This window comes from Eschrichtius robustus, chromosome 2 (genome assembly GCF_028021215.1).
Source record: "Eschrichtius robustus isolate mEscRob2 chromosome 2, mEscRob2.pri, whole genome shotgun sequence".
Classification (NCBI taxonomy): domain Eukaryota; kingdom Metazoa; phylum Chordata; class Mammalia; order Artiodactyla; family Eschrichtiidae; genus Eschrichtius; species Eschrichtius robustus.
The window spans coordinates 148,752,072-148,896,250 of record NC_090825.1 but is presented as its reverse complement, the minus strand read 5'-3'; the positions used below and the strand labels follow the sequence as shown (position 1 = coordinate 148,896,250).

Sequence of the window (144,179 nt, the reverse complement as noted above, 5' to 3'; positions counted from 1 at the left end):
GAACTATATTGTGATGTAGGCAATTGGGAGTAAGCCAACTGTGTTGCATGCCAGTTTGATATTATCATTATAAAGCAATATTATACTTAGAGATCTAAAAATTAAACATGATTGTTTTCCCATATTCAGTGAATTCTCTGATATCTTTTCCCAACTTCCTAGCATTTCCTCTCTGCAGTATTTAAATTAACTGTCCTGGACGAAGGCAATGTCTTTCAAAGGCAATATCTAGTAAGTCCTATGGTTTCAACATACTCAATTTTGTTTTGAAAGGTAGTAAAAATAGTGAATTTCTATTCCTATGTCTATGTCTAAACCACTGGACAATGGTATGATTCTTAATGTATTTTATTCTAGTTAATAATTAAACATTTCTCCTAGGACATACCAAAGCAAACTTACTAGAGAACATGAATATACTAGAATAGGAAGAATGGAGACTATAGAAGCAAACAGATAGATCTAGGCTCAAATTCTGGCTTCACTTAACCAGTTGCTTGACATTGGGCAAGTGTTTTAATCTCATCTGGGAATAACTTCAAATATTGGATTATTAGAATTAATGAAAAATATAGGTAAAGCACTTACCCCAGTGTCTGGCACAAAGTAGTTACAGGTAAATATTGGCTATTGCCCAAGAGGAATTGGCTCTTAGAAGAAAAATTTCTTAGTATCGTGGGAAGATTAAATGCTCACTCAAAATACACTTGCTGCAAGGATTAGTCACTTTGAATGCTATTTTATACTATACATGTATTAGAAATCAAACAAACTCAAAGCTCAGAAATAATATAATTTTATGTGTCATTATCAACTAACAATTTCTTTAAACGGAAGTGTAAAATATATAGTGGTAAACAAAGATTAGTAGAGTAACTGATCTTGAATATGTTTAATTAATTTTATTTATCTATTTATTTTTGGCTGAGTTGGGTCTTCATTGCCGCGTGCGGGCTTTCTCTAATTGCCGCGAGTGGGGGCTACTCTTTGTTGCGGTGCGCGGGCTTCTCACTGCGGTGGCTTCTCTTGTTGCAGAGCATGGGCTCTAGGCACACGGGCTTCAGTAGCTGTGGCTCGCGGGCTCTAGAGCGCAGGCTCAGTACTTGTGGCGCACGGGCTTAGTTGCTCCGCGGCATGTGGGATCTTTCTGGACCAGGGCTGGAACCCGTGTCCCCTGCATTGCAGGCGGATTCTTAGCCACTGAGCCACCAGGGAAGTCCCTTGAATATGTTTAAAACACTCAAAGTTACCATGACGTTTGGACAGCCAGACACGAAAATGGTTCAGCATAAAGTTTCATGCTTGTCAGCTTTCCTGCTAGAAACTTGTACACCCCTTGCCTTTAAAAGAGCAATGTGACACCAATATAGATACCTTTTTCTTTTCTGTGAAATCCATGATTTTCATATGTAACACTATCTGAGTTTGTTATATTCTATGGAACATATATTTTCATGCTTTGAAAAAGCTCACAGTCAGCTACATTTTGATTAAAATGTGTTTTATATCTTCAAACACTGGAAGGACTACTCTTTATGGTTAATAAATATTTCCAAACCCAGTTTCATTACTGCTAAATTAATTCTATTTTCTCATCTCAGTAAATTAAATTTTTCAAAAGATGGCACTATTTTTAATGTCTTGAGTATCTTCACACGTTTGTATTTAGACAGGTTAATCTAAAATTCAAAATACCACTCATTCCCCTTTACAATAATATACCTTTTTCTTTTTCTTCATTATTTTGGAAGCTTCATTCAAAGGTATGGGGAAGTCAAACTTTTTAGCTAAATTCTTCTGGGTCAAACCTAATTAAAAAAAAAAAAAAAAAAAAGAGCCACAAGGTAAAATATCAAGGTCAGCACAGACTTTAAAGGATTCACTATCCTGAGAATTGACAATTATAAATGTCTCTTGAGCTCTCTTTGGGGATTTTTACACTTGTTGGTATATTTCAGATCACTAGATAATACCAGTTTACCAATTAGCTAATACTATATTGGAAAAAAATAAAACAAGAAAACTAAGGATAAACTACCTTGGCGGTGCCTAGGAGATCTCCCTTTTCTGATTTGAAAGGTGAGCCCCCAAAAGGTCAGCAACAGATCTTGTTCTTTACCCCTCCCAGTCTTTGCACATGCTACACACCTGCCAGGCAAATGTCTACCTGCTCTTCAAGACTCAGCCCACACATCACCTCCTCTCTACAGCCTTCCCTCAATCACCCACAGCCCCACAAACAGCACTGGTTCCAGGAACAGGTTCCAGGGCACTTTGTTCACAGCACTCAGCACACTTTTATAGCATGTGTTTATACTGTTTCCTCCACTAGGCTGTGACCTCCTGGAGGGGCAGTGTCACCGTGTGCCTTATTCATCTTTCTATCTATGCTACCAGACACAGAGTAGGTACTAATAAAGGTTTGTCAGAGTGATAAGCTTCCTGACTCTACTCACTAAACCATGCTGCCTTTCCAAATATTAACTGTGAGAAGAGAACCTAAGGGATTGTGTGTCCAAAGACAAACCCGTACAACAATGAGCATGTGTTCCCTGAAAGCCTCTATATTTGGTCTCCTTTCGTCTGTAACACTCCATACGTACCCCAACCCTTCCCCACCTCATTCCTGCCCTACCACCACTCTATAGCTGGCTTTCTTCTACTCGTCCAATATTTAGCTTTCCAGGGGTGGAGGGCCTTCTCTGATATCACAAAGCACCCTATGCTCAGTTATCACAGGACTTATCATGTTGTTTACTTGAGGAGTATGTTCTAGTCTTCATTAGAGGTCCAGTACTGTATAAATTATATACACAATAAATATGCTGTTTGCTGAGTGAAATAGACTATGTTCTAAAACGGCATGTCCCTATTTAAAGTGATGAAGGGGAAAAACCTACAACCAAGATTACTCTACCCAGCAAGGATCTCATTCAGATTTGACGGAGAAATTAAAACCTTTACAGACAAGCAAAAGCTAAGAGAATTCAGCACCACCAAACCAGCTTTACAACAAATGCTAAAGGAACTTCTCTAGGCAGGAAACACAAGAGAAGGAAAAGACCTACAATAACAAACCCAAAACAATTAAGAAAATGGGAATAGGAACATACATATCGATAATTACCTTAAATGTAAGTGGATTAAATTCTCCAACCAAAAGACAGAGACTGGCTGAATGGATACAAAAACAAGACCCATATATATGCAGTCTACAAGAGACCCACTTCAGACCTAGGGACACATACAGACTGAAAGTGAGGGGATAGAAAAAGATATTTCATGCAAATGGAAATCAAAAGAAAGCTGGAGTAACAATTCTCATATCAGAGAAAATAGACTTTAAAAGAAAGAGTATTACAAGAGACAAAGAAGGACACTACATAATGATCAAGGGATCAATCCAAGAAGAAGATATAACATTGTAAATATTCATGCACCCAACATAGGAGCACCTCAATACATAAGGCAAATACTAACAGCCATAAAAGGGGAAATTGACAGTAACAGAATCATAGTAGGGGACTTTAACACCCCACTTTCACCAATGAACAGATCATCCAAAATGAAAATAAATAAGGAAACACAAGCTTTAAATGATATATTGAACAAGATGGACTTAATTGATATTTATAGGACATTCCATCCCAAAACAACAGAATACACTTTCTTCTCAAGTGCTCATGGAACATTCTCCAGGATAGACCATATCTTGGGTCACAAATCAAGCCCTGGTAAATTTAAGAAAACTGAAATCGCATCAAGTATCTTTCCCGACCACAACGCTATGAGACTAGATATCAATTACAGGAAAAAATCTGTAAAAAATACAAACACATGGAGGCTAAACAATACACTACTTAATAACCAAGAGATCATTGAAGAAATCAAAGAGGAAATCAAAAAATACCTAGAAACAAATGTCAATGAAAACACGACGACCCAAAACATATGGGATGCAGCAAAAGCGGTTCTAACAGGGAAGTTTATAGCAATACAATCCTATCTTAAGAAACAAGAAACTTCTCAAATAAACAACCTAACCTTACACCTAAAGCAATTATAGAAAGAAAAACAAAAAAAGCCCAAAGTTAGCAGAAGGAAAGAAATCATAAAGATCAGATCAGAAATAAATGAAAAAGAAATGAAGGAAACAGTAGCAAAGATCAATAAAACTAAAACCTGGTTCTTTGAGAAGATAAACAAAATTGATAAACCTTTAGCCAGACTCATCAAGAAAAAAAGGGAGAAGACTCAAATCAATAAAATTAGAAATGAAAAAGGAGAAGTAACAACTGACACTGCAAAAATACAAAGGATCATGAGAGATTACTACAAGCAACTATATGTCAATAAAATGGACAACCTGGAAGAAATGGACAAATTCTTAGAAATGCACAACCTTCTGAGACTGAACCAGGAAGAAATAGAAAATATGAACAGACCAATCACAAGCACTGAAATTGAAACTGTGATTAAAAATCTTCCAGCAAACAAAAGCCCAGGACCAGATGGCTTCACAGGTGAATTCTATCAAACATTTAGAGAAGAGCTAACACCTACCCTTCTCAAACTCTTCCAAAATATAGCAGAGGGAGGAACATTCCCAAACTCATTCTACGAGGCCACCATCACCCTGATACCAAAACCAGACAAAGATGTCACAAAGGAAGAAAACTACAGACCAATATCACTGATGAACATAGATGCAAAAATCCTCCACAAAATACTAGCAAACAGAATCCAACAGCACATAAAAAGGATCATACACCATGATCAAGTGTGGTTTATCCCAGGACTGCAAGGATTTTTCAATATATGCAAATCAATCAATGTGACACACCATATTAACAAATTGAAGGAGAAAAACCATATGATTATCTCAACAGATAAAGAGAAAGCTTTTGACAAAATTCAACACCCATTTATGATAAAAACCCTCCACACAGTAGACACAGAGGGAACTTATCTCAACATAATAAAGGCCATATATGACAAACCCACAGCCAACATCGTTCTCAATGGTGAAAAACTGAAACCATTTCCACTAAGATCAGGAACGAGACAAGGTTGTCCACTCTCACTACTATTATTCAACATAGTTTTGGAAGTTTTAGCCACAGCAATCAGAGAAGAAAAAGAAATAAAAGGAATCCAAATCAGAAAAGAAGAAGTAAAGCTATCACTGTTTGCAGATGACATGAAACTACACATAGAGAATCCTAAAGATGCTACCAGAAAACTACTAGAGCTAATCAGTGAATTTGGTAAAGTAGCAGGATACAAAATTAATGCACAGGAATCTCTTGCATTCCTATACACTAACAATGAAAGATCTGAAAGTGAAATTAAGACAACACTCCCATTTACCATTGCAACAAAATGAATAAAATATCTAGGAATAAACCTACCTAAGGAGACAAAAGACCTGTATGCAGAAAATTATAAGACACTGATGAAAGAAATTAAAGATGATGCAAACAGATGGAGAGATATACCATGTTCTGGGATTGGAAGAATCAACATTGTGAAAATGACTCTACTACCCAAAGCAATCTACAGATTCAAAGCAATCCCTGTCAAACTACCACTGGCATTTTTCACAGAACTAGAACAAAGAATTTCACAATTTGTATGGAAACACAAAAGACCCCGAATAGCCAAAGCAATCTTGAGAAAGAAAAACGGAGCTGGAGGAATCAGGCTCCCTGACTTCAGACTATACTACAAAGCTACAGTAATCAAGACAGCATGGTACTGGCACAAAAACAGAAATATAGATCAATGGAACAGGATAGAAAGCCCAGAGGTAAACCAATGCACATATGGTCACCTTATCTTTGATAAAGGAGGCAAGAATATACAGTGCAGAAAAGACAGCCTCTTCAATAAGTGGTGCTGGGAAAACTGGACAGCTACATGTAAAAACATGAAATTAGAACACTCCCTAACACCATACACAAAAATAAACTCAAAATGGATTAAAGACCTAAATGTAAGGCCAGACACTATCAAGCGCTTAGAGGAAAACATAGGCAGAACATTCTATGACATAAATCACAGCAAGATCTTTTTTGATCCACCTCCTAGAGAAATGGAAATAAAAACAAAAATAAACAAATGGGACCTAATGAAACTTAAAAGCTTTTGCACAGCAAAGGAAACCATAAACGAGACGAAAAGACAACCCTCAGAATGGGAGAACATAGTTGCAAATGAAGCAACTGACAAAGGATTAATCTCCAAAATTTACAAGCAGCTCATGCAGCTCAATATCTAAAAACCAAACAACCCAATCCAAAAATGGGCAGAAGACCTAAATAGACATTTCTCCAAAGAAGATATACAGATTGCCAAGAAACACATGAAAGGATGCTGAACATCACTTATCATTAGAGAAATGCAAATCAAAACTACAATGAGATATCATCTCACACCGGTCAGAATGGCCATCATCAAAAAATCTACAAACAGTAAATGCTGGAGAGGGTGTGGAGAAAAGGGAACCCTCTTGCACTGTTGGTGGGAATGTAAATTGATACAGCCACTATGGAGAACAGTATGGAGGTTCCTTAAAAAACTAAAATAGAACTACCATACGACCCAGCAATCCCACTACTGGGCATATACCCTGAGAAAACCATAATTCAAAAAGAGTCATGTACCAAAATGTTCATTGCAGCTCTATTTACAATAGCCAGGACATGGAAGCAACCTAAGTGTCCATCAACAGATGAATGGATAAAGAAGATGTGGCACATATATACAATGGAATATTACTCAGCCATAGAAAAAAACGAAACTGAGTTATTTGTAGTGAGGTGGATGGACCTAGAGTCTGTCATACAGAGTGAAGTAAGTCAGAAAAAGAAAGACAAATACCATATGCTAACACATATATATGGAATCTAAAAAACAACAACAAAAAAAGGTCATGAAGAACCTAGGGGCAAGATGGGAATAAAGACGCAGACCTACTAGAGAATGGACCTGAGGATACAGGGAGGGGGAAGGGTAAGCTGGGACAAAGTGAGAGAGTGGCATGGACATATATATACACTATCAAATGTAAAACAGATAGCTAGTGGGAAGCAGCCGCATAGCACGGGGAGATCAGCTCAAGGCTTTCTGACCACCTAGAGGGTTGGGATAGGAAGGGTGGGAGGGAGGGATACACAAGAGGGAAGAGATATGGGGATATGTGTATGTGTATAACTGATTCACTTTGTTATAAAGCAGAAACTAACACACCATTGTAAAGGAATTATACTGCAATGAAGATGTTAAAAAAATAAAAATAAATAAATAAAATGGCATGTCCCATTTTGTGAGAAACATGCCACTGATTCTGAGTGGGGCACAGACATAGCACTACAGAATATTAACTCACATGGTGGGAAACTCATTCCCTTTCGAACTCTTTTTCAATCTTATGATTACAGCTAGGAGAAAGTCTGAGTTTGGAACTAGTGTGTCATTACGACTTTTCTAAGACTTGCTAATCTCTCTTTATAACTGCAGCAACCTCCAGCAGACAACCTATTTGGCTAGAATTTAATAATATTGTTTTACCTTTATTAGATTGTTTTTAATTAATTTCTATTTGTGGAAAATGATACATGTTTTCCACTGAGGTAATGATGTAAAGTGTTCTAAAAAGAAAATTAGTTGGGAGGGAAAAAATGCACCTATTTAAATAAGTATATTAAGTTAATGATAGTGAAGATGATGTGCAGATATAACATAGGAAAATAACTTAAGTTTGGGAAACTCTGCCCTTCATATACCCATATGTATCCTTCCCTCTAAGTACCTACAACCTGTGGAATACAATACCTGCATCACTTCCAAATGTTTTCTGTTTGTTAGTCTTACATAACCTAGACATATACTCCTTGAGGTCAAGATAGGAGCCATCACGTCTATCTGTATTAGTTGGGAATATAAAATATGTCAAGAAGTATAGAGGATGGGAAAAAGAAAAAAGGCAAAATTATTTCTTCCACTTATTTTGTGTATTTTACTGAGTCTATGGCTCCAGTGTATACCATAGATTTTTGTCCCAGCTTATGCTTCAAATCTGTCTCTCCTCCTCTTTCCATACACTCTGACCCAGTCAAAATATACTTCTCCCTCTTCCCAAATCATTATCCATCCCTGATCCATACTCAGTGCTTCACTAACATGTTTTTCCTACCTGTAATCCCCTCCTATCTCAGGAACATGTGTAAATCTCATGGAGCTACTTCCACCACCATGAAGCCTTCCTTGATTCCTTCATCCCCAAATTATTCACCACCTCCAAAGCATTTATTTGTACCTCCACAACAGCATTCAACATCCTCTACTATATATAAATTATGGGTATGTCTCTCAAGTTCTGTGAGAACAGGGAACCAGCTTGACTTATTAGTCTTGTTTGAAACATTAGAAGAGTTACCTGACTTGGCTGCCCCTGGATTTCTAAACTATAAGACATCTCACAAATGGCTTAAAAGCTTATCTTCCAGAAGTGTCTGTATCTCTGATAACTTGACTCCACCATTCAAAAATCTGCAGTGACTATAAAATTAGAGTCCCCGAGGCATTCCACAACGTCGTCCAAAACTAATTTTTCATTCATTCAATAAATACTTAGTGTATGCACTATGTGCTAGACACTGGGCTGATCACCTCCTCTTCCCTTAAGCCATTTCTGCTGAGTGTGCCAACATATACTGGGCACCAACTCTACACCAAACACTGTGCTAGGCATTCTGCATGCATTACGTCATTTAAGCTTCACAGTAACTCATTAAGGTAGGAACTATTATCCGCATTTTACAGAAAGGGAAACTGAACATCAGAATAGTTAACTAACTTGGCCAATATTACACTGCTAGTAAACGAGAAAGCCAAGATTATGACTTTCTGACTTCAAAGCCAATGCTCTTGATAATATCCACTGTCTCACTAGCAATTTCTCCATTCATTACCTTGACTTCTTCCTTCTATGTCTCCCTTTTCCTGAACTAGCAAAGCCCTTCTAAGTTGTCTCTCTTACAGCACTGATGCCTACTAGCTTATATTTCCATTATTCACATTATTCATGTATTTTAAGTCCCTTGAGAAAAAAATATTTGTCTGATCTATCTGTGTCACTAGCACCTGACCTAGTGTCTACAGTATGGTAGATGTTAAATAAATGTTACTGAATGGATAAATAATTCACCTTTGTTTCCAACAGAGAGCCAGACAAAAGTATGCAATGAATGTCCACTTAATGTTAATACTAAATACATCCAAGAATGAGTAAAATCATTAAGCACTTAGTGATTTTACTCATTTTACTTAATGAGTAAAATCATTAAGCACTTAAGCACTTTCTGGCTTGATTGAAATGTAAGTCTACCTCAGGACCTCCTTCCCTTGACTCTGTTCTTGGTTCCACAAGCACAGCAGAGTGGTCACCAAAGTTAATGGCTCCATCATCCACCCAGCTGCCCAGCACGTAAACTTCAGACTTGGCCTCAACCCAACCTTCTCCCTCTTCCAGCTAGTCATCAATCCTGTCCATTCTGCCTCCATTGCCACTGTCTTAGTTCAGGCCTTCTATCTTTCCACTTTATTACTGCCTCAAAACTGGTCTCTGGCTTCCAATCTCTCCCAATCCCACTCCCTCCCCGTTATCCTCCCTCCAGCTCTGATCATGTCACCCCTGCCACAAAGCAATGGCAAAAAATTCCAAAATTTCAGGACCAAACTTCAAAACAAACTGCATTATTGTTTGTTTCCCAGAAGAGAAGCCAACCAGAGGAAAGCCATTCTGGGTCAGCACAAACCAGTTACAAGAGTAGAAAGCTGGTTTCACAATCTAAGCTCTTTGCCGTCCTGTTATTTCTACCTGACTTATGAGGGGATCTCCAGCACTAATTCATGCATCCTTTCCCTTCCCCCATGAGCTTCTTCATCTGTTTTTCAATGTTCTTCATTTCCAATCCACTATCTTAGTGCTGGACTATTATTTGTCTCTTTGATCTGTTGGTGCTAATGCAATACCAGTTCCATTTTATTCTTTCCTCACTTCCTGCTCTCCCCCCTTTAGAGGTGAAGAGCTCACCACCACCACCACCATACTCTCTCCAATTCCCAGAGTAAATCTTTTAACTGTCTTTATTATTCAAAGGAGCTGGAAACCTAGTGCTAAAGTGTCTTATACTACCCCTAAATTTTTTAATCACCAGCACAGGGGTCAAAAAAACCTGAGTGCCTTTTAGCAATGGGACCTTTGGAGGAGCATGAAGTCTAAAATAGTGCCCCTGATGAAGGATCTCTGAAAAGCTTATTCTTAGGAGTCAATCAAGTTACACAGAGTATAGTTTTATACTTCCAAATTATCAAAGTAAGTTTAAGTAAGTTAAATTATCAAAGTAAAATTAAGTAAGTTCTGAAAGGATACCAAAAAAAATATTTATGTATTTTTCAACTTGAGCTTCAGTCTTGCCTGCCTCCAATGCGATCTCCCCTATACAGCATGAACTAAGTAAATCTGACCCTATTACTTCTCTTGTTCAAAACCTTTCAAGGCAGAACTTCTGGGTAGCTCTAGACCATGTGACGGGGTCGGGGTGGGGAGAAGCAGGGTATAGTAATCAACTTCCCAAAATTTCTCCCCAAACAACTTTACATTACAAAAATTCTACATAGAACCACACCCTCAGCATTACTTGAAGACAGAGAATGCTGAAAATGCAAAATAAATGTAAGTACAATGAGAAAAGTCATTACATCGTGGCACTATGATCGCATTTGCTCCAACCTCACCCTAAGCAGGGCTTTGTGGCCAGCAAGGAAGAGAAAGGAGGGACTCTAGAAAAGGTGGCTGCGGGAGAGCTGGAGCAACCAACAGCAAGATGAAATCCACCCTAACTCTGAAAATACTAGAAGATAACCAGGCAGATCACAGCACAGACTACAGGAAATAATTTCAATGTACGATTTAAAGGGCCAGACACCAAAAACGTGCACTTTAATGGGACTGATTTGGTTAAAGGGGCAAGCATGATTTAAAGGGATAAAAACAACTTAAAGGGACAGTCTTCCAATCTCTTGGCTTATGGAGGAGAAAAAGAACCAAAAGGAAAGCTCATAAATTAGGTCACAAAGAAAACATCAGTAACATCCATAAAGTGGAGACATTACAAACAACACTCTGATCACATGCAATAAAACTAGAGTTTACTAGGAAAAAAAAAAAAAGTCCTGGAAATTTTTGAAAAATTAAATCTATCAAGCAACTCTAGAGTGAAAGTGATAATACAAACTTAAATTACAAAAAAAAATTTTTAAATAGTGACAATAAAACCACTATATATTAGAATCAGTGGGATTTAAAGTAGTGGTTAGAAGAAAACTCATTGCAGTAAACACTTTTATCAATAAAAAGGAAGAAAAAAATTAATTAAATTTCTTGCTCAAAATAAAAGCACAGAAAGAACAAAGTAAACCAAAAGAAAGTACACATAAGGAAATAATGAAGTTTTATCTTTTATTATTTACCTTTATTATTGAGGAAGAGACTAGAAAAACAAAATACCTAATTAACAAATCAAAATCCTGTGTTTTTTAAAAAATTAACAAAACACTGGTGAACCTGATCAAGGACAAGGAAGAAAGCACATACATCAAAAAAAAAAAAAATGAAAAGGGGGAAATAACCATTGAAACACAAGGAATTTTGAAAAATCATAAGACACTACTTTGCAGACCTCTATGCAAATAAATTTGGAAACCTAGATGAAATGGATAATTTCCTAGGAAAATACAGATTACCAAAATTGACCCATTAGAGTTGGAAAGTGTAAAGAGACCAATTTCCATAGAAGATACAGAAAAAGTTATTAAGGAATTATCCCACAAAAAGCACTAGACCTAGATGGTTTCACAGAAGAATTCCACCAAATCCTCAAACACCAGATAGTCTCAATGTTCTATAAATTATTCCAGAGCACTGAAAAGGAAGGAGAAGTTCCTAATTCCTTTTATGAACTAAGTATAACCTGATACCTAAACCAGATGAAGAAGTACAAAGAAAGAAAAACTACCCTGTCTCAAATTCCAATGCAAAAATCCTAAACAAATTATTAGCAAAGAGAGTCTAACATTATATTAAGAAAAAGGTACATCATAACCAAGTGGGATTTATTTCAGGAATGCAAAGTTGGTTCAATCTTAGGAAATCCATTTGTATCATACACCATGTTAATAAATCTAAGGAAAAAATATTATCTCCATAGATTTAGGAAAGCCTTTGACAAAATTCAACACCCATTCTTAGTAAAAACATTGAATAAAATTAAAATTGAAGAATACATCTTAATGTTTTAAACATACACCCCCTTAGTCTTAAAGCCAATACCTTATTTAATGGGGAAATACGAGAGGGATTTCCCCTAAGATCAGGAACAAGGCAAGAATGCTCACTATCTCCACTATTATTCAACATTCTATTCATGGTATTAACCAGTGCAATTAGACCAAAAAAAAAAAAAAAAAAAAAAATCAATTGCAGGCATAAAAATGGGTTAAAAAGAAATAAAATTATCTCTATTTACAAATAATATGATAGTATACCTGGAAAATCATGAGCATTAATGACAAAACTAACTCAAATAATAAATGAATTCAGTGAAGTACTAGGATCAAAAATTAACATACAGAAATCAATAGGCTAAGTGAAAGAAGCCAGTCACAAAAGCGCCAATATTGTGTGATTCCATTTATATGAAATAGGCAGAATAGGCAAATAGGCAAATCCAGAAATTTGCAAATTTGCAAATTTGGTATTTTCCAAATTTGCCTATTGAGAATAGCCAAATCTATGGAGACAGAAAGTAGTTTAGTGCTTGTTTAGGGCTGGGGTTGGGGGCAGTGAGGGGGCATGGTGACTGACTAGTCGCTAATGGGTACAGGGTTTGTTTGAGGGGGTAATAAAAATGTTCTAAATTGATTTTGATGATGGTTGCACAACACAGTAAAAAAACATTGAATTGCCCGTTTTAAATGGGTAAACTGAGCGGATCGTAAATTGTCTCAATAAAAATTTTTTTTTAAGCACAGGTAGAGGTATGGGCCCTCAAAAAGAGGTAGGACTTTTCCAGGTGATGGAAATGTTCTAGATCCTGATTCTGGTGGTGTACTACCAGGTGTATAACTTTGTCAAATCTCCTGAAAGTTGTTGGGTTGGTTTGTTTGTTTTAATCAAGAGGCTTTATATACACAAACAATGAACATCTGGAGGACATTATGGAAGAGTAAACCCATTTACAACAGCAGAGAAGATCAAATACCTAGGAATAAATTTAACAAGATACATGAAAAACCGATAGAAGAAAAATTTTAAGTATAAAACATTCCTGAAAGACACAAAAGTAGAGTGAAAATGGAAAGACATCCTCCCCCCTCTTTTCAAAGAGGAAGTGACATCATTAAAGATGTCGGTTCTCCTCAGGCTAACTTATAAATTCAATGAGTCCTGAAAGGAATATGGACACACATGCCAAGGCCCCCGTCATTCTGAGGGACTTCAGTGGCTCCGTCCAAGAGCCTCCCCTCTCGGATTCGGATCTCGGGCTGAACTCAAATGACCTTCGCTTGCACTTCAGCGCCCTCTCGGGGCAACACCGAAGCGCAGGTCGGGCTCGTCTCTCAGGCCCCCGGACGGACAGGAGGGCCGCCCACTGCCCGCGGCCAGGCGGGGGCTGGGCGCGGCGGCCGCTGAGCGACCCTACGAGCCCGGAGCGGCCCACCGGGAGGGAGGCTGACCGGAAGCTGACAGGGAGGCCGCGAGCTAAGAAGCCGACCGCCCTGAGACTCGGACCCCAGGCAGGACGGCTGCCGAGGAGGACGGAAAGGCGGGCTGACCAGTCGGCACCCTCCACAGGCCGGGGGCCCCCTCCCGAGTCCCCGCCCGCCCGGCCCTTCGCGCCACCTGCATGTGCCTCCTGCCGCGGCCGGCTCCGCGAGCTCGACGCCCGCGCCGGAGAGGAGGCCGCGGGGGCCCTGGGCGGGGAGCCGGGACACAGCTCCCCGCCGCCCGCGGCCCCCGGCACAGCTGCCCGCGGCTCCTCCCGGCTGCGGCCGGCCCCGAGCCCGGGGCTACACGGACCCTGAGCCCGGCGGCCGCCCAGCTGAAGGACGGCGCCGCACTGGTGCGAGCCGAAGCGAGCCACGTAGACGAAGCGCACCCGGTCCCGCCTCTGCTCCCGGCCCGCCGCCACCATCGCTGCCTTCTTCGCGCAACCGCCGCGCGGTGCCCTCAGCGGCCAGCCCAGCGCGACTGGGGGCGGGCGACGCGCGGAGGAGGGGGGGGCCTGGGGGCCAGACCACTGTGTGTGTGAAGGGGGGACGGGTAGAGCTGAGGGGCTGGACCACTGTGCACTGTGTAGGGGGTGAGGGGCGAGCTGTGGAGCAGGACCCCTGGGGGCGTGGGGGGGCGGAAGGTGGGTTGGGGAGAGACGAGGGATGAGGGAACAAGTAGGGGAGTGAGAGAGGCTACAGAGACCGGTCATCCCGTGGGCAGCGGGAAGAGGGGAGTTTGGACCACTCTGCACGGAGCGGGGAGCAAGAAGGTGTTTGGTTGGGGGGTGGATGATGGACCACTCATCTGAAAGGTGGTGTTAGAGTTTGGAGACCAGATCACTTGGGGGTGGGGAGCAGACCATGACGGGCAGATCTCTCTGAGGAAATGAACTGAACCAAGAACAAGGTAAGGGAAAGAGAAGAGACCAGGTCAAGTAGCTTTACCATGGACCATCTCTAAATCCATACAGCATTTTACAGCAGAGGATCTGGGGCTCCAAAATGTAGAGTGACTTCCCCAAAGTAATAGACAGTGACAGAGACATACTCTCTTAAACGTCAAGAAATTGGATTATAAATATGTGCAGAAAAGTGCACGAATCATCAGTATACATATGGATAGATTGTCACGCAGTGAACAAACCCACGTAGTATCCGCTGAGGTTAAGAAATGGTGCACTGCAGAAGCACATCACGTCCTTGCCCAGTCCCAATCCCTTTCCCTTCTTTCCTGATTACAAACAGCATCAATTAGTTTTGCCCATTGTGTTTGCCTTCTTTTACTCGTTACGTTAATACAAGATATTGCATAAGTTTATACATCATTTGAATATACTACCATTTATTCATTCATTCCACTGTAGGTGGAAATTTGGTTGTTTCCAATTTAGGGTAATCATCAATCAATAGTGCTGCTGGGAACAACTATATATATATAGTTGAATATATGTTATAGGATATGTACCTTAGTGTGGAATTGCTTAGGGTATTCATATGTTTAGCTTTAGCAGCTACTGACAGACAGGAATCTGAAGTGGTTGTACCAGTTTTCACTCCCACCAGCAAAGTATGAGAATTCCAGTTGCTCCACATGTTCACCACCCTTTGGTGCTGTCAATCTTTTTCATTTCAGCCATTCTAATGGGTGCGTACATTAGGACTCTCGAGAAAAAGAACCAGTAGGGTGTGTGTGTGTGTGTGTGTGTGTGTGTAGACAAGTTCATAATCTTCAGGATAGGTCAGCAGGCTGGAGACCCAGGAAAGAGTTGCTTGTGCCTGAATCCCTCCAGACAATGAACTTGATGAGATCAGGGCAATGTTTCTGCTCACCATCATATCCCCAATGCACCACAGCATGCCCAGCACATAGTAGGTCCAAAGGTGCCCACAGCCCCATGTTTTTCTCCACACCATACCACCAACTAACTTTAACTGAATGCTTTCTGTGCACCAGATTTGTGCTAACCATTTGCATGGAGTGTGTAGTTATGTCTCACAATCGCTCTATGAGATAGGAAGTGTTAGCCCCACTTCACAGATGAGGAAGTAGAGGCACAGAAGAGGTTTAGCAGCTCAGCCAAAGCCACAACAGAAAAGTCTTAGCGGAGGGAATCAAACCTGGACAGTGTGGCTCCAGCACTCACGCCCTTAACCCCTACTCAGGACTGTCCCTATCACAACATCTATCCCACTGTGCGGTGGCCAGCCCTCTCCTCCCCTCCACCGAGCTTCTCCGCATGAAAACAATTGAGAAGAGGGAAGAAATGACTGAATGGCTGACTCATTAAAGTCAGCAGCCCTTTTAGTTGCTCAGTCAGCATCAGCCACCAGGTGGCAGTCGCACCTCCCAGATAAAATCATCTCTCCCTTTATTTCCCCCCATTTCTAGAAAGAAAGAACTCAATTTTTATATTTATCAAGGAATGAGTAGTCTGAATTCAAACCTCGACTCTTTTCGGTTGAGCTTTTTGAAAATGGTGCTTGGAGAAAGTGCGTTTCTAATCCCTAGGCGCTGTGGAGTGCGTGGCCCCCGCTGCTCCGCCGGGCTGGTGGAGAAGTTCAGCGCCTGCCTGGGGCGTGCCCTGCATAGAAAGACCGGGAGCAACTGTGCAAGACGTCTTTTCAGCCAGCAAAAGAGATGATTTGCTCCTCCCTCCCCCCACCCCTCATCAAACTGCTGCAGGAGCAGAAAAGCAAAAGATGCATATTCCTAGTCTTGAATTCCATTTGGCCAGCAGCAGGCATGGGGACATATGGTCCCCTGAGGAGATAGCCACAGATGACTGTCAGAAAAGGGCCTTCCCACCTCATCTGCGCCTGAAATGTTGTTCCTTCCTTCTCCACTGGCTCTGCCACACGCTTCTGGCAGCTTCCACCGTGTTCCTGAGAGTGGAATGGGTTTGGGGGCTGAAATGGTTCTTGCTGCCAGGCCCACCCTGACTTTCCAAAAGCTAACCCCAGGACTTCGAGAAAGAAAGAAGCCCAGGCCCATTCCATAGCAGGAGGAGGGAGGCAAGGGAAAAGGTATACTTTATTTTTAAATGAAGAAATTGTGATATGTTTTAAATGCTTACATCAAACAAATAAATGCTGTTAACCCCCAAAATACAATGTAACAGAATTATGCTTTTCTCCAGGAAATCCCAGGAGTTACTTTTAAGACTGGACTCTTTGTGTTACAAGCAGAGGAATGGCCCTGAGCTTAAAGGTGTGTGATGGCTCAATTCTGTTCTCCTACTTGTCACTGGATCTCTATGGCCGTTGTTTAATGTCAACTGTCTCCATTTTTGGCCCTTTGTGAATGAGAGGCTCTTGGGTCCCAGGGGACCTAGCCTAACACTGAGTTTGTTGGGACCAAATGGATGGGAGGACTCCACCCTATGGGGAATTGAGAGAGAATCCTCTAGACCTGGTAGCAGGGAAACTGAGCCCTTTCCCCCTCCCCTGCTGCCTCACCACCACTAAACCAACACACACACACACACACACACACACACACACACACACACACACACGCCTCAGCTCTTGGTTTTTGAGCCTGATATCTAAGATTAGTTATCTATGTCCTCCATCTATCTTGTCTTCCTTTCATATACCCTCTCCGAATCAGAATAACGCTTAATCAGAATTAGAGCCTGTTCAATGCCACTAAGTGCCACTCGTTACTTGTTAAAGCAGGATCTCTGGTGCCCTTTCATACAAGCCAAGCATTTCAATGAGACTTCAGAGGACAGGGAGGGGACTGGGGTAAAGATTGCCCTTTGTAATCAATACCCTCCTTTCTGAAGCTTCTGTGTATCTGGGTAGGATTAGGACGGGCCTTGTTTCCTTCTGCTTTCACAAAGGTTTTGCCTTTGCCGAAGTGTTCCAAGGGAGTGGGGTTAGTACTGCATGGTAAATTGTATCTCCTCCAAAAATAGTGCAGCATGTGGGATTTTGCCAAAATCCAAGTCATTCTCAGATATCTTTCTCACTCCCCACATTTCCTCAAGCCAGTGTCATCCACTGACATCCACTGACATTCACCGTCATCCACAACCATCACTCACGGAGACCACTGCCATCCCCTTCTAAATGGTTCTTCTCCCACTCTTGCTCCCCTACAATCTATTCTCCATGCAATTGCCAGAGTGATCACTGATCACTTCCCGTCCCTCTGCTGCAGCAACTCTTCAGTGGCTCTCCATCTAATTTAAAATAAAATCCAAAGTTTTTACCCTGGCTAACAAGGCCCTGCCTTATCTGGCCCCTTGACCTCTCTGAGCTCATCTCATGACCCCTCCCTCTTGTCACAGCCTTGATATATCAAGCTCAGTCTTGCCTCAGGACCTTTGCATATGCTGTTCCCCTGCCCAGAATAGTGCTCCCTCAGATTTTGGCATGGCTAGTTTTTCTCGTATTATTCAGATCTCAGCTTAAATCTCACCTGTCAGAGATGCCTTCTCTAATCTCCCCAGTTCAAGTAGCCCCTTCCCAGTCTCCACCATATTATCCAGTTTTGTTTTTCTCATAACACTAACAGTAATAACATTTTCTTGTTTATATATGTGCTTACTTGGCGATTGTCTGATTTCCTCTTCTGAATATAAATGCCAACAAGATAGGGACTTTCATGGCTTTGCCCCCATAATATCGCCAGAGTATAGAACAGGGCAAACACTTGAATGAATGATTGAATGAATAAGAAAACTTCTTGATATGATTCTCCTTTGCAGATTGCCACCTTTGGCTAACAGAGAGCAAGTTCAAAATTAAGATTAGTGGTTCTGTGAATAATTATAATACCTTATCTTTGTAAGGCATTTTCTCCTGAGATCCACCCAACAACTCCCAATGCTGGGTGTGGGCATCACATTTCACTAGGGCTCAGATTACTGTAATGACTCACCAAAATCACATAGACACACACACACACACACACACACACACACACACACACACAGCTGAGGGCTCAAATCCAGGTCTTTGTCCCCAGAATGTAAATGCCAAGAGGACAGAGACTTTATGTGTCTCATCCCCACAGTATCCTCAGAATAATGTGCAAATATTTGTTGACGAAATGAATGAATAAATGAATGAGCAAACTCCTGGACAGAATTCTCTCTCTGGGACTGAGGCAAATTCTAAAACATAGCAGCTCCCAGCCTCTCGCTGTATCTGGCTGGTCTGTTCTAGCCTCAGGAGAGACCAGCTCTTTGCTCCTCCCCCTACGTCCACCCGGGGGCCTGGGTCCCCCAGTCTCCAGTCCAGAAGCTGCATCCAAAACCCAGCCAGACTCTCTTTTCTCAGCACCCACACTATCCCTGTCCTTGTTACTCCAAGGCTTCCACAGGGACTTGCTTCTTTCTCCAGCCTCCAGCGCGGTCTGAGAAGTGCAGTCTCAGGCTCCCAGGGGAGCTGAACCAGAACCCACATTTGAGCACTATCCCCAGGTGAACTTGGCGCCCATTAGCATTTGAGGACTCTGAGCTGCCTTTATCGAGCATTCCGATCTCTATTTTGCTTGGGAAATACCTTAGGCTTGGGGCCCCATTTGCAGCACAGCCATCCTCTTAGTGGCAGTTTTGAGAGCCGGCCTGGGAAAGAGAACTAACGTCAGGATCCTGTGCGTCACCCACTCAGCAAACATTTATTAAGCACTTATGATGTGCAAGGTGCGTGACAAGTCCTAAGGACACAATATGATTAAGACAGCGTTTGTCTCCCCTACCCAAAAACGCAGGTACACAAATTATATAGCGTGATGATTAGACAGTGTAATAAATGCTAGTCAGAAGGAGCGCTTCTGATAACAAATCAAGTGTGATGATGGTGAGTCGGGGCGGGGGGACTCTTTAGAAAGAGTGATTCAGGAAGTTCTCTCGGAGGTGATGTTTAATCTAAGTCCCAAAGGGTGGATGAGGAGCCTGGTCTGAGTTGAGTTGAAGCGCGGAAGGAGGCAGAGCAGGGCGGGTGGATAATTTCTCACAGGAGGAAAAAAACGAGCGCGAAGACCCTGCCCGAGGAAAGGGGGCTTGCGTTGGAGGAAGGAGAGAGGTCCTTCGTCCGCTGCGTGGCTGGAGGGCATGATGGAGACGGAGAGAAAAAGGAGAGGAGGTTGAGGTGGGAGCCGGGGCTAGATCACGCTAGGCGCCCGGGCCTGGGGAAGAGCGCGGATTTTATCCCCAGGGCCAAGGGAAGCTGTTGGAGGGTTTTAGCAAAGCCTGGCAAAGCCAGATTTCTGTTCCACTCTAGCTGCAGGGGGAGAATTGCAGCAGGGTGAGTGTGGCAGCGGGGAGGGGCCGCCAGGAGGCGCTGCTGCAGCCCGCGGGGCACTGGGCGTTCACATCTCTTGTTCCTCACCATCCCCTCCGTACAGAGATGGGTGGGGTAGGGTGTAATATCGCAGAGGGGAAGGGACCTTCCCGAGGTAGTTGCTGCCAGCAATGGCCAGATGTGGGGCAATAATGGTGACGATAATGAGAGTCTCTAATGTTTATAGTTGGGGTGTGTGTGTGTTTATGATTGCCTCATTTAATCCTCACCTCAACCCGATGATGGAGGTATTATTATTTGTCCCTTCTGATGAATGAGACCACAGATACTCAGAGGTTACCTGCTGTGGCCAACGTCACTCAGCCAGCGGTGGCAAAGGGACAGAAATCCTGGGCGTCTCACCCCAGAGCCACGTCCTTAACCCTGGTGGCTCCTGTCTTTGGGGTTTGAGCCCAGCTTTGCCTGACTTCAAAACCTATGTGGTCTCTACTATCCCACTCTGTGCCTGGGTCGCTTTGCCTACAGTTTGCCGTTCATTAGGGCAAAGGGGAAATAATCAAGGAACTGAAAATCGTATTTTCTCAAAAGCAGTATAATGGAGCTGTCAGCTGAGAGACCCAAGTCCTCCTTTCCAGCTCGCACTCCTCTTTTCCTGCTTCTTTCCCTAAAGAGAAAGATTCCAGACAACCAGTGTCCCAAGACATAGGCCCTTGGAGTTCATGCTCATGTTGGTAGCACAGACTCAGCCCCTCTTTTGCAGAGTGTGGTCGCCCCATGGGAGGATCCCTGTTCCTAAGATGGGAAGGAAGATAGCAGGAACTGAGCACTGCAGCAGTGGGCACTGGGCCTGGAGTCTCTGCTTTCTCCGTCACCATGGCAACTCTGCCAGGCTGGATCTGGTTGAACCGTGAGAATAAGCAGGAGGTGGGAAAGCAGCATCAGAGGGTCCCACCTGCTGCCAGTGACCCTGCAGCCCACTCCTGCCCCCCACCTAGTACAGGGACTGGCGATTCGTAAGGGTGTAGATAATAATAATAGCACAACAACTGTCATTATGATGCTACTAATAACAGGTAAACGGATTGAGTACTTACTCTGTGATAACACGGCACTAACTCCTAACAAAAGAAGACGTGGCTAGAACCCAACTTTCGAGAATTATGGAGCTCCACTCTCCATATGTAATTCAGAAAAGAAACTATTATGATATAAAACAAGTATAAGGAAAGCCAAAAAAGATTCCAATTTCCCCCCTTTATGGGGGACTACAGCGTCACTACAAAATTGCCTCGCCCTGGGAGAGAGAGAGATGAGATTGCGATCAGGAGTGTGGGACGCTGTGTCCTGGCTATGGGGTGTATGGGGGTGGAGGGAGGTGCCAGTGGCTTCTGGACGCTAAGTTGCACCTGACAGCTGCATTCCACTGCCCTTCTCCTCCCATCCTTCCCATTCCCTCCACGCCCCCCTTCACCTACCCTCCTCCCCGCCACTTTCTGGCACCCCTCGAGGAGGGCTGCTGATCCGGATTTAAGTCGGACTCTTCAGGGCACTAAATCTGAGTCACCACTTGCATCCCTTCCAATTTTTAGAATTTTGCATTTGTTCCTTGATTTGAATTCTTTGGGTGGCAAATAAAAAGGAAGTTACTGATGACTGTATTTGGCTATGGCCTTAGTATCTCCCTCAGAAGAACCGTTGTGCTGCAAATCTATGTTCCAGAATTCTAAGTTGGTTCTTCCAGGCTCCACAGTGTCACATCTGTTCAGGAACAGCTGTTCAGGCTACAGCAATGATCAAAGCTCTACATTCCAGAGCTCCGGTGCTCTAAAAATGGCAAACACTTCTTCTTTCTTTCTACATATACATAAAAATCAGGAACATAAATTCTCTGTAGAAATCTATTTTAACGATTCTGACATCTCAGCCCAGAAGCAAAATATTCAAGTGCTGTTCTGAAATTCAACAGGGCACACCAGTAAGAAGGCCTCTCCCCCGCTCCTTTGGGTTTTCAGGACTATTTTTGTTCTGATTACAGAGATGGTGCAGAGTCTCAAAGGATGAGATTCATGAGGAGGCTTGATTTTTATATAGAACGTGTTGTTCAATTATAGTTCTATAGAAAGAAGTAAAACCCTTTCTCTTTGGTGGGATTTTCCTTGAATCTAAAAGAAAATCTGCTGTATAGTTGTATACATGTATACCTTATCTGTATCTATCTGTCTGTCTGCCTACTTACCTACCTATCCACATAACCATCCATTCTCCATCCGTTCATCCAACCATCTGCCCATCCATCCATCCAGCTAACTAGAGATCCTTCCTTGGCACCCATGTGATGATGATTGGTTGGACCACTTCTTCGTCACCTGACGATTTAGCGGACAACATAACAACCACAAAGAATAGCCATCACCTTATCGTTAAAGACATCCTTGTCAAACAAAACAAAGGAAAATAATTTTTTGATGGGTTTCTAAAATGGTATGTATCCTTTCGGTATAACGTCTTGGTGATTTCTTAGTCAATGCGGGGTGGGGAATAAAATTTTACTAAAATTTCTTTCTTGTTGGAAACTTACAAGGGGTGAGGAGAAACAGCACCTGGGTGTGAACCCTGATTTTGAAAACTGGTTAACCTTTCTGAGTCTTGACCATGTTTAAAAGGGGCATGCTAACAGTACCTGCCTCATAGGACTGTGGGCAGAGGCAGAGAGGCACGATGCCTGCACCTGGTAAGCACTCCATCGATGCTAGTAGATGTTATCATTATCATGATTCTTCTTCTCACTCCCAGAGCTGCTTGTGTTTCTGGGATCTGGGGGTTCACAGTACTAGAGAAAAGGCCCTTCCTTTTTCCTTGTTTCCTGCCCCCCAAACTGATACGTGTCTTTTCCTGGTGGTGAAGTCAAAGAGAAAGGATATGCACTAAGGAGTCTGTAGTTCCTTGACGTGAATAGAAATGACATTTCAACTCCCTTGCCCCTAGTCCTGGAAATGTATACCCCAGTCTGGCTGCTGAATCACAGACACACATTTAAGGGAGGCCAGTGGAGCAGACAAGAACTGTCGAGGTAAACGGGAGCCCCCCTTGGCCTCACTGAGGGAAGAGCTTTGGCCTCCTTACCTGGCCTCCCCTACCCACCTATATGACCTTGAGCAAAATCCTTTAACCAAGAACCAGTTCTTGGGGAGCAAGTGACCTCATGTGTGGACTCCAGTCAAAACTCACCTTCTCTCTAGTGAATTGCTTCATCACCCTATCTCTATACTTTCAAATATGAGAGCTTGCACCCAGATTAGGTTTAGGAATGAAATTTTTTGTTTTGAAAACAAACCTAACTTAAAAAAAAAAAAAATCCCGTCCATTGCTATTCCAGGGGCAGTGAGGTTTATAGGGGAAGAAGGGATGTGGTAGGTGGGGATTGGAGTCCAGGCTTCACCACATACTAGCTGTGTAAGCTTCCAGGTCACCCAGCTGCTCTGGGACAGGACACAGTTCTGTATTCTGTTCAGTGCCTCGCGGGGGGAGGGGGGGGAATGGGGGTTAACCTGCCAAAGTACGTAAGTGCCTGATGCACCACAGTCCATCAGCAGTCGCTAGCTTCCTCTTCCAGAACCAAACCATCGATCGCCCTCGCGGTCATGAAGCCATTCCACATCCCCTCCCCCACCCCCCGAAGTTAAACACACAAGGGGCCACTTGTCTTTTCCCTCCAATATGAGAGGTGAATTATGCCTCCATTCGTTCAAAGAAGGAGGCTCAAGGCTCAGGTCTTTCCTGGATTCTGTCTAAAACCTTTTATGGTTTCACAGACTCAGGTTACTGCCAGTTCCCTTCTTGCTAACAAGTTTTAAATGCCCTCTTGTGTTTAGTGGGGATCCTTCCTGGATATGTTTGGTTCTTCTCTCTTTTGGTGTTGGGAGTAGGGTCGGAGAAGCGTTGAAAATAGTCTCTTTAAAAATGGTGACATCTGCTTTGATCGCAGTGACATTTTGATGGTGTCAAAGCCCTGCTTACTGAAATAGAACTGCAATGAAAAGGATGAAGAAAGCGCAGGCTGAGCTTCTGGCATTGTATTCACTGATTCACCACCCTCCGCCTCCCACCTACCCACAAGCAGGTTTTTACCGACGCTTAATCAGATTATCCGCAATAGAAAACACTGCGGGTTTGGGCACACATTGGATTTTGACGCTGCTGTTCATTTCTAACTTCCTTGAAACAAACTGTACTTTGCCAACTCTGGTCACCACAGTGAATCACAATAAGACAAAACAATGACACCCAATTTGACTAGAAAAAGATTCCAAGTTAAAATACACCAAGACTCAGGCAAGCCAAAACAAAACGTTCTCTAATAAAAGAGACTGAATGGGTACTGCTAGATAAGGGGCTCATAGTAGGGTAGAAATATTCGTTTTCTGAATTCTTAGTTTATTTGAAGCCTGTGGTCCCTATTCTCAGAGCATGGGGTGTGGGGTGTGTGCTGGGGGAGGTGGGCAAAGGAAATTTTTGAAGGAGGGAGATGATATGCGTTATCAGAAAGGTAGACAGTGCACCACAGAAGGCAGATTCAGAGCACAGGTTGCTGGGGTGACGTGGTATTTGTGGCACTCGTGAGAAATAAGGGCCGATCTGAGTCAGCGAGGAGCATAATGAAAACAGCATTGCAAGGTGATAGTTTCTGCTGCAGAGTAAACGCCTCTTTTTCTCCTGGGGTGGGAGCAGAGGGAGGAGGGAAGATAGGAGGTGACCTGGAAATGGGACAGGGGTTAGAGGCTAGGCAAGTATGTCAAACCCAAGTTCAATGCAGACCATGGCAACAGCCCAGGATATGACTCAGGCGGGGCAGGAACAGGAGCCCTTGCAGAATACAATCCAAAGTGGGGTTCTAAGGCTGACACCAGCAAAAGTACTAACAAGTAGAGCAGTGCACCCCAAAAGTATGTGCCATTAGGGATCCTGCATTACCTGGAAACAGAGTCTACGGTCAAAGCAACTCAGGGGGAAAACACTTGAAACAAAGCAAATAGGTTTCTTCACTGTAGAACTTCTCAAAGCCTTAATAAGTCAATTGCCTATTTTCCAAGAAACAGGATGCTTTATTTTCGATGCTAATTTAATGACAGAACTTTTTATTTTTTATTTTTTTGTCCTTTTCTCGTGGTAGGGACTATCTTAGTGCTCTGAAGATGAGAATCTGGGAAACAAATATTAAGAGTTTCTTGTTTATTATTCTGTCATTACATACTTCAGAAAAATAATTACCCTTTCAATGTGTTTAACTCACTTCACTGACACCTTCAATGTTCCTTAATTTTTAAAATCAGGAACTTATTTTCCCAATGACTTTTTTTCTCTCTGACTTTAAGTATTTCTCCAACTTAAAAAAAAAAAAAAAAAAGACTTATTTTCCTTCTGAACTGTGTATGAATACAAACCCATTACCAAAAGAAGTTATGAAATAACTTCATTGTTAAGGACCGTTAAGAATGGAGTAAAGAGCTTTCCTTGTTGGGTGGGTTTAGGTAAGCTACCAGTGAATAAAATAAGAAAATGCAGCCCTTATAACCTCACACAACCTTTCCAGATTCACCATTCCATGACTTAAGACACCAGAAGTACTGCACCTACATATTATTTCAAGATACCATTGTTACATCACTTATAGTTGATATATCACTTGCCTAAAATAAATATTTCCTCAAATAAAGAAACTAAATCTACTCATGTTTTTTTTTTTTTTCCCCCCCTCTCCTACAGTGCTGAAACCATGCCAGCATGCCCAGGGATATAGCAGAGGTGGCAACCAAATGTCACCCACATCTCCTATGTCCTTGGGGCTTTCTCAGGGGCCCTTCACTGAACTCTGAACTTAAGTTTTGGCTACTGCCAGCCAAAGCTTCTGTGACCTGTTACTCCTGGGGGGTCCTATGCACTGCTGGTTCAGCCTGAACTCTCAGAAACCCCTACAGTTGGAAGAGTTGTATATTGGGAATATTTAGACAACTTAGAAGCAAAAGACCTCCAGAGTCCGTTTGTCTCAGGACAAGAACTGCTTCTTCTAGTCTTAGGAATACTATACCCAAGGTAGGAAAGAGCAGAAATTAAATTTGACAAAACAGGATATATTCAGTGTTATGTTTTATGCTATAATAAACCCTTAAAAACTTGAAAATGCACTCCAAAATACAAATGACTAACACATCACAGTATTCAGTAGTCCACATGATTTATGGACCAACCCAAAGATAATACTTTCAATTCACATGCTCTACTGATTATAATCTCAGAGGCCACATCCTGTGATGTCAGGATCTAGGGAGGAACCGGGTGGTTAAAATTCCAGAGAGACTTGTTAACAACCCAGATCCTCTTGTTAGAGTGGCCAGAAATCAAGGTTCTTCACTGACAAAGACCCAAAACCAAACCTCTCAAATACTGACCTTTCCTATTAAGTAAACATGTGTTCCCTTACTTTCATTGGACATTTGGCCTTAAAGCAGATGACCGAACGCTCGGATCCTGGGCTTAGGCCTCACACACATGCTGAAGGCTACAAATGAAAAGACCTCTGCAGGGCAGCGTGTGAACTAACAGTGCAGGCCAAAGACGACCACCACTGACATTTATGGGTTTACGTAATAAGCAAGGCACACTTGCCAGGAGTACTTATATGACCGGACATCTTTTCATTTCAGTTTCTTCTGCTTTGGCCAAAGAATACATTCCTCCTATTTTTTAAATGTTATATCCCCAACCATGGAAGCATAATCTACTTATGTTGAAAATAAATAAGTATATTAAAAGAAAGCTGAGTTAAAAGTTTTATTCATTCAACATCTCACATTACAAATATTTAAAAATTATATGCATACTGGTATAAATAGTCATTTGCAAACTATTTAATAACATTAATTTTCCACTAGCACTTCAACAAATGAACTCTTTTAAAAAAGGAACTGTGTTATATAACTTAAGAGTAGAACATACAAAAATAGGAACTTAACGTGAAAATGACTTTAATAAAAAATGAATTACCCTTATTTAAAATGCTATAATAAATACTACAACCTCCCCATACACAGTAAAAACTATATGGAAATTCAGCCAAGTAGTACAATTAACTGACATACTTAAATAACTTTTCCTTCTGATAATATGAGCAATACACTGGAAAAAAAAAAATTAGGGATTAGTAAAAACTAGACACCCACTTGCTAAAAGTTTCACTTCCAAAAAATATAACAAAAATCTGATGAAAATTATAAAAACTAATTATACTTTAAATTTTAAAAATATAAAAAATAAAACAGTTGAATACAATATTGTCCCAATTCTTACAATGCTATCAATCACAGTAGCTTTAAAATAAGATAATAAAATAAAGCAAATGACCAAAACCTCTTTTATTCCATTTTTAAAAATAATCTCAAATTTACATTAGTAGAAAGATTGAGTTCTGATTCTTTTCTTTAGAAACACCAGCAAGAAAGAGGATTACTCTTAACAGTAGAAAATGACATTTTTAAATGTCTGTAATTAAAAACAAAGAATTACACTGCAAAGATCTTTCAAAAGTTTGAAATAAGTATTGCACATAACTTGAAGTTAACTTGCCACAATTCATCACATTCAAGTTTTAAATCACCTTTTAACAGAAGATTCAACTCTTCAAAACAAAAAGGGTGAATTATCAAGTCTTTCCAACAGCACTCTCATAAAATGCTAAATTCATTCACTGCAAGTTTTATTTTGCATTCTGCAGAGGTCTGTGTATGGAGAAGTATATATATTTTACCAAAGCTTGGGGACCAGAAGGGGAAGGGAGAGGGTTCCTTTACATAGAAAATAATCAGAAACACTTTATTTTACATTGCAAAAATAACCATGTAATTACTCTGTAACTACATTGTAAGTACATGGCTGGTGCCATGCTAGTGCGCTAGAACTACATGCTTGGTACATTGAAGTGATACCCTAAAATCTGTAAACTAATTACATGTTAATTATGTTTTGAGTTACATGGTAACTCCCAACTACAATCCCATGTAATCTGAAGGACATGTAATCAATAAAGTCCAGAGTAATAGATAATAATTGTTTATGCCCTGTAAATTGAAGTGTAACCAAATAATCTGTAAACACGCTTGTCACACAATCACAAGGAAATATTAGTAGAATAACAATTTCTTACATTAGTCATGCATACTAACATTACACACCTGTCCCACGGCAGGCTATTTTTTTTTTTTCTTTATATATAATTTAAAAGAGCAGACATCTCTGAATCAAACACTTAACACCAATTTATTAATATTAAAAATGGCTAAACATTCACCAAAAATGTCTGCGTTATGAATAATTTTAAAAACTTAGTAAGAAGCTGTAGACAATTTTGTTATTTTAAATTTCTACCCTATGCTTATGCATTTAATTTTTTTTTTTTTTTTTTAGGAACTACAGTGTTATCTGTCATTTTCATGCGAATTTTTTTTCATTAATTTGTGACTTTACATAGACTATTTCTTAAATTATAGGTACACCAATAGCTGGTGCTGGGGAAGGATGTTTAAGCAACATGCTTTCTCTTCTCTGCAGACTCTAAAATAGCATTGCCAGTGCACAACATTCATAATTTAAAATGTATGCAGAGCACTGAAATGTATAAAAAGCAGAATATAAGAAAATAAAATTTATTAAAATTATTTATATTAAAAAATGAAGTATATGAAGATCTCTCAGTAATAAAAGTACAAAAAGCTACTCTTTGCAATATGAAAAATTGAGGTATTGCATAAAGAGATATCCCGTCAGTGAAAAGTGTGCCTAAAAATGTTCACTGTTGGAAAAACAAGATATACAAAAGTAGTGCATAACAAATATACATTATGTGCATGACAAAATAAGTTAGCTACAAAAACACTGTACCGAAATTCAGCAGGTCATGTACAAAGGGAAAAATTATTATTCAAAGCTAGTTCTTATTTCTTGTTAGCTCATCACACCTGTTTACTGGGTAGGAACAGCACGATAGCACACCCCAAGCCACCTACAAGCACTGAAAAGAATAAAAAGAGGCAAATGAACATTCCAATTAGAATTATGTCGTTCAGGAGAAAAGAAAACAAAGTCCCTGACCAGCTACGCAAGAGCACCCTCCATTCACATGACCGCTTTCAATATTTGCAGGGGATTCTTTAAAAGCAGCTCCCTTTCTGTATCTATTAGACAGCAAATGCCTCCATTTTGACCTTTGGAACTTAACAGGTATATAGTTCATTAAAGCCTGGATTAAAAATAAAGGACTGCTTTTCCTAAAGGTGATCAGTAGGGGTCATCAGCCAGGTGGTTCCACCGCACTGCTGGGGCAAGTCTTTGGTTTTGAAGGATCCAAGATGGTACTGTTAGGTAGCACAACTAGCAAGATTGCCATTAGATTTTTTTTTTTTTTAATGTTTTGCACACTGATGATAATCCTTTTCATGGTGGATAGGGCATTGCATAAGAGAATGTCCATTAAAATAAAAGTTATTTCCATGACCAGGGCTTCAAGAGACTTTTCAATTTACCCCTGAAGCATACTGTTCAACACATCATAACGCCTTTCAAAAGCTAGTTTTATTTATAATAAAGCATGCATTACTTGATGAAGTTGGCACTTCAAACACTGACTATGTCCCATGCTAAGTTCTGAAACTGTAATGTTATTTTATTTTATAGGAAGAGTAAGATAAACATACGTACCTTTGCACAGATTTACACAGTTACTTAGTTCAACAGTGCAAAACACTTTGCAACTACTTAACTTTTTTTTTAACTTTTTTTTTTTCATTTTCTATGTTACAACTAAATTACAGGATACCCAAAGTAACTTTAAATCTAAAAGTAAAGCCAATCAGCAGCCAATTTGAATATTGGTTTTGTCTTCCAGTTTTGGCTACACATGGTAGTCTAACACAAAATCAAAAATGATATCCTTGAGGTATCTCTAGATCTGTTTTTTTTTAACGTCAAAATGGAGAGCAAAGGCTGACACCTGATGAGTGTTAGTAAATTAGGATATAGAGTTTATATATAACATCAAAAATAAAATTTATATATTTGTTCTTTAGGAGAGGAAATGCTTGTTTTCCCACCAGTTGTCATTAACTCTAGCTTTGGTAGGTTTCCTGGGGCTGTGACCAGATAAGTAAAAGTTTAAAAATAAATAAGCGCACTCCCCTCAGAAGTAAATGTACCCAATTTTTATATTCTAAATTTAAAAACCTGTTTAAAAGAAAATAAACCTAGCTCTGCCTACTTCACTATTTTTTTTTCTGATGTGGTAGTAACTTTGCGGCATAATGAAACTACATTCCGCCTCTAAACCCTTAAAATTAGTTATAATGCTGCTTCAATCTTGCTCATGCATTTGTGTTTGCTTTAACACGCTCTTTCCTGTTAATAATTGTTAACTTCTTCCACTGCTGTTAAAAGAATAAAAAGGGGACGGAAAAAAAGAGAGAGGCAAAAAATATGAAAGAAAAGAAAGAGAAAGGCAAAAGCACTTCCCTGGGGGAAACCCCGCGTCAGGAGAGATTGATAGTGTTATTGTTATGTGGTTATTTTAATAAAAGTATTCTTATCTGTTACATTATTAACAATAATTTAATTAAAAACCCAAAATACTCTATTGTTTCATTTCTCTTTTAATATTTCTCTCTCTCCTCTAAGAAAATGTTGCGGGAAGTTTGGATCCTCTTGGTCTCCAGCAAAACAAGAGAATGAAACTTCCATGCAACATGATGGCAATACGAAAAAGGAGTTCATACATATTGTTTTCAGTGACACAAGAATCTACAAAACGCCTATATTATAGGTCATTCTTTCCGTTAGACTTATTGTTAAGTTACAGACTGCACAAAAGGACATGCCAGCATGAAGAGGTTGAGGAAGGGGGCAGAATTAACAGAAGAGTGCACTTATTCTGAGGCCTGAAAATGAGCACTGTAGTTATCCTTTAGTTCCAGCGGAATGAAATATGTCGAGGACGGTCACCGCCTTCCTTCACCAGGGGCTTGTGGAATTCCCTGCCAGCGCGAGAATGAATAGCAGCCCAGCAATATTCACAGTAATACTGCAGACAGGTAACATTAGCACAGAAAAATGGAGCAAATTTTCCCCCACAACGGGCCCCCTGACATTCATCACACAGCTGATCGTCCAAGACATATGGCTTAACTTCCACCTGCAATCAAAAATAAAACAAGGGTGTTTACATTTCTCAGTGAATGGACCAGGCAACTCTTATACTGTGTATGTACGTTTCCATCCACTGTCTGAATGAGTCTGTGCCAAGGTACCCCAAAGGAAGGGTCAATAACTCTTTTACTGAAATTAGCTATCATCTTTTAAGAAACTGGTAAGGCTTTTATGCCCATTGTTTTACATTTTTGTCTTATTAAATAAACGGTTTTCAAATGAAAAGCAAGATCCCAGCAGAAAGTTAAGAGTGAAGCCAACTTAACGTTTAAGAACATTATGAGGTTAAACCCACAGGAGAGTTTTCACAGACACAAACCGTCACTTTAATTAGTGGATCTGGATTCTTGTCATATGTGGAATTATAATTTACACATGACCAACTAAGAGATTCCCAGTGCCACAAAATAGCACTTCAATGTACAAATCAGAGGGAAGCTGCCTGACTTCTGCATCACAAGCCTCTGAGCTGTAATAAGGTTTGGGTCACGGTTTCTATTTACAGTGTACACATCTTGGGTTATAATCACAAACCTCGAACTCCAGGAAAACAAGATGCAGCCATAGTACTCATAATCTAAAACCTTGCTTTGTTCTTTGTCAGGAAGAATGGCTTACTTCAGTCTAAAAGTCAGAGGTGAATTTATAAAACTGGGTCTGTTCCAGTGTTCAATAGGCCAATGTCATTTGAGCCTCTCAAGCATTAAAAATAACCTGGCTATTAATTCTCCAGTGCGAAAAGAGTTGGTTATTTTTAGTCTTGGAGAGACTCATGATTGAAACTCCCTTACACCAGGCTATGACTACCACTGGTGCCATCCACTTCTGACAAGGAATCCTGAACAAAGGTTAGCTGTGAACAAAAAGAGAAGAGTGATACGGAAGGCAGGAAGAGCAGACGTAATCAGAGGATTAGGCTTCTGGCCCCGAGGCCATTCCATAACATCTACAGAACGGCAGGAACACCGGTCAAAGAACTGGATCAGGAACACTGGTCAAAGAACTGGATCGTAGAGGAAAACAAATTAAGTCTGAATTTCTAATGGCTAACCTTACAACTCTGAAACCGATATGATGGAATGAAGTGATGAGGCAGGAGTGTCCGTTTACTCAGATGTACATATTTTTTCGTGTGAATAAAAAACAGGGAGGCATGTTAACATATACTGCAACTAATCCTGCCCCCTTCCTCCATGTTTACAGTAGAATCTACACCTTTCTCCTTAATATATTCACAGTATGATGACCACTACCATGGGAAATTTTCAGCTGCCACTGATGTGGAATATACATGAAATGGAACATAAGCAGTAAGTGTAAACCACTAGTGACCTGATAGTTTCTACGTACTGAATTGAGAAAGGCACAATACAGTCAATCAACAGAGACTTTTCTGAGCACAATGCCTTGGAGTGTTGGATATCTAAGTCAGCCCTAATGAAAGCGCCAGTCTGCCATGAAATGAGGAGCTGACACCAGAATGTAAATCAACACATTGCTTTCTTCATCAAGAAGGTCTTTCTATGAAAAAATCTCAACTGAACTATAAACACTGTGCTTACTAATGCAGCAGATTCACATTCTGGTGTAAATTCCTATCTCACCACAAACTCCTAACAAACCATTTACCAACTGGCAGTCGGTTCACAAGCCGCATTTTGAGTAGTACTGGTGTAGGATAGAGTTCCATCCACCAGAACATAAATCCATGAGGACAGGGATTTCTTGCCCTAGGCACTAAAATGTTTGTTGAATGCATGAAACACAAAGATAAGAAATTCGTGAATGCAAAGAAAAAAGACATATAATGGAACACACAGTCTCAAATACAATACATTAAAAAACAGAAGAGTTAACTTTGAGGGTTTTTTTCCAGCCTTTTGATTCAGAGGATAAACACAACAAAAAGGAATATAAAGTGTGAAAATAATGTTAATCAACTACTACCTAATTTCAGGCAGTAAAATAGATTACAGATGAAAGGATTGAGTTCTTCTACTTAATCTGTTACAATGAAATATTGCTGAGACATGCCGTCCTAGAAATGAATTTACTCAATCATTTGTTACATAGGAAAATAGGGCTTGCTGAGGTATTTTTGATACCCCAGGTTTAAGAAAAAACCGTGAGGAGATCTCAAGGGTGTTCATGTTTGTATAGTTGATATAACATAGTACAAAGGATTCGGTAAATATGCACTGAATGACTAACTGAATAAGTGAATGGATGGAGGTGATACCTTAGGAAAGATTAAATGGACTCAAGCAAAGTGACTGCAATGTTCTGGTCAGGCTATTCAGAAAACTAAGAGACAGAAGAAATTCATATGAAGCTCTTAGATGTATTCTAGAGCATGCATCTAATGGGTCCTACAGGAATAGCTATCAGCTGTCAATTTATTGTCGCATAAAATTCCCCCACTCCAAGCTTGGTAATGACATAGACGGCCATTTCTACAACTTCCCAGAATGTCGTCCAGGACTTACCCGTTTATCTATCTCTCCATGCTGCAGCTGCACGAAGCGGGCACTGATAGCAGCTATGTAACTCTGTTGATTAGAGAATGCGACTCGCCCAGCTCCTTTTGGGTATTTCAGCTCAGGGTCGGTATCAATCCCAGCATAGCACACGCCTCCATACAGCCGGTCCATTATCATGGCAAGCTCCACTACATACGGAAGGAGCAAATAGGACATTTGAAATCAGGAAAATTCATCTGGCTCACCAAATCAGGAAAATTCATCTGGCTCTTACATCAAAAGCAGTTCATCTGTCTGTCATTACAATAATTATTAAAATGAAACTAGTTATTATAACCAATTGTCCATGTGTTCATCTTTAACCTACTGTAACTAAGGGCAGGGACTCTGCTGAGTATTTCACATATGTTCACTTTTAATCTACACAACAACCCTATGAAGTAGGTAGTAATTTTCTGGGGAAACTGAGGCACAGAGAGGATGATTAATCTGTGCAAGGTCATGGGTAGTTAAGTGATTGTGCTGCACTTGGCACCCTGGTCTATCTGCTCTACGCCACGATGCACCATATATTTACCAGTTAACAACGTACTGCTTAATATAAATAATCATTTGAACACTAGAAAGCTGATTGGCAGGCTCTTTGGGGGTCCTTCGAGCATATTTCCAACAAAGTCCTTTTTACCTTTCCTTACCGTGTAGCTATTTGCCAATTTTTCACATAGAAGCTTCAAGTAGGGCTTCCCTGGTGGCGCAGTGGTTAACAATCTGCCTGCCAATGCAGGGGACACGGGTTCGAGCCCTGGTCCTGGAAGATCCCACATGCTGCGGAGCAACTAAGCCCGCGTGTCACAACTACTGAGCCCGCGCCCTAGAGCCCGCAAGCCACAACTACCAAGCCTGCGTACCACAACTACTGAAGCCCGTGCGCCTAGAGCCCGTGCTCCACAACAAGAAAAGCCACCGCAGTGAGAAGCCCATGCACCACAGCGAAGAGTAGCCCCCCTCGCTGCAACTAGAGAAAGCCCGCGCGCAGCAACAAAGACCCAACACGGTCAAAAATAAACAAATAAAAAATAAATCAATTAAAAAAAAAAAAAGAAACTTGAATAAATGTATCTTCTTCTCCATGAAATGTTACAATTCTGAAACTGCATTCATGTTCATTTTATGTTCTTTATGTCACTTATACTATTAAACCTCAAATTATTTGAAGTTGGGGATGAAATTTCTTCTGTAAGCACTGCTCTGAAAACACAATGCACTGCTGAGAACGCTGCTGTATTTCAGAGCTCAGTAAGCAGCTGTTGAGCACATGGGGACGTGGGAAACAAACAGCGAACATCTCGATACCTAACCCATCCCTGAAGGGTTTTTCTCTCTCAGACGATGATGAGAGTGATGAGCATTCGCATTACGAGACCGTGCACTAAGCACTAGGATCCACAATCTCCTCTAATCCTCAAAACAACTCTCCATAAAGGACACACTTATAACTCCACTTGACAGATGAGGAAACTGAGAATTAGAGAAATTAATTTGAGCAGGGTTATTCAGCTATTAACTGGAAGCACAGCACATGAATTCAAGCCCAGACACTTGGATTCCAGAACTCTCACTCCTAGACATGAACTCAAATGCTTATGGAGAATCTATCCTGAAAAATCTGTATATTTCTTATGCTAACGGATAGATAGGGTTTTTTTGTTTGTTTGTTTCTTTGTTTAATCATACCAGCTCGCAATGGTCGGGGAACACCACCAACAAATATAGTTTTTCGTGGGTCAAGAGGCTGTGAACCATCCATCACAAAGTCACTGTCACTGAGATTCCAAGGCCGAATCTGTACCTAGAGAGTGTGCAAACCAAAATGTCTCATTCTCAACACAGACAATTTATGGAGAAAGGAAGTTTAAAATTATTGCAGAGTATTTTACTTTTAAAAGCAATAATCCATGTCATTACAAATCAATAGAACTAGAAAACTAGAAAAGACTTACAAGTAGCATATTCCAACCTTTCATTTCATATTTAAGAGTAAACTAACCAAGGTGGAAAGTTCAATTTAATTGCCTATTGTAACCCAAATCACTTAACATTAACATGCCCTTAATTATCTGTAAGTTAATTAACTATTTTACAGCTTATTTGGGTCTCTCTCCTACGCAATATCCCAGTAGCCATATAATTTAAATTTAGCACGGTATTGGATGTTGATTAGTATTCAGTGCTATGTGAACTAGGACTGTGTGCCCAATCCTATGTCCAGGAAATGCAAACTACTCCTGATACTAACAAATCTGTTACATTGTTTCAAAAAGCATTTCAAAATAAAAATATTGATGATATCTGCAGTAAGCTTTTTATGATAAAACACATCAGTGTGTCCATTACAACAACCAAGGATCAAGTACCTCAATTAAATTGTTTGCGTGTATTAACTGTTACCAATGCCCACACCAAAGGCTAAGGGGTTGATAGTGGGGTATTCCCAACAGGTACACCAAACCAAGTCCCAAGGCCAGAATGTCCCAAATTTAAATACCTAAATTTAGGGACTGGCAGGGAACAAGCAAGTCAAATAGAGACTAGCCACATAAGAACTCTGGGACAACCCTAAGACACTAAGAGGAACTCCGCAAATCACTGTTTGAGCTGAGCCCACTGGCACCTCCATTCTGAACTGGACCCCATCACTAGGTACGGGCTGAGCGATAACAGATTGTTGGTTTGCCAGATTTGTCAAAACAGGCTAGTTGCTACTATTCCTAAAGACTAAATTTTATAATAAAGAAAAACTTCTTCAAAATGAAACAATATGCAATGTACATTTATGTATATACATAATTCATTTTACTTGGCGAGTACCATATGCAAAAAGTTAAGGACAGTATTGGGTAAAATCTTGATCAAAGAGAGGAAAGAGAAAGACAGACCTATTTGTGATTTGAGTTCTATTATTCAGAGGAAATTCAGCTACTTTATATTTATCAAATGCATTACCAGGTAAAGTCTTTTAATAGAAAGATTCATCAATATTTTAACTAACCAAAAATTCAATGTCAAAATAATGTGCACAAATATACAGAATGTCAATGTTAGGAACCTGACAGAAACAAAACTTTTTCATTTTGATTCTACTTACAAACGTGTCAATTAACAGAAACATTAAGATGTCTGTGGGTTTTTCAGAGCTAACAAATAGAGGCAAAAATGAGAAGCTATGTTCATGCTAGACTGCACTTACTGGCTTGTCTTTGATAGTGGGGCTTGATACACACAGGTAGAGTTTTCCATCTTCTTCAATACATGCATCAATGAGAGCCTGAACAGAGCTTTCATCTTGAAAGAGCAGGAATGCATAGCCTAATAACAAAATTTTTGAAAGGCTTATATTTGTCCTATTTTTAAAATAATTCTTCGAGGGAAAGGAAGCATAAAACTAAGGAAGGGAAAAGGTGTAGAAAAAAATGAAAACAAACAAACAGAAACCTCTAAAACTTAAATCTCACCCTAAATCTGATAATATCAACATTAAGTTCAGTTTGGTATTATCTTGAAACCTCTTTTAGAGTAAAATTAAATCTGAATTGAAAGTACATACTAAATATAAATTTTAAAGACATATTTGGGAAAATGTAAGTTTAACAGTGAAAAATTGTACAGTGAAGGTAAACATTTATGAAAAGAACATAAGGATAAACTATGCATGTATATTGAATATTGAAAATTACCTTTAGGAGGAAAATAGGATTTGCTCTCTGCTTTATGAGGCCAATCCACAATCAAAGGGCCAAAGCGACGAAAACTAGCTGTGATCTCATCTAATGAACAACAAACCAAAAAAGTAGATTTAAATATTTTTATGTTCATTTTTGGGAAATAGTTTAGAAAAAAGTTTCCAATCTACTATCTACAAGAATAGTACACCAAGACCTCCCACATCTCCTTCATCTGGATTCCCCTTACTGTTAACATTTTGTGCGTTTGTCTTCCGCCTCTTCCCCTTCTATCTATGCACGAATCTATCTATCTATCTATCTATCTATCTATCTATCTATCTATCTATCATCTTTTTCTGACATGATGCTCTGTTACCCCCAAACACAACTACTGGTACCTGCTCAAAGCAAGGTCACTCCCTTATGTACCACCAAACAACGCCGCTTCCAATCAGGAAATCAACGTTGATACAACACTCTTTCCCAATTCACAGACTCTATCCCAATTTTAAACTATCACAATATATCTCTTTTTTCCTTCCTGATCTAGAATCCTATCCAGAACCATGCTACATTTAGACGTCATGTCCCAGGTCATCAGTCTTTTTCAGTTTACAATAGTTCCTCATTCTTTCCTGTCTTTTACATGCTTAGTAGCTTTAAAATATACAGGCCATTCATTCTGCAGGATGGCTCTCAACCTGGGTCGGTACTGTTTCCGCATGACCTATGCATTCCAAACAGGAAAACCACCATAATGATGCTATGTCATCCTGTCCTTTCACTAGGTATGTTTGTTAATCTTGATCAGCTGGTCAAATTGATACCTGCCTGGTTTCTCCACCAAAAGGAAACCATTTTCCCCTCTGAATTTGATTAGTATTTTGTGGGGGAATATTGTGTTATCCATCAATATCCTGTTCCCTCATTAGACTTGGCATCCATTGGAGACTCCTACCTATTTCAGCTACCACAGTGATTACTGCCAAATGCTGATTACCTATTTCTATCAATCCTTCTACATTTACTAGTTAGTATTATACAATAAGGAAGAGTTTTCCCTTCTCCCCCATTTATTTAGTCATGTATTTATTTATATCAGTATGGACCTATTTTTATTCAATGGGTTGTAATCTGATTCTCTCCTCATTTATTTTGATGTTCAATTTGTCCTCAAAATTGTCCCTGATTTGGCCAGAGGGGGTTCCTATGTCCTTTTGACCTATCCCCCCATCATCCTTCAAGGGCTTCCATACTTCCTGGCCCAAGAAGATACTCCAGGCTTTCATCTTGTTCTTTCTCTGCCCTACCCTTAGAATTAGCCGTTTCTCACCCCCCGCCCACCGCCCCCGCCCAAGAAATCCTCATTCCTTTCAGTGACAAACGGTATTTAGAAACTAAGATTTAGGTATTCCATATAGTCATTGCTAGTGGATATTTATTATTTCTAAGTCTTCTCAGAGGACAAAGCTAGGAACTATATGAATATACACACAGATATATTTATAACTGTTTCTATATCTGGGTACAATTATAAAAATGAGTTCATACTGGTAACTGCAAGTCCACTCCAACATCTCATGTTTTTTTCTAGCCTTCCCCCCTTCCCATGTTTGTAAATTCCCTTCTCGCTATGAGAAACCAAGTTCTCATTATCCTCAATATGTTGGCTTCCTTGCTCAACGTAACCCATCTTTCAGCTAGCTGCCCTGGCAGTCTCCTCTACCTTCCACCTCTGCACCCTAGCCCTTATTGCCCTGATTTACTGGGCAGCATGCACGCTGCTGCCGAGGCCTCTGAGCAGGCCCCCTCCATGTGTATACCTACACATGCCCTCCACTTGGCACCCTCTTCCCCCTCACCAACCATCTTCCTTGGACACCAATATCTCTGAGCCTTATGAAGAAGGTAAAGGAAGCGCACATGGGATGGACAAGGAAGACTTGATCATATTTTCCTATTAATGTAAACGATACCAGTTATGCTATATTATATATTTGGAGAACTAATGAGTAGACTACAGGAAAATAAATTTCCAGGGAACTTCTAGAAAGAGTAGGTAAGCATATGTAGATAAGACCTGGGAGTAGGGCAGGAACAGAAAAGAGAGATGAGAAACATGTTCAAATTTCAGTCTGGCAGAACTGTTCTCATCTCCTCCAGATTGTGAAACAGTAGTCTGTTCGAACAGCTATGATGCCTGTTGCTACGGTACCGTTTAGCTCGTGTGAGATTGATGAATAGGGGAATGATGTCAGTGTAACCTAGACATTATACTGGTTCACAAATGACTTTTCCTAAGCAAGGTGAGCTAGCATAGTGGGAGAACCATAACCTTCGGCAGGAAAGGAAAAAGCCCCCAGCTTGTGTGACGTGCAGGCAGGAGCCCCCTCGGCTCTATTATAAGAAAATTAAAAATGAGCAGAGCAACCAAGCCTCTCTGGTCAGAGAGGTGTCCCCCCAACCTTGCAGGGCTCTTACCTCCTGAGAGTTTGCGTTCCTCAGCTGCTCAGAGGTCCACTTTCATCTGCATTGCCTCCAAGATAGCAAGCCAGAATTTCTGCTCTATTGGTTTTGTGCATTTTCAATATTCCTTGAGGCAGTCTCTAACCATCCTGAGCTGCTTGCCTGAATTGTCCAAGTTATTTCCAAGGTACTAATTCTCTTTTTGTTAGTGCTTCTGGTACAAAATTCATTAGGTTCTAAGTGATCTGCCTCTAGCCCCTTTTGCCCCATAAACCCTGTGATTCTTAGTGCACAATTCCGCAGAACACAGTATTCTTCAGGAATACATATTTCACATTTTAATAGAAAGGGCTGCCTGCCTAAATTGCTACCGACTTATCATCATACGTGGTCTTGAGGATAAAGCAAGATGACTAACACAATTCCCATTAATTTTGCTCAGTTTAAACCACCTCCTTTGCCAACTTGGTCAAATTTACCTGTGCCTCTAAGAATTTTAGGAACGATACATTTCAGATTGCTTAGTAATTTTCCTAAAAGATACAGACTAACTAGGCCAGAGAAGGAACTTATCCCAGGCAAGGTCAGATAAAATTCAGTCTTCTCTGTCTGTATATAAGCATATAATTTCCTCATTGAAGTCCATCCAGGGCTCAGGAGTGTTAAAGATTTGACCTCTAAAGGCTCATAAAACCTAGAATCCATAATGCTAAGGAGAGTGAGGATTCCAGCTAGAGAAAAGAAAAGGTCACACCCAGGAGCTTACTGGAGTGAACAACATCATGCTGAGGTGTTTAGCCCAGGATGAACACTTTGAGCAGAAGCTATGCCTTCTGACGACAGAACGGAGATTGAGCCAGTCTGGCCTGAAATTTCAGCACAGCTTCCTCCGGGACGTTTTATCATAGACAAAAAAAAAAAAAAAAAAACACAACCCTGTGTTTATTTCAATCTTTGGCTGTTTTGAAGCCATTTTTGTCTCAACCTTCCAAAAGACTGATCATCTTAAGGAAAATGTAGTGGCTCAGTAAGTTTAATCTCAATCTAAATGGGAAGTTATTAAACCTCATTATTAGACCTTATAGATTTTTAGAGAAAACTCTTCTATCCTCCGTAACATTTCTTTCCATTTCCATTCAGGAAACCAAGACAAAATAGATTAGGAAAAAAAAGCAAGCAAGGATATGTGGTTGCTATATGGTCGCTACTTTGATTTTTGTCAGGGTCACTTAGACCCACAGGTGAATAGAATACTTCTGGACAATAGTCCTCTATGTCTTTTTGCATGACTGGCTCCTTATTCAGGTCTCAGCTCAAATATCACGTCCTCAAAGAGGATTTCTTTAACCACCTAATCTCACAAGTCTCCCTTCTGAGACTTCACTATATCACATCAACCTGTTTTCTTTTCAGTACTTATTCTCTAATACTTTCACACATTTTTTATCTCCCTTCCCCCACTAGAATATCAACTCTATGCGAGCAGGGGCTTTCTATCTTGTTTACTACTCTAAACAATCCTAAGAATAGTTTATAACGTTCAGAAAGCAAGTAAACATTTGACAAGTGAAAAAATACTCAGAAAATGATATAACTCTTAAGATTCCCTAAGACTCTAGGCTATATTTTTCAAAAGTTCAGGCTTATTCTAAGATTTTAAACTTTTAAACAATTAACTGTACATTTACAGAGCCCTCATAAAAGGTAGAAAACAGGAAAATGAATAATTGAATTTGGCCAAGGAAGGACACACAGACAAAAATGCAGTTAGCGTCTGTGTTTGCCCACAACAGAATCCTTGAGAAGTTTTCCCAATGATGTTTAACTCTTTTTGATTTAGTCCAGCCACTTGCTTCAGCTGGTTCCCAAAGTCCCGCTCCCTTTCCTTCTGTGAACTAACCTTACATGCTGTGTTAGGAAGACAGGACAAGAGAACAATGCAATCACAACTGAACACTTGGAGCCAGATACGACTGTTATTATAATAACAGCAACCATCACCTATGCATTACCTACTATGCACCACAGTCTGGGCACCATGCTATAAACGGCTCTTTCTAAATATACCTTCATCGATGTCAGGAGGTAATCCGCCCACAAACACCTTGCGAGAATATCGCTCTACTCTTTCTCCATTCTGGTGAGTGAAGCAGTGAGGTGAACCCAGGCCACTATGAAGAGGTTGATCCCCACGGCCATCATCCAAGAATCCATCTTCCATTGGAAACAGTGAAGACTGACCTGGAACAGAAAGCAGGAAAAAAAAAGCTAACAGAAAATGTTCCTTGCCACTGATTATCTTACACGAGAAACAAGGAAAACAGCAGATCCAATAAAGCTGCTGCTTTTATTTTTCTCACTGAACAACAAATCACTTAGATATGCTCTTGAATTTCCATCACCTTAAGGTCCCAATTGAGTCAGGGAGAAAGTACATGGTTAAATAGAGGGCTGCTCAACCATCCCACTGGGATCCAGAAACTTGAGCGAGGTGAAAGTACAATAGGAGAGAGCACTCTTTTGAAAGCAGTTGGCAGCAGACTGCACCACCTTGGCAGGGCCCCATGGCCACTGGCAACCTACACATGTACACTAAGTATTAAATTTGACTATCAGATGCTAGATCACTTAAATTTCTTTAAAACATCATATAATATAGCCTGCCCAATTTCCTCTAAGAATGTCCCTAAAATGAACAAGTTGATTTTTAAAGTGAGCACTCAGTTTACCTTAACTAATGGGATGCCATCAAAATGCACTTGATGCTGTTATCCAATTTTGTTGGCTAGTCTTACAGAATTTAAGATTTTTAGGCATGCTAAAGATAAATCTTCTTTTAGTTGAGTAATTATCAGCTGGTACAGGTAGTGTCTAATTCTAAAAACTAGTCATTACGTTTGCTGTTAAAAAATCCTATCATTCAGAATATAAAAACAGAAAAGACCAGAGATGCCAATGTGGTTAATATCCTTCCCATACTTACCTGCCAGTAAAATATGAACTTATAAATCATTAACAAAGCAAAGAGCTACAAAGAACTGTAGAATCTCTCAAGCACTGTTTTGTCACTTTTCAGGCTGCCAATTTACTTCTAGGTACTACATAAGGAATTCGTTAATGGATTCTGCAGAAACGTATCTTAAGTGCTCTTCCTTTACTGAAACATTCCAATATCCTTTTGTCACCACACTTGTCTTCCTTTCAACTTTCATTATTAAACACAATTGACAGTATATTTGTTATGAATTTACCCTATAAAACCACAGTTCAAAAGAGTTATATAATGAAGATAAAAAATGACTCTAAAATTGGAGGTTTATTTCTGGATCTTCAAAAGTCACTTATATTTTAAAGCTACATTATTTAACTGTCTAACTTACTTTCTTATAAAAAGGCAAAACTATAGTACAGGAGGCAAAAATAAAGTTTATTCAGGCAGACACTCTAGGAAATGATTCTTTGAAATTCTCTAAAATGTGTAGAGCTTTACCACCCCCCCCTCAATGTTTGAAATTTACAGGATTAGTCATCTATTTAGTCTCATTTTAAACAAAATGCAGTATTATGCTCAGTAATAAATAGACAAATATATAAAAATTTTTGAAAGTAGATTTAAGCTATTCAAGCATAACTGAACCTCCAATATAATCAGGTATTTTGGGACCAGTCATACTATATTTTCCTTTTTAAAGATTCTTAATTTTGTTCTCCTAAGAAATTCCTTTCACAAAGGAAAAAAGGGAAACAAATCTTCAGATATAAATAAGGTGAGTTTGAAATTATTTCAATTCAAATCCAAATCCTACCATTCTGACTTCTTCAAATTAGAATCTCTATGTTAACTACAACACATAAAGTATGTATTGATCACAGCTAAGTTTCATTCCCCCTACCCGCTTCCCAACAAGGGTTAGAAACTGAGCAAACTTGGGTCCTCTCCAAATACAACTGATACATTCAAAAGTTAGAAACAATAATGTTACCTCTCCTTCGCCCATATGTCCTTGCTGCATGTCAAATGAGAAAACAAAAAAAACAAAAAAACAACCTTTCAAACATTGTCAAAAGAATCAACTGTGATTTCATCTACCAGCTTTAGAAACTGAAAAAAAGTGGCTGTATTCCTCATTTCCTGGTAAGCATCTCAAAAAAATATGGAATTTGGATGGTGAGAGGTCAATTTAATGCATTATTGTTTTTTTAAGTTCTTCAAGGACACTGTAAAAAGTGTATTGAGCCTTACTTGTTTTAAGGGAAGCTTTCTGCTCTGTCACCCAAGGTCCAAACTAGTATGAAACTAAGGGATATGTAACATGATCTAAACCAACTCCTACCATATTGATCTTAATTTCTCCCAGAATTCCCTGCTAACGAGCCATTCAGTAGATATTTCAATATTTAATTCATGACTTTTTTGCCACTACAGGATAAACAGCAGTTTTATACTATTTCTCAATTATTCCCTAATAAAGAAACTCATAACAAATGAAGTCTTCAGGAAATTTATAAACCTCCTTTTAGCCAGTTTCTTGTTCCTAATCAAATCTTCCACCGTGGCCCAAATGTTGAAAAGTAAAAAGTTTAGCATTTTATCACAAAGTAGGTTCCAACCAAGAAGAGAAGAAAAACAATATAATATAATATAATATAGTATAATACAATATAATATAGACTTATATAATTATTATATGTATATACTTGAATACTCAGAAAATGGCAGTATAAATTTCAAATCAGAAAACTTTTGAGAAAATGTCTTCCCTCAAACAAACTGGAACTTGTATGTGCAGTTTGTCCAAATACCCTAATTCTATTCAACAAACATTTCTTGAATGCATGCCTGATCTTGCTAAGCACATGTGCTTGCTAAGCACATGGGTATGACTACATGGAACTTAAAGGCCAGGTGGCCACATAAGCAAACAACGGTAATGTAACCATTACAGCAATAGGCATGTTAAGTGTTAGGTGCAACAGAAGCAGAGGAGGAGGAGAAACTCGTTCTGATTAAAGAGACAGAGAGGGGAGGGTGTGGCTCTGAGATGGACCTTAAAGAGAAAACAGAGAAAGGGCACTGCAAGACCTGGCAATGGCATGAATAGGGGTGCTATAATGCTCAAGGAAAGATGCCGAGAACAGCAACATATGCAACAAGTGAGGTCTCTTGACTGGAGAGGAAGTTTAAACAGGAAGCTGGGATAGGTTTTCCAGTTAGAAATTATAGCACATTTTAAGAGATCACTACACGAACTGGTCAGGGTTTTCATTCTTAGCCTTCTCAATAAATGCTAAGTAAGTACAGCTCAGTTATAACTGAGTTACAAATATAACTTAGAAGTACCATGTACCTATTTTCCAAAATAAAATTATGTCTCATACCAAAATAATGTCTATCATTACTAGATAACACTGAATTTCACCAAAGTACTTAGGCAAATGGATTAAAACCAGTAAAATCTCCCTCAGCTGTTAGATTTTCACTTTAGTAGTTCTTAAAATTTGGGGTGGGGGTGGACGTATTTTCTCACTTAGTGAACCTGACAGAGGTTAGAAAGACAAAGATGTCACAGAAGTAGTTGTTTAAGAACATTCTATTCATACAGCTGCTTCAAAGACAAGGGAGTTTGGGGAAATTAATGATTTGAATATCTTGGTTCTGTCAATCTTAAAAAGTTGATTGATGCTGCTTGGATTTCTGAGAAAACAGATATTTGAAAAGAGTGGGCTTTTAAAAGCTACAAAATTAACATTAAAAAATCTCATAGCTTCCGCTATTTCAATAGTAAGTACAGTTTCAGGAACAGTAAAGGCTATAGATCAAAAGCAAAAATCAAATACTTTCAAAGTCTTCAAATGTGTACTTTCAAACTTTGATTCTGTACCACAAAATTAAGCTGGTTAATATAAAAGAATTCATGATCAAATTCCTCGATTAAATTCTAAAAACTATATTTAGAAACATTTTCCCACATTTAGGGAAAACAGGTTACAGGTGCACAATGCTTATAGCTACAAAAACTGCCTAATCAAATAGGCAAATTAATATAAAGTAGTACCAAAAAATAAAAAACAATGACATTCTGGAGCACAGAAAATGAGAATGTTTAAATTTTTTATTTCCACTTATTATAATGCTATACATTATTTTAATATAGATTTTGACATATGACATATATACAGGAAAGTAGACAAATCGTAAGTGCACAGTTCAATGAACTTTCCATAACATGAACACACCTATGTAACCAGAACCCAGATATTAACAGAATGGTAAGTGGTGCCACTTCATCTATGTACGAAAGAGGTACTTAAGCACAATTCTCTCACCTATTTCAAATTATACTTGGGGAAGCATATTATGATGAAATACTTATAATACAGAGCTTCACCACTTTCCTGAGGAAAATGTCAGATTTCCAATCTCATGATTATCAAGTGTTGCACATTATTTGATGTTTTTCAAATGCTGGAGGAAGCGGCAGTTAAAAAAAAAAAATCACTTTAAATATGTTTAAAGAAATCTATATTTTGAAAAACTTCTGGCTAAGTCAGCTGAAATAAACCCTGCTTAGAATTTTTCTTGAATTACCAAAGAGTATACACTGTTAAAAGTTTTCAAAAATGCATACTATTATTGAATAAAAATCTTCTAGTTCCCATCAGAGTTAAGATTAATACTATTTATATGTTTATCTTTTATATTTATTACTTAGTTTTGATTTATATAATTTAATGTTCAGTATTAAAATGATTCAAGAATTTTTTAAATGGGCTGGAAACATTATGGCTATAAATTTTTATAACTTCTGGATGCATGTTGTTATTAGATCTATGATAAATACTTTATTTCCAAAGTGTCTCTACAATATTGCTTAAAAATGCCCTATATTCATCAGTAAATCCCCTCTAGTAAAATGCCAGTAGTCTGGCATTCTAGACTTGCAAAAAGGTACAGAAAGACTGACCGGGTCTTTTTCAATACATATTATATATATATATACATTTCATTATAAAAATGAAAATATCATTTATTTATCTCTTTAAAAGTATCTTTTTCTCATGTTATAACATTTGTTAGTCACAAAAGGAACAAATTATCCATAATAGTGATATATTCATAACAAAAAATGCAGCCATTTAAAAAATATGGCACATATTCATGTGTTCATATTAAAGCTCTCTAAAATGTAGTTTGCATGAGGTGCCAAAGTGTGTGTTGTATGATTCTTATTACGTGAACTTAAAAATAAAGGAAATATAAATAGATATGTGGGAATATACACAAACGTTTTTTCTAGAAACGACCACAAAAACCTTTGAGGATAGGGACTGGGATGGGGAAAGAAGGAATGATTCCACTTCTTGTTTTATCCTTTTCTGCACTATTTAAATTTATTACTACTGTGTACACTGTATTACTACTGTGTACACTATATTACTATATTTGCTAATGGACCCTTTTGGGTTTTCTTCTTGGTACTTACATTAAAAACAAACAAACGATATATTAAAGAAAAGCATCCTTTCCTACACGAGGGCATCTAATCAACTCTGTAAATAATAGGACTTTAGGCCATAAGGAGTAACATATGACTAGCTTTTAGTGGGCAATGAAAGACTGATCCTATTCACACTACCTCTGGCCTACCTCAGGCTCTCCACCTACCTCTCACTGCCCCCATGTTGAGAAGGCAGATAGCAATCCTACTTGGAAAAACAAGGGGAGAGGGCTCAGATTAAAAGATGTTATCAAATAACTGATTTTTCCAGTAGAACCAAAAAAAAAACAGTACGTGGGGAAATCAAATTAGTAAGTCAGTTAAAAAGATATAAGTCAAAGGCTGGAAGCTAAAAGGAGGTGATCTGTTAACAAAAGAATAAAGGTGGTAGAACCCAAAAGCAGACAATCATCACAAAGACCAAAGCATACAATTCAACAAAGATGCGAAGAATCATTTTAAATGATTTTATAAATCACCTCCTAATTTATTAATGGGCTCATGGTCACAACATTACTTTAGATATATGCTTAAGAGAATTTCCTATGTCACATTGGCTTCTGTTTATACTAGCCTGCTGGCATTAACAATATACAAAGAATGTTGATAAGGTATAATAAAGATACGAGAGGATTATTTATAAAGAGCTATCTTACAGAAGGGCAGAGTATGAATGTAATTCTAGTTTCTGTATATCCCTAATCCTCAGTTTCTTATTTATAAAAATGGAGAAATGAAGAGAGAATCACAAAAGATACCACATGTATATATGGTGGTCAGACAGTCAGACAGACGCTCGGTAAATAATAATTTTCTTCCTCAAAAGTAAACTCATATGTATAAATTCTTAGATTAGTGTTCAACAGTTACTTTCAGCTTTCCATTACTACTTCAAGGCCAACAACTGTAGAGCACTTTAGAGTTTACAGTATGTTTTCATATTGTCTTTTTCAAGAAGGGATCTCTCAACATGCTCCTTACTGTAGCAACTAGAACCATATTATATACATTTTCAGCAAGTGACTGTAATCTCCATTTCTCCTGGGTAAATTTTCCCCTCCCTTTTCATAGATTTCTGTCCCCCGTCCCCTTTAAGCAAACAATCTTCTCCCTTTCCTTCCAAAGAACTATAATTAAGAGGTGATGTTCTACGCTAACCTTTACTAATCTTCTCTTCTGGGACGAGCAAATATTTTAGCTGATGCCTCTAAGGGAGAGACATCCACAGAGGCTAGGAAATACATGCATCTGTTCGAAACTAATTTACTGGCTTGGCCAAAAAGTTCGTTCAGTTTTAAGTAAAAATGAAAGACGCATTTTTCATTTTCGCGAAGAACTTTATCGAACAGCGTGTTCACTGACTAAATGAACTTTTTGGCCAACCCAATATTTTGCTGTTCTATAACTTTCCCTGCCACAAGGTTCATTTTTGAAGCAGCTAATCCTAAGGGCTAAAGCAGTGAAATGGGAGGTTAGGGAAAAAAGTACCATGCACGAGCACTTTTATACAGAGGTAGTGGTGGTTAAATGTTAGTTTTCTTGGACAAAATAAAGCTTCAAGTTGGGTAAAAAGAATATTAATCATTTAATCTGATATCTATCTCAGAGCTAAACCAAGACACACCAGAGGAATATAAGGTGAGTCTGGCCTATGCTTAGCACTCCTTTCGGACTTAGCTGAGAAACTGCGTTAAGTTTCAGCCTTGCTTATCATAACATAAAATGGATATTCTAACTATCTTCCTACTATGTATAAGATTAACTAGGAAACGGCATCTGTTACGGGATGAATAGTGTTCCCTCCTCAAAATTCATACGCTGAAGTCCTGAACCCCAGAACCTCAGAATGTGGCTGTACTTAAAACAGGGCCTTTAAAGAGGTGGTTAAGGTTAAACGAGGTCACCGGGGTTGGCCCTGATCCAATATGACTGGTGTCCTTACAAGAGATTAGGACACAGACTTGCACACAGGGGAAAATCATGTAAAGACAAGGAAAAGACAGCTATCCTACAAGCCAAGGAGAGAGGCCTCAGAAGAAATCAACCTTGCTGACACTTTGATCTCAGACTTCCAGCCTCCAAGACTGGAAATAAATTTCTGTCTAAGCCACTCAGTCTGTGGTACTTGTTAACGGCAGTCCTAGCAAACTAATACCATATCCAAAAAGCAGCTAGAAAATTGCTTTTTTTTTTTTTTTAAATACATTTAAAATCCAAGGATTTTCCCCAAGAATGCCCCTCAAAAATATCTCTATGACTAATAGCAACAATAATAATTCCCTAGAACATGCAATTATTATTTGTTGAATTATACTGGCAGTGTCTTTTAAAAGTCATGAGTGGTAATATGAAGGTAACTGCATAATCTGAAAACTGATGACTGAGCATAGCCAAGGGGAAAAAAGAAAGCAATCTGAATCTGATCCACTGGATAAGTAAGCTCTTTTTATCTTTGTACATGCAAATTCCAATATTATTCCAATATAAACTGCTGAAGCTAGTAGACTAACGACTCTGAATCTTTTTTTCTTTTAATTTATTTAGGATTTAAACCCCACTTCTTTCCAAAAAGCTTTGTGATTGCTTGAAATTTTCAAAACAAGTTATATAATAAAAATCATGTCAAAATTCAAATGTGCATGTGAGAAAGAGAAGAAACAGCTCTTTCACATTTTTATTCAAACAAAGCAAGAAATGGTTCTCAACTCAACAGAGGCTTGGAAGAAAAAGCTCTGAAACTTATAGTTGAAGCAAAGTAGAGTATAGCTATATAATCACCTTTCTAAAGGTTTTTAAAAGGCTGAGTAGACTATTTAGGTGGACAGGAAAGAACAGCTCCTGATGGTTCCTTAAAGTCTTAAAATGGAATAATGAATATAAAGCAACACAACATATTAGGCTTTTATTTTCAGTTTTAAGAAAAAGCTGAATGGATGTAAGATGCAAAGGGACTGTATTTAAAAGTAAATAAAGTTTCAGGTTATCGCTCTTAATAATAGACAAAGAAAGCATGTTCATTCATAGACAATCATAATCCCTTGTTTTGTGTTTTTTTCCCTTGTAAATTTTTAGCACTAATATTCCCAATCCCCCCAAAATGACATTCTAATTATTTAATTCGACTACATGCCAGGTGCTATGCTAAATGATTGTACATGCACTTAAATCTCCACCACAGTCCTATGAAATGGGTAGCATTTGTGATTTTTGAGTTTATCTTCATTAAACACAATTAATGGATCACACTAGATTTTCAATATGGGGACCCCCAAAACCTGAGCTATACTGAGAACAAAGCTACTAAGAATCAACGTATGAATGAGATCAATTTATCTATAGAAGCAATCCACCACAGAAGATGGTTCATAAATTTGACTGAAGAGAATGGGCAATGCCTAAGCCTAAATCAAGGTGACTAAAGAATTGTCTTAACATCCCTCCACCCCCACCTTGCTTTAATTTCAAGATTTTTAAGCAGTCTTCCAAAACCTGGACTTTGCTATCAGAGAATGGGTCTATCAGTAAATTCTAGCATCTGGTCTACCCAGAAGTTGTACTCCTCATTATGAATGCATAAATTGGCATCCGGTCCTAGTTGGCTTGTTATTAAGAACTAGCACTTGATCAAATCTGACAAAATCAAGTTCCGGGACCTTGCAAAGCTGAATACTGGATCTGAGAGCATGGCAGCCATAACCCCATATTCTGGGTCTTGCCTGAGGAGCCAGCAAGTTTCCTCTCTTTGACATCTTTTTGTTCTTTATCACCCTATCTTTCAGTCTGAGGTAATGTTAACCTCAGTCAGTATACTTCTGTAACAAAATTTCCATGTCTACAACAGTAAAAACCATCTAGTCTCCTTCTAGAATCTATGGGCCAATAAAATTTCAAAACATAAACATTCAGAGGGGAAAGTTATCTTTCTTTTTTCTTTGCCAAGTAAGGGTTGTTAAAAAATAATCTATTCTTAAAAGAAAGGATATTAATGGGGGTGGCGGGGGGGGGGGAGGTAAAAGGAAAGAATCTCATGAAAGACTCAAAAAAAATTAAGTGAATTGGGCTTTAAGGAAAACCCACTAGAGAGTGTTTCTTTTTCTCATCTCAATAAAGATGACCCCAGGGGCAACTGGTCTAATTTAGCGACTTCATGAAGCAACTGGGACAACAAAGAGTTGACCACTTTGCCTAAGATCACACAACGGTATCTCAAATCTTGGTTTGCTGCAATTTCCAGCATATCCTGATGTCACTGTCACCACTGTGTTTGGTTTTCGGTCTACACACATTTATGCTGAAATATTATATTTTGGCATTATTTCTGGCAAATGTAGCATGAAAAGACGAAAGACTAATGAACAAGTGAGGTTTTTACAAACCATATAGTCTCCAGAGGATCTAATGCACCCAGTAACTCTCATAAATCAAATCTCCTTCTAACATTTCTTGGCTCAACAGTCTTACATTCTACAGCACACTGATTTTAAACACTAACCAAAAAGAAATCCAGTCATAAAAGCAATTTTTAATTCCTCATTCATACTATAGCATGGACAAGGAGTAGGATTTTTTGGTTTTGCTTTGTTTTGGGAATGAGCAGAATATAGTTATTTGGTCAAGAATAATTCATAGAAGTGGTGGGACTTACAATGAGTTTTGGCAAATGGAAGGCATTATAAACACACAAATTTGAAATCCATATTCAACAGTAAAAGAGTGGAAAAGAAGTAAACAAGACTTCTGTATTCCACCCAATTATTTTAAACTATAGTACTACAAAAAAGACAATTTTTAATTCTTTAATTCCTTCTGTGAGTAGATGGCCCCTCCTTCCGTGTGAAATTTAGTTTGCTTCAGAATACGCACATAAAAAGAGAACTCAACAGCGCAGTGGTAATATTTAGAATAGGCAAGGAGGATTTACAGAAGGCACTGCAAAGGCTAATAAAACTTCATTTTTCTTGTTGTCATTAGACAGCAAACAGTGAATGACCTTGTCCTTTGCAGTGTCAAGCCCTGTGGTCTCAGGCTGTTTTGTCTGACTTTCGATCTCTGATTACCTTCCCTTTCTCCTGGAACACTATTCCAGCCACATGGAAATGGTTTTTATGTTGACATTTCAAAGGCCACTCTACAGAAGCTAACATTGGATTAAGCCATTCTTTATGTGTCATTATGGGAGTCTCATTTATTCTCATTGTCACCAGTTTCAAGACAGCAAATTAGCTGGCTCTCAAAGTTTAAAAAAAGTTCCTGCTCTAATTTGCAGGAATAATAATTATTCATAAAATAGGTGATGGATTAATAGCAACTTGCATATTCATTACAGAGCAAACTAATGTCATTTCTCCACCTGCTGAAGCTTAACTACTGTATTTTCTACCCAGTACTAACTTGTTACAGTTCTATGAACTTCACTAAGGTGAATCAATTATCACTTACCATTAATAAGCAGAGAGCTATCGGATCCTGGATATGAATAGTTTAGACGACCTGAGGGTAAAAGAAGGCCGTTACTAAATTTATTTTTTTTCATAGATGGTTTAAATGTATTCAACAACAAAGCTGAATTAATTGCTTCATAGGTATTTAAAAAGCCATATTATGAAATAAAACTTAGCTGTGCTAATAAACACAAAGAGTCAGTTGACATATCAAAACAGCATGTTCACAAACATTCAAAAAGGGAAAGTTTCAAAGTGGGAAAATAAAATATCCCTTATATTTTTAACTATTCGGTCATTCTAATTTCCAAATCCCCATCCAAAGGAAATTTTTTATACCATTATGTTCTAATACCAACTCATAATAACAATCTTCATATTTTTTCCCCATAAATGTGCAATTTTTCTTTCATGTGCAGTTTTTTATAGCTTTTTAGAAGTATGTAGTTAGCAGTAGCATTTTTTTATATAATTCATAACAAAAGTGCCAGTCTTATGCCTACATGTACAGACACACTAATGGGTTTAAATGCAAATTTCGGGGAATAAGTACAGAAGGTAAAGAGACACATTTCATTGTACTTACACATGAAGAAAATATCAAAGCACATAGCACAATGCCCAGAGGCACAGTAGCATTCAATAAATGCTGGGTTAATTTCCTTCCAATTTTGAACCTAAAATGGGCGCCCAAGATACCCTCGAGAAAAGGGTTTGTGAAAGTCTGAAGTTTCGGGAGGATGTGCCATCTTCCAAATTGGTAGCCACAAATAAAGGGGGGGAAAAGCATTTCTGTTTTGGAAGAGTTTCTACATGCAAGTTGAGGTAGCTAGACCACACACCATGCAACTAGTTCTATGCTGTGAGTTACAAAACTCACTATGACAACATTTTCATGTCTCCATATTCCCCATGCCCTTCATAAGAATGGTGGAGAACGCTCAAGTCTTATTCATCTAAGGAATGGACAGGGGAACTTCACTGTTAATTACCCACCACTATCTAGCACTCTGCACATCAGGAGTAGTGTGAGAATTTTAAATTGACTCAGAATTACAAACATTCCAATTAGGAAACAGCAGTCTAAACTCTGACCCCACAGAACCACAACAGACTCTGTAAGAGAATGAAAAGGTGGGTAAGCAGAGGCTCTCCCAGGCCTGGAGGCTGGGGCAAGCCTTTCAAGATGCCAGGAAGACTTCACCTAGTTCCAGTGAACACTGCGGGAGCCAGAGCTAATACGTGGTCCTATCAATCCACCAGCCACACATTTACAACTCTTTAAAAAGGAACTTTAGACCACAACTATCCTGCAGTCTCTCAAAATCCTACTTCTTTGAAATAGTCTCCACAGAAACAAACTCATGCCATGAAAAGAGAAAACTGTTCTCTGTTGCTAACAGCTTTAATTAATCCACGTGCAAACCTTGGAGTCTCATGTGAAACAAAATCTGAACTTAATTTTTCTACCATTTAAAACCAAATACAAGGATTTAAAAAATTAAGTTGTTAATTGCTCCACTTAAAATTTCACCATGTTCCTATCTAGGGAGGAGAGGTAGGGATGAAGACGGGCAAGGAGGAGGTGAAAATTAATTTTGATATTTCAATTTCTTCCTAAAAATTGGCTTCATTGTTTAATGCTCATATACACACAGTCAAGTATCCAAATCCAGTGAATTCCAGCTGAACTGCTTTAACTACAAGCCCAGATCATATGACCTGTCACAAGTATTATCTTTAAAAAAGCATAGACTTGAGTTGCTGGAACAAGAACATGACCTTAACTGTTAAAAACTTGGGAGGGAGGGAGGGAGTGCTGTTTCTGAATCACTTAACTCAAAGTAGCAGCTGATTTTCCATGATGGAACATTTGCATTAATTTTGTAGCTGTAAAACCCTCTGGTAAATGAATTAACAGCTATCACTCATACCATTTTTATTTATCATAAAACATTTTTTAAAAAGACGATATAAATCAACACAGAAACAAAAATATTTAACAATATTAAGTGAAGTTAAGAAAATGTTTTGCTATTTCTAAGAAGATACTCTAATTGAGTATCTAACTGAAGATACTCTAACATTCCAATTGAAACCAGGGCTGTTCCATATGAACTATAATGCTTCTTACTTGATACTAAGGAAGGATAATTAACGATGAGGATCCAGAAAACAAAATTCCCAAACTAGCTGGCCCAGTTTAACAAATCAAATTCCACCTTATCAGAAACTCACCTTTGGGGTACCTTTTAAGGAGAGAGAGAGAAGAATATTTCAACTTGACAGGCACGAAAATATCCCTTAACTCAGCTCTCTCAGAGTCTGCCTCAACACACACCTCCTAAAGAGATGCCACCCTCCACCCGCAAGGTAGGTAACCTTTGAGACTTTTTCTGATCCTTAGACTTCTAAATACAGTAGTTCTAACCTTCAGCTAAGACAATAGAGCACTGAAGAATCAGTGGCAAAATTCACAGCTTAACTCTCAAAGTGATACTTGTTTTTATTTTTCGACCTGTTCTTATGAGTCCTGTTCAGGCTGGAATCAGTTCTGGCCTCTGAGTAGTAAAGATACCTATAATATTTTGTTAAACCAGCAGCAATGCTTTCTACTTCAATTTTAAAATATTAGCAGTGACGTTAAAAAACCTTTGAAAAAAACTTTCATAATGCTTCCCATCCTACCTGCCCTTTCCTTCTATAAATTTTTTCTGTAATTAAAATATCTAGAGTCATCCACTCATGACATCTATTATGGAGAACATATATCACTTCCTTTCTGGAAATTCTCTGAAAGCTCCCATTTATAAGTGCCATGGGACAAGTGCCTTGTCTTCTACAAGCCTTTCACCTTCTCCTTGTACCCCTTTTATTTCTGCTCTAATATTCTCTCTGCTCTACGGATGCTAATTTTCACCGGCATTTTTGCATTTTCTATTCCATGGCTAGATTACTGACAATCCCCTCCCTCCCTCTGAGACTGTGGTCCTCTTTCTTTGTTTCCAATGGAGGATATTTTCAAATCTTTTTTTGTTTGCTTGTTTGTTTTTCAAATTTTTTTCCAGGGTGCCTTTCCCCAAAAGGAAACCCCCTTGTTATATTAACTCACCAGATTTTATTTCTATCTATATTGCAACAGCCAACCTCACGTAATCATTTCAGCTACTGGCTAACTTTCTTATCTCTTTTAAGTAATAGCCCCCTTTAGGAACTAGAGCTTTTTTTTTTTTTTTTTCCCGGCCACGCAGCTTGTGGGATCTCAGTTCCCCAACCAGGGATTGAACCTGGGCCACGGCAGTGAAAGCCCAGAATCCTAACCACTAGGCCACCAGGGAACTCCCAAGAGCTTTTTTTTTTTTTTTAAAATGTAGGTACTTCGAGTTTCCTGTTTGGGCAGCAGGTAAGCATTCAATTAGTTCATTCTCCTGAACTTAAAACACCAGCACTTCACAAATGAATAAAGTGAAGTAAAATAAAAATCCCTGAGATATCTAAATATGAATATAACCCAGTGTTTGTGGGTTTTATTTCATTGGTTTTTTTGATAACTCATCTATCTATAAACATAACTCAGGTTTGGGCACATTTAGAATTGAATTCCTCAAGGGAGAAGGGAGGCATTAGGATTTCAGGCAAGTGAACCCATTTAGTGGATAAAATTCAATCTTTGGAGGCTCTTGGTATTGATTGTGTTATAAATGCAAAGAAATACTGCCAGATCAGCAGTCCTAACCTTAAGGGACGCAATGACAGGAAAAGCAGTCATCTCTGGAGGCCAGCTGTGGCATTTGGAGCCAGAAGCCTGGCATACATCATGCAGAAGGCATAGACTATATTTGGTGACATGACTCAACCTAGCCAAATATAGGCAACTGATACAGTGTGACTCTGGGGAACTACACTACCAAATTCTACAGCCTAGAGAAGATTCAGCCTCGAACTAGGCAATTCTATGCTAAGTATTTGCGAGTTGGAAAGAACCAGTATTTATCAACCAGAATGACTAAGAATTGCTGGGGGGAGGAGGTGCTCAAAAGAACAGTGCGTATTATCATATTCTTTTAAGACACTAACGAAAGTAACCGAGTTAATGAGATGAAAGGAGAAAAGACTAGAAGGAAATACTCTAATATGTTTCCATAATTTTCAAAATTAAGTAAAGTAAGTTGTTTTCTAAGAATTAACCCAGATACTATTGCTACTGATGATTCAGCAGGAAATGATACAATAAATGTTGCCATTTCAAACACACAAGCAATGAAAAATATCAAATGGACTATAGTGCTATTAGATTTCATGCTATGGCCTTCTCTTTTTCAGTCATGCCAGCATTGCTGGGGTCATGGTACAGGCCAAGGAATGATAACAGGGGATAACTGCAAGGTTGTCTAAAATAGAGCCATGCAGTCCAAAGAAGTGACAAGAAGCATGAAATTCTGGGTTAGTATTTTTATTGACTCACAGTATAAAAACCTAGATACTCCAACGAAAAAGGAGAGGTTTTCAGTGGGCATCGTTAAAAATTTCTCATAGGGAAAGGATAGGCATGGACTTAGGTCCATTTCTAAAACAGATTAAAAGGTTTATGCACACGACACAACACACACAGACACACGTACATACATACACACATATACATTATTTGTTATTGTTTAACTAGAGATGCTTCTCCTGATTCTGCTCCTGCTAATTTTATTTAGTTCATATCTAAGTAAGCCAAAGCTATACTGCCATAAATAATTTTTTAAAGGAGGTGCTGTAACTGCCTTTCTGCATCTGCTGTTTTTACCAACACTGCCTGAGACTTGCAGCAAGATGGCGCTGTGGGGGCCTGGATGACGCAAGCAAGGTACAAGAAATGTGGAATAAATTCAATTTCTGAATACCAGCTTTATACTTACACAAACGCAGAACATGTATCAATATGAACGAATAAAAATGTGTTCGTTATGTTCTATCATTTAATGATACAAGGATAATCGTTTTCAATAATTTCTTCCAATGACCTAAAAGTAACTCCCCAAATCATAATCAGTAACCTTATTCTACCCCCTGACCTATCTGTGATACAACCGACTTCCAGTAAAGACGTTTCCACTCAAAATTATGAAGGAGACACTGGCTGGGACTGACATCAACTGGATGGAGATTCTTGTCCCCTCCAAAAGAGCCATTTAAATTAAACACACACACAGTTTAGGCTACACAAAACCCCTCTCCAGGACAGATTTGGCTTTCAGTTTAAAGACCGGGGCTTGTAAAAAAAACACTTGAATTCTCTTGCTTACCTCTCTAGGTTCATCTCTCACACTGCCATTTCCCTTCCCACATGAGGTACTCTGCACGTTCAGAACTACTAGCCCATTAACTTTTACTTCTGGGTCCCTCCCTCCGTCTGAAATGCCTTCCTTTCTCTCTGCCCCCAGTGTTTCACCACTCAAGCCTCCGCCCTTCTGTCCAGGTAGCTTCATTCTTAGGCCTCACATCCTACGGAAAGTCCCTGCCTCAAGCCACCTGCTCCCCGGTTCAGACAGCCTTATGGGCTCCATACAACACGCTTTACACTTATTAGACTATATTTAAATCACCTATCTCTAAACTCTCTTCCTAGTCTAGAGCAACAAAATCTTTGAGGATAGATTTTGCGTCTTGCATCCCAGAACTTAGAGCAGAGAAAGGTACTCAATAAATAGCTGTTGAATAAGTGAATAAAACGAAGCTAGCAGCTGGTGGTCTCTCTGCCATGAAACACCCAGTGAAAAGTGTAGAGTTGGACCAATCCCATCTTGTAAGCTAGGTCCAATTACTTAGTTTCTCTGAAGTAAAACAGAGATATTTCTATTTACATGTGACAAATTCATGAGATAATTTTTGCAGAATGCCCAGAAAACTCTCCCAGTATAGAGTATGTGCTCAATTAATATTAATTCCTTTTCCCTCACTCTCTTATAAGCCACAGATAACCAACAGTTTTCTATTTGTGAGAGAAAGAAAGAGGAAGGATTCCTCTTAGCCAAATAAGACCCAAACTGGAACCTTGGAGAAGGGAGTGGCTATCTGTGGGATTTTTGGCTTCAGAGAAATGAGAGTTTGCTAATGTTCTGAGTTACAAACAAGGATATCATTCTTCTCTGGGGGAGAGAAGAGAAAAAACCTAACTCTTTACTTTTATGATAGCCAAACAGGCAAAGTAGCAGAAGTATTTTAGGAAATGAAAACTTTGAAAATTCAAAGGAACTTAAAAGTGTTCCTTTTAACAAAAGCCAAGGAGGATCTCTCTTCTGTACCAGTAGCTTAGATCTAATTTTTCAATTGTGATATGATAGCTGAAAACCAGAATGTATAGTGGCCAAAAAAAAAAGAAAAGAACTTCTATCTTTAAGGTAAGTAAAGTCAATGGGATATGTTTCTACAGGTTGAGGAAGGGTTCGTAATAAAAGAAGGTTTCATAACAAAAGAAGGTTTGCTTTGACTATAACTCAGGGCAGGTGCAAAGATGGAAGATCTAAAAGCATCTAAGAATTTCAGGCAGAAGGGAATGTCTAGAGAGACACTAGCAAAGAGCTGACCGAATTAAGGAATTTGAAAGATTTCCTACTGCCAGTAAATCTAACAACAAACCAGCAAGCAGGAAGGCTATTTTTATCCCTGCCAGAGGCCTTCTGACTCTGGATGCTACATTTAGAGGACAGAGCAACAAGATAACTTGCCTTAAGAGGATGTTATGATACCAGTGATTAATGGCAATATTTTAAGCTTTAAAAAATTAGGCATAGTTTTTATCCACAGTAAACCAGCCAAAGCCAGTTTAAAAAAAAAAAGAAAGATAATATAATGGAAAGAAAAGTGGAAAAACAGACCAATGGATAGCAGAAAAGCTTTAAGTAATCCAGAAACAAAGTCAAGGCAGTAAATTAAAATTCTACCTTGCAAAAACTTTGATCAAAAGAAGCATGTGTGGGCTTCCCTGGTGGCGCAGTGGTTGAGAGTCTGCCTGCCAATGCAGGGGACACGGGTTCGAGCCCTGGTCTGGGAGGATCCCACATGCCGCGGAGCGACTGGACCCGTGAGCCACAATTACTGAGCCTGCGCGTCTGGAGCCTGTGCTCCGCAACAGGAGAGGCCGCGATAGTGAGAGGCCCGTGCACCGCGATGAAGAGTGGCCCCCGCTTGCCACGACTAGAGAAAGCCCTTGCGCAGAAACGAAGACCCAACGCAGCCATAAATAAATAAAAATAAATAAATTTAAAAAAAAAAAAAAGAAGCATGTGTTATAAGAGACATATTTTAAAAGAACCAGTGAATAAAAATAAATAATTGTAGAACTGGCCAGAAGGTAAAGATGATGTTGAGAAATGGCTCTCTGTACTGACATGAAGAAGACCAAGACGAACTTAAGAAATCCTTAGGTACTATAAACTAAGTTGCCTGCGAATGATTGAGAACTTTAGAGATGAGGTAAGCCATTCTTAACGCTGGTTACTTAAGTCCAAACCCCTAAAAGCAATCAGCAAAGTCAGTAGTTGGCTTTCTGCATACATACCTATCATCAACCCTAATCACTTACTTAATATAAATTCTGATGATTTTACTGAACCTTCATGAAGAATGCACTTGGATTTCATACCTAATCTGATTTCATCTTTTGTTGTCTCAAAAGGCCAGTTCTTATTTTCCTTTATCAATACTAAAGGCACTGAGTCTTCCTCTTATTAATTAGCCCTCAACACTAAAAAACAGGCTGTTCAAAGATATCTGCAAATTATTTGGAGGATAAGTTGCATGAGGCCAAGTCTTAGTTTTTATTTCCTGATATATCCCAACAGCCTAAAATAGTGCTTGATATTTATTTGTTTTAAGAACAACCTCCCACAGCTTCAGACTTTACATATGTATCTAAAGTGGTTCTCAAAGTAGAGTGAGGCTAGGGGTGAGGAGGGAGAGGGTCTATCTGAATCACTTCCAGAATACATATGCTTAAGTCTCATGACAGACCTGGTGAATCAGAATCAGCGAAAAGAATAAGCCAGCTCGGAAAAGTTCCCTCAGTGATTCTATTTTGACCTCCACCCGCCAAAAGGCACCCTTCAATAAGAAATCAGCAGGTGTGAGATCTGACTCTTTTACAGAAGACTATGATAAAATACAGATTTTAAATTCTGTCCCCAGTCTCCTACAGAGAAATTAAGAAACCTGAATGCCTGCTCTCTGTCTAAAGTATACTAAGACAAACTTTTTTAATGTTTGTTTCCCTCACAAATGCTACACAATAAATACCTAAGCTATTGAACCAGAAGCCAGAGGCTATGTGTTCCTATCTTGATTCTCTAGGCACCAGTTAGTCGAGTGACTTTACAAAAGCGGTTGTATCTCTCTGAACTGCAGTTTCTGCAGCCGTAAATTGGAGACCACAAAACTCACATGGAAGGTTATTATAAGGATTTAAATTAGAGATAATTCTCAGAAGGGGCAAAGAATAAAAGCCAGAGAAATGGTATCAGAAGTAACTGCCCTTTCACTTGAAACTGGTTGTTAACACTGCTTCCTATACAGAATGTCCAGGTCCACCTCAAAAAAGAAATATGTAGCTCAGCATCAAATGTGTCCTATGGTCTACTACTACTCGGGACATGGAATACACTCAAATGTGTGTGGAGCTGGAAGATAAGCAGAAGCTAAAATGTAAGGTACTTCCAAGCCATGTGGCTTGAAGAAAGCCATCTCCCCCTCCTAACAAGGGCTACCATGTTACCCCACTCCAGGGTGCACCCCTCCTGTCACAGGGCTCCCCCTGCCCCCTGGCACTGTGCCAGATGTAGCCTGACAAGTCCACACTCCTAGACATGCCTCGAAAGGCAAAAAGATGGCTTCAGATGCCAGAGACAACATTCCAAAATGCTATTTGGTGGAGATGATAATCTAGGATGGGGTAAGTGACTCCTCCTCACTCCTCTCTGTCCTCGTCCTCACTATTTCCTCTATTAAATTCCTTTTTTTGTTATGTTCTTTTTTGGTAATGGGGAACATTCTAATGGTAGGAGTTTAAAGCAGAACAATTAGAGAAGTTCTCTACAGCAGTGTTTCATAACCTTCCGTGATTATTAAGACCTACTTCAATCAAAATATTTCAGAGAGGCTCCCCACCATAACACCTGAAGCCCTCAAGCCCCACGCCAGTGGATACTACAAGTAAAACAACCACGACAAAAACCCTTAATAATGAAAGGCTACTATGAATTCAGCAACACCTTTAAATATATTTTCATTGTATTACATCAGCATCCACGTGCTTCTGGAAGATAATCATGCAACACATACATGACAAATCTATCATCTAACTAGAATGCTTGGTTCTAATAGGTTCCTAGACCCCATCAAATAATTCCCATGGCTGAAGAGGCCCGTAGTCCACAAACTGAGAACAGAAACATTACATCAAGCCAAGTTTAAACAACTGCTTCCTTGACATAGTATTTTTAGGCATATCTCAAAAAGAAAAAAATGCAGTCTAGAAACAAAGCCTTCACTCAACTGAATAAATCTGATTGATTTCTGGTTATATCCCTTCTTACAAGCTACTCAATATTAAATGCTGCCACACCCCAACTCACACGAAATCCGTATGTTACTTTCAGTCATTCAACTATAAAAACCTTCAACTTTGTCACTGAGAAATACCATGCCAGAGAGACTGCGTGGAATTGCTGATAGCAACTTAAAGATCACTAAGTTCAATCCCTCCATTTCCTCCTGCAGGTAGAGAAACCAGGATCTAGAGGGAAGTGACTGACTTAAGCCATGTAACTGTTAATGGCAAAACCAGGTCTTAATACACTCCTAAATGCTTCTCTTTATTTCTAACAACTTGGGAAAGTCTATTATAAGCTAACAACTTCTGATCTTTTACAATAAAGAGACCAAGTGGCTGATTTAAATATCTCCATTTAATTAACCATGCCAGACATTTATTATTTGGAATACTATAGCCAGTAGAAGTTAGATTTTTTTTTTCTTTTTTAGATGCTTTATACTAATTAACACTAATTAATCATGGCTGCTCTTCAGAATGAAGATCTGCACTTTAGTGCTGGTTTCTCAAGAATTAAAAAAGGGTCCTCTAATTGGTTGATTCCTCCTTCTCTTACCCAATGTATAACAACTGGCATCAGCCCAATTGGATTCCAAAGAGATTAGGGAACTGCTTTCCCTTCAGAGTTCCACTAATGTTCTTATAACTGACTGGTTACCAGGTAATACCCAGAATAAAACAAAGCCTTGCTTTTAGAACAGAGTGTGCTAGTGTGGGACTGAATTCAGACTCAGTCTATCAGACAAGATAATGAAGCCCAGAGGCAGCCTAGTCATCTCCATATCTGATTCAAAAAGTAGTAACTAGTTTAAAACTAGCTGAAAGGTATTCCTTTTGCAAATTTTTACTGCTGAACAGCAACAAATTCATCAAGTTTTTTCTCTTTTCCCTCCTGTAACTTAGGTAATGAGGATAGTGGCAACATGAGGGGAAAAAAATAAGGAGTAGTGAATGAAGAAATTCACAAATCAGGTATACACAGCTGCTAAGTGAATCAACTGCCTACAATATTCAGGTAGAAATTCCATGCCTGTCAGGAAGAAATAATTTTGTGGCACAATTGTGCAACTATTCTGCTTCCTGTTGTTAAATTGAATGCAAAGAGAATCCTGCATATTTTTATGACAGCTATGAATCAGGTGGCATTGCTTCAACTCCCTTAAAGTCAGCAAATAACAGATTCCAGGATTATATAACAGGATTAAAGAAAGTCTTAAGACCTTCACAGACAACTCACCATTGTATTACTCCATAATCAAAAGGGCTTTCATTATGCAAATTATTAGCATATAGGGCTGTTCTAGTAGCTGTCAGGAAATGAAACAGCAAGTCACCTCTCTACAGAATTTTATAATATAGAAGGAAAAAACAGAAAAATAATAAGTGACACTATCAAAAGGTACAATATATTATTAATTTGGACATGGTGCATGAACAAAATGGATCTCTATAAATGTTCTGGACCTCCTTCTACTTTTTTACACAGTAGGGAGGGCCCTAATATTTGACACTGACAAACTGTTGACAAAATCTGAAAACCTTACTACTTAAATTTATTCAGATTTCACTTCTGAATGGAAAATAGTATTATTATTGTCTGTCCACATGGTAATATCTATACTTACTAAGTTGTACACAGTTCTTAGTGTGAAAATGTACAAGATTACAGAAAAGCACTCACTAATTTGCTACCTGACTGCTGCTTGTTTTTTGATTTGGTATTTCTAAGTGTTAACTGTCACATATAGTTTATTCCTTTCCCAATCCCTGCCCTGAATGGGAGTCTAACAAGTTACAAGTTACAACAGCCATAAAGTACGTGAGCCTTAATACAGTTGTAAAGGAAAAAAAAAAAAGTTAATGAGTTAAAAGCATCTTTGAAAGAAATGGTTAGGCTCTTCAACCTTCTAATAGCATAAAAAGTTTACTGTCACTTTCCCCTCTGCCCCCCTGTACCCTCATCTCTCACCCAGGTACAAGCAGAGTTGCAACAATGTTTTAAGATGCCTACTCAATTTTCCTGGGCTCAAGACTCTTTGTGCTCAATGTTCAGGATTAAGATAAGGGACTGCTTGAGTAATTATGGGCCCACATCACGGATGACAAAAGACAAATTCCCCCTTTGTGACAACTGCTCGTGTGATTTTCGGAACAAATAAGAACAACGGTCAATATTCTATCACAAACACATGGAGGGCAGAGGACAGAGGGTCACTACTTTGTACTTACCGGTACATATTATATAAAAAATCGGGCAGATGCGGATCTGGCCAAGGCACAGGAGCATTTAGTATCAACCAAGTTGGTTTCACTTCAGAGCCTAGAGTAAGGAAGACTTCAATCCAAGGCTACGAGCACATCCGTGTTCACAAACATCACATTTTGTCCTCCCAGGCATTTCCCTTTCCCCTCCTCCCCTTGAAAAATTTAAAACAAAATAAAACAAAACCAAAAACAACAGCAATCCTCAACGCGGAAAAGCAGTCACAGAGTTTGAAACCAACACCTCTGTAAACTCTGCCTACACTGTGCTGTGAGGAATCAGAAAAATCCTGACCCAACAGGAAACCAGAAAGGAGACAGTGGGTCCGAATTACGAATACACCCTGCACCAGTAATACACAGAAAATCATGCCCCACCACTTTGCCCCCTTCTTCCTCACAAAGGAAGTTACCTCAGCACAGAAGCCCAGGTCCCATCCTACGGCACAACTAAGCCAAGCAAAAGAGAAAGACTGTTTAGGATGTTCCATTTCAGAAGTCAGGAAAGGGAGAGTGCGGAAGGAGAGGAAACCACTTCACTTCTAATAGCCACACGCGAAGTTCAACTGTAGCCAAGTTTATGAACTGTATTCTTTGCTGTGTGCCTTACTCCATTACTCATGAAGCTTCTAGAAGTAAGGCAATTTTCTGCTCCCCAGAGACCTCAGCCACTCCCCTGCCATGCTGCTTTGAATTACTTGGTATCATCCAAGCAGAGCAAGAAAGAACCAGCCGAGTTCAGGAAGGCTCCAGCCAGGTTTGCAGGGCAGCTGCCTGGAAGACTCGGGATCTTCAACACTTGTAATATTTAAAGATCCCCCAATTCACCAGAAGACATTTGATACCACATAATGGTAATTTGCTAGGAAGGAGAAATTTGATTATGAATCCAAGTAAAATTTAGCCGTTTTGCTTTATCCGTGTCTTCTTTATGGTACTTTGTATCATGGCCCATTAAATATCCCTTGAAGAAAAACGTCCATCTAATCCTTTAAAAAGGTGACTGGGGAGTGGGGTGCAGAGCAGCGCATAGTTGTCTTTCTTCAAATTGCCACAGGCAAACTGATTTAAATAGAAAAAGGTTAAATACTGTAAGAGATTACATCTCCCCACAACTATTTCAAATAAATCATTTAAATAATATTATAGCAACAGAACTTATTCGGTAAAAGTCCCTTTCATTTTTTAAAACTGTATTTACTCTGAAACTCAAATTTATAACTGAATGATATTAAATTTAGTCCTATTGTCAGCAACTCTCATGGAAGGTTTCCAGAGCTATCTCGGTGTACACAAAGTCAGTATACAATATCTGTTCAAAACATCTGTATCGGTATACAACATCTGTTCTTGAAAATACTGAGCTAAGTGACTGCAATTTGGAGTATAGGAATATTAAAAGAATTGTGGATCGAAGGAAAATTTAAGGTTTTCTGCTTATTATTTATGATATCTTTCTAAAGCAGCACTAACGTTATTCCTTCCCCCTACTGTAAAGATACAGAATTTAAATAATTATCCCAACAGTCACCCTCTCCCACAGTGACATAAAAAATCTTACAGAAAATTAACAAAACTGGCTTTGTGTACTAAACTTTCAACTGAGTTTCATGATTTTCTTCTAGAGAGATTATAATAAATGGTTCTGCTTAGCAGCAAAGAAAAGAGGCACAGATGGAATCATCACTTGCCCACTCGCTGAAGCATTTGTTTCAAACAAATTCACAGCCATGAAAAATAGTTTGGGGAGGGCCCCTAATTTAATGTGTAGATAGGGAAAGAAAAATCTCAGAAGCATTTTAAAATGCAAGGTCACAGTACCTTCAGCAGTCTGGAATTAAATGCATAGCACTTTTGGAGTAGGTCCAGCTCTTAAAATAAGTTCTTATTAAATTAATGCATGAGGCAAGTGAGGCAGTAAGGTCTAACACACTCCCACTACTTACTTGACTGACATATGCAATAGGTTTCTCGGGCACCACGGGAATATGTAAAAGACTGGCACTTTAAACAACTTGCATTTCTGAATGCAATCATCATTGCCCACATGCAAATTAAGTATTTAAAATGCCTGAAACTCAGAGGGACTGGGGTAGATATGCTGAGCTTCCCCTTCCAAAAACTGGAAGCAAGACACTTCCTATAACAATATGAAGAATGGAAGACTCTAATTTCGCAGTATTCTGAGGAAAAGTAAAATGATATTCTGATTCATAATTTAGTTAATTAATACCTGAAGAACAACTATATAATGTTTTGACAATTTACAGATTGCTTTTGTTCTCTCAATAATTTTGCTGTCTCATTTGGCCTCCTAGTGAAATGAAGCAAACTGGATATTAAATTGTTTTCATATATAGGATTTAAAACACTCAACCACTACTATGAAACTGTGAATTGTTCTACTCTGCCATCTGATAATTTTCAAAGACTAGTTTTTGTCTCTTTATTCCAGCGCTGTCTCCCTCTGCTTCCATTCAATGAACTACTGCTTCTTGGTCTATGCATACATTCCTTTATTCCCTTCACATACAGGAAAGAAAATTGAAAAAGTCTCCTTAATTTTTAGAGGTCTCTCCTACTGTTCACTGAATGTAACACCACTTCATGAATCTTCATTTCACTGTGTCCAAACTACGCTTCATAAGGGCTGAAAACAGATGCACTCGCACGTGTTTTTAATCTACCTCATGCTACTCCATTTCTAAACAATAAGCACCAATTTCACAGGCAGGAAAACACATAAATAACAGTAAGATACAGTACTTCCCAAATAATCATCTCAGCATCTACAATAGTAAAAGATTTTCCTGTCCAGCTGAAGAAAATACTTGATAAGCTTAGCAATTATAGTAGCAATGCACAAGCTGCCGTCGCAGAGATCAAAATTCAAAGATTGGTCTACAGAGCAGGCTCTTAGCTTGTAAGACCCCGGGTGTGCAGTGAGGAAAATGAAATCGTTCTCTGGGGAAGAAGCGCTACAGACTGTCACTGGTGTTAGTTACGGAGAAGGCAATACATAATTTCGTGGATAAAAATACTACATACAGACATGCCAGCTCATCAGTGAAAGGACACGGAGATAAGGCAGAGGGAGGACCCTTTTCTTCTCAAAGAGGTAAACCTCTGTACATGGAGAAAATGACAGTAGCCTTAAATTTCTTAGAAAAACTATTTTTAAATGAACTGTAAAAATATATATATATATATATAAATCATGAAATGAAGGCTAGCTATTCTGTCTGCGCATTTCTTTAAAAAAAAAAAAAAAAGGTTGCTAAACAAGCCAACTGGAATCAACAGCACATTCATAAAAAATAAACTCAAAAATTATATTTGAAAGTTCCTAGGCGTATTAACATCTTGTCTGTTGATGGCAAAAATAAAATAAAATTTTAAACCCACTTCATTAAGGGAGATTTTTTTTTTTTCCCAAAAGGAAAAGGCAAATTCAATTTTGGGTTTTTTTTTTTTTAATTTAAATAAATAATACAGCCTTAATGACTCCATTCAATTGACAGGTCTTGTATCAATTTTAGGCTTCATTATTTAAACACATACACACAAACCACATATCTATGAGGAATTGCAAATGAAAACAAAAATAAATGAAGTCATTCATAACATATTTTATAAAGTTATTTTTAAGATAAAATGAACCCAAATATAAAATCTGCCTCCATATGATAGTTTTTTAAAAACAATTTTCAAATTAATTTTTTGAAAGGCGTGTTATTCTATGCTAGTCTCATAGAAATAAGGCCCATTTTCTGTTGTATCTGTTTCTAAGGAAGCAGAGCACATGAAGAGCCTATTTATTCATTTTCAAAATGGACAGGCAGTTTCATATACTTACTTTAAAAGGACAATGTGTTAGACTTTTTAAAGATATTCAGCTTTTATTATCACCTTTAAACAAAATTTCACAATAGAACCACTGTTAAAATCAAACATAGTTTTCCTAAAATAGCCATCTAAATCAGAGGAGAGTTTGACAAGAAATAAAGTATTCCCCTGAGCAAAACTGCATTGCGATAGACTACAATGGTATAAAGTTCATCATCTTGGTTTAAAAAAAAAAAATCAAGCATAACTGCAGTCTGGCATTTTAGGACCATGAACTCATCTGTGAATTCCTTACTTCTCTTAGAAGGAAAAAAATACACAAAGTTCATTTAATATGCTTAAGTCACCTTGGCAGTCATATTGAAACCGGTTTTCTCATTTGATAAGCAAGAAAACAGACTTAATAGATGTTCAGTAATACTCGATACCATTTATTGAGTGTCTTCTCAATGAACTGGCAGTATGCTGGATTTTATAGACACATGATATCATTTAATCCTCATAAACTACCACAAAACTGTAGTGGCAGAATGGCAATTTAAATCCAGGTCTATGTGACTCCAAAATCCATGTTCTTTCCATCCTGCCACACTTCCTCTTATATGTTACAATTTCACAAAACATTTGTGTTCCCACGTTAGGTCAATCAGAGTTAATTTTTTCTGTCACCAGACTCAACTTTTAATTATCTCTACAGAATCAGCCTAAAGAAACCTAATTTAGGTAAAAATTGGTAAGAAGAAATTTAAAAGGGAATATAGAATAAAGGCAGAAGTTTACACAATGAGCCACTTAGCAAACTAGAAGAGAAAAAATAAACCTGAGTTGTCCTCACTGTATCCGATAAACCAAGGAAATGTTGTTAATCCTATTAGAATAATGTGTGCAAACTCTTACATAAATACTAGCTAGAAGCTTACTTCTTAGAAGCATCACATAATAAAGTGTTTATACTGCTGCCACTTGTAAACTGTTTTCTCTGATAAAAGACATAGGCACTTATCATGAAAATGAGTTCTAATTATTATCCCTATTATCTAGTACGTAAGAGAAGAGGCTCTCAAAAAAAAAAAAAAAGTTGCTGAGGAAATCAATTAAGGAAAAAAAATGTCCTTCAGAAACTTTTTCTGTACTTAACTTTTAATTCTGAAACAATCATAGATTCACATCAAGTTACAAAGAGTAGTACAGAGAGATTCTGTGTACCCTTTTTCCAGTGTCCTCAACTGGGAACATCTTACATAACTATAGTACAAAACAAGGAAAGTGAGACTGTATAATTCACAGACTTTATTCAGATTTCTCCTTTAGCTACTTTATTTTAAAGTGTGCAGTTTTTCTGGTGCTAGAAAGGGCCTTAGACTCTCCTAATTTTTCTGATGGGAAAACAAAGGTTCGAAGAGGCTGAAGGACTAGCCAAAGTCAGAGTGCTAAAAAGTGACCAAAAAAAAAAAAAAAGCCAATTCTGATAGATCCTCTTTCCTCAGAAACAAAGTATGCAATCAGATTAGAGACCATCAGAATTCCCTGAGGAATTCAGTAAAGACCTTCAAAATAATCCCACTTCAAAGTTAGTTCATCAGATGGACACATATTTTTTCACATATTATTTTTCATCTCTCCAGACCTCAAAAAAATGCCTCATAAAAAAATTTATTGTTATAGGTTTGCTGAAAAATAGTTTTACTGCATCAGTAATATGATAAACCAAACTCAAAGGAAAACTAGGCCAAGCTGGTTACCACTTGAAGTCACAGGCTCTTTGCCACCTTTGATCCCAGCGCAAAGCTGTGTTGGCACAAAGCAGGCTCAGAAACATTGGATGAATGAATGAATGAACAAACAACTTGTGACAGGACCAAATATACCAAACAACCCAAATGCCTTTAAAAAAAAAAAACAAAAAAACTCTTCTGTCTAGTAAAACGAGATTTTTTGCAGAAAAATATTTTATTTTGTGGGGTAGTTTTCACAAAATCAGAGCTAGAATTGCCCTTAGAGAACATCTAATCTGTTCATTCTCAACTCTGGCTACACATGAACATCACGTGAGACACCAAAAAATATCATAAGCCCCACCCCACACCTGGGATGGGGCCCAGGCACCTGTATTTTCAAAGCTTCCCATTATTAAGTCCCTTATCGTAAGAGTGGTTCTAAGTCCCCTATTAAAGATGAAGAAATTGAGGCCTAGTCAAACTGCAATATCTTATTCAGGGTAAAAGAGCTGAGACCAGAATCCAAGTGGGAATAGCACTATTTTTTTTAACATAATACAGAAAAAGTATTTCAAGAACTACAAAGCTTCATTTTAACTTTGAAACTGTTGACCATTCTAAAAAACATGAAACTAGGCCAAAAAATCTATCAACATTTGAACTCTTCCTAGTGTACAGGCACTGTCATTGGTGAACAGACATGAAGGTTCTGCGGCACTTAGCAGGTTTTGCCTGAGAGATAAAAAAAAATTAGGAGTATGGTTCCTATCTTTCCAGTTAACTGCCCTCCCTTAGCAATTAGTAACTCTTGTAGGTAGTTCCCTTAATTGGTATTGTGAAGGCCTTACAGTGGATGCACATAAAATATGTCTGTTTTTGAACAAAAAGAGGTACATGTATAAAATTGATGGAACTGACTGGATATAAAATATGAATCTATAATATTTGCCATATTGCTCATCATGTTATATAGATAATACACATTTTAAACTATTTACTAAAATCAAATAGTTACATTTGGAAAATTACCTTTAATCGAATCATTTTCAGCTCTCATTATGTCAATGAGTGAACTCTCCAGTGAGTGCATGTCAAAAGTCCTGGGGCGATCCTGTAAACACAAACAGCCACAAACCACTTTTAAAACAGCATTTAATTATAAAAGAGGATAATAAGCTGTATTTGATGGGACACATCAAAAAGTGGCAATTTTCCTCCCTCTCTGTACAAGGCACATTATTACTACATTTTGTTTTTAACACTTACAAAACACCAAAACCACAAAAGTTAGGTACCCAGCAAAGATTGATTTGATTTCTAATAATAATTTCAATAAAAGCATAACTTTCATGAACAAAGCAAAAACAAACTAATTTTCATATGGTTAAGAATATTAAATAAATGTAAAAATAGAATTCACATAATCTTTCTCTGTCACTTAAGATTGCAGTCACGTGGCAAAGCTTCCCAAACTTGTTCCAGCAGTAATCTACTAAGGCGGCATCTACATGTGCTATTCAGAATAGCTATATTTACTTATAAGCCAAGATCTGAAAATAGTCATCAAATGTCTGTAAGACCACTAAGTGGCAAAGTATTCTTGATTTTTCTGCCATTAAAGGAAAGACAGGGTGTGGAGAACACTGCTGGTCTAAACCCCGGCTTAACGAAATGCACTTCATGAGTGGGTGAGGAATCTGAAAATATAAAACCACCCCAACTGCTGGGGCATTCTTCAGGATAAAAAGTACTAGAGATAACTAAAATTAAAGTTTAGCTTGATAATGAAAAGTAGATGAAAAAGTTTTCAAATTAAATACTGAAGGGGAAGAAGTAATACATGTTTCTGACCCACCTTAAGAATAAACAAACACATAACACATATAAAGACCACAGCAAGGGTATTAAAGAAAAGGGGGGCTTCCAAAGCCCTCTGTATTATATTTTCTCTCTCATTACTTTTTAACTCAAAGCTTTGGCTTTGTAAAAGGATTCGCCTCATTTTATCCCTTATTTTTTTTTTCCACACTTGTTGGGATCTCATTTTTCCACCTTCCAGCTTCTCTAGCACTTTAAGGTTGATAGGGCATGTCCTCTATCTTTCGATCATCCTGACATTTCTCCTTTGTCCTTCCATAACACTACTCACCCTGTACTATTATTATCCTTCCATGAAATAGGGACCACTCCTCCTGACCCCACCCACCACACAGATATCCAGTAATATTCACTGAATTGTTTTAGGATACAAACTTTTTTTTACTTCTGCAACCTGAGGGGTCCAAGGGCAGTTACACTGGGATACAATCCACATTTAAAGTAGAGAGTATTAGAGGTTTTTTTCCCCGGGGTGGTGGGGGATGAAGACGGGAGGGGAGTAGATGCCTTAACATGCTCTTCGGCTCCAAACTGGTATGGCTCTTCCAGAATATCTTTCCCACTTTTCCTCCTGATCCTTTCCTCATTGTCCTCATCTTCCCAATACGGTCCATAGAGAGGCAGGAGGACAGGTGGCCAGAATGAGAATTTCTAAGGTTAGTGTTCACAAAAAGGAAGAACTCTTCTGTTTTTATCCTTCCTCATCTCAAGCCCTGAATTAAATCAAAACTTTATTGCACATTCTTTCGGAAGCCACATGGATTTGAGGCATAACCGGAGAAACAAGTTAAGACAAAATTCCGCTATCTCATTCTGCAGGAGCTGGATTTGTCCTCCCTCCAACAATCTATGCACCACACTCAAAATCAGGCCAGCCACTATCTCTTCTCCACAACAAAACCAGTCTTGGAGACACTAATGCTCAGTGTCTGTTCCCTTGCCTATGTTCTCTGTCAGTTTCCCAAGGGTAGGAAGTATGTCTTACATCAAAAGTTCCCAATGTTTATAACTCCCAAAGGGTGATGGTGTGCCAAGATATCATCTCCTCAACCCACAGGACTGCCCAGAGGGCCTGATGTGGCAGGAACTCCCTGGCAGATGATTTCTATTTCTATATTATCATTTTCTATGCGTGCCATGATGTGAAACAGGTTGAGAAGCCTTGTTCCACATTATCTGTTATCACTGTGCCTCACACAGGGCCTGGCAGCTTAGAAAGCCTGCATGTGTTTCCTCAATCGAGGAATGAATGAATTCCTTCAAGTAATTTATTTTAAATGTTGAAAATATTTCTTTTCTCCTATTTCCTTATCTTGAGGTTTGTTTTTATACATCCCCTTTCCGGCTACAGAGTTGTAGGGGGTTTTTTGGGTCAAAATAACTGTAATGGTGGTGGGGAGAGATGGAAGAGGAGACCTCAGCCTTTTTTTTTTTTTTTTAATGCAACTAAAGTAGTAAGCAACCCGTGAACTTCCAGAACTTGCATTTTGCCAATCACTGAATGACAAGAGCACCCAAGAGAATCAGTCGATAAAGAATATTATACAGTGTTTTTGTTTGTTTTATGACAGCTGTTTCCAGTAAGAAGCCTCCTTTTCACCTATAATTTAGCGAAGCCACTTCATACCGCCCCCCCCAGCCTATTGCCTAGAATATAAAGATTTTTGCTAAAATAACCACTGACTTCTAATCGGTACAGTACATTAAAACTAAAATCCTAAATGAATATTTAAATTTTCAGTAATGCTTTGTGGGATTAAAAAGCAAACAAACAAAAAACCCTCTATCCTTTTTACACTTATACTAGCTTTCCTTTCATTTGTCACGATTTAATACAAGGATGATAAATAAATACCAATATACAAACTCTGATCAACTGGTACTGACTCTCAGATGCAATGTGTTGAGAAGAATTTTCAGGCTCTGAATGGAATTAGAAGAAAACAGTGTCTCAACAGACATTTGTAAGTGCAAGATACAGACCCAGTGGCACAAGCACCACATTTTTGCCAACCCTGGTCTAATATGTACTCCTCCACACGATCCAACCTTATTCGCAATTACAATTATTATAAACTACTTTACATTTGTATAACACTTTGTTTCTTATCGATGCTATGGTAATTCAGAGTTCCAAGCCACATATTTTGTCAAGTAAACATTCTGTTCTCAGAGAGGGTCCAAGTTTATTATTCTTGATTACTCCCTCACTGACTTTTTTCTGTCTATTTTAAGTATCTAATTTTACAAAAAGGACCAAAATGTAAATGTCTGTGTCATTAAGAAGTAGGTGGAGGGGTACAGACACAAATAAACCCAAGGAATAAGAACAGCACAAACAATGTTGGTTTTCCTGCCCAAGAACCAAAGTGTCAAGTCAAGAGTGCTTTGATTTCTATATTTCATTCTTTGATTTTTCCTTTTTGGCTTGCTAATTGGGCCAAATATCATAACCACTTACCTATTTTCTAGAATCCATTTCCCAGAAAGTAAACTAACTATAAAATAGAAACCTTGTTAAGTGACAGCTCTTCTTGATTGAACTTGAGCTGATGATCAAAATATGAACATCAGCCTAAATCAGTGGAACCGAGCATTAGGCACTAGAAGCCTGGAGTGTCATGTGAGCTTGACATTTTCATCCTCTAGACCCTTTTCCTGATCCGAAAAAGGAAAGAGTTTGATTAGATCTCTAATATTCCTTTCCCAGAAACAAAATACACTTGTATTCTAGCTTTCCGATATCCTAAGATAGTCTGTGCTCTTTCAAGATTTGCAGTTTAAATTATGATGAGTATGGAAGGAATCAAAGATGTGAACAAGAATGACTGATCAAAGTTTATGACTTCTTGCCCACAAAAAGGTGGGGGGGTCAATGACTGATTAATAAGAAAATGAACTCTTATAGAGTCTTAAAAGGACAGTCACTGCGTTTTCATTATGCTAAACATAATGCAAAATAACAAGCATTTTCCAAAAAACTTACTTAAAACAATTTGTTGAAGGGGGATGTCCTGATTTCCAATAAAAGTTCAAAGACTCTATTATAAAACAAAAAAACACTCCATCTGCTTCAACCCACTGCTGCCAGTTTCTCTTGGAAGACTACAGAGATAAAAAGCAGAAAAGCAGAGCTACCCTTTATTGAGCATCTACTGAGTACCTGACATTATTCTAGGTACTGTTTAAATACTGTCTTAATTAATGTTCAAACCTCCTTTTAAGTTAGATTGTATTATTCTCATTTTAATGACAAAAACTAAGACTAGAGAAAATCCACAGTTTACTGCACAGACAGGTTACTGCCTAGTTCAGCAGCTTAGTCAGGATGCAAGCCCAAGTTTCACTCCAAAGCAAATGGGCTGCCTTGGGTAAAGTAATGGTCATGGCAGTCAAAAGACCACACTAATTAAGATATATATTAGAATAAATGAGATACTCTGCCATAAGGGTCCTAGGGGCAGGAATGTGCTGGCTAGTACCTGGCAAACAGTAGGCACTCAAATATAACTCAATAAATGAAAGAAAGAACAAAATGTATGTATAAGAGTAATATAGGATAATATTGGAGATACTAAAAACCTAAGAAGAGATAAAGAAGCCTTATCTTCCTTCTTCCTGTTGAGATGACAGATAGATGTGGTCCACAAATTAAAGACCTAACACAAATGCATCTCTAGGTTAACTACGGCCAACCACAGGAGCAGAAGTGGTAGTAATAGCAATAATAATAGTACCAGCAGCCAACGTTTAACAAGCTCTAATGCTTTACATGCATAATCTCATTTATTCCTGACAAAAATCCTATACAATTAAGTGTTAAGTTATTATTCCATTTCACAGATGAAAAAAGTGAACCTTAGCATGATTAAGTAACTTTACCAACGTCAGGTAATGGAGAAGGCAGAATTTGAACCCAGGCCTTCTGACTCTAGAACATGTGAGCTTAATAATCATGAATGAAAATAAAAGACCACCAATTATTTTCAAGGCTCAGCAAAGCAAACTTGATTACAATGTGCAGACCTCTTTTTATTTTGTAAAAATTAATTGTATTTAATATATTGAGTTGTAACTTGTTGGTTTCAGTTTCTATCATCTCTACTTCACAGGACAATTTCTAAAGGAAAAACCACACAAGCCGCTATGAAAATCAAAGTTGATAAAAATAACCTTCTGACAAAACAAATTAGTATTTCAAAGAGCAGGACCTGTCCTTTTAATATACACCTGAATAATCCTGACTGCCACAGCAAAATAGGAAGACCTACATCAGCAAAGAACTGATGACACGTCTTTTTATAACATCCCAGAGTAGCCACAAGAAGCACGTGAACCTGTTGGTCTATTACAATCAGGATGAACAACCAGATTGCAATTATGCCACAAACCAAAATTATCATTTTGTAGCTTTTTAAAAAAAATCCAGATGGATAATGTAAGCCAGTGTTTCTCATACTTAAGAGTATATCAGAATCATCTGGAGGTCCTGGCAAAACACAGACTACTGGGTCAACCCGCCAAGTTTCTCATTCAGTAGGTTTGGGTAGGGTCCAAGAATTCACATTTCTAACAAGTTTCCAAGTGAAGACAGGGACCACACTTTGAGAACCACTGAGTTAAGCAATTCCATTCCACAGGTTAACTTCATTAGATACTTGGGGGTGTGAGTTGTAGCGTACATCCTGTTGACAGCTGTGATGCAGTCCAGCTTAAACATTCTACATCAACCATTTTAAGGTTTCCTTATGAAGAGAAGGGCTTTGCTCTCAAAACCCAAATCAAAGCCCTCTCTTCCAAGCTCTAAGATGCATAAATTGGAAAAAAGATTACAGTTCAGTTCAATTTCAACAGAACCACCACCTTGACCACTCCATTAATTGTTCCTGTCTTCTTATACTTGAGTTAGTATGTTTTAGCATTACTAGACCCGGTCTAAAACACAAAATGTACTAAATTGAACATGCCCACATTATTAAGAACCAAAGCCAAAATTCAGCTACTCCCTTTACTCATTGTCTTCCTATAAAGACATACATTACTGTGAGCATCACTTCTCAGACTGCTAGGTATCTGTATCAGCTTATGGAAGTTTCTCTTTCCGGCATAAACTTTCCCTGGTGAAGAAGGGAAAGGAAAATATTTTGGTTTGAAAGGCAAAGTCTATGCCAGTGTATCAGCTGCCAAAATAAACAGGAAGTTGGAGATGCCAGCAGAGCCCGTAATTAATCAAAGGTAACTCTGGGAGTTTTAATCCAAAATTTGCCAAAATGTAAATATTTTTCTTGGATTAAGTATTTAAGGCCACAGGTATCAAAAGCTGGCAATATAGTCAGCTTTCAAGATTCCACTACCAGATGACCCTTCCATCCCTGTGCAGGCGCAAGTCCCTTTTTCCCCATATCCCCCTAGCACGCTGACAGCCCATATGATACTGACAAGTTCTGTTACAGCTACCCACCCCCTCCGCCACTGGACTGCGAGCTCCACTCATCTCCACAGCCACAGACTGTAGCAACTGTGCAGCGTACACTAAGTCCCTCATCATCGTTACCATCATCATTAAAGTGGCTAACATGTCCCTCCTGGCTCTGTGTTGTGTCTCAGATGAATGATGTATGATTTATGTACATTAGTTCCTCACAACCATCGTGTAAAGTGGATACAATTATCACCCCCATTTTAGGCAAATGAGTTCTGAGAAGTTAACTACTTGCCCTCAAAGTCACCAAGTAAGTGGTGGAGTCTGACTTCAGAGCAGAAGCTCAGAAAAGTGGTCCATTTAAATGAGCTTTGTCATGACCTAGAAATTCCAATCTATCAACACTTGCAAGGTATGAAATCCTTCACTGTATACAGGGTCTGAATGCAGAGAACAAGTGTCAGAGGTTAAAGTGAAAGAGGTAATTACCTGAAGTGGGAGAAACCACATTTAATAGCATCTCATATTTCTTAGCAGGATCCCTCTTCAGTCAGTGCTTTCTCATTATGACTGCTTTATAATGAGGCAAAGAGTCTTCCAGATCTTGGGCTACCAAGTGCTTCCTAATAGAATAATAAACTATAACAAAATGAATCAATGTCTTTGGGGTATTACCCTGACTAGATCAATAGCCCCATTTTCTTCCACATGAACTGATGAATCTGATCTCTCCAGAAAGCCTTTGAGAAAATTTTCTTTTATCCCACCTTCACTACATAAACCACATTCATGTTCACCATTAGCAATCCTTAAAGTGGTAAATATTTTTTGTCACCACTTGACTGTATTAAAAACACAACTTGGCATTCTAGACTTGATTAGTCAGTTCCTAAATCAATAGACCCCTTCCTCTTGTTAACTATGTGTTCATTTTCACCTTGCCTGGCAGAGGGAAATAATTAAAATCTAGTCCAAGACCTGCATTTAAATCACCACTTAGGAGACAACTGATCTTGACACTGCATTGTCTCTGAACCTTGACTTCATCATGGAAATAAGGATCGCACCTCCCTTATAAAACTGGGGTGAGGAGAAATGAGACAAGGTACGCACCACGCCCGCCAGTTAGGAGATCCTCTCAATAAACATTCCCTCTGCCCTTTCTCTCTCTGGTGAAATGGCAAAAGAGCCCAAAACTAACATATTAAATTAGGTATTGTTTGTATCTGAATAATTCAGCTGTTCTGTGCTATTTCCTGTAGCTCATTTTCATAGAGAAACAAAAAAGGGGAAAAAAAAGATATTTCCTACCTAATAAGCTATTCGGGGCAAGAGGTCATTAGTTCAGGAAAGTGGGAAGAGCTACTAAAACTAGGCCCTAAGGAATGAAGTCATTTAGAACCTCTGGCCATTCCTCTATCTTTGGCTGCTTACTGGCAGTCAGCAGTCCTCTGCTATACGTCTGCTGGGCCTGATCAGGGTCCGGAGTCAGCACAGAGAACGGTCACCCAAATACACAATCTTTATTCTTAAACTGAGGCTTGTATCTTGTAACCCATAACATCCATAATGTCTCTTCACTTTCATGAGCCTTGACAGCAACATCAAAAGGCAGCCTGTGCCCAGTGTCAGCCTCTGGGCCCTCACAGCTCCCCCCGCCACATCCTTAGCTCTCCAGAGTCTCCAGTGCAGAAGGCACTTCTCAACACGCAGGTGCAGAGCAAGAGGTCACCGGACTGTACAGTTCACGAGGAGCAGCATGTCTGCCTTGGTCATGTACTCCTAGCACACGGTCCATTGAAAGCATCAAACATTTGTGGGTTGAAAAAGAGCAAGAGGTGAAAAAAAGTGTGATGCAGCCCAAAGGCCTGCAAAAGACCCCAAACCTTTAAATTCCCCTTCGGAAAAACAAAAACACATTAACAAACAAAAATACAACCAAAACGCTCTCAGTCCTGTCCTGTTCTCTCTCCTTTTGGGGATCCTTCCCCCAAGTCCACAGAAGCCTGAACCCAGGAGAAGGCTGAAATGAAGAGAGGAAAACTGAACAATCTCCTCCCAAATTTGTGGTCATCAGCTGATGTTTTGGTGTCTCATTGGATCTCTTTTTTTTTTTTTTTTTTTTGACGGCCATGTGACCACCAGCACCCTTCTTGACCTAGAAGGGAGATGCAGCCAATAGTGGTTTCTTTAGAGATTAGCACCAGGTTGAGTGGTGAAACAGGCTGAGCAGGTACAACAGAAATGTGGGCCTTGCTTCAATTTCTCACTATCTTTCTTTAAAAAACAACTAGAAGATATTTTTGTATGTTTTTAAGGGGGAAAAAAGACTATCTTTTAGAGACACATACTAAACCATTTACAGATGAAATGATACAATACCTGGGAAATGCTGCAAAATAACATGAAAGCAGGAAGAGACAGTTAGGAAGATAGAAGAAAGAGGACTGTCCAGAAGCAGATCATTGTTAGAAGCCAGGTGACGTGTACGTAGATGGGAGTTTGCTATACACTACTCTATTATTGAATATGTTTAAATTTTTCCATAATAAGAAATGAAAAAGACCTGGGGGGAAAAACTTTATCCAAAGAGGAAACAAACAAACAAACAAAAAAACCAGTTGGTCACTAAATTTTCCAGCAATGTTCAAGAAAATGGGAGCGTCATCTAGGCTGATTCCCACTATTAAGTACACTGAGTTTATTAAACAAAATTATAGTTGAGCTTATAAAATTCCTCTTTAGAGTTAAACTCAAATTACCATACACCAGTTACACAATGGTTTGCACCTTTTAAGAATCTGTGCTATTTGCAAAATTTTGAATTAATATTTCTATTTGATGACTTTCTTATACCCAACAGAATCTTTTGGAGGCCAAATATTAGGCATATTTCATTTTACTTCAAAAACACTGGACAAAAGAAATGTGAAAATGAAGGATTAGGAAAGTTGAGGAGCTTGCCTTAGGTCACACAGCTAGTAAGTGGCAGAGCCATCGCTGAAACTCAGATCAACTCAGATCTGACTTCCATATGATAATTAGGAGGTTTTTCTGAGTAGCAACTGTTCTTACATTGTTTGGTTCTTTTTAAGGTTCTTACAGACAGTAAGGCTACAGCAGTTATTTTACTGACTAGCACCAGATACATTCCTCAAAAACACCTGGGAAAACTATTATTAAAAGTATGTTGCATAACATTTAAATATAAATATGGCTTTAAAATGTATAATACTGAGGAATTAACTATAACTTATTTTAGAGCTAAAAGAAAGCAATGACTGGGATATATCTGGTAAATATGCAGCAAATAGAAATTGCCCAATTTAAATACTCTATAATATGAGAAGTACTTCTTTAGCTTAAGGCTTTAAACTTTAAAAATTCAGTTTGCAAACATGAGGGAGGACCTGTAAGTGACTGATGGAGTTTTTTTCCTTGACATGTAATGAGACCTAAATTCTGCGACCCACAGGCTAAAGTTTGCCTTTTGTAGTACCATTTTGTCACAGAACTTAAAAAAGCACATGTTGTGTACAGGTGTATATTTATAAATGTGACCATTAATAAAATATTTGGAACTGTCATTTACACACTGTTTCTGTTATACCTAAAGTTGAACCTGTTAGTTTGCCTTGAAGTTTAAACAGCTCATGGATTAAAATGAAATATAACTATTGGGCTAGTTGCTAATTTGTTTACAATGATAAAAAATGCACGTTCAGTATCATTCAAAGATTAGCACAGGTCAGAAATACATTATGAATCAAATCAAAACAATTTTTATGAGATATCTACCTATGCCTAGTCCATAACATAGCAGGTGCTCAATAAATATATGCTAAATAACTTAATTAAAATATAAAAAACAGAACTTAATTCCAGGATAAAAGGTAAAATATATTCAATTCAAATCTATGGTACCTTTTCCTGTCTTTTAACCAACAAAATCATAAATTCTTCATTAAAGTACAGTCTCCTTCTAAGTGTCCATCGACAGATGAATGGATAAAGAAGATGTGGCACATATATACAATGGAATATTACTCAGCCATAAAAAGAAATGAAATTGAGTTATTTGTAGTGAGGTGGATGGACCTAGAGTCTGTCACACAGAGTGAAGTTAGTCAGAAAGAGAAAAACAAATACCGTATGCTAACACAGATATATGGAATCTAAAAAAAAAAACAAAAAAAAATGGTTCTGAAGAACCTAGGGGCAGGACAGGAATAAAGACGCAGACGTAGAGAATGGACTTGAGGACACAGGGAGGGGGAAGGGGGTAAGCTGGGACGAAGTGAGAGAGTGGCATGGACATATATACACTACCAAATGTAAAACAGGTAACTAGAGGGAAGCAGCCGCATAGCACAGGGAGATCAGCTTGGTGCTCTGTGACCACCTAGAGGGGTGGGATAGGGAGGCTGGGAGGGAGACGCAAGAGAGAGGAGATATGGGGATATATGTATATGTATAGCTGATTCACTTTGTTATAAAGCAGAAACTAACACACCATTGTAAAGCAATTATACTCCAATAAAGATGTTTAAAAAAAAAAGTACAGTCTCCTTTAATGTATACAAAAACAATCAAATGTTCTAAATTTCTTAAAAATAGGCAAAATCTTTCAAACTACTGAAAGATGCAGGCCTGCCGATGCTAATAAAAGTTTAGGTATATAAACAATTATAAAACTTCTCTTCAAGAAAACTGATAATTCTGCTAAATGTTTTATCTGTCCTGGGTTGCATCTAGCTTATTTAAAAGTAGTACTCTGAGAAGTGGAGCATATATGATAAGATAAGCAAAACTAAGGACTGCTCAAAATCTTTCATAGATACCCAAGCTTTTTGTAGTTATTTTAATTTCCTGATGTTACTCAATATTAGAGATTTTAATTTTATTTTAAATTAAACAAAAAAATGTAAGCTACCTAATACGGCCACATACTTAAAGTACCTTACAATAACCCTTCACTGCTAGGTCTGTGTTCTCAAATTTAAGTGACTTGCTCAAGGTCACACAGCTAACTAGAGTTCAGATCAAACTTAAGTCTGTTTGGATCCAGGGCCTGTGCTTCAGTCTACTATATTTTTGGCCTCACACAATAATAGCCTTTCTCAGTAACTATCCAAGTGTCAGCTTCAGAAACTGATTAAAAACAGGATCTATAGATCCTTTATCTTTCTATTGAGAATTTTCTGAAAACCTGAAAGTGTAACTCCTTCTGTTTCATATTATACAATATGATGAGAATCTACGCTAACTTTGAAGTCAAAAATTCTATACTGCTATAAATTTATCATGGTAAAAATATACTTTAATTTCCGCAAGAACAATTTTCTTCGAACAATTAAGTACAAAATGACTTTTGTCAGGAAAAATTAAAATGAATGCTCATGTTACAAGCTCCCTGCCTTAAAGAGAAATGCATTATATACATTATCTCATCTGTGATGGGACCAAAAACTGAGGTAAACTATGGTGCTGAAAAAATGTGATAATGGAACCTCAAGCTTATTTTCCTTACTAGAAAGAGCAAGAAAGTCGTAAGGAAAATAGATTTAGACTGTAAAGTTCAAAATAGGCATATGTTAACTTTAAGACTACTTTTCCATTTCTTTCTCATGAACACCAACAAAAATTATTCTCAAAAGCATAAACTCATGAACTAAACAGCATCTTTCTAGTTGCAACTAGCAACAAGCGCATTCACTAGGCTTGCAATAACCAGGTTTCTCCTGAAAGATGCTGGAACAGTGTGTTGATCATATTCCATGGCTTCCCTGAAGACACATCAAAAAATAATCAAAAAACTACCCTGCCCAAGTTTCAATTCCATCAGAAAAGCAATTAAACCTAGTTAAAAGGCTTTCTACAAAAAGGTGTAAAATGGTATCTGGTAGCCTTTTCCCAAACTTTTCCAATATTTCAATTCTGCTGGAGCCAGAACCATCCAACCCATACTTTACAGTTAAAAAAAATTAGCTTCCCGTCTTCTAACATAGATTAATACAAAGTCAAAGAAAATGTTTCCTATATCCCTCTTGGGACTATATGAAAAAAACAAAAAATGTAATAACGTTGCACTTTAGATAATTTTAATATTGATAATTCACCATTACTTTCAGACCTGAAGCCATGCAGTAACTTTCTGTTTTCAGATATAAGATGCCATATATAATTTTGAGGATCAATAAACTGAAAACACAAGGAGAGTTATTAAAGTAACAAATTATTTGCCTGGTTAAGACAACTTAGCAAACCCATGGTGACCAAGTAAGAGCAAATGGGCTCCAAATCCTAAAATGTCTCCCTATCAATCAAGTTTTAGGATCATCTTTGTAACAGATTTTGTCTCCCCCCTTTCCTTTTTCTTTTCTTTTTTTTTTTTTTTTTCTTTTTGGTCTACTTCTTGGTTCTTAGCTAATGGAGATGGGGGCGTAACTGAGCTGAATATAAGAGAGTACTAGGATATATAGCATACAATTCTCCTTTGCATTCCTGTAAGGACAGAAGATCTAGGCACCCCTCCAAAGAAATGCTATATTCAAATTAATTATTGGCAGGTGCCCCAATATATTATTTGGTTTGGACATCAGGATTCCAGGATGTGTTTGGCAGGATGGGTAGGATTTTTCTCCCCTTAATGTAAGGGTCAAATCATGCCTTTAGTCACATAAACGTGGCCCTTGTTTCTTCATTTTGAAATTAAGACAATAAAACTAAGCCTCATAGGGTTGAGAAATCCTATACACGAAGTGAGATAACATATGTGAAAGCACCTAGCTCACTACCTAGTATATAGTACGTACCAAAATAAAGCAAAAAAATATTGATTTGAATATTATTTGTTTAATATTTTAAAGTTGATAAATATACTCTATCAGGTTCCACTTTTAAAACTTTATAGTCAGCTTTTGATCATCAGGTATCAATGATTCACTGTAAAAATTTTTCTCTCATCTTACATGCTTCCAGAAGGCATTTACCACCCCCCATCTGTAACATGTCTACGTGAAAAGACACTGTAGTATAATGGGTAAAAGCCAAATCTCATGTGTGAATAGTAATAATAACAATAATAATAATAATTTCTACTTCATAGGATTGTTGAATGAATTAAATGAGTTAATACATGTAAAACACTTACACTATCATAGGCATGTTAGCTATTATTAAATACATATTAGTTTAGTTGTATCTGAAAACTGGATTTCAGGCACGTTATCTGCATTCACATAAGGAAAACTTCAAGCTAAGCAAAAATAACTTAAAAACAAATTTTAATACAAAGAAAATCCCCAAGTATAATGCCTGTCATGTCAGTTATTTAGAGGATTATTCACATATTTGGAATCTTTGCTCCTGCTCCACAAACGTGGATAAAAGAGAAGGTTAAGATTGGCCCCCAAAATTAATTTAAAATGTCATCATGAACTTTAATTCACTGCATGTACCCAAACCTGTATTAAACAAATGTAAAAACCATTCTGATTCATTTCAAATTAAAATAAACACTGCCCAGTATTAGTTACATTTCAGGTAAATTATTTCCTTTTAATATAATAATTCCATGCTAGCCTTTGATTTAGTACCAATATTATAATGTAGCCATGTAAATTCTATCCGGTAATTTCTGTGGCAAATTTTAACATCCCTCTATAACAGCTAAGGAATTCTTTCTAAAAGCAAGGGAAGTTGAATTACTAATCTATAAAATGTCTTTCCTAAAATTAATCGTGCTTAAGGTAATAAATTTAAATAAGATAGCAGTGTTTAGAAAAAAGTATGGACTGTGATTGCAGCAGTTTAAATTTCACAGTAGCTTGCTTTAGAATCATAAGGAATTTAGGAATCACCTAGGTCACCACCACCCCCAATTTTATGAAGAAACTGAGGTCCCCAAATGCTATGACACTGATAGAGCCAAGCCCACAACCTAGGTGTCTGGGCTCCCAGTCAAATAAATGCTTCTTCAAATCTTTTCATATCAGATTTAATCAAGTAATTCATATCAACTCAAAACGGTATTTTTGCCAAAAAATTATTCAAAAGAATAAGTCTCTAAAACACACACACACACACACACACACACACACACACACAGAGAACTGCATTCATTTAAGTAAGCACCACGGTACTCAGTTTACTAACTTCTTATATTTTCAAAACCCTATTAGGAATTTCTTGTCATAAAGATTATTTTCAAATCACTTATTTTTATTGTGACTTTCAACTCAACACAATGCTTGCTCTCAGCTCCCTACCTCCCAACCTCTCTTTTTCTCTCTCTTCACTCTCTCACACACAGAAATATACACACTCTCCTAAAAATGGTGGGGATGGTGAACAGAAATCAACAACTTAGTTTCTAATCCTACCAAATTTGAGCCAGGTATATTGACTCATCCATTTTCCATCCTCAGTGTAACAGACAACAATTCTAAGGGAAGAGTTAGTTTCTAACAGTATCTTTTAGTATCAACCGTAGTCTACTATTATTTCATACACCAGCTTATTCTCTAAGAAACCATCTGGTTAAAAAAATTTCACATGTTAAACACATCCCATTAGCTCCATAAAAATATTAATAATGTGCATATACATATAGTTTATTCATTTTCTGAAATTTTTATTTTTCCCAAAGCAAACCTATATCAAAAGTCAGTAAACTGAGAATGGAAAACAAACTATGAGGTCACATAAATTCATTCTGTCACTTTATAAGTAGCAAAATAAAAAGGAAAAGTATTTTTAATTCTGAGCCAATCTTAACCCAGTTAAAATGTTGAGAATGCCGTCTTAGATTTTTTCAATTAGGAATAGATAAATAATTCATAAAAGTTAACTTTGCATTAAATTTCCCTTAAATTTATGTTCAAAGGAATATCAAAACCAACTTTTTAAAAATAGACTTCATGGGATTGCCCATGTCTTCAACAGCCTTTCACCTGACCACTAAAGCATGATAACTGCTCTCTTCAGTTTGAGTAAAAACCCTTTCTAAAAACAAAAGCCAACAGCTTTTTTTATACCTGGGCAAAAAAGTTATTTAAAAAAATTTTTTTGAACTAGATTTCACCAAATATTTTAAGATACATCCTAATCATTATACCTGAATCCTTAGAGAAGGGATATTTAATTCCTTGGAATGACACAGGGTTCTCTTAGCAAACTTCCCCTCCCTCTGAGCAAATTATTAATTAAAACAGATAATTCTACTTGTGTTGACATCATACATGGAGACATTGCAATTATTTTGAAATCTGTTTGAGCCTTTGCCGAAAGATCTCTAAAATAACCCTCTAGATATAGCACATGTGTATGTGTACACATGTATGTAGCATTTTTTAATCCTTGCTTTTTAACCTAGAGTTTGTACTCTTACCAGCTGTGTGCTCTTGGGCAACTTATTGTATCTTGCTGATACTCAATTTTCTCATCTCTAAAATGGGGATAATAATAGAACTTATCTTGTGGGGTTTGTTCTGAGGACTGATTCAATGTTAGCTTATAACCCATATAAATTTCCTAAACACATATAAATGATCATACCCCCAAAGTATACAAATTTAGTGGGGCATCTGATGTTCAATTAACTATGAAATTCCCTTTATCCTACGTCTATCAACGAGACTGGCTGCTCATTAATTAAAAAACATGAAACAATGTGACTCTTGCAGAATAAGGATACACTGGTGGCAAGAAAGACAAGTGATCTTTGCCTGGATCTATTTTTAGGAATGGTTTAATTATCTACACCCCCAGTGTTAACACTGGAAAATAAACAAATGGGTGAAAGGCATCATAAAAGAGTCACTCTGAGATCAACAGTTTCATAGTATTCAAAAATAATTGGGGATGAAGAAAATATTTAGATCATTTCTCTAGCAGTCCTTACTGACACACGGCAGGCCAGAATTTGCAAAAAGGTTTAACAGGAATTGCCGAATTGATGAATTCAAACTGTTCAGGCCGCAGGGTTCAGAGAGGTTTCAGGTTTAAAACATAACCAGTGAGAAAACTATAATTCAATAGCTGGTTTTCAGTGAATCACTACCTTACAGTGGAGAAAAATTAATTTGCGAGGTTATATAGTTATGCAAATGGGTAGAAAATGCTCATCAGTTTCCACAGTGAAATATATTTATATCTACATTATTTATTCTCACTTAAATAAGTAGGGAAAAACCAACCACGATTCTCTTGGCAGGCTGGAAAGGTATTATGGTTAATAATCATGACATCACTAGCTACCTGGTATTCATAATTATGCTAATTTATACGATTATCTAAGGGAAGATAACAATTAGAAATTTACCAAAAAAAAAAAAAGCTGAACATTTTGTTCCAAATTATACTCCTCTCCTGCCAAAATAATGTCTGGTAATTTTCTAAGAAGAGCTCTGATATGAATACAGACAATTCAAACTCTCTTCGTTACATAGATATTACACCCTGCTGTTTCCTTATTTCATCTTAATCTATTAATGGAACATAATCTTACCGGAAAAGGAAAAATGTTGTCAGCCCTGTTCAAGCTATCTTCCATCCAGGATTTAGGAGCAAAGGCAGAGCTGGGGCGAGCGTACTTCTGGAGCTGAATATGATTGCTTGCAAAATTTTTCTTCAAAGGTGAGATGGAGTTCAGGGGCGTTATTCCTCCATTCAGCCCTCTGCGGTGATCTCGGCCTTGGGAACCTCCCCAGCCACCATATCCACCACCTCCTGGGCTCCAGGAAGAAGACGGTGTAGGAGAGGGACTCTGGTAGCTGCTCCATGGAGAGGGGGGCTTGTTAAGATTATTCGCCAAATGAGGCAGCTGGTTAAAAGCAGCATTTCTATGTGTGAAAGGTGGGGGATGGGGACTGGCAGGAGACCTCCTTTGCTGCTGATGCTGGCTGTGATGATGCTGGAAATGAGGGTGATGAGGGTGGTGCTGTGAGAGAGGCCCGATCTGAGGAGAGAAACTGCCTCCAAAGCCAGGGCTGACATGATGGGGAAAATTTTGAAACAACAGAGCACCGTTATTAGCCGAAGCAGCCGGGACCCCTCCCTGGTGAAAGAAACTTGCATCTTCATTGATGATTGTAGAGGAAGAAGGCGCTATCGCTGCTGACCAGTTACTGAAACCAGTAAGAGACGATGCGCTAGATGTCAAGGGTTGGGTTGAAGTACCTAGCCCCGTGGCTTCTTGATAATCAAACCCTGTCAACACTGGTGATTCGATTCTTATTTTCTCCTTCCCGTTGCCATTTTCTGAAGAATTGTCCCCTTGATTTTCTTCAGATTTTGCCTTCTCAGTTTCAGGCAGTATTCCAGCTTCCTGACCTGGACTGGGGGAGAGCTGCTGCTTTTCTAAAGGGTCTTGCTGTTCCTGTTGCTGACTTTTTGCCTTTTCTGATCCCAAGATCTCATCCTGAATGTTATGGGTAGCCGGAGCAGGAAAGAGCCAAGCTGACCCGGCACTGCTGCCATTGGCAGCTGTGTTATTATTTATAAAAGCAGCGGGGCTGGGGGTGGCATTTTGGTGATGGTGTGGAGGCTGCAGATGTGGATGGAATCGGACTGGAAAAGCAGATTTATTCCCAGTATTGCTTTGCACTAGCACTCCAAACCCGTAATCCCCCATTTATTATTTTTAGGCCCAGAATCTTATGATTAAAAAAAACAACAACAACCTGATGTCTCACGCCTTTGTATCCTCTACCCCAAATTTAAGTTGTTTGTTTGAAATGTCTTATTTTTAGCTAGCTCAAAGATCGCAGCTTATCACCCTAAATAGTTCAGATTTGGAATTCTGGTCTCTGAAAGAAAAAAGAAAAAAACTAAAAAAAAAAAAAAAATGTCTTAAAACATTGACATGAATCCAACTTATTCTAGGAGGGAATAAAAACAAAGAGGGTAAAAATCAAGTCTTTGGTTAGTAAAATAGGCGCTTTCTTTTTCCAAAGGAAAACGTACATGAATGACAAAAACACAGCTTCTCAAGCATCTATGGATGTAGAAGAATAAGCATTGCGCGGAGTAAAAATATATATATATATATAATTTAACAATCACATATGGTCTTCTTCAGCAGTTTAGATTCACTCACATAAAAATTAGAATAGGGCTAAGGGGAGAATACGTTCTTTTCTTGGCAGCTTGGTTAAAAAAAAATCAGGAATAATTTAAGAACATTATATATTATATATTTATATATATAGATTATATTAGGTTATTTGGGGTGGGAGGCGAATTCCTGGTTGCGGGAGAGGAAATCAGCATTGACTAATGGAAAGATGATTGCAGGGAAGTTTCTGCTGTTCCTGGTCCTGTTTCTGATCTTTCACGGGGTGCAGTTTTGGCCTCTGGGGCTGTTCCTGAAGCTCTGGGTGCAGATCTTGCTGCGGTCGCTGTTCCTGGGGCTCCCCCCGGCCTCCTCTCCCCCATGAAATGGGTTGGAAACACCCGTTTCTCCCTCTTGGGGGTGTCGCGATCAGGACGGATTAGCGAGACTCGACGAGGACAAGCTGGCGGCCCCGGGGTGCGGGGACCAAGGGGGCGACCTGGAAGGTCCTGCGGTTTCGGCCTCTACCCCTCTCTGCGGCTCCGGGGTTTTTTTCCCTCATGGGACCCAGGGGCGGTTTGTTCAGTTCTCTCGGTTCGATTCTCCGCAGGGGGGAAAAAAGAGGAAAAATAGGAAAACCCCACCAGCGTAGTTACTCTAAAAGAGAAGGGCCTTCCCCCCTTTGCTCGCTCTCTCTTTTTTCCCCAGATTTTTTTAAAAACTGTAATTTAGAAGGCTTTTGTTTCTCCTCACGGTTGCTGGGCCGTCGTCGCCGCCGCCGCCGTCGCTTTACCCCGGTCCCGCAGTCCCCGCTGTCGTAGTTGCGGACTCCGCCTGGCTCTTCTTCTCTCCTCCTTCCTCCTCTGCTGTCGCCGCTGCCGCCGCCGCCGCCGCTGCCACCGCCTCCCGGTGCCCGGGTTCAGCAGCCGCGGCTGAGTCCTTCTCCTCAGGACCGAGCCGAGTGAAATGACAACCAGCTGGAAAGACCGAGAGACACTTCCGGTTCGAAGAGGGAGGGGTGGGTTAGGGCAGACACCCCGCCCACCTGCCGAAAGGCCAATCAGATGCTAGAATTCAGATGAGGCCACGCCCCTCGGCTCAGGCGCCCTCCCAGGAAGGTCGAAAAGTTATCTCGAGAGACGCCCCTTCCGTCTGCGCCTCGCCCAGTGAGGCCTGGCGCCTGGAATCCGCTCCCCCGACCCAGAGTGAGCGCAACTGGTCGCCATCTTTAGTGTGGGCAAAGGACTCCTGCGCTGTTTATCTCAGCTAACCACGCTCTGCAGGAGGAGTATAGCGGGACGCGTGGAAGAGAACGGATTCCTCTAGCACTGCGGTAAAGAGTCCAGGTGTGGGAGATCGGTGGGGCAACCCCTGAAACCGCTGATGAACGGGAGGACTGCCCATAGTAAACGTGGTTCCCCAGGCATCACGTGCTTTGACCGGAGCTCCTCCCCAGAGGGATCTGTAAGAGGAGGCGGGTTTTCCCGGCAGCTGTGCGGTGCCTGGATTTGCGTATGTCCTTGTCCTGCATGTAGACCTCACGCGGGACTCTGTCTTCACCTTCCACTCCCCCACCCCCACTCCTCCTGCTTGGTTTAGGCTCTCATCTGGTGCAGTCTCAGGCACAAAGATACAGCTGCTGTAAACGTCCGTGGTTGAGCCCTCATCCCCATCCGGCTCTAGTGCACCCTTCCCGCTTACTAGAGGGACATTTCCAAAACGAAAAGCTTGTCAGGGTCCTCACCTGCTCAGATCTCTCTGCGATTGCCCACTACCTCTTTGGAAAAGACCAAACTTTTTAGTCTGGTGTTCTAGGCTTTTCCACTCTGGGGGCAGTATATCTTAACACCTCGTCTCCCTCCAACCGCCACACACCAAGGTGCTCCAAATATAATCTCAGCGCCTTTTTAACCTTCCCTTTCCTCTCTTCTCCACCTGGTAAACTCCTATTTAGTTTTAGGAATCGGTTCAAAAGCTACCAACTCTGTCTTCCGAGTTCCCTGTTGCGAACATCCATGGCCCAGTGTACGTCTCATGCTTCTTTATCACCCTCTATTGTAATGATTGCTTATGTCTCCTGGACCTGTTGTCAACTGTGGGCTCTTTGAGGAGAGAACCTTGTAGATAGGAGTCATCAGTGAATGAATGCTGAAGAAATGAGTGAACAAACCAACTACAATGAAATCTTTCCTGAATGACAGTCCCTTTTCCAAATCTGCATAATTTCATTCCTTATGCCATTTGGTTTGGGACTCACTTCTCTCAAACTTTAATCATTTAGGTTATTCATTTGCTGCTCAAGGGCTCCATGTCTTGTTCATATTTGTACATTCTCACCACTATGACCACCATCAGGACCTAGATTAATGCCTTGCTCTCAGCACTCGCTCTAAAGATGTTGAATAAGTGAGTGCTTTCCTTTAGTAGAAAATGAGAAATGAAAAGAAATCAGAGGAGAGCCACAAGTGACTATGGCAAGAGTAGGGAATAAAAAAGGGAGAGATCAAAGACTTTTAAGAAGAATCTCATGAAAAAAGGTGGCTTCCATTTCATTTCCCTAGCCTTTCCTCAATGCCCCAACTTCTGCTGCCTGAGTTTATCAATCCTCCCATACTTCCATGTAGAACACCTGTTTGGGACCTTAATTGATGATTTTTTTGTCTTTCGTTGTGTCATGAGCATGAGTCTTGTCTCTGCAACTCTACTTTGAGTTCCTTAAGTGTTAGGGATTGGGTCTGATTCTGCTGTTTATTCCCCACAACTGGACATACCTTGAGACTTAGCTGGTTCAGTTAGGTGTCACTTCCTCCAAAATGATTTCCCTGACTGCTCCTTTTTGTAGCATCTTATAGATTCCTCTCATTTACTCACTGCTGGTTGTCAGTGAGTTAGTTTTTTCGCAAGCAGAGCTTGTGTCTGATTTATCTGTGTGTCCCCAGTGGCCATCAGAGGGTCTGGCACAGAGCAGACTCAGGACATGTTTACTGAATAAATGAATGAATGAATCTTCAATGCACAGTAGATAGTTGAGAGTCTTTTGGGGCTGCCAATTCTTAGTGACTAAAATGGCTGCCATATTTGAAGGAAAGAGGGCTATCTTTAGAACCAAACAGGTAATTTGAATCCCAGATCTGCTACTTCCTAGTTGTAGAGCTCTGGGCATCACCTCTACAAGCCCCTGGTTCCTCATAGATAAAATGTGAATGATATTCCTCCCTGGCTAGGAGGTGGTAAATTACATGAGATACAAGTGAAGTGCTGGGCTCATAAGAGGTTTTCAAAAATGTCAGTTCCTTATTAATATATTAAGTGCAGAGAAGCACTTCTCAAGTGTCTTTTGCCTAGAAGCTGCATGCATGAGTGAATCCAGGAACCTATGTTGGTTTGTAGAGGGAGGAGACACACCAGAGCCATAGTCAGGGTGCTGCTAGGTCAGCCTGATCTTTTAAGGCTAAATCAAGCATGGGCAGTAGGTTTGGGCTGGGCTGAAGCTAAAATGATCTCTGCAGACATCAGGTTCCTGGCTAGGGATTAGGAGCATGGGAGAAGGGAGCGGGAAGCAATTCTCTTGAGTCAGTTGCCTACTCAGAAACCCAGGATACCCAGCTCAGGGCTGCCCTCCTTGAAAACATTCTGGCCTCAGAAACTGTCCCAGGTAACCATGACAACAATTCAGCAGCTCTATTTAGGATTTCCAAAGAGATCAACAGTTGCAGATGAGTGCTGGCTTGAACACTTTGCTGGCAGAAGAGAGCGCCTCCCATGAAACATGCTCACTGGGAAGCTTTCAGGTTGCAGAGAAAGCAAGCTCTCCCTGAACGTTAAGGTGCTACCAGATTTTTTTTTAATTAAAAAGATTTTTTTTAAAAACCCTCCCTCCCTGTCCATTAAGGGCTGACACACCTTCAGAAAAGTTGTAGGCTAGTGAATGGACCCTGCTGGCTACAGCCCAGCCCCCTCTGGGGTTTGAGGTCAACCACACCCCAAAGTCGGAGCCTCCCAGGAAGCAGGGCCCTAATATTTCCTTCATCAGCCTCTCTTAAAGCTTGGCAGGCGATATAAATCTCACCCCATAATCACACAGAGTGAACTCTTCCCCACGCTAGCTAATGTCCTCCACCACTGCCCTTGAAGCACACTGTCTTCTCCCAACAGCACACACCCAAGCTCCCCAGGGGCCTGTCTAATGACTTTAGCAATCAGGGCCACCACCCAACGTTGCCCAGGTTGTACACTGTGCAACTCCATAAGGCACCACAGACTATGATGTGAATGCCCATCCCCCTGTTGCACAATGCGGTGGCCCTGCTTTGGTTCATTTCCATGAGACACCGAGGCACATTATGGAAATATGACACTCATACACAAAGCCACCAGGTACTACCATAAATTACATGAACACACGCTCATCACATGGAGAAATATGTAAAGCAGTTGGTCTTTTTAGATTTGGTGGCCCAGGAGCTTTCTGTAATGGAACTGAAGGACACCGTGTCCTTGGTGTTGTTTTGGGTGGGGAGCTGTAGTGAGAAGACAAGTCCGGGCAAGTACATGGTCCAGTCCCCTAAGAGATTAATACCCAGCAGTTATTTTGCTTAGCAGCGTTAATAAGAATTCTAACATGGTAGAGGAATATATTTGTTACTGAAACGAAAAAAATATAATATTAATATTCAAAAGCAGGTCTTGTGAAGGTAGGGGAAGAGAGAAAGATGGAATTACTTTTGGAATATCCTCTTTTCCAAAACTACCCGAAAGCTCACTACCAGAAGGCAAGACAGACAGAAACAGAACCACGTCCTGAAGGCAGGTTTCATTAAACCCACCTCTGATCTTCACCCTGTTTCAGTGTTGGAAAGCAGGCACATTTACTTAGAAAGCACCATTGGGTTTTTTTACAGTTAATTGCTGGGTTACATTTTCTCCTTTTGTTTGTTGTTTATAACCTGCACAAGCCCTCTGCATTTTAAATACTGTTTTCTTCCTGCTTTCCCACTTAAGGTGTTGTCATTAACATGGAGTCCATAGTTAACAACCCATTTTGGTGGGGAGCGGTGAAGTCAGTTCTTCCAACGCAATGTCACTGAACAAAAGGTCTGGAAAGGTCCAGGACAGAGACGTGCTTCACTTGATTTCGCCATATCCCGGCAAAGATTTAGGTGAGCTGGAATGGAGGGTTGACCTTCCAAACTGTGACATGTATCACATGGGATAACTTGGATTCTTTTGTGGTTCCAGCCACATATGTGGATGGGCTGTTGACCTAGATTACCCCTGGCTGTTTTGATTGGACACACTGCACTTCCCTGTATCAAAACCATGGCCAGGCTGCCAAACAGCCGCCATCTCACACTCTGTGGCTAGACTAGAGGATCTTCACCTGCGATGCTGGAAAAAGAAGAGCTTTTTGGAGCTCACAGGGAAGCTGCAGAGTCCAGAGATCAGAGATCTGGGAGTCGGAGACCAAAATTTTAGCCCCAACATAGCCTTGAACTCACAGGCACTGGTCCAGTTTGTCCGATGATTTCCTTTCAGCCAGAATTTTTACTGCCAAAGGAGTTTCACTTTGGAACCCGTAAGCAATAAAGTTTCAAAGAAAGTCATCTATATAAAAAAACACTAAAGATGGTCCTTTCCTTTTATGTCCAAATTTCTTGCTCCCCTATTCTTGGAGTATATATATATATATATATATATATATATAACTAAAGAACAATTGTAAGAGTTGATTCGTAAGCATCCAACCTCAAACTTTAGCATGCAGTCCCCATGGGAGCCCATCAAACGCAAATTCCCAGACCCTGCCCCCATGATATTCTGATTGTTTTCTCATAGTATTTTCTCATAAAGTTATAAGGTACTAAAGATTTTCTCATAATAATGCAAAAGCACAGAAAATCCAAATGAAAGATGCCTGAAAAAGTGCCTTTCTCACATGAAAGAAGTTTGCAAGAGTCCATATAGCGCTGGTGGGGTAGTTTCAAGAAGTCATCAGAAACCAGGGTTCCTTTTATTTCATTGCTTTTCCCTCCTCAGAATTCAACTTCTACCTAGGATCTAAGATAGTTGATCTAGCTCCAGCTATCACGTCTGTATTCCAGACCAAAGGAAATAGAAAAAGATGAAGAAGGACGCAACCATTCTTTGAGGGAACTTCAGAAGACATACACGTCACTTTCGTTCTCTTCTCATTGGCCAGAATTTGGCCATATGGGCACACCTAATGGCAAAAGAAGTTGGGAAGTATAGTCTTTATTTCATGCTTTATGTATTAAGCTAAAAATGGATATTCTATTATCAAAGAAGCAAAGGGAGGTGGATATTGGGGGTGGGGCATGTAGACTAGAGAGGTTTCATGACTACCTGAGGTCTAATAGCCAAGTCAATGCCCTCATTTTGCAGTTGAGGAAACTGAGGCCCAGGGAAGGGCCTTGTCTAAAATAACTCAGTTATTTTGCCCAGGTATCTTGACTCAAAACTCTTCCCTCTACTCGGTGGTCCTCAAATTTTAGCAAGCATCAGAGTCACCTGGAAGACTATTTAAACCAGAATTTCTGATTGAATAGATATGGGGTAAAGCCAAGAATTTTCCTTTCTTTCTTTTTTTTTTTTTTTCTTTCATTGCCCTATTACTTTTATTTTTTTTTATTTTTATTGGGGTATAGTTGCTTTATCATATTGTGTTAGTTTCTACTGTACAGCAAAGTGAATCAGCTATACGTATACATATCCCTCTTTTTTGGATTTCCTTCCTGGACTTGCTCACTGAATTTTTTTAAATAGAGAATCTAAAGACCTTACTCCATTGCTTAAATACTTTCAAGTGGCTTCCTTGTGTATTCAACTCTATTTTTCAAACTTGAGTGATTTTCATTCCAGCATCCCAGTTTTTGCCATATAGATGTAGTTCCTGCATTGTCATTCCTTTAACATTTTTTATAAACTGGTTTATCTTTAAAAAACAAACAAATAAATATGCAGTCAAGACAACTTGATTAGCCACCTGAAATGCTATAACCAAAAGGTAATTATCACATTTAAAATAATGAAAACAAAATAATGGTATTGAATTGCTCCTGGATCCTGTAAGTATATCACAGGCCCTAAGTCTGAGGCTTTCTTTCTCTTTGTTAAAAAGGAAGATTAATAAGGTTAGAGAGAGGTGCTAAAGACACTAGCCCAACCTGGAAAGGTCGTCTTTACATAATGAGAAGGTCTGAAAAAGAATGGAAAAGGAGCGAAATTTCTCATTGTGTGATTCAAGATTATATACTGTCTTGTCTGTGTACCACCTACAACTATCTCATATACCCCACTGGGAAGGGACCCATTGTCTGGAAAGCACTGCCAGACTCCTGAATGTGGTACCCCATGCACCTGATGAACTGGCACTTGCCTAACGTTTTAGCATCATCTCCTGCTACTCTCTGACAGCACTGTTCCAACCATTCTGAAAAACTTAAGGTTCCAAGAACTTACAATGTCATGAATGCTATTTGCTGGAAGTAACAGAATGCATGAGTAAGAGTGACAAGCAGTAAGTGGTGATTTTTCTCACACATCAAGAAGTCTAGAGGTGAGCAGTTGCTGATGCTGGCCGGTCAAGTACGACAGGGCTGTGGGTTGGAATCTCTGGATGTTCTTGGCCTCACCTTCAGGGTCTTAAGATGTCTGCCACAGCCCCAGTCATCACACCATGACATTCAGAAGCAAGACACAGAGGGCTTCAAAGAGCTGAGAGTTTCTGGTCACGAGCTTTCCTCTGATCAGGGAGGAAAGGTCTTCCTCAAGGACCCTCCAAGCACACTTCCTGTTATATCTTTTTGCTCAGGATGGGGTCACATGCCTTGATCTAGACGAGACCTGGGCCCACCTTCCCTGAGACCAAGGGACCCCAATGTGAAACAAGCAGAATCAGAATTCTGCTAGCGAAGGAGCAGGAAAGTCTTTGGAGGAATCAACAAGTGTGTCCTATGCTCACCACACAACTTTCTTAGGCCTTTCAGTGTATGTCTGTCTGCCAAGAACAGCTATCTCGTTTGCCAGGGGAGCTCGGACTCAAGCACCCTCACTGCCTTCTCTGACCCCCCCAGCAGAGGTGGGCATCTTCTCCCAGGTTGGCACAGACACTTGGCCACATAACTGACTATTTATGTAATTGGCTATTTAGATCCACCCACTGGAGTTGCTCCTCCGGGTCAGGCACTTTTCTGTTGTGTATCCCCTAAGCCCGGCACTATGCCCAGCACACAGTAGGCCTTTAATGAGTGTTTGTTGAATTAAGGGTGAATTAATCAGTTTTCTTTCCTCTTGATATACAAGTCATAAGGAAGTCGAAGTAATAAATGGTAGGTTGACTTTAACAACAAGCCTTGGAAAATTTGGGGAATCTCCTAATAGCGTACATCAAGTTTCTATTGGCATAGCATAAAACTTCTACCACACTGCTGATCTTTTGGCAAATCAGTCACTGTAAATCCTGGCAAGTGGCTTTATAAACTTAGTAAACCATTTCAGTCTTGTGTAAAACACACTCTACAGGGTAATAGCTTCATTTGGCCAAGTCATCTTAGATGCAGTTCCACGATTGCATAAAGCTAGTCTTTATTGATATACCCTCAATGTTAAACAGCCTGTTAATGAAGTGGATTGCCTTGAAGCCATTGAATAGTGCACATACACACACGTACACACACACACACACACAAAGTTATCACCACCTGAAAACAATGGCAGAGGCAGTAATTATGTAATATTAACGAGCAATATCACGTACAATTGGATGTGCCAGTTTCTAACATAGCTGAGTTGATTCTCAGTAATGGGTTTCTTGAAATGACCTGGCCCCCACAGAAGTACCTTCAGGTTCAACAGCCCATGTAAAATATAATAAATGCATAAATAATTTAGCAAGGGAAATAGGTAGCATTATGGCCACACTTCTGTGCTGCTCTTATTTAAAAGCCTGGCAGCTTGGTAGTTAGAAACCGCTATGTCCAGGGGTGTTGTAATTCACCATTTGCTTGGAGTTGAAATGAGGCAGAGGAGAGCTCCAGGCCCCTAGCTCATTTCTTATTTAGAGGCAGGTTTTTTTTTTTGTTTTTTTTTTTTAAATCCATTTGGCTATTTAAATTCCAAAAATAGAAAGAGGAAGAAGAAACACGCTTCAAATTTAGAAGTTTAGAGGCTAGTTGGAGTCCTCTTAGGCAGGCTCTGGGATGTGTTTTTTTAAGCAAGTGAGTTTAAAAATTAGTTTCATTGTGTGTGTGTATGTCTTTTTAATCCATATATGGCAATTGATGAGGCAGTGTTTTTCAAATTCTAGTTCTTTTTGTTATCTCAGACACATAATTTTTGCTTTATTGTTGTATGACCTATCTTATTTATTATTCACCCAACATTATTTGTAAATGGACTCAATTTTTTAGAACTTAACTAAATAAGTTGGAAAGAAAAATTCTGTTATCACTAATGTAAATAGAAAAATCAATACACCATGCCATAAATGGATGCTGTCACTTATTTTTTCCTAACCCACACTAAAATAAATGAGTCAAGCAAATGCCTAGTAATAGAAATAAGAGTTCTTCTGTGCCATCTAAAGACATCTCAAAAACCGTCGGTGGCACTTTTAGGGAAGCCTGGCTTACTGGTTGAGTAATACGTACCTTTTGAATCAGGCAAGATTGGTTCAAGTCCCACCTCTGACATTTGCCAGCTGAATGACTCATGAGCAGGTCTTTTTGTCTCTCTGAGCCACAGTTTCTGCATCTGGAAAACGGGGATAAAAAATTGTTGAGCAGTTAGTTGAGAGGATTATACAGGTAATACATGTAAAGTTCTTAGGATGGTGCCTACCTATAGCAAGCGTCCAAGAAATGTCACCTATGATTATTAGTCATTTGTGATTGGGGAGATGTGGGTCATCACAGAGAACCAGCCACCAACAAATTCAGTCCAGAACAAACAAAATGTGCTAGGTGTCTACCATATGACAGGCTCTGTGGTAGGCCCTGGGGACACTGAGGTAATTCTTGAAGTGACAGACGTGTACAGAGCTAATGACAGTGGTACATGGGAAGTGCAGTGAGAGGTAGGTTCCCAGGTTATTATGGCAGGCCAGAGGAGAACATGATGAAAGTCAGTGTCAGGGAAGAAGAATGTGCAGATCCCCAAATCAGGCCTTTCCTGATAGCTTATGGGGGACATACATCAGTACTAGGAGGTACCAAGTAAATTGAATTTCTGCTGGGGAGGAGAAAGTGCATGAAATTGAGACGTATATACAGCAGTGGAGACATACCATTTACTTATGGGCTTAAGTGACATTAATGAATTGGTGAATATCATTTTCAAAACTAAATGGTGGTCAGGCAACTTGTAAATCGAATTTTAATTTTCTTTCCTTTCATAGTGGTCACAGTGATTCACAGATATTTTTTAATTTGGCCAGCTGGATGATTTTTGTGTTTTTTTCCTTATTATTATTACTTGCTAATGTAAAAATTATGCAGTTGTATAGGAAAACCCAGATTTGTGTTCTCTGGTTAAAAAAAGTGGAAGATGTAGCCATCTGAATCCATTCCCCACATATGGCAAGTTAGGGCTGGCATTGAGTAGGTGCTGTTGTTGTAAGATGGGGCATTTGCTCTACAACACTCCCAAGGCGACGGTGCTGCCCTAAGACTCCGGCAAGTGGGGCCCCTGCCCTTGACCCCATGCAACCAAGGGATGCCTGCACTGCCTCTTCTAGACCATGCTGCTGGGCCCTGGAATTCCCTGACCACGTGACCCAAGCCTGCTTCCAGAGCCTGCAGAGACCTCTTTCCCAGTGAGTTCTCCCGAGGGCGAATAGCACTGCTAGGGAGTATACCCCATGCCCAAGGGGTGGCCAAGACAAAGCTGGAGGGAGGGCAGGGACTGAAGCTTGAATGTGCAGGCCCTGGTGTCCATCCACCTGTACAGAGTTCCTTGCTGTGGGGGATGGAGTCAGGCATGGGAAGAGAAGAAGAGCAGACGGTGTGCTGAGCGGGGTGGGGAAGCCCTTGGCCTGGGGACCAGTTCTCCCCATCATCTTCAGGTAAGGAACCCTGAGGAGTCTGAGAATTCTACATTGAACTTGGCCTTCCAGGTCATTATAAAGGTACATTTGTCAGGGTAGGAGACTAGAAGTTACTTCAATTTGTTAACTCGATTTATAGCTTGAAAAGTATTTAGGGATCTGGTAGATGGACTTCCATTTAAACTTTTTCCCAGGGCCTGCAAAATATGAGGAGTGGGCCTGCTGGTGGATTTCACTCCTTTCTCCCTGCTGCCTGACCCCCATTAGTGCTGAGTTTGTGGTTCCCAGTAGACTGAGAGCGTCGTGAGGGTGGGAAGTGTACCTGATGTTTACACCTTATCCCCTCACCCCTAGCACAGTCCTCGGCTGTGGTACCCAATTCATACTGAATGAGTGACTGTCTAACCTGAGAGTTGATAGTTCAGGTTAGTCCCCTTGGAATTATCTTCTGTCATAGATGTCCACACATCACAGATTATTTAAAATTGTCTCCTTAGCAACTTCATTAATTGCTAGAAATGATTTTGGTTATTTCTGTTTTTCTGATGTAAAATGAATTTATGTACACGGTAACATAATCTGAAAGGTTTTTTTAGAAAAAGTAAAAAGAAGAAGAAAAGAACATCACATATCACCCTAATTCCACTGGTAAAGCCATTATTAACATTTTGATATATTTATTTCAGTCTTTTTTCATATGTTTCTTTTCAGAGTTGAAATCCTACCCAGAGATTGCTGACAATAAGCTGCCATGTTCCAAAATTTGAGCAGCTTTCTGGCTGCTGTTTGTCACTCCCCGTGATGCATTTTAAAAGATAAATTCCATAAGAAACTTCTAGATTTCATGGAGAAATATTGGTGAGGAGCATTACAAACATTTTCCCAAGAGGTGAATGATGTGGTTCTAAATTTTTGTGCGTGCGAGAGTCTGTGATTTACCCTACTTACCGATCATTCATCATTTTTATCAACATCATAATCACTGTCAAGGGTCAAATATTTGCCATCTAATTTTTTACAGCCTTTTTCTGTTAAGCTCGATATGAAGAATGCTGCACACACTTGGCCCCCTCTCTTTCAAAGCCAACAGACTGCCATGCACACATGCTTGCTGTGCTGCCAGCGGTCCACAAACACTGATCAGGTGATGCCTAAATACCATGCACCACTGAAATCCTGAGACTATCCAGTATAACAGGGGAGAGGTGACTAAATGCCAAATTGCAATAAGCATGACAAGCCAATAAATAAGGGTGCCATGGGGACACGGAAGAGAAGCTGCCTTACTCAGCCTGAGCTCCAGGGAGGGCTTCCAAGAAGAGGGGATATTTGAGAGCTGTCTGGAAAGCTGAGCTGGGGGTTGGCAGCTGCAGAAAGGAATCGGGTGCCGGGTTGAGGCCCTTGAGGGTGTGGCTGGTGCACAGGAGAGGACCTAACCAACATTTAATGACTCTGCACTATGTATCAGGGGCCATGCTGGGTCCTCAGAAGACAGAAATGGCTAGGCTAGTGAATGAATACATGAACAGACCTTCGGGTGGCATCCTACCTGATAGGATACTTCAGAACTACATCCTGATAATTAAGGCCAAATCCAAGGCATTCTAGAAGATCCCTAGTTAAAGTAATTTAAAATGTCCTCTACAATTTGGCAATATCTATTAAAATAAAAAGTGTGCATATCCCATGACCCAGAAATTCTACTTCTTGCTTCCTACTGTAGAGACAAAACCTGTTCAAATCACTTGCTTGTGTAAAAGGGTGTATACTGCAGCACTTTTTGTCAAAATGAAAAACAGTGGGGATCAACCCAAATATTTATGCATAGATGAGTGGCTGTCAAAACTAGGCTGAATCTATCCCATAGAAATGTATGGAAAGTTAGAAAGAGTAAGGTTGATTTATATATACACAGTAAAGGCTATGAGACAGAGCTGAGGGAAAAAGTCACATAATACGCATACAATATGATATCATTCACGTAAAAAAATTCCACACACAAAAACCACCATGTTTTCTATAGTTACAGAGATATGAGAGTTTTTATTAGTTCATAGATATACATTTTACATAAGCACACAGATAACTAATTAAATGCATTGATTAAGGGCTTTTTAACTGAAAACAGTGGCTGCCTTTGAGGGGTTCAGAGATTGGAGGAAGTGGTGATAAGAGATACAGGCCTTACCTTTTAAATCTTTTTACAAGGAGCGTGTATGCTGTGAATGACTTCTGCAAATAAAGGTTAACTAAAACGGTGAAAATGTTCTTTCAGGGTAAATCAGTACCACTTATTCAGAATCGAACTGAGCAACATGAAACAAGACACTAAAATGTTCCTACCCTATGACCCAGTAATTTTCCTCTTGGGAGTCCAGCCAAAGGAAATAACCCCCAAGAGTTGCAAAGATTTTCATATAAAGGTGTTCAATGCAGTATTATTTATCAGAGTGAAAAAAAAAAGGGAATCATCTGAAATGTACAGTAATGGCTGAAAGCTTAAATGGTAAGTTTGCATAATGGAATGCTGAGTAGCCATCAAAACCTGTTGCAGAAGAATTTTGTTGACTTGTAAAAATGTGACCAAAGTCATATTAATATAAAAAGGTGAAGGTAGAATGATCTCAAATATGGTATAAGCACAAATGCACATACACAAGACCCATGGGGGTGGGGTAAGGGACCCAGGAGAGCTATTTGACTGCGCCTCATGTCCACCTAAGGTCTCAGATTTAGATTTTTGACATCATCTCTAAATGCAGTTCTATAAATAATCGCAGGGATACTCTGAATACTCGCACATAGTCACAGATAAACTCTTGCTAATATCATGTGACTCTGATTGTTGCCTGTAAATATTTAAAATACAGCACAGTTTTTTTCCATCCTGCTTTAGCACTTGCTTCACAAATAGAGGAAGCCAGACTGCTCTCACTGGCTGAGAGACCCCGTTCTGCCACAGGTACAGAGGATCAGAAGGAAATACCCCAAACGGAAGTATACAAGCTGGTTGTCTCTTGGCAGTGGGATTTAGATTTTTTTAATGGCGAGTTTTCTGTTTTTCCTAACTTTTCTACAATGAGCATGATAAATCAGGAGCTTGGAGTAACATATACACACTATTGTATATAAAATAGGTAAACAACAAGGACCTACTGTAGAGCACAGGGAACTCTACTTAATATCTTGTAATAACCTATAATGGAAAAAATCTGAAAAAAAATAAATTTATATAACTGAATCACTTTGCTGTACACTTGAAACTAACACAACGTTGTAAATTAACGATACTTTCATTTTAAAAAAAATAGCTCCTAGAATAAAAGTTTTGAAAACAAACGGGAGAAAAACAAAACAAAACAAAAAAAAAAACAGAAGAGGAAGCGTCCTCCTTTAAAACACAAAAGCAGCGCCTGGCTGGAAAATGTGCCACATCAGGATGTCCCCGGGCGGAGTCCTCGGCAGGCTGGCACCAGGGCTGGACAGAAAGAATGCGGCTGGACCCTGCAGTGTGTCACGGGAAGGCCAGCGCGACTCCGGCCCCCGCCGCTCCCCCACCCCGCCGTCCTGCTGGGTGAGGCCAGAGCAGTTCCGCAGACCAGAGGCGCAAGAGGATTCGGGTTCAAAGCCGGACCCGGGGTTTCGAGGGGGTGGGGAGACTGTCCCGGCTCCCGATCAACCAGGCGAACCTGCGTCCGTGGCTCTAAATCAGAGTGCGCAAGAGCAGGGAGGAGCAAATTTGCAGGAACAAATGGGACACTCAGGTCGGGCCGATGAATAAATCCCTTTATCAGGGGACTTCAGAGCGGAGGATTCATTTGCATAGCCGACAAGCTGCACGCTGGTTGGCAGGCACAACAGGGTGAGAAAGACAAGAATTACTAGATTACGGTGGAATCTCTTATTAATAGATTTGGGCCTTAACTCTTGACAGGTTCAGGGTGTGTGTGTGTGTGTGTGTGTGTGTGTGTGTGTGTGTGTGTGTGTGTGTGTGTGATTGTGTGTTATAGTCAACAAAAGTGAACACTCCTTCCCACCGCCCTCCGCCCCCAGGCTTTTACTTCTCACTAACAAAGCGGGTGTAACTGGTTCCATCAGTCGAACAAACACAAGGCCATCAGTTCTTCCCCTGGTGAGGAAATCGCTCCTGCGTCCTCACCGGAGGAACACGTGCTCTGATAGGTCAGGGAGCACATTGAGTGTCTGGTGGTGAACAGCTGGGGCCAGGAGCCAGCACCCTCATTAGAGGAAGCTGCTACTATTTCCAGCCTGCCTCTATTCACTGAAAGCAGGTCATTACAAACACAGCGCGTGTTTGCATATTAGCCAAATTAAAAGAATAATATGTTCTCTCCTCTCATGTGCTATACTGATAAATCCCAATTTATGAATGAAACATGCTGATTAGTTAGTTAAAAAGTAATTAGTCCCAGAATGTGTTTCGGAGTCGGAGGCTTAATGAAAGCACACACAAATACTGTTTCCCAAGTACTCAGTACATGTCTCTGAAAGAAAAATATTCATAAGATGCATTCATGAGAGACTAATGATGAAGTAGCCTGATTTTATTTTTACTTCCTTCTCACCGTGTGGGTTAATATTTGGATGTTATTTGGTGCCTGTCAGGCTGGGTCACTTTAGAAATACGGGTCCAGGTGATGGCTGTTATCCTTGATTGAATCTTGATGTTCAGATTGTCAAGAGAAAGGGTCTCAGCTCAGAAGCTCCATCTTGTTCTGGAGAGAACCTTCCAACCCTGCTATGGAGCCTTCATTTCTGGGTCCAAAGGTTAATTACAGAAAGACTGACAGTGGAGAACCAGGGGGTAGCATCCAGTGGAGTCCATTAGATTTTCATTGTGTTCCCACAGCTGGGAAAACCAGTATTGGGTTTCAGACAAAATCTGAGTGTTTTGGCCACTGAGAATCAGAAGGTTCCAGACACTCCAAGGACATAGGGGCATAAGGATGACCGCCAAGCCAAGGACCTTTAACCCAAATACCAGCTGACCATTCCTAACCCTGGAGGCTGTACACAGCACGACTGCACCTTACCATATACTACAGCTTGTACTACAATGTATATTATAAAAATCACCCTTGCAAATGCCTTCACTTGCCTATCCGATGTATGTGGTACAGTAAGATGGTTTAGCTTCCATTTTTGGACCAGATCACGGTTCCTTTGATTGAGCCCCAAAGGGAGTATATGTTTGCATTTAGGAACTTGGCTGTGTGGAAATCACACCGAGATGCTTTGGCCATGAGAGGCCTGTGGGAAGAGAGATGAATCAGGCTTCACCCCATAGTTACTTCAGGGCGCAGGCCATCGAGAATTAAAATGTGGTGTTTTTTTTCAAATATGTATAGTGCAATTTACATAAGTGAAGCAGTCCTACTCCCCTGCAGGGTATGGGCTAAGGGAATAAGATTTGGTGTCAGACAGGCCTGGCTGTCCAAACTGTTATCATATTTCTCTGAGTTTCCACATGTGTATCTGTAACTTTGGGATAATAATAACTAACACCGATATAACACTTACTATGTGCCAGAGGATTTTAGGTGATATGTCTTCACTCCTCTAATCTTGGCAATTCATCTCCCTCTGACAGGCAGCAGGGAACATGTAGCAGACTACAATAAATGGCAGCTCCATTATTGTCTTATTGCTGCTCTTCAGTTTCATCCCCTGTGACTACCCATCCCACGGCCTCCATTTCATTCATTCATTCAACAAACATCTCCTGACCACTCTGGGCCTCTAAGGGACCAGAGATAAAGAGGTCTCAATAGTCCCCCTAACTGACTGTCTCTCCTGTCCCCGCTCTTGAGGTTTGTTTGCCTAATGACCAAACCCTCACAACTCAGCTCAGACATCTCCTCCTCTGTGAAGCTCTCTCTCAATCCACCACGAGCTGATATTCACCCAATTCCGTGTAAAGGCTGGAATCTGTTCTGATGGGTTAGGCAACCATTCTGCCTGGTACGTTAGTACCAGTTGTAAAATATCTGGAAAATCCCCCCGACCTCCCGCCCCATCCCGCCTTCCCTTACTCCACTCTGGGGTCCCACAGCACTTTGCATGCATCTCCATCTTTCCTTTATTATCCTGCATTTTCATTGTTGGTTTTTCCTCTCCTGTCTCCCCTACCCGACTGTGAGCCCCTGGAGGGCAGGTTGGAGTATCACTCATCTCCAGGGCTGGCCACTAGAGAATATCAATAATGGAGAGAGAGGGAGAGGAGAGAGCAAGATGGATAGAAGATAAGAAACATGGGGGGAAAGGGAACTGGTGTATTTTTGGCCCATGTGCTGATCACCATGTAGAAGTGGCCACAGGCTATAAAGCTGTCTTCATAGACACCTCCCCCAGCCATCTGCCCAAAACTCTGGCACAAGAAATCTCTGCCTTTCCTATAAAAATGTCAGCTCATATGCAAATTGTGTATGTGTTGAGTATTATCTGAGTTTTACATTTGGAAAGGGAAAAAAACAAATCTCTTGCTCTTGCCTGTGTCTGTTTCATTGTCCAGCCCTTTGAGGCGCTGGTCTGTGAGTGTCTGTGCCAGTGTGTGTGGCTGAGAATGGACGCTTTATGTGCAAAGGAAGCGAGGCTTTTCTTTGGCTGCTTCTCTGAACCCAGCTGCCAGTCACAGGGCTGGCTGCCTCGATCCACTTCAAGGAAGTCTCCCGTCTGTGTTTTAGCTCTGTATTGAGGAGGCTTCTGCCTTTTCAGGCAGGCCTTTAGGATATCCCTTGAGTCAGGAGTGTCCTGGGGCCGTGGAAGGCCCACAGCCCAAGTGCCAGGTAGCACAGGGCAAGGGCACAGAGCCCTGATATGCCTTCTTCCTCGGAAAGCTGTGCTACAGTGGAAAGGAGTCAGGCAGATAGCACCAATGTGGCTCTAAGTCTCCAGCTGAGTGATCTCAGATAAGCTCTCTGACCTCTCAGTTTCCTCATCAGAAAAATGGGGAGAGCAGAATTGCCACCTCGATACAGTTACTGTGAGGAATAGGTGAGATAATGCATCTGATCACATTTGGTGAACGGAGAGGTTAGATGCACACGTCAATTTATTATTAACAGGAGGTTCGAGTTGAAGTTCTAGCTGAGGCACCAAGGTATGACAGCTGCTGCATTCCACAGGAGGGGCAAGGCCAGCCAAGTGCAGAATTTACAAAAGAAAATTCCAAAAACCAGTCAAACCCTTCTCAAAGCTCTTCACCACTTTGGAAGGTAGAAAAGGGGTGGGCTGTTGAAATTTCCGGGAAGGTTTTGTGAGGCCTTCTTTGGAGAAGGAGTTTGTGCTTTCACCCTGAGCCTTAGCCCACTGGGACTCTCAGAGAGCTTGTTTTGTGTGCCCTGCAGCTGGAGGACATGATGGGCCTGGGCCTGACCTGTGCTCAAGGGAGCTACAGTGGCTGGTGGCAGCAGAGAAGGGGAAGAAGGGACATGGCCCTACGATGGCAGACCAGAGATAGGTGAAATGGGGGCCAGGTATTGGGGACTGGGGGGCTGTCACATTCAGAACCGCAGTAGGAATGTCAGCCTGGGATCTTTGTGAAAGAGATCCTGTCCTGAAGGAAGTGCTGGAAGGGAGAGGCCAAGATGGGGAATGGCGGGGACTGGCCAAATGGAAAGCCTGGACTTGTCATCATGGGTGGTCCAGCAGGGACATCTCCAGAAAACCTAAGTGCAAAACTGTCAACTGCAAACATCTGTCAGACTCAGAGAGGGCAACGCCAGCCTTTGACAGTACCAAACAACTGAGAACTTTCCTATCCCCCTTACTTTCCTTCTCTATCCGCATGTGATCCTTGGAGGGACCAGAAACTAGGTTATCATGCTAGTGGAGGAGCAGAAAGACCCAACCCGCAGGATCCTGCTGGCAGCAGGCCCTGGTGGAAAGAGGGGAGAAGAAGTAAGTAATGAATTGAGGCAGTTGTCCCTGACTTAAAGTGACCACATGACCTTTTATTACCTAACAGTGATTAGAAAACTCACGGGACTGCTCATAATCTCATTCAGGAGTGAGGAACAGATTACTTGCAATGAATAGTTTTAAAGGGAAACGGGAGACAAAAATCAAGTTGTTTTTATAAGAATCCTGCTTGTTCAATGTATTGGATACATTATTTTTACTAAGCTAGCACTAACCATGTGCTAAGTACTGTGCAAAGCACTTTATATTTTCAAAATAACCACAGAGGTAGGTGCTATTATAATGTCCATTTTGCAGGGGAAGAAATTGAGGTTCAGAAAAGTGAGATAATCTGACACAGGTTGCAGGATGGATGGGGAGGAGCCGGGATTGGGAGCCAGGCAGTCAGGCTCTAGACTGCCATCCTGCCTTCCCACTTCTGTGTCTCAGTAGGCAGATCAGACAAGGGCTAAAGTTGTCCAAGTATACGCAGCTAAAAATACTTCAAGGGTTCACAGGAATTTTCACCAATCCCTTTGGGGAAGGACTTCAAGGAGACAGGTTTTGGTTAGAATGACTTGGTTTTAAGTCTCAAGACCCACTCAAGCTAGCTTAAGGAGAAAGCGGGGAGAAGAACATTGTCATAAGGATACAGGGACATATTCTGGAAGCCTGTTCGGCCCTCTCTGCCTCCATCCCTCTCCCTTCTAGTTCTTATTCCTCCTCCTTTTCCCTCTGCACAGTCCTTAATCCTTTTGCAGATTGTGGCTGCCTCAGCTCTCGGGTTAAGGGTCCCTCAGTGCCGGCCCTGCAGAAGACAGTTGGCTGAATCCTGATTCCAAGTGCAGAGAAAGATTCAGTTCAATATGTACTGTGCCTGGCATAATCTTAGGCACTTGGGATTTACCATTGCACAAAATAGGAAAAAAAGAAACAAAACAAAACAAATGCTGCCTTTGGTGGTGGTGTCCCTTCCAGTGAGATTCTGATTGGCCTATCTCAGGTCAGCTGACCTCTTCCCCCAGCCCAATCAAATGTGCCCAGGGGCGGGATCACAGAGGATAGCCTCCGTGGCTGGAAGCCCAGCCAGGAGGCTGAGCTGGATGTGGAATCCAGGGCATCCAGTTCCTGAAGCCAACCCAGCCAGAAGATGTCAACCTGCCTTGGATCTGGTTCTAGCAAGGCTTCAGCCCTCCATAGTGGCAGCTGCCCGCTGCTAGGTCCTATTGGCTTTCCCTTTCAGGAGGGTCCCTCCCTCATCAGCCTTGTCCCCAGTCTCTTTCATGCTGGGATTGACACACATTGTCCCCCTTTTGTGTTGGATGAAGCCAGAGCTTATTCTCCTCTTGCTTTTCGTCCATCTCTCCTCTGTGAGTGAAGGCCTTTAAGGAGGAAACAGGGTAGTCTCCCCCTGCCCTGGTGCAGACAGCCAGGGGAGGCAGAGGACAGACTATATACTGGGGCTCTTGTCCCCCCAGATGGTCTCCTCTGAGGCAGTGACACTGCTGTGTACAGCTGGGCCTGGCTGTGGGCGCCTGGCTGAACCGGGCCTTGTCAAAGTGCCCTCATCCTTCATTGTCCCGCAGGCAGGGATGGTGATGACCTCAACAGTTAGGGTCCTCCCCTGCTTCCTGTTTGATGGCCACTGTGATCAGCTTGGATAATACCAGCCGCTGCTTTTCAATTGTCTGGGTTCTGGGCCTCCCGCCTTCCTACCATTTCTACAGCCTTTGTTTTCCTTTCTTTCCTTTTATTTATTTATTTTTTTTAATGTGAGCTACTGCACATTCAGTAATGGAATAGATTACATCAGATGCCGTGTTTGCCAGCCTCAGTGCTAAGCTACGCATCTCACTGCTGCAGCAGAGGATGATGCCAACCTCGTTTATATTGGGATGGAATTCACAGGGCAGAATCCCCCCAGACAGGCTTCTGTAGGATCCCTGAGTTTTGTCAGCTGAGAAGCATGGTACCGTCGTCTTGGTGGTTAAGAACGTGAATGTCTGAGTCAGAGCAGACCAGGATTCCATCCTGCCAGAGCCACTTAATATGCATGACCCTACGTGTGTAACTTAACCCTCAGTGCCCCAGTTTCCTCGTGTACGGTGAGGTTAATAATGGTTTCCTTGTTGCATCATTGGAAGTTGAAATGGGGATAACGTATGGAAGGTGCTTAGCATAGTTCCTGACAAGCATGGTAATGACCCAACACGTGGCAGCCATTGTTAATATCTTTGTTACATCCCTTCTCAAGCTCTGTCCCCCAAATAATCCCTATGGCCATAGAAACAGTGTGCTGGAACCAGGCTTTGGAGTCAGACAGACCTGCAGAGCTCTGGCAATCGCATATAGCTCCTAATCCTGTGAGGATAAAGTAAGTATATAATCATAATAAGCATATATAAGTGCTTTACACAGCTAACTCATTTCATCCTCACAACAAATCTAGGAGGTAGGTACCATTATCATATACACTTCACATATGAGGAGACAGGCATTAACAGGGGCCTTAAGGAACTGGTTCAAGGTCGCAAGTTGGTAAATAAATAAGGCGGGGAGTGGGTAGAGTCAGCATGTCTAGTCACTCTGTAAATTCCACTCTCTACCATAGGAGTTCAAAAAAATGTGAATTATATTTCTACATGTTGCAGATGTAAAATGACAAGGCAACAGAGCAGAATGGATGTTTGAGACAATGTCTGTGTGAATCTGTGAATCATTAGGGAATATAGGCAAGCCGATGATACAACCAAATGAGGTTAAGAGTGCCTACTGTATACCAGGTGTTCTCCTGAGGGTTTGGCGTGTGTAGTTGCAAGTTAATTCTGAGAACCACCATGCGTGGTAGATGAATAGGCCCTGGTGGCTCATGTGAATTCTGTCCACACATACATTTGAGATTCCTGATCTCAGGTGAGGCTTGAAAACCACTTTTCCTCAGAGCTGGGAAGAAAAGTGACTGGCTGGTCCAAACCAAAGAGCAAACAGGATGTGCAAAGATTCGGAAGGGCAACTTCATCATGGCCAAATTTCCAACCTTATTTTCCACGTGGGCCAGAAAAATATATGCACAGAGCAAGGTGATCTTCAGGCTGAGAACCTGGAGGTGTCAGTCAGGGGCTGGCAGGAAACAGATGGCACGCTCAAATTAGGCAATTCGAGGAGAGTTTAATAAAAGAGCTATTTACAAAGGTGTGGGGGAACCACAAAGATAGCCCAATTCCCTGGGACTGGTAATAACTGAGTTCTGTCACCTCCCCAGGCCTGAAGAGAGAGGGGAAAAAGTGGTGACCAGAACCGTGAGACAGAGTACTGTGTGGAGAGTCCCACCTGGCAGGAGCTGTGGCCTCGGGTAGAGGGACTCAGCCAACCCACAGAGGCCCAGCAAGGCGGAGGCAGGGGAATAAATACCGCAGTCTCACTTTCCTCCCACCTTCCCATCTCCTGTTCAGGCTCCCCATTGTTTGAGCCTAACCAGGAACCAGAGGGTAAGGGGTTCCATTGATTGAATCCACCAAGGTCAGCCTCCCCGGGGCAGGCACAGAGCAGGGTGAAAGTGGGCGGAGTATGGGTCTGGATGGGCACAGGGAAGATTTCTGGGACACTGGTTCTACACCGGAACCAGAGAGAGGCCGTTGCCCCCCTGGGACTGGAGATTCAAAAGCAAAGAGAAGTTTAGGATCTTAGGGATGGTGGTCTGTTACAGGGAATGTGGAGTTGGATGGCTGGTACCTGATTAGACTTGTGTTGGCCAAACTGGGAGCCTAACATCACCTTCTGTCCCTCCACACTTTGGATGGAGTCTCTCAACCAATTCGAATCGAATCAACTATTGAATCTCATTATTCTCTATGGCTATATGCTCTTAAAAGCCAGAAGTAGCCAAAGAGGACTTTGCAAACATAGGGTGTCTCTGACTACAAACCCATTTGTGTCCTTCAAACCTGGCATAAATTTCCCTTTTGTGATGTCTCTCGTGATGTTTGTGTGCATGTGTCCCACTATTTAAATACAGACCCCACAATGGCACGTTTTATTCATCTCTGTACGCCTGGTACCTGACACGAGACTGACATACTGTAGGATCCCAGAAATATTCGTTAAATCTTTATGTCCCTATAGTCCTCAGCAGATTCCAATTTAACTGGCATTTATTAAACCCCTACCACTTTCTAAGCACTGCGTCAGGTCATTTTCATATCAGTTCTCTAATTTAATATTCCCAACAGCCCCTGTTATTCTCCCCATTTTTACAAATGAGGAAACTTAGGCTCAGAGAGATGAAAGAGGCAGAACCTGGATTTGAACAGAGTTCCACTTCCCTGGCCTAATGCTCTTTCCTTTCCTGCTCAGAAGGTGTCCTTTGATTGGTCATTGAACAGTAACTTCATGCATATGCATGAGCTGACTGCATGAATGAGCTCAGCGGAGGCTATGTGCGTGTATGTGGTTTGTGAAGCTCTGAACATCACTGATGGTGCTGACCTGTTCACAGTGTTCATCCCAGGTTGATGGCTGCTGCCAAGTAAAGCACTCATGGATATCCTCCCTGTATATTCTCCCGAAACCCACCCTGCAATATGACCATGAGGTCGGGTCAGACGGATGCCGCCCCTGAACTCAGCTCCAAGTTGGATGCAGGAACCTGGCTCTCTCATAATTGGCTTGCTCCCATTGATTCAAAGCACATCTATTTCTGACAGTTTCCTCTGTCAAATACTGAAAACGTGAAATTGTCAAGTGCCTACCCTTCAGTTGTTCTGCAATGGAGCTGCCAAAATTCTAATTGGCCAATAAAATCCACCTGTCTCAGAAGAGCCCCAAACACACCCCCACTCACCAAAAAGAGAACAAAAGTTAAAAGCTGGTCCTTGTTATGCATATTCCATATGCCCTGAACTTGCATATAGTTCTCTCAATCCTCATAGCAACCCTGAAGATAGCACTATTTATTGTTAACTGTATTTTATAGGTGATGGGCCTGAGGCTTCCAGATGGTGAGGGGTTTGTCCAAAGTCACACAGCTAGGAAGTGACAGAGTGCGGACTCAGGGCAGATCTGGACTTCTGTCTCTTGCCCATGGATGAGATCAGCCCGAGGGAGCTTTCTGCTGCTTTTAAGCCTGCTGGCCTCAATCACAGGTAGTATCACCTCGATTCCTGCTCATTACCTTCTGCCCTATTTTACTGAAGATTCAGGCCAGATTTGAATCTGGCCTAGAAAAACATCTTCCTGACCCCTCAGAGAGGGAGAGAGAGAGAGACAGAGAGAGAGACACACGACAGAATGTGTTTCTAGGCTGTTCTATAGAACCTAAGGTATTTCCATGACAATGCCTGCTAGTCCTCAGGACACTTTAAGTGCCTCTTCCTATGGCCCTTGTCACGATCTGCCTTGTTGATTTCGGCCCTACCTCCCCTTCTAGGCAGGGAGCTCTTCAAGGGCAGCATCTGCATCTGATCCTTTTGTCTCCGCTCACACTCAAAGTCTCAGTGTCCATCAACATTCACCGAGCACTTTCCACGTCAGACACTTTCATAACTGTAACCATCTTTCCTGTTTGTGGCAACCCATGTGGAATCAATTGTACGATTAACCCATTTTACAGATGAGGATATTGAGGCTGGGAGTGGGGAAAGAAGTTGCCCAAGGCCACAGAGCTAGTCAAGGGCAGAGCTGAGAGTTGAGCACCAGCTGTGCAGCCCCACTATCGGTGATCTTTGTGCAACATCAGCAGCTACAGCTGCTGAGCAGGTGCTCCGTAAATGTCCTCCTGAATGACAAAGGAAGGAGGCAAGGAAGGAGAAGAAGGAGGGATATTGAAAACAGTTGAAGATAGCAAAATAAAGAGAAACAACAGAATTTTTCAAAGCAGTAAATTGATGGAAGATTAGAGAAATGGGTCTAGGGTCTAACTTCCTTTCTTCTAAGGCCATGAAAAGACAGACACACCCCCAAGATCAGAGAAAGGAAAGCACGGAAGCAGCTGGAATTTGAGCTTCCGAGTGGACCTTTCACTGGGCTCTCTGTGGGGATAGACACGCTCAGAAGGTCCACCTCACAGCATCAGGATATGCCTCTTAGCTCTGTGTCCAAACAGTAAGATTATGTTCAACGAACTTGAGCAATTTATAGATATGATATACATATACCTACACATGCAGTGAAGTTAGAGGTCTCTGCCCTTGGAATTAAGTGACCAAGGATCAAATTCCAGGTCTATCCTTTCCTAGCTGCCCAGCCTTGGATAAAACTTCTTATGTCTCTTAACCTCAGTTTCCTCATTTGTAAAATTGGCATGACAAGATTCCTCATTTCACAGGGGGCAAGTAAATCAAATTAAGTAGTGAACATAAGCCCCTAACAGGGGCCTTAGTTAAATGTTTCCCACATCATTCTATCTAATAAATTCATTTTAAATGAGGAGAGACAAAGTAGCCCCCACTGCTGCAAGTTCCAGCTCTCCACCTCGGTTAGCACACGAAGACAGTACAGAGTGGAGAGGGTTTCCAGGGACTCTGGAGCCAGACTATTGGGGTTTAAACCGGGCTTCAACATTTGCAAGCCAAGTGACCTGGGACAACTTACTTAACCTCCCTTTGCCTCAGTTTTTTCACCTGTAAAGTGGGAATAATTATAGGACTTCCCTCTTAGAGTTCTTAAGAAACATGTGGTCCCTTGGAACCCTGCCTGGCACACAGCAAGTGTTCAGAAAATGATAGTTATGACAGTATTGTCATTATTATTACTCTGTGCTGAGTGTTTTTCTTATGGCTGTTGCATTGCCCCCTCCCTCACTTCCCTCATATTCCAACTGTGGAGCTGCAGGACCCAGATCTGCAGGCCAGAGAGGCCTTACTTAAGCGAGGAGAGAGCCTCTTCATCTTTCACTGATGTCAGGAGGGCTCCTTATCAATTATTGAACAGTTTTTCCAGGAACCCAATCTAGAGAGTGCAGTGCCCTGGCTGCTGCAGAGCCTGGCTGGCGGGGGCTCCCGGAAGGCTCTGGGCACAGTGGGGATTGTTATCTGCCTGCTCTGTGGGCGGAGGGGTCTGGTGGCTGCTGGAAGGACTCCTGCTGCAGGGTGGGACTCAAAACTCAAGCCTCCCAGCAAGGTCCTTGATCTTCCCCCCGGGCCCCGCCCTCACGGACCCATTCTAACAGCCCCAAAATAGAAGACCTATTCTGCACCTGGTGGGTTTGAGCCCAGAGCCTGGAAGTCATTCTGAACACCTTCCCCTCCCTTGCTGCTCACTTTCAGGCCATCCGTAAGTTCTGATAATTTTGTTTTTCAGCATGACCCAAATCTGCCCCCTTCTTCCATTCTTGTTACCACATCCTAGTCCAGGGGTGCTGGGGCTCCCACAGCAGCATCTCTCTGGCTTCCCTGATCCCCACCTGCACCCCCCATCCCCACCCCCAGTGCGTGTACATGCATGCGTGCACACTCACACACACACACACACACACACACACACACACACATGGTGGCGGCAGCAGCAACAGCAGTGGCGGCAGCTAAGAGTAATGTTTCTAAAATGCAAATCTGGTCATGTCACCTCCATGCCTAAAAGCTTCAGTGTCTCGGTGTTGCTCGTAGGAAAATATTCAGGCCCTCCATGTGTCCTCAAGGCCTGCGGTTAACCCAGCTTCACCCCAAGCCCTTCTTGTCTTCATTCATGACCTTCTGGCCACACTACCCTGTCCCTGTCACAGAGCCTTCGCACCTCCAGGCCCTCCCCCATCCTGTTCTCTCTTCCATATCTGCCTCCTGCTTATCATGCAGTTCTCAGATAATGTCAGTTCCGCAGAGAAGCCCTCCCTGACCTCCTGTCTAAAGCAGTGACCCCACACCCTCACCCCTTCTTCCCTCCGCAGACCCTGCATATTTCCACCATGAGACTCATCCCAGCCACAATGATTGTCAATTTATCAGCTGCCTTGTTTAGAGTCTCCCTCCCCCACTAGAAGGTGAGCCCAAGAAACACAGATCCTGTCTGTCTTGCTCACAGCTGCATCCTCATGACATCCAATAGCTCCTAGTGCCTGGCAAGTGGGCAGCAAAAATTTATTACATGGGTGCACGGGAGCTAGGCGGTCATGTTGTGTTATGGGGTGAGTGCTGCACCCAGGTCCAGAGCCTTGGGTTTGAGTCCCAGCTCTGTGACCCCTGTGTGCTGTTAAGCCCATCCTTGGACCCCTCTGAAGCTGCAGTGGAGTCAGGAGACCTGGGGTCTAGCCCAGGCTCTGCCACTAGCAGGTTACGTGAGATTGGGCAGCTCACCTTATCTCTTTGAGCCTCCATTTCCTCATCTGTCAAAGAGGAGAGTACTGTCTACCTCACAGGGGACTTGTCAGGATTCCTTGAAATGGTGTGTGTGGAATCTGGGCAGGTAGACAGAGACTGACACATTCTGGGCATGATGGGAGCGGAGCCTAGGGTCTGTCAAATCCTACGGGCATTCTGCACTGCTCAGGTAGACGGATCCTGTGTTCATGCCAGGGAAGCCACAGCCAGAGGGGTAAAAAGCAACCAGCCCAAAGCCCGGTAGATGGTGCCCACTTCAAAAGAGCCAAGCCAAAGCACCAACACCCTCCGGACTTCACTGAATTTCCACTGGGGAATGGGCTGCCAGGGAGCTCAGAGCGACCTTGGGCCCTCAACCATAGACTTTTCTCCTGTAGTGTGTGAGTGTCCATTGTGCAAACTGGCTATAACCCGATGGAGTATTTACGGTATACAATTGGCCTTACCAGGCCCCCTGAGGGAACCACAAGGGTGATAGGTGAATGGCTTTGAAGTTGTAACATTTGCTTTGAGAGGCTTCGTCATAACACTGGCTGAAAAAGACGATAAAGAGGATAAAAAAATACCTAAGATGCTTTGCCCCGATGTCAGAGCTGGTGGCCGTAAGGGGAGTAGCACATGATGCAACACCGCAGGAGCTGCTGACATTTAGGTTTTACGGCTGTGAACACCCAGCTACAGAAACACTTTTACTGCTGGGACTCCTGGAGGAAAAATTATTTGTGTTATTGCCACACTAAAGCTCTCTAGTGCAAACCCCCTTATTTTTTTCTGCCATCGGAACAATTTATTTTATAACCATGGCCCTGAACTTGGGGCTGTGCTGGCATTAAAACCAGAAATGGGCCACCAATGCTTAGCAGGTCTGCTTTCACCTGCTTGCCAGAGCGTTCGTTTTTTTTGTTTGTTTGTTTTTTCCAATCTTTGGAAAAACATTAATGTGGGTAAGGCACTTAACTCAGGACCTGCTATATAGTAAGCGCTCTGTAAACATTATCTGTATTATTCTTACTCCTGTTTTATTAACAGGAGTGTATATAAACACACTATGTAGTCAACAGCCTCAGATCCTTTTGAGGGGGAATGAGGTGAATGGTAAAGAAATCCTAGGAGTCTCGAGTAGGTTCTAAGTGTGTGGATGGAGCGAATTTGGTTCCATTGCCAGGTGACCCAATATCCATCAGTTAATGTCTAGCTGTCTCTTAAAGCTGACCTAGGTAAGAAGCCCCACATTGGATGGGAGGAGGAAACTTACATAAAGTAAGAACCTACCAGGTACCTCCAAATGACCTTATCACATTGAGACCTCATGGCAACACTGGGAGGTAAGCCTTATTTTCCCCAACTTACAGAGACAGAAGCCGGGTCTCAGTACTACTCAGCAACTCGCCAGGGGAATAGAGCCAGAAAATGGCCAGGCTGGATTTGAACCCAGATCTTTATGACTCTAAGGACGGCAATCCTCTTCTCTCTGGAATCAGTTCTCAGGTCTCAGCCACTGCTTTAGGAGTCTGCAGCAAGTCTGAACTTGCAAAGTTTGCATTTGTTGAAAAAGTAGCACCTTAAATTGCAATTTCTTTCTAAGTGTTCATTCTCCATGTTGCAGGCAGCCCTGCTTCAGACCTCCGACTTCTCTTAGCTGGTCAGACCTCTCATCTGTAATCCAATCCACGATCCTGGCAGAATCCAGTCAAAATAAGTTATCTGCTGTCAGGGCTGCTTAAATATTTCATGGTGGCCTGGATCAAGCTGGAGGACAGATCTCTCTGCTATGGGGGCAGGAGAGGCAGCTAATGGGTCAGCTGCAGGCACCAGATGTCCGGGAGCTGGGAGACACGGCTCGTCAGACGAGGCAAGCAGAAAATGGATGCTTCAGGTTAAGCATCTTTTTAGGACAGGGATGCATGTTTATAAGAGGTCAAATTTTTAAATGCCTGGTTTAGATGGACATTGAAACTGGCCTTAAAGAAGAAGCTGCTTTAGTATTTTTATAAGCATTATATCAGCCCTTGTATGACCTTCTAAGAAACACACACACACACACACACACACACACACACACACACACACACACAGAGCCATGAGGCTGGCTGAGCGCACTAATCGGCAGATGGGTAAACAGAGGCTCACAGAATTTAAATGACGTGTTCTAGGTTACCCTGGACGTAATGGCAACTCAGGGGTCTGATCCCCGTTTTCTCTGTCTCCATCTAAGAGAAGTAACAGGTTATTGAAAAGATCTTGAAATCTGAAAAGAGAGGAAACCGAGGTCCTCTTCCACTCACTGCCTGTGGCCAGATCATTTTCCCAGTCTGAGCTAAAATTTCCATCTTCTGAGGAATTCTTGGGGTCCATTGCCAACGTGACCTTTTTCCCACAGCAGCAGATCAGGTGGGGGCTACTGGCAGAGAAGGCAGGGAGATGGATGATAAAACCATTCCAATCCTGGGCCCGGCATCTCAGTCTAGGGACCATAGGCATCAGTCCTGGGCAGAGAAACCAGCTGCAGACCAGGAAGCTACTTATGTGTCGGTTGTCTGTTTTTCAAGGGTTCAAGTGCAAAAAAAGAATGCTGATCATTAGGGGGAAATGCCAGACAGGTTAATCAACTGGAACTTGCCTCTGCAAGCTAGGGAGCCCACGCCGCTAGGGCAACTAGGGACCTGAATCCGAAAGGAGGGAGGGGAAGGGTTCTGAAAGGTGGTGTCTAGCAAAGTGGGAGGTGCCTCGTATTAGAATGCCAGCTCTCCACTTCTCATTCACCTGGAGATGATTTCTTGAGTTCTTACTACATTCCAGGCACTGGGTTAGGTCCTGGAAAGCGAGATGAATAACCCTCATGGGCCCTATGTTCCAACACAAGGGAGGATGGTGCTGTCCTCCCTAAACAAGAGAGGTTTCATGAATTCCCAAGGGTTCTGCAGGAAACAGAACAGGATGGGATGGGGTGACTGGCAGGAGGCACATCCAACAGGGAAGTGACGGGGAGTGACCTCAGAGGTGGACCTGAAGGCTGGGGTGGAGCCAGCCAGGGGGAGAGGGTCAGGCAAGAGGAAAAGCCTTGAGGCTATGCACACATTTTCAGCTGAAAGTAACGGAAAACCCAACTCAAGGTGGCTTAAATGATAAGGAAGTTTCTGACTTCCCTGACTGGGAGTTCTCAAGTCCAAGGGTGAAAAGCGGGGAACACAGCAGTGTTCAAACATGTCATTAGAATGTGGGGTCTTCTGCGTGTCACTGCTCTGCCAGTCCCAGCATCCCAAGGCTGGATCCCCTTTAGGGTCCTAGGATAGCTGCCTGTAGTTCCAGGCACATTCAGACCTGTGTCTAGGAGAGGGAAGAAAACTTCTCGTGGGTCATTTTGAAAAGAGAAGATGATTTCCCCGGGAGACCCCCCCCCCACCACCGCTGACACACACACAGGACACTTTTTCTTAAACCAGAACTGGCTCACAAGCCCAGCCCCAAACCAATCACAAGTGAGAGAAATGGCATTATCCACGAATAGACTGGGCATCTAATTGCGATGGGCTATGATAACCAGCCCCCACGCCCCACGGGTGGGCACGTCTATCCAAATCAGGATTCTGTTAGCTGTGGTGGGAGGTGGAAATAGTGTTAACCAGACAACCAACAGCACCCAGTATAAATAGGCACAAGCTTGTGGTGAGAGGTGGGAAGAGAAGGCAAATGTAGCAAGAGGGAGGTGTCCTAGGAGGAGGGGAGGTCAGGGAGATGGGCAGGAGACCCCTGATTCACTTGTGAGCAGGCTATTATTCATCCATGAGAAATGAAGGTGATAATCATGTATTTCATAAATAAAGGCACCAGCAATTACAAAGCACACCATTATTTTATGAACTACTAAGAAAGAATCACCACTGTCAAACTGTGACATGCTATTAATTGTAAATTATGCTCTGATTTCTCAGATGTTAAAATGCGGAAAAAAAAATAAGTGTGAGTTCAGATCATTGAAATATGGTGGTAGCAACCTCCAGGGCAGAGGCAGAACTGGAATTTAAATCCAGGTCCCCTGTTTCTCTTCCTATGTGGTGGTTTGATTTCTGTTTTTCTTCCAGTATGACGATACAGTTCCTGTAGGGGTTGTTATGGCCACACCTTAAAAGTAGGGCCGACACGTTTGACTCACAATGGGGCGGAAAACATACACAGCAAAGAGTGAAAACAACCTAGGTTTGAATTCTTCTTGGGCCACTCAGCTGTAATGGGACCTTGGACGAGACCCTTGTCCTCCCTGGGTGTGTTTCCTCTTCTGCCTCTCCTCGTGCTATGAGGATTCACAGAAGCAACGTGCAGGAGCCTTCTAGCCCATCACCCAACACGTTTGCAGGAGCCCAGTTATTTCCCTTCCTTTCTCTCTTGCAATCGGGTAGACTCAAATATAATTCCCCAGAGATAGAAAGAGCCTTTGCTCTCAACACCCCTTCCAAGCCCACTGGCCCTAATGTTGCATTTTGCCCTTGAGTCCACAGTGACCGGAAATGGACATCACCATAGACTCCTCTGGATGGTGGCTGAATCAGCTCTGTCCAACCTACCACGTGCCACCAATGCACTTGCTATTTCAGTCACAGTCACTAAGTGCTTGCATCTAAACCTCTTGAGGCTACAAGGTACCAAATGTTTTGAATTAATTGGCTTCTATTTTCTTCCCGTACGTGTGCCTCGGTGCCTTTTTAGGGCAAGATTGACTAGAGGAATCCTTTCTGAATTCTGGCAGCCCTGATTCAACTTGGAGTTAATTATCTCTTATATGCTATACAATTCCCTCTGTACTTTTTATGACACGGAGTGGAGGCATAGCTTATCCAAGTCTATCATTTGAGGCTTTTTTTTTTTTTACAAAAAGAAAATTATTACGTGTGTGCCTTACAAAAATATTCATTCTGCCATCACTGTACATTTACGAGATGTTTATGGAGGACGCACCTCTGTGCCAAGCATTGCGCTATGTCCCTTATAATTCGTTACCAGGTTAACTACTCACAAGCCTATCAGGTCAGTGGTCTTATTCCCCATTGGCAAAGGAAAAAACTAAGTTCAGAATGAAGAGGGAGGTCTGCCAGGAGCTGTGTCCCTCCATGACTAAATTTTCCATAACCTCCAATAACTCAGTTTCCTCCCTTTGTCCTCCAGCCCTAGGGCTGGTCCCAGCTTCCCTCTGTTGCCTCGGCATCCCTGGTTGTCCCCTAACCACGTGCTGTGAGTGGTCTTTCCTCCAGGGCTCTGGCTGGTCCACTTGTCCAAGGGCACGCAGCTGATAGGGAAGGGGTGACTCTGAGATCCCACGTTCTCCCTCTGTCTACCCTCTGCATTATTCTGCCCTCTCGCTCCCTGTTATCCTGAGAACTTATTTTTTGAGGATAAGAAAAAGAGAGCCGTGTTGTGTCTTCGAATGTCTCTGTATTTTTGATAAGACATTTAGAGGAAGACAGGCCTTTTTAGTATCCGGTGAAAAGTGAATGTGTTTCGCTTCCAAAATTCTATTCAAATTGAGCCAATTGACACCTATCACCTAGTTCCTTTTGAAAGACTCTTGTTCAGTGGTAGATTCGAAGATAACTATGGGGGGCTGTGCTGAGTTTCCCAGGGCTGTCGTAACAGAGTACACACACTGGGTGCTTAGAACGAAAGAAATTTGTTCTCTCTCAGGTCCGGAGGCCAGAAGTCCTAAGCCACGGCATCAGCAGGGCTGTGCTACCTCTGAGACTATGGGGGAGTCCTTCCTCGCCTCTTCCCAGCTTCTGGTGGTGGCCAGCAATCTTCGGTGTCCCTTGGCTTGTAGCTGCAGCACTCCAGTCTCTGCCTTCTCCCATGTGTCTATGTGTCTCCTCTTCTTCGAAGGCACCAGTCTTATTGGATGAGGGGCCCACCTATTCCAGATTGACCTCATCTTAACTAATTGCATCTTCAACAGCCCTATGTCCAAATATGGTCACTTTCTAAGGTCCTGGGGGCAGGGGTCTGGATTTCAACATATCTTTTTGATTGACACAATTTAACTGATAACAGAGCTGTCGCGGAAGACTGGGGGTCAACTTGGTAGGGGTCTGACTGCCGCTTGGAGATGGGTTTAGCAAAAAAGATTTAAGAAAAGAAAAAGATCAGGAGCCACAATAAAATTTAAGGGCAACCTTTTTTTTTTTTTTTTTTTTTTTAAATGACCTTAAGCAGTGTTTACACACTTTGGCTCACACCCATTCCTATTGGAGGGGCGAGGATGGTGGTGGTGGAGACCCCAAGAGGTGGGCGATTAGACAGATCATTTTCATAGAACTCACAGGTCCTGAGGACACACGCAGTGTTGGGTGGGGGTAGCGGAGGGTGACTGGGAGATGACAGTAGGCTTTTTAAAAATCCCCTTTTCTTGTGTTTCAGAGTAACATGTACTGATCTGCACCAGTCAGTGTAATAGGCAAGAGCAGGGGACTGCAAGGGGAGAGGGGACAAGGGAAGCCTGGGGCAAGGGGCAAGGGTCTGGAGGAAGAGAAGCTTTGGAGAAGCAGCCCACAAAAAGGCAAGAATCAGCACCCCTCCCTCCCTCCCTCTTTCCTTCTTTCTTCTCTTCCATCCATGTTTCTTTCCGGCCTCCTCTCCCTTCCTCAATTGGCTCCCAGTATATCCCACATCATGATCTTGCTAAAAAAGGTTAGGCATTAGGCTGCCTGAAAGTCACAGATTAGGATCCAGCCAAGCAGAAGCAGGGGCCGCCAAGGAGGGTGTGTGGCGAGGACGCCGTGGGTGTGTACGTGCATCATCTCCGGCCCTGATGGGACACAGCCCAAGCTGTCTGCAGGCTGAACAGGCACTTAACGAACAAAGGCAGCAGCACTTCAAGAGCATTATAAAACAGCGATTCCCTTTTTGTAACTTTATTTTCTGTTTACAAAGGCTGGAGTTCTGATTGCAGCAGGAACCCTCACTAATTGGAGCCCCTGCCCTACAGAAATAGAGGGTCCGGGAGGAAACTAAGTCAGCTGAAGAGTCCCACTCTGTGTGCTCTTTTCAAGACTTCTTGTTACAGGAAAAATGGGATTGATCTTCTTTGTGTTTAGCTGTGAGTTGTATTAATGACCAGCTATGTGCTCAGCAAAATAATCATGACCAAGGAGAAACTGTTTCAACGTTTGAATTTCCCATATGTAAATTCTTAATTTTTTTAATGATAAAGACTACATGTACATGAGGAAAAATATCTAGACAGTGCCAAGGAGTAAGCACTGAAGCATAGCTTTTCCCTCCATCCCTAATTCCTGGACCCCCAGAGGCAACCTCTATTATGGGCTTTCTTCAATGAACAATCTTTATAAAGTAAAAAGTCAGTGTCTTCTTTGATGACAGTGTTCTAACTGTTCCAAATGGATTGCTTTAAAGTAACACAAGAGGTTTTTTTTGTTTTGTTTTGTTTTTGTTTCTTTTTTCCCCAAAATAAACTTGTTTCTCTGGAGACTAAGCTTTTCTTCTACTAGGTCATACCACCTCAAGATTAACCAGCAAGGCCAGGACATGACCAGTGAAACCTGGAAATACCTTGTGAGGTGGGTGTTGTTATTCTCATCTGTAGGCGTAGTTATCCCCATTTTACTGATGAGCAAACTGAGATCCAAAAAGACTAAGTGACTTACCTAGGGTCACAGGAGAAACAAGGTCTGACCACAGGTCTGGTGAGCTCTCTTCAGTATATGGAGCTGCCTTCTCACTTACTCCAAGAAGACTGTTAATGTATTTCAAGGTCAGTGATTCCCAAATAAATAAATAAGTAAATGATGGAATCAACTGATCGCTCAATTCCCAATCTTACTCCATACAGGTGATTCAGGAGGTTATGCAGGTAAGGGATGGTGCATTCAAAGATGGCTGCACATTTTTTGCCTCTTCTCCCATGAAGAGTCTATTTCGAATCTGGATTGACGTGTGACTTGCTTTGACTAAGAGAATTCAGCAGAAGTGATCATGAGGCTGGGCTCTAGGAGATTTGCAGCTTCCACGTTCACACCTTTGAAATACTTCCTTTTGGAATCCAGCTGCCCGTGCCACATGGAGAGACCAATGTAGAGAACAGAGTAGTCTGGTTGACAGCCCCAGCTGAGTTCCCAGCTGACAGCCAGGACCAACGACCAACCGCAAGAGCAAGCCATCTCAGTCGAGCTGTGCCTCTAGATGAAAGTAGCCTCTGCCAACACCGTGTGGAACAGAAGAACTGCTCAGCAGAGTAAGTCATGTCCTTCGCCACATGACAGCTTACAAACAAACTTCTGATGATTTCATGTGCTGCACTGTATCCTTTTTATAAATGTATCTTCTGTGTAAATAGGCTGGAGCTCTGATTGCAGTAGGAACCCTGACTGATGGGAGCCACTGAAGGCATTTTTTGCTAAGCAGTGTCAGGATAAGTCTGCATTTTACAAAGACCACTTTGGCTGTGACTTGGAGAACGCCTGGGAGAGGGAGAACACCAGAAGGCAGGGAGACCTGTTAGGAGGTCACTAAAGGTGACGATGATGTCAACTTGGCAGTGGCAGGGAGAAAATAAGCACTTTAGGAAGATACTGAGGATGTAGTCTTTATATGTCTTGGTAATACAGGGGATAAGAGAGAGGTAGGAGGTAAGGAAGATGTCCAAGTTTCTGACTTGATCAACTGGATGGATGGAAGTTCCAGTTACAGAGATCAAGAACCCTGGAGACAGAAAGGTGAATATTAGTTTCCACCTTTCCTTAGTAGGCAATAGTACTGAGCAGTTGCTGGCTTCAGATCCGCACTCCAATTTGTCCTCCCACCTTAGGAGATCTGAAGCCTGGGTGATCATTCCAATAAGCACGTCTGATCGTGACACATTGATACTTAAGACCCTTCATGGCGCCTCCGTTCTTTTAAGATGAATCCACAGTCCACACCGGCTTGCTCCTTACTCTTCCAACCTCCTCCAAAACCTTTCTCAGCAAGTTCCAAGAACATGTAGGTCCCACTGTGCACCGTGCTCTTGTCTATTTCCAGACCTTTGCTCCCACGATTCCTCTCGCCTGGATCATCCTTCTCCTCTTCTTTGCTCTGCTGAATCTTTTGTCAAGATTCAGTCATCACCTCCTCCAGCAGCTTTCCCATCTCAGGGTAGGCGTCAATCCTCCAAGATCCGAGAATACCCTCTGTTTACTTTTGGAGCCGCCCGGCTCAGATTCCATTGTCATGGCCTGTTTATGTGTCTGGCTCTCCCACTGGACTGAGAATTCCCTGAGTATTTGTGTCCTCAGAGCTGGCTCAGAGCTGGGCTAGGACTTTTCCCCTGCATTACCTCATTTCTTAGCTATACTACCATCAGCAGCATTTTTATTATTGTTCTTGCTTCTCCTTTGTAAGGGAGCGCTCTTGGGGCAACCCTGTCCAGATGAATTCATAAGTGTACTTAAGAAAAAACAAACAACAAACAAACAGCATTTCAGAATTGAACAACTAAAGAAAGAAGCACAAAGTTTATACACAACTTCCTGTGGTAGTGGTTTCAACAAGAGGAGAATGAGTCCCCGGGTAATGTTTTACAACTCAAACAAGTCCCAGGGGACGTATGGAGAGTCTAAGGCATGTGAAATTGCACAGGAAAATTGGAGAGCTTCAGCAGAGTCCAGCTTCTGGGAGCTAAAGCAGCCTGGCTTGTCCCTACTTCTTTGATCCCAGACCCCTTGCCCAAGCTGCTCGCACCCACACCATACACCCGGGGGGCAATGCCCAAGGCTTCCTGCCTAGGGCTGTGTCTTGGGCTGTAGAGCAGTGCCTGTGAAGAAGTCCTAGAGACCCCGTACTGTTGGTCCCACAGGAAAACTCAAATTCCCTCCAAATGCTCCCACTGTCCCATCCCTGCCCTTCTTCAAGGACTCTTGGCTGCAGATTTGGGCGGTTGGAGTGGGGAACAGATGCCATCGGATCCTACCATCAGCATTGCAGGCATCAGATCCGTGGGGGAGACTGCAAAAGGCCAACTGGGACAAGGCCAATGACACAAATAGGTGAACTGGCCAAGCGTAAGGCGGTAGAGAAAGGTGGGGAATGAGGCAAATCAAGGTGCCCTGCTCCATCCAAATGCAGCCGCTGCTACCCAGCTCCCAGTGACTTTTGCCAGGAGGGAATGTCAGGTCATGGATGCCAGATCTTCTCATGTTTCTTCAGCTATACCCAGAAATTGGAATTTTAATGTGGAATCTCTCCCAATGTTAAATATCAAATATGAATTTATAAAATTTAAAAGATCTCTTGCCAAGCAAAGCACAGGCAAGGTGTCCAGTTGGTGACCTCTTTTCTACTGACAGCATGTGTCCAAATTATAATCTGTATCTGAATGTTTTCTACTGCAGGAACTTTCCCAGGTCTGGGTTATTGATAAACCCACAGGTAGAACAAGGCAGTGGAAAGATTTCTGGGGGCCAGAAAAAAAATGTGTTTGAAACTCAACTTCATAATTTTCTAGGTATGTGGTCTTCACTGAGCTTCACTTTTCACATCTGTAAAATGGGTGCAATAATTGTCCCCATTACAGGCTCTTGGTTGTCTGCAAGTGGTCATCTCCTACCCCCACCCCCTGACTGGCTCTTCCTAATAGGAAATAATTTTGTTCAGGCATTGGAGGGGCAGCAGTGAGCTTACTGCACATATTTGAGAGGATTATGCCCATTCTTGGAGATACCTTATGTATCAAGCAAAGCCATAGTGCTCAGGAAGACCTTAGTTTCTTTCGTTCTGTCTTTATTTGCATCTGAAGACATCTGAAAAGGTGTTATTGTCCACCCAAGCCAACCTGATACAGGTCCAGCTTGAACTAACAGTCTGAAATATACCTGGAGGGCTGCTCTCAAAAAATATTCATTATGCAAATGGAAAGGACAGTGAAATTTCCCCTGCGTAACTTCCCATAGAACCTCTCACCTCCAGCATGTTTGAGAAACCTCCATGAAATGTGCAGTATGGGACTGGCTTCTACCTTCAGTACAAAATGTCAGTTCAAACCTTTGGCAAATGTAATCAATTGACACACAGCTCTGATCTTGCAGTGGAAGGGTTTGAGATCAAGAATTTCCCTGTACAGCTCTTTTCAGAAGCCTCCCACTTGGTGACTTTGGACTTCTCTCATTTACTAAACGCCCACCTAATCATGCCCAGAAACCAGTGTAACTATTTACCATTATCTCTCATCATAGTGGAGTCTCTTCAAAGCTTCCCTCCCCAGACCTGCCTCTTGGCTTGCTGTCCCCTTATGACCAGGCTTTTTCTTCTGTTTTCCTTTTCACGTCTCTACTCCTGCTTCCTATGAATCCTTTTCCTATTCCCCAAGCCCTGCACATTTTCCCTTTTCAGGCTGTGCTGGTGTTTTCTGCCCAGCTGAAAGGGCTCAAGGGGAGGCAGTGTGGATCAGTAGAAACAGTCTGGCAAAGCCTCCCTTAAGAGGGACCCCTGCCCGGCCCTCTCTCAGTGGAGTCCGTGGGTCCAGGGGCGTTTGGTAGCAGCCAGCTTCTCAAACTTTAATGTCCATATCCATTGCCTGGTGATCTTGCTAAAAGGCTGATTCTGTCTAGGGTGGGGCCTGAGATTCTGCAGGTGCTGTGAATTCTGTTGGTCCCCAGACCACACTTGGAGCAGCAGGGTTCTAGACCTGCACTGCCAAACGAGGCAGCCGCTAGCTATTGAGTGGCTGCCAGGCATCTGAAATGTGGCTGGACTTAAATGAGATGGGCTGTCTGGAATTCAAAGACTTAGCACAAAACGAAGGACGTACAATTTCTCGTGAACATTTTTTTACATTTGCTTACGTGTTAAAGGGATAGTATTTTGGATATATTGGGTTAAATAAAATGAATTACTAAAATTAATTTGCCCTGCTACTTTTTACTTTTTTTTCCTAATGTGAGCTAAGAGTGAATTTTATTTTTTTTTAAAATAAACTAAACCTATTTATTGATTGATTGATTGATTTTTGGCTGCGTTGGGTCTTTGCCGCGCACAGGCTTTCTCTAGTTGCGGCTAGAAGCGGGGGCTACTCTTCGTTGCGGTGCACTGGCTTCTCATCGCAATGGCTTCTCTTGTTGCGGAGCACAGGCTCTAGGCACGTGGGCTTCCGTAGCTGTAGCCCGCGGGCTCAGTAGTTGTGGCTCGCAGGCTCTAGAGCGCAGGCTCAGTAGCTGCGGCGCACGGGCTTAGTGGCTCCGCGGCATGTGGGGTCTTCCCAGACCAGGGATCGAACCCGTGTCGCCTGCACTGGCAGGTGGATTCTTAACCACTAGCGCCACCAGGGAAGTCCCAAGGGTACATTTTAAATTCCACACGCGGCCAGCACCTGTAGCTCATGTTATATTTCTATCAGATGGTGCTTTTCTAGATCATGCTCTGTGCACACATACTGGGGACCATGGAAGCCCTGCCCAAACGGCTAAAAGCCCAATTCCGGGACCTGCATAGAGCCCTTCCCCCATCTGTCCTCCCAAAGGCTGAGCAAGCTGCCTATGTGCAAACCTGAAAGCCCAGTGGAGGCCAAAGGGCATCTGTTGGAGAGGAGAGGGTGTAGGTGATGGGGCTTGGACATGAGGCTGGGGTACTGTCAGGTGTTTGCCTGCACGAGGCCCATCTCAAAACAGGACAGAGACCAGGGTGGGGCAGGGGCCAGGCCTGGGGCTGGGGACCAGCTCTCCTAACGTCATCAGACTGAGGCGCAGAACTGAGGCGTCTGAGATTTCTCAATTCCATCTTAGCTTCCAGATTGTTAGGCAGATGTAGTTTTCAAGGTATGTGGATAGGACATATTTTATTTAACAGTCTGTTAGCTTGATTTATAACTTTCAATGTTTAGACCTATGATATGTGGGCCTCTGTCTGTGTTCTTGCCCTGGGCAAGTAAGGTAATTACCGCAGAGCTTCGTAAGGGCTGATGCGGGCTGTCTATGGTGCAGTGGGAGCCCAGAAGAGGGCCATGCTCTGCCTGCTTCACAGGGACCTTGACGAATGTTGAACTTCAGAGGAAACAAATCATAGCTGAAGGACCGCTAGTAAGTACAGTGGGAAGAAGTTGAACCCATTTATTTTTCCATGGCAGAAAGGCAGGAGGAATGTCCTGGGCATCTAGCAGCTGAGCTGGGGATCCCGGTGAGCCACACAGCCGACCAGCTTTGCTCGTCTCCACTGCCTTACATTTGCAACCACGGGGCATCTGGTTGCAACACCATCCATCTGCTTCCTTAGGGGAAACAGAAGATTGATTAAGTACTGTGAGGGCCCAGGCTGCGAACTTAGTTCTTTGAAGCCTCCTGACAGCAACATCGCATGCAAGATGCAGGACCACTGGGATTTGAATTCTGGGTTCCCCTCTCTGAGTCTCAGTTTCCTCATCAGTATAAAATGGGCTTGATAATGCAGGCAGACCTCAGAGATTTGGGGGGTGTGTTCCCACACCACCTCAATAAAGCGAATATTGCAATAAAGAAAGTCACATGAATTTTTTTTTTGTTTCCCAGAGCGTATAAAAGTTAAGTTTACACTATACTGTACTCTGTTAAATGTGCAATAGCATTATGCCTAAAATAACAATGTACATACGTTAATTAAAAAATACTTTATTGCTAAAAAATGCTATCATCTGAGGCTTCAGCCAGTTATAGTAGTAACATCGCTGATTATAGATCACCCTAACAAATATAATAATAATAAAAACTTTGAAGTATTGTAAGATTTACCAAAATGTAACACGGTGACACAAAGTGAGGGCATGCTGTTGGAAAAATGGCGTTGATAGACTTGCTCAACTCAGGGTTGCCACAAACCTTCAACTTGTAAAAAAACACAGTATCTGCAAAGCGCAATAAAGCGAGGTATGCCTGCAATAGTACCATAAGTGGGTCCTTAAGAAGCTGAATTGAGATACTACTTAGAGAGGACCTAAAACAGTGCCTGGCTCTGCCTAAGCACTATACAAACACTGGTTGTCACTAAGTCCATCTTACAGATGGGACAGCAAGGTGTAGAGCAGTGAGGGAATCTTGTTGAAGGACACCTAGTTCTGTGGCAGAGCTGAGGTCCAGACCCAGCTTTTCCTGCGCTTCAAAGCCCATGCTCCTTCCTGCCGTCACGTTGCCTCTCCCACATGAGTGTTTCTCAACCACGAAGATAAATGCATCTCCTCTTTCATGTGGGGTGCATTCGCTGAGCTGGAGAGAGAAGGCTAAAAATACCACTGGGTGTAAATCTGATCCAGCGAGAAGGGGTGAGTTTGGTTGGGTTGTACATGGAAGGAAAGACCCAGCGGACAGAGCATGAGACCTTACAGTGGCTCTACCGCTCCCTTCAACCTCCTCTCCTGCGGCCTCCTTCCGGCTAGCTCCCTGGGCTCCAGCCCCACAAAGCACGTCCCTGATCCTGGAACAAGCCAAGCTGGTGTCCTCCCCGGGACCTCATGCACATGCCCAGACCCAGATCTTCCCAGGGCTGGCTGCTGGCTCAGATGTCACAATCAAAGTGGCCCTTTCCGACCACCTTCCCTAAAGCGGCCTCGGTCACCTCCTCACACCGACCCCTCACTCTGTAGCCCAGAGCCCCTTCGTAGGCTGTGTAGCACTTAGCACAATCTGAAATCCCCTTGTCCATCTGCCCCTCTAGAATGGGAGCCCAGAGACTGCAGGCACGGCACTGCGCTCATCTCGCCCACTGCTGCGTCTCTAGGGCCTGCAATATGCCTGATGCCTATTCATGTTCAAAAATATTTTTTGAATAAACAAATGTGCGCCTGTAGGAATGAATGAAACCTCAATTCTGGTCTTGATTGTGCCACTCACTTGCTGTGTGATCTCAGGAAAGTCCCAATACCTCTCTAAGTCTCAATTTTAAAATGAGAGGGTTGTACTAGATTAGGAAGTTCAAAGGTTACTTTGTGGGTAATACTGGGATCCAATAGGAAGTGGATCAAATGTGTCCATTCTGGAGCCCAGGGAGTGGCCAAGGGGCTGTGACAGATGTGCAGGCCAGAGAGAAATGAGTCACCCAGGCTTATCGGAAGATAGCAGGTAAAGATCACAAACTGTCTCAGGTGACAAACTGTCACCAGGGACCCAAGCCGACTACAGACTATAGAGTTATATATGCTGTGGTTGAAACTTCTCTGTCTCTCTGTCTCTCTTTCTCTCTCTCTCTCTCTCTCACACACACACACACACACACACACACACACACACACACACACAAAACCCCTTCCCCCATCAGTCTGCTTCATTATCATCTGGGTTTACAAGATTATGTGATAACGGCAGATTTTTTTAATTTTAATATTTTGATAAATTATTTTCCCATTAACAATTTGTATATATCTAATTGACCCCTTTCTATGTGCATCTTACAATAACACATACAATATTATATATGTACAATAATACTATACAATACAATAATACCATAAAGTAGAAATTTATAAATAGAGACCAAATCAAGATTACAGAAAGATAGATTTTAACAGATTCAGATCAGGAAGGAAGTTAGAACATAAACAAGCAAACAGAGGATTCTAGGCTTGAGTTTTGAAATCAATTTTTCCTCTTGGTAGAAAAATGAATAAAAAGAGCTACAATTTATTGAGTCTTTTTTATGTGCCCAGCACTATGCTAAGCAGGTGACATACGTGAGCCCAGCCCTCCCCCAGACCTGAGAGGATGGATTATCATCCCATGGACTGATGGGTTTAGCGGGTCCTCACACCTTGCCAGAGATCAGACAGCTCTTAAGACTAGTTCTTTTGACCCCAGGTTTCTGGCCCAGAGCACGAGACTCTTCCTCTCTGGGGAGTCTGTGACATGTGCTGAGGATGTGGGTATTGGTCATCAAGCCAATTTTATTTCATATCAAACCCCAAGGGAAGACTCTTACAGGAGATTTCATCCCAAGATGAATGCACAACAATGTCCACATCAGTTTCAGAGGGAGAAACTGATCAATCCACAAAGATCCCACCATGATCCACCAGATTGCTACAATGTGGTGATGTATTATGTACAAAAAATAAAATTGTTCATTATAAGGTGGCAAATATGCTGCCCTCACAATTGCTGGCAGGAGACAGAGGGGGACAAGCTCCGGGCAGCCAAGCTGTTCAGTTTTCCTTGATTTTGCCCATATTGCACCATAATGCCATCCTTATTAGAAGACAACTACTAAAAAGGACAAATCCTGTCGTTTGGAGAAAACATCCCCAGAGGACTCTTCGTCCACACTCTCACTTAAGTGTAAGCCTGGGTTCTGCAGTGTGAAAGAATCGAGTTCAAGTTCTGGCTGTGCCCTCAGTAGATTCCTTTGGCGAGTCATCTACCTCCTCTAATAATAACAGCTCTGACCCCATAGGATTATTGTGCAGGTAAAGAGTGAGAGGCTGGCAGTTTTGTCCCATGTCTGGCACACAGCAAGTGCCTAATAGATGGGAGTTATAATTATTCAGTAGCTTGGATTACAGCCCATCCCTGGACCAGTCACGCTGGCCAGAGGGATGTTGTACTCTCCTTGGCCTGGCTTGGGTCACAGAGTGACGCTCTGAGAGATGATATTGATTGCAGCGTGGGCATGGACTCGGGGTTGCAGGAAGGAAAGCGTGGGAAGCAGAGATTAGGAGCCTATTGCAGGGATCAAGGCAAGAGATGGTCGTGGTTTGAAAGAGGGTGGTGACTGTGGTGCCAGAGTTGAGGTCCAGGCATTGTGTTCCTGGCAAGCTGTGGGTGGTGAGTAATGCGTTCTCCCAGCTGTACTAGTAGCTCTGCTTCTTCTTATCCGTGTGCATAGGGACAGAGGAAGCCAGAGGGACCCAGGTGAGGCAATGCATACCATGGGCGCATCTGCAAGGCTGAATAACAGGCTATCCTTCCTATATCAGGTCAGGCCACCAGATAATGCCTTCCTTTGATCTTGGATTTCTATAAAAAGGAACCCCATGGAGGAAGGGCTTCCTGCAAAGCCAGAAGCAAGCTCAAGAGCACACCGGCAGTCATGTAACCACGGGTGACAGGCGGTCCTTAGGCATGGGGAGTTGGGAACTGCCTTCTTCACGCCTCTACTGCTCATCCTTGATTGCAAGCGAGTCCCTGGGTTTCAAAACAGGAAGTAGCCCAACTTGGGCTGCTGTTCTTCCTGGCAGCTTCCCTTCTCGGCAGCCCCTCCTTCAGACAGAGGCGAGACAGCTGTTCCACAAAGAGTGAGGCCACACCCTTCGTGGAGCTCTGGGGCTGGAGACATGAATGGCCCTGGACGGGGGACCCTGGGAAGCATGGCAGAGCTTCGGCATGGCCCACTACCGCTCTACAAGGCACGCTTGGGATTAATCAAGCAAGAACAGCATGAGAGGGAAAGGGACATGATAGGCACTGAGAGCTAGCCATGTGCCAGGGGTTGGGTTAGGATGTTTTATCTTGGAGATGGCTTTCAGTGACCCTGAGAGGTGGGCATTGTATCTCTCACGGGATAAGCTCAGAGTTAGTAAGTGATGCAGCCAGGACTCACATGTCAGTCGGACTCCAAAAGTCTGTACTTTCTTAGTCAATCACCTGGTCGCCTTCACGTCCACAGTGAACCCATGACTCCACTGAGTTGGAGAAGCATTCAGAGCAGTCAGAGACTGTCAGCACCTACTGCCAGGAGATCAGAACAGCCTCGTAGTTGTGTATACACATACACAGATATGCATGCACTTTGCACATTGTAGAAGGTAATGAAAACGTCAGGGTTTATCATTATGAGCAGCTCTACTATTTATCATACTGATTCCCCTCTTAAATTAGAACAGTCTAATTTCCTCGAAGTCAGGAGGCACCTCTATCTGTTTCATCTTGTTCACCCAAAGGGTGGTACCCCATCAATATCTCACACGTGGCAGGTGCTGGCTGTGTTATGCTTAAAAGGAAATGAATTGAATTACATGTTTTATCTGTGCTTTGCAGTTCTTTGGAATTTCAAAGGGAGCCAACAGTCCACAAATGTTACTGCTTTGTCGATGGTAAAGAGCTTCGCAAAAGGGAACATTTTCTTTAAACTCCAAAGGGGTCGGCAAACATGGGTTTGAAGGAGTATAAGGGCACGATATTCCAGCTCGTTTCTCAGAAGAGGTCTCATGTCTCACACGTCCGCAATTGTGCTGTGTCCAAGACTCTCATTATACTTTTGAGTTTGGCTTTGATGAGCGCCTGACCAACACCCAAAGGCCTCTCCAGCCTAAACTAAGGCTTGTCTTGCCAGAAACCAAAGTTCCCAGCCATTAATCAATGTCTGGTCCCTATCAGGCTGAGAATAGACCACTTGCCTGTAAAGATGTTCAAGGAAACTGCCAGTGGCTTCCAGGAATAGGTGGTATGAGTGGGAAAAGCATAAGTTATCAGGGGGGTGGGGTTGAGTGGAGAGACAATGAGGGACCACTGTCAACAGTTTTATCCAAGTAGAGTACGATTTTGAGAAAAATTAAAATAAAATAAAAGGAATAAACTAAGGTCAGTGTCACTTCCTAGTTCATTCTGGGTTGGACATCAGACACTGATTATTTGTGTTCAGTCTTTTCTAGGAGGCAAGATGTGATTGCAACTGAAGTACATTGATTAACCCAAAATAACTTTCCCTCAATTTGCTGGATGCTCGAGAATACTCTGGAGACCTCGCTTTTGTTTTGAGTTAGCCATTTGGGAGCTTGGCGCTGATCCTTGTGCAACCATTCAAACTGAGTGAACCAGAAAAATGTCAGCAACTACACAAGGACATATAGCATAGTTTAATTAGTTTAGAGAGAGGGTGGGTCCCCCCGTGGGTCCCCCCCTTCTCCCTAAACATCACTCAAGCAAATTTTTTTTTTATGGTACTTGTTAAAATAATTTCATGGTTGCAGTTTTGTTCTCATGCTAACTGAGCAGGACCGCGTGGGTTATTAAAAAGGGTAGTCAGCCTGGCAACGTTGGGTGCATTCTCTCTGCTTTTAAAAAACAGAGGGGTTTAATCACCTGGCTTGTGCAATGGCACATGAAAGAACCCAATCTTGAATGTCAGCGCAAGGCTGAAGCGCCTGTTAATAATAGTCGCTAGCTAGGAAATTCTTCTGCTGACTTTTATCAGGAATTTTCCATAGTAAGCGAGGCTGCCCACGGCAAGCTGGCCTGTGGGATTTTCATTCCATCACGTACATTTTTCTGTTCATCGTGGTAAGGAGAACATTACTTACTGGAACATGTGACCGGAGTTATGCTCTCTGGGAATGGAAACCTTGCTCTTCTTCCTCCTCGGGACAATTCCTCAAAGAGATTGGAGAACTGTTCTCTTTAAAGGAAGACAAGCCACCCTGGTTTCAAAATATTGGTCTGCTGCATTCATTCCAAGCCCCCAAGTCGTCACTCTGTGTCACTCAATCTCATCATACACATCTTGCAGTCATCAGGGCAATCAGGGCAACCCTCCCACCTTACATGGGAACCAGGTTCAGAAATGATGGCACAGAAATATCACTGCCCTGCTGAAGAAACTTCCATGGCTCCCCAGGGACTACGGGATAAAATTCGGACTTTTAAAGCCTGATGTTCAAGGTCGTTCATAATCTAGCCACAAACCACTGCTGGCTTCTTTTCCCTTTCCCCATGCTGCCCCAGCTAGACCCCTGCCACTGTGAGTGACTCTTTTCGGCTCCCTTAACAAAGGCTCTTCCCAACCTCACACCCATTACGGTAGCTACTATAAAAAAAATAAAATAAATAAAAACAGAAAATAACAAGTGTTGGCTAGGATGTGGAGATATTGGAACCCTTGTGCACTGTCGGTGAAAACGTAAAATGGCACAGCTGCTGTGGAAAACAGTATGGCAGTTCCTCCAAAAATTAAAAATAGAATTATCATATGATGCAGCAATTCCATGTCTGTGTATATACCCAAAAGAATTGCAACCAAGATTTCAAAGAGATATTTGTACATCCACGTTCACAGCAGCATTATTTACGGTAGCTAAAACAAGGAAGCATCCCAAGTGTCCAGAAATGGATGAATGGATAAGCAAAATGTGATATATACATGTAATGGAATATTATTCAGCCTTAAAAAGGAAGGCAATTCCACAATACGTTACAACACAGATGAACCTTGAAGACATCATGCTAAGTGAAATAAGCCGGTCACAAAAAAATAAATACTGTACTTCGATGAGGTACTTGGAAAAGTCAAAACCCTAGGGACAGAAAGAAGAATGTGGTTACCAGGGGCTGAGGGGAGAGGGGAACGGAGAGTTATTGTTTAATGATACAGAACTTCAGCTTTAACAAATGAAAAGAGGGCTTCCCTGGTGGCGCAGTGGTTGAGAGTCTGCCTGTCAATGCAGGGGACGCGGGTTCGAGCCCTGGTCTGGGAAGATCCCACATGCCACGGAGCAACTAGGCCCGTGAGCCACAACTACTGAGCCTGCGCGACTGGAGCCTGTGCCCCGCAACGGGAGGGGCCGCGATAGTGAAAGGCCCGCGCACCGCGATGAAGAGCGGTCCCCGCTCGCCGCGACTAAAGAAAGCCCTCGCACAGAAACGAAGACTCAACACAGCCAAAAATAAATAATTAATTAATTTTTTTAAAAAAAATGAAAAGAAGTATGGGGAATGGATGGTGGTGATGGCTGCACAACACTATGAATGTATTTAATACCACTGAACTGTACACTGAAAACTGGTTAAGAGGGTAAATTTTATTTTATGTGAATTTTACCACAACTTAAAAAAAGAAAAAGAATGTCCTTCTCCATGTCTATTGGACAAAATCCTTTTCATCTTTCATCTGTTGAGGCAAACTCAAATAGCATCTCTTGCAGGGCCTTAAAGGCTGTGCAATGCGGACGGTGAGGCTGCCTCAACGGCACTTTTTAGACCTACCTCCGACTGACGCATTTATAGAAGGGTGTGTGTGGGTTTGTGTGTGTGTATGTGTAATATAAAACTGTCTCTCAAGTCATTTACCCTTCAGAGAAGCTGGTGACTCCCTAGAGCTTTGCCATTCCAAGTGAAGTTTGCAGCCTCACGTGAGAGTTTATTAGAAATGCATAACCTCAGGCCCCATCCCAGATCTGCTGAATCAGAGTCTGCACTTTTACCAAAGCTTCAGGTAAATCATTTATGCATTAAAGTTTGAGAAGCCTTGGTCTCCTGGGCCCAGCTTCATGAGGGTCATCTTTCATTCCTCCATAGTACATGGTTACACAACAGAATCAGTATGGAACTCTTTAAACGTCACATACACCTAGGCCTCACCTGATTCAGTAGGTCTGGGGGTAAGTAAGCCCTGAGCAAGTATAGATTTTTAAATTTCACAGGTGATCAAGATGCACAGGTGGGGTAGAGAACCATTGGCTTAGCCCAGTGGTCCTTAAACTTGAGTGTTGTATCAGAATTACTTGAAAGGCTCCTTAAATCAGGTTGCTGGGTCCCACCCCAGAATTTCTGATGGAGTAGATTGGGGTGGGGCTCAGAATTTGCACTTCTAACAGGTTTCCCAGTGATACTGCTGCTATGGGGATCACACTAAGAGCCATAGGCCTAACACATAGGGAGTATTTGCTGGATGTATAAATAGAAAGGACGATTAGAAAAAAATTTAGATTCAAGAAATGTCCAGTGTTCTAGTTATCAGTGGTTGTATAACTAGCCATCCCCAAACGTAGGGGCTTAAAGCAACAGTAATGTATTATTTTTCAAAATCCTGTGGGTTAACTGGGCTCAGCTGGCTGGTTCTTTTGCTCCACATGGTGTAACTGAGGGCACTCATGACCTGCCTTCCACTGGAATCTTGGCTGAGCTACACTGCTCAAGGCAGCCTCTCACCCTCAGGGCCTCTCTCCAATGCCTTGGCTTCTTACCCTTCACTAGTCTGGCTGAAGCTCCTTTAGAGCATGCAGCTGGCTTCCAAGAGGGAGAAGGCAGAAGCTGTCAGTCTTCTTTTTAAAAATAAGAAACCCAGAACATTACTTTTGCCATATTCTGTTGGTTATTATAAACCAAGCCTCAAGGCCAGCTTATATTCAAGGGGAGGAAAACTAGGTCTCCATCTCTTAATGGGAGGAGCAGCAAAGAAGTTGTAGCCATCACGAACCCCCTGTATCTAGTTTTTTACAGAGGACAAATTAAAAGACTGAAAGAGAAGTACATAAAATCCCATTAATCTGTCAGTTGGTCAGACCAGCAATGTCTATCCCAGGCATCTCTTGCTCTCCACGCTGGATCTCCATGGCTGGGAATTCAGTGGTGGGTGTCAGCTTTGCTCAGCATTCCTGCTCAGTCAAGCTCTCCTTGTGATCTCATTTTTTTTTTTGGACCCAGGCTATTTTCCTGTTTCATCTATTATGCCAAAGATGGAAGGGGCTTGGGAGAATCGGTCTGTGGGTATAAAGCCACACTTCACCGAGGGTTCTATAGGACTCAGATACTGAGGTAGTGAAAGCTCCTAATTAGTGCAATGAAACACTGATGAATCTCTTCACCTTTGATCATCAGATGGCAACAAAATAAAAAAAGTTTGGGGAATGAATGAAAACTTGAATGACTCTGCCCACCATCCATTCAAGTGGGAGTTGTTATCAGTAATAGTATTATTTTGGTTCTTCTTCCTTGAATAACCATCCTTTCTGGACAGTCTACAGAGCCCTGTCTCAGGGGCATTATCACATCATCATTCATCAGGTGGTACAATTAGCCTCATGCTGCCCATGAGGAAGCTGAGTTTCTAAGAATGGAAGTTGCCCAAGATCATGACAACTAAATAGCTGCTGGAGTTCAAACCCAGGACTCCTAGTCACGAACCCTCTCCATGACTCTGTTTCAGGAAATTCCTTCCAGGAAAGAACTTAATTGAACATCCTGTTGTCAAGGTAACATACCAGGAGGGAATATCGTACAATTTCGATCTCCGTTACTTAAAGTGTATACTCAATCAGCAACATCACCGTCCTGTGAGGGCTTCTTGGAAATGCTGAATCTTAGGTCTCAACCCAGAAGCTACACTTTAACAAGGTCTTTAAGTGATTTTGTGTCCCCCCAAAGTTTGAGAAGCACAGATTTGGCACGGTTTTGGAGTCAGAAAGGCTGGGGTGAAATCCTGCCTTGGTTACTTACTAGTTGCGTGACTTGGGCAAGTAATTCTCTAAGCCGCAGTCTCTTTATTTGTAAAATAGTAATTTAAAAAAGCCCCTGCCCTCCCAGCATTATTGTGAAAATTCTGTAAGTTAATGCACAGAAAGTGCTTTGCAGACTTCCTGGCTCATAGTAAGCGCTCAGTAAGTGTGAGCTACTACTATTGTTAAAAATAATCACCTTCCCCATCAGCCAGCCAGACGGCTCATGACTCCTTGCTGTGAAAAGCAAAATTCTCCACCCATATTCAGAAACTGCAAAAGAAAGAAGAGACAGAGACTTTGCCCTTGAGATGCTCTCGGTGCAATGAGAAAGGGAGGGCAGCTGCATCGAAAAACAGACAAGCAAACTTCTCCCACGGAAACATCCCCACGGAGCCCGCACTCTGGCAGCCTAGATGGACTGTTTGATGAAGTGCCACAGGGAAGAGGCATGGTTCTGGAGCTTGTTAACTAACTGATGAGTCAGGGGCGACAGCCACTGAAGCGTGAAGGTGGAAATACACAAACAAGGCTCAGCATAGCCAGGGCTGCCAGGGCACACGTCCCCTCCCCCATCCCCCCACCGATGAGAGCGGAGGGGGTTGGCAGGCTGGAGGCGAGTCTGGAAGGGACGGGGGTAGTGTGAGGTCAGGGCTGGTCCTACCTGGGGCAACACGGGACACGGGGGCCCTGAGGGGCTGACTCAGCCAGGACCTATAGGGGAATGCTGGGCTCCAAGTCCTGGGGACAAGTACATTGATTCCAAACCCAGAGTGGATAATGGCAGGATAGATGTCAGCAGTCAGGAGTCTCCAGATACATGTTCTATAAGCACTAGGAGCCAGAGAGGGTGAAAGTGAGGGTCAGGGTCCTGAGGGCTGCCTTGAATCATGATCATCATAACAGTAACAACTGACATCATCATAATAATATAATAATAACATACATCAAGGGCTTAGTGCATGTCAGCAGTTTCTCTGTGTTACTTCATCCTCACACGTATATGAAATCAATACTTTCTTAAACAAATGAGAGGACCAAGAAGAAGAGATGGTAAACTATTTGCCCATAGTCACACAGCCAGGAAGTGGCAGAGCCAGGCCATTGGGCTCTCAGAACTGGCTCTCTTAACTGTTAAAACTAGACTGAATATCAGCTGGTCTTTGATGCTGTTTTCGGGGGTGGGTGTGGGGTTGATGTGTGAGTTGGGTCTACCTGGCTTAAGGAGCCTAGGGGGAGAAAAATTAGGATAACTTATGACACTGTCTTTTGAGGGGGTGGCCACCCTAAAGATGAGGTCACTCCTAATTTTACTTTATCTTAAGTTTCAGTCCACATGGGGCAGATATGGTAAGTGCCCACCTGGGTGACACACAGAGCCAGGCTCTGGGAGACACAGCTGGGTCTGGCACTGTCCTGGCCCTGAGGAGCTCAGGGTCTCATAGCTGCCTGTTACAGTAACATGTGTAAGAGAGGTGCAAACTACAGAGAAGCTGTGTAGGATGCTACATGTGTAGAAGGGGAGGATGTTGTGGTTGTAAACTTTCTTCTCAGCCAATGAAACCTAGACGGTGGAAGGGTTGGCACCATTCTTCCTGCTTCTAATTTCCTCCATGTCCTGGGTCGTTGTGAGTCTTTCCCCCAAGCCCAATTCGGTTTTTGTTTTTTGTTTTCTTATAGATTTTAAGCTATCTAGTTTTATTTATTTTTTAAAATTAATTTATTTAATTTATTTATTTTTGGCTGCGTTGGGTCTTTGTTGCTGCGCGCGGGTTTTCTCTAGTCGCGGCGAGCGGGGGCTACTCTTCGTTGCAGTGCGCAGGCTTCTCGTTGCGGTGGCTTCTCTTGTTGTGGAGCACGGGCTCTAGGTGCGTGGGCTTCAGTAGTTGTGGCACGTGGGCTCAGTAGTTGTGGCTCGCGGGCTCTAGAGCGCAGGCTCAGTAGTTGTGGCGCACGGGCTTAGTTGCTCCGCAGCATGTGGGGTCTTCCCGGACCAGGGCTCAAATCTGTGTCCCTTGCATTGGCAGGTGGATTCTTAACCACTGTGCCACCAGGGAAGTCCACAACTCGGTTTTAAGTTGCTTTACCTCCTCACCTTCTCTGATTTCTCCACACACCTCCTGAAGTCTCCTTATTTATGAAGTTTACAGATGTGGTCCCCAAATAGGAAGATGCTTTGGCAAAATCCCAAATTATACAGCATGTGATTAGAAATTGAAACTGTGTGCCTCAGATTGGACTTGAACCTATGCAGCTGGGACTCGAACCCAGCCAAAACCTACAGTCTTCCAAGTGAGATCACACACCTGGTTTCAGGACTTAACAAAGCTCAGGTTCTTGATGTCTCATCACAGAAAGAATTCAGTGAGAGACAAAGTGATAGGTAAGAAGTGGATTTATTTAGAGAGAAACACACTGCACAGACAAGAGTGTGGGCCATCTCAGAAAGTGAGAAAGGCACCAGGGTATGGGGTTGTCAGTTTTTATAGAGGTGGGTAATTTCATAGTGGGAGGAGTATTCTCCCACTCTAGCTAATGAGTGAGAGGAGTATTCTAGCTATTTCAGGAAGGGGCAGGGATTTCCAGGAATCGGGTCACTACCCACTTTTTGATCCTTATGGTCAGTCTTGGAACTGTCATGGTGCCTGTGGGTGTGTCATTTAGCTTGCTGTTGTGTTACAGTGAATATATACTGAGGCTCAAGGTCTAGTGGAAGTCGACTTGTCCACCATCTTAGACCCATTTGGTTCTAATCAGTTTATGTCATGTCCTCCGGCGATGTCATTCTTTCAAAAGTTGTGCCCTGCCTCCTTCCCTCCTGTTTCAAAATGACCCCAGTGGGCCAAAACAAGCCATGAGCAAGCCTCTCCTGTAGAGATTGGCTAGGACCATTCAGCTGAAGAGGCAAAATGCCCTACACATCAGTGGAAAGAGACTTGGTCTTGGCTTGGAAGATCTCTGTGTAAATCCCAGCTCTGACACCAATTAGCAGTGGGATCCTGGGTAGTGACTTGCCCTCTTAAAACCTGCGTTTCCCTTTCCTATGCAAAATCCTTGACTTGCCGCTATTGCCCTGCATGATCTAGGCCCTGCTAAGCTCTCCAATCTCACTTCTCACAACTCCCCATTAGTATACTTTTGGCTACAAATAACAAATGAGCAGTCACTTAAATCACAAGGATGTATATTGTTTACTTGGCAAGAAGTCTGGGGGGACATGCTTCCAGAGTTGCTTCAGCAGCAGCTCAAGGTCCAGATATTGGTTCCAAGTCTCCCCAATTCTCTTGGCCTTCCCCTTATTATCACAAGATGGCTGCCACAGCTCCAGGCATTACACTCACAAATAACAGTGAGGAGATCTCTCTCTCTCTTTTTTTTTTTATTAAAGATTTATTTATTATTTATTTATTTTAAATTTATTTTTGGCTGTGTCAGGTCTTAGTTGTGGCTCACGGAATCTTCATTGAGGCACACGGGCTCTTCATTGTGGTGGGCAGGCTTCTCTCTAGTTGTGGCGTGGGGGTTTCTCTTCTCTAGTTGTGGCACGCAGGCTCCAGGGCGCATGGGCTCTGTAGTTGTGGCGTGTGGGGTCCAGAGCACGTGGGCTCTGTAATTTGCGGCATGCAGGCTTTCTAGTTGAGGCATGTGAGCTCAGTAGTTGTGACGCGCGGGCTCAGTTGCCCTGCAGCATGCGGGATTCTATTTCCCTATCCAGGGATTGAACCCACGTCCCCTGCAACGTAAGGCAGATTCTTTACCACTGGACCGCCAGGGAGGAGCTCTCTTCATTGGCTTCTTTGCTTTAATCTGAAATTTCCAAGGAAATGTCTCCTGACATCTTTTTTGGATGATACTGTGTCATATGGCCTTCTCTAGCTGCAAGGGAGGCTGGTAAATCATATATCTTGCTCTCTCTCTGTAGTGTAAAGCTGGTAAGAGAGAAGTAGATTGCAAATACATGTTGATTAGCCAAACAATATTATCTGCTATATCCCTAACCAAAATCTTGTCCCTCTAATGCACCAATTCACTCAG

General features: G+C 41.3%; 2 protein-coding genes across 3 annotated transcripts in view; both read right to left on the bottom strand.

Moving 5' to 3' along the window:
• The window catches only part of C2H5orf47 (chromosome 2 C5orf47 homolog), an 18,823-nt gene extending 4,554 nt beyond the window's left edge, over positions 1-14,269 (bottom strand). The window contains exons 1-2 of the mRNA XM_068534632.1: positions 13,970-14,269; positions 1,723-1,808 (exon numbers count right to left, since the gene is read on the bottom strand). Coding sequence (XP_068390733.1) covers positions 1,723-1,808; positions 13,970-14,261 — 378 coding nt within the window. The 5' untranslated portion in view covers positions 14,262-14,269. The remainder of the gene's footprint in view (positions 1-1,722; positions 1,809-13,969) is intronic.
• A 12,639-nt stretch (positions 14,270-26,908) lies between these two features.
• CPEB4 (cytoplasmic polyadenylation element binding protein 4) lies at positions 26,909-90,681 on the bottom strand. 2 transcript variants are annotated; one of them, XM_068536378.1, is made up of 9 exons: positions 88,175-90,681; positions 71,394-71,475; positions 52,945-52,995; positions 42,074-42,247; positions 37,553-37,642; positions 37,066-37,184; positions 35,553-35,667; positions 33,825-34,006; positions 26,909-31,324 (listed from the first exon to the last, which is right to left on the bottom strand). In XM_068536378.1, the coding sequence occupies exons 1-9, from the start codon at positions 89,297-89,299 to the stop codon at positions 31,097-31,099; spliced, it is 2,166 nt and encodes a 721-aa protein (XP_068392479.1). In that variant the 5' UTR covers positions 89,300-90,681; the 3' UTR covers positions 26,909-31,096. The 2 variants fall into 2 exon arrangements, with proteins under 2 accessions (XP_068392479.1, XP_068392480.1); XM_068536379.1 differs by lacking the exons at positions 71,394-71,475; positions 88,175-90,681 and adding exons at positions 64,768-64,858; positions 65,214-65,257.
• Positions 90,682-144,179: the final 53,498 nt, after the last annotated feature.

Excerpts from the sequence above, each read along its gene's own strand:
- CPEB4 (XM_068536378.1), bottom strand. The coding sequence starts at position 89,299 with ATGGGGGATTACGGGTTTGGAGTGCTAGTGCAAAGCAATACTGGGAAT. Across the intron at positions 52,996-71,393 it reads TGAAAATGATTCGATTAAAG|GTCGTCTAAACTATTCATAT; the intron begins GTAATTTTCCAA and ends TTTTACCCTCAG. Across the intron at positions 34,007-35,552 it reads TCCCCGACCATTGCGAGCTG|TGGAGCTTGCCATGATAATG; the intron begins GTATGATTAAAC and ends TTCCGTATGTAG.